General features: G+C 44.6%; 1 protein-coding gene across 1 annotated transcript; it reads right to left on the reverse strand.

Moving 5' to 3' along the window:
- Positions 1–30,027: 30,027 nt before the first annotated feature.
- On the reverse strand, positions 30,028–89,395 carry LOC147684412 (myosin-4-like). The gene is made up of 40 exons (XM_086940340.1): positions 89,350–89,395; positions 83,484–83,702; positions 83,229–83,372; positions 81,085–81,241; positions 80,970–80,997; positions 80,747–80,864; positions 80,558–80,650; positions 80,385–80,448; positions 80,199–80,297; positions 74,232–74,335; positions 73,958–74,096; positions 73,126–73,244; positions 60,815–60,964; positions 53,908–54,078; positions 53,515–53,821; positions 53,327–53,403; positions 53,079–53,166; positions 52,856–52,973; positions 46,576–46,699; positions 46,355–46,491; positions 46,007–46,262; positions 45,675–45,917; positions 45,408–45,584; positions 45,056–45,201; positions 42,930–43,020; positions 42,433–42,822; positions 42,224–42,350; positions 41,760–41,878; positions 39,884–40,080; positions 39,610–39,793; positions 39,360–39,525; positions 38,208–38,332; positions 37,803–38,111; positions 37,510–37,713; positions 37,238–37,363; positions 36,887–37,057; positions 36,695–36,799; positions 36,055–36,150; positions 31,311–31,445; positions 30,028–30,165 (listed from the first exon to the last, which is right to left on the reverse strand). Exons 2-40 carry the CDS (start codon positions 83,685–83,687, stop codon positions 30,148–30,150), a joined length of 5,826 nt encoding a protein of 1,941 aa, XP_086796466.1. The 5' UTR covers positions 83,688–83,702; positions 89,350–89,395; the 3' UTR covers positions 30,028–30,147.
- Between the last annotated feature and the right edge of the window lie 54,784 nt (positions 89,396–144,179).

Below are 144,179 nucleotides of genomic sequence, written 5' to 3' on the forward strand. Positions count from 1 at the left end.
TATCTTCAACTTTTATTCAGGAGAAGTTCACTCTGATGACAGCAAAAATGTCATCCCTGAATGGCTCCTCTTTGGGATCAGGAGTTACTCCAGAAGAGGCCAGCAGCAGGGTCATGAAGGGCTAGACAGTTTCAGTGGTGCTGTTCAGCGTGGCTTTTGCATGGAGGCCTCTGGAAGCTTGTGGTGTCTCTGTGTCTGAAACAGGAGGTCAGGTAACTGACCATTGGAGTTACTTCTGGAGAGCCTGGGTTGAAGGCAAGCAGGTCCAATCTGCCTTCTTCAGGCAGCAGTGCAGTTCTTCTTCTGAAGCTTCCACAGGTGCAGGAGTGTTCTGAATAAAGGTACTGAAGATGCCACATTTTTTCCTGGAACCAGCCTTTGTTTGCGGAATTGTTATTGTTATTGTTATTGTTATTGTAATGTTATATCGTGCCTAATCACCTACAGGTCTCTAAGCGCTTGGAAAGATGGTAACAGATAATAACTTGACAAGGTGAAAGCTGAGGACGTAGCTGGATTATACTGTGCTCATTATTTTTCTGAACAGTAGTGTTTTTAGGCTCTTTCTGAATCGCAATAGGTTCCCTTCCCCACGCAGCACCACAGGCAGCCTGTTCCATAACTGGGGAACTAACACTGAAAAGGGTCTCCCTCCCTTAGTCACTAACCTATGACGAGGGCAGACCAGTAGCTGGGAGTCTGAGGATCGGAGTGTTCTCATAGGGCAATACAGCTGCAAACGATCTTTAATGTAGGCTGGGGCCTTACCATAGATTGCCCTATGGGCCGTACATAAGTTCTTGAATTCCACTCTTTCTTTAATGGGGAGCCAATGCAAACTTTGTAGTAGGGGAGTGGCTTTAGATCTCCTCGGGAGTCTGAAGATCAACCGAGCAGCGTCATTCATTATGACCTGAAGCCTACTGGTCAGAGTTTTAGGTAAGCCAAGGGTAAAGGGCATTACCATAATCAATTCTGGAGATGATGGTGGCTGCTACTATTGATCGCATCATGGATTGTGAGAGGACAGGAGTTAGCTTCCGCAGTTGCCGAATGATGTTTGTAAAGCTTCCCACAACCGAAGAGATCTGAGGGGCCATTGACAGGTCACCATCCAGCTTAATCCCCAAGCTCTTTACAAACGGGCTTGGTTTTGGGGCAGGGCCTAACTCAGTGGGCCAATAAAGATCACACCATGGTGAGGTAGTGGATGAAATCACTAATACCTCAGTCTTATCTGGATTAATTTTTAGCAGGTTATCCGTCATCCATTGCACTGTGAACCGTAGGATGTTCTGAGCTTGGAGTTGTGCGGCCATAGTGTCATCGACACTTAACAATAATTGCATGTCGTCTGCGTAGTTAAAGACTTTACAGCCCATGGTAACCAAAGAGGCAATCAACGGTTGCAAGTAGAGTTTAAATAGAAGCGGGGACAGGGCAGACCCCTGTGGTACCCCGCACTCTAAAATCCCCATCTCAGATGTTTCGTCCCCTAGGTGTATCTTTTGGGTCCTTCCTATAAGGAAAGATTGCAACCATTGAAAGGCCAGGCCCTTAATCCCAAAATCCTTCAGTCTTTCCAAGAGCAAGGCATGGCTGACAGTATCGAACGCCGCTGATAGGTCCAACAAAATCAGGGCGCTCGGTTTCTTGCAGTCAGCCATGCCTCTTAGTTCATCCAGCACCGAGAGCATCACCAACTCGGTGCTGTGATGAGCTCGGAAACCTGCCTGTCGCTCATGGAGCAGATGATGAGATTCCAGATAGAGGGACAGGGATTTTAACACGTGCTGCTCAAGAATTTTTGAGAGAAAAGGCAGCTGGGAGATAGGTCTGTAATTCTTTAACACCGCAGGGTCCGACCCAGGTTTTTTCAATAAAGGTCTTACACGTGCCTCCTTAAGTTCAACCGGTAGATACCCCGTATCTAATGATCTATTAAGGAGGGAGATTATACATTTCTCCAATAAGGGGCGCGCAACACGGAAGATCTCAGGTGGGCATGGATCAGCTGGGGAACCAGATTTAATTTTACCCATCAGCTGTTCCAGAATCAATGCATCCATCTCTGGAAACGCTTCAAGGGAGCAGTCAATCACGTTCTCAGATGCTGATGTTATCGCAGTCCCCATTGCCACCCCATTCTTTATCTCCTGGATAATGATCTTCACCTTCTCCAAAAAGTAAGCCTGAAAGGTGTTGCAGTCAATGGGAACCTTGGAGTTATCTGGTTTTTTACTCGACTCTGCCAGTATTTTAAAGGTCTCTTTCTGAATATTCGCTGCCTTACTCAGGCAGGACTCAAAGTGTTCCGCTTTAGCTTGGGTCATGAGATTTTTATATTGGCGAAGGGATGCTTTATAAAGATTCCTGTCAGTATCCTGTTTGGTTTTTCTCCACACTCTTTCCAAAGCTCTAAGCTTTCTTTTTGCTTCCCTTAAGGGTGGCGTAAACCAGAGGGCCCCTTTTCCAGATCCCTTTATTCGCTGTATTCTCACCAGCGCAATTTGGTCAATGGCCCGGATCATGCTCCTCGTTAAGTCAGAGTATTCACGGTCCAGGCTACACCCCAGATGTACGGCCTGGGGTGTTACCGGGAGCTCCTTGGTCAGGGACGCTAGGTCAACCTCAGCCCATTTCCGGGTTTTCCTGATGCCAAGCGGACAGCTAGTAATACAGCCTTTAAGGCGGGCCTCACAGAATACCAAATGGTGGTCAGACCAAATGCAAGGCGCTACATCTTTAAGAGTTAGACTAGCATCTGTGGTCCACACGAGGTCAAGAGTGTGGCCTTTTTCATGTGTGGGGACATCCACAATTTGTTTAAAGCCCACTGCAGACATTAAGATGTCAAGCTGGCGCATTGCATTGTCTACCCGCAAAGTGTTCTGGTCAGTACTTCCCATTGACCTGTGCTTGTCTCCAAACTCTCTAGGGTGACAAAGGTAAGAGTAGGCCTAGTATCAGGTTCCTTTGCGAAAGCTACAGGTAGGGCCCTTTGAAGTGTAATCAGAGTAGGGCACAACTTGTCTTCAGCCATCCTGTCAGGAAGACCCTCTCCCTCCACACCTAGTTCTCCTTTGCTTCAACGACTAGAAGCAAAACATAAAACACCACAGCAGGGCCATTCACTTTAATTTAAGGCATGAAGATGCCAACTTCTACAAGTCAATCACAAGGAGATGTGAAACTTTCAGACACTCACCCCCAGTAACAGATCTGGGTTGAATCCATCATCGTTCTTTAGCTCACTTCGGCAACCCAGGTCAGATCCAACCATATGCAAATGAGTCTCGACCCTGTTCCTCATGGGAACAGTCCAGCCCGAACTGCCAAGTCAGGTCTTCGCTGAACCAGAAACAAGCATCCTGGGACCGGTTTCGGGGTAACATTGCTAGCTTGACTCCATGATGGACAGAATGCTGAATGAAGCAAACTTCACCTCCAGTCAAGAGATCTGTGTTAAATCCATTGTTATTGTGCTCACTACAATACGAGAGTTTGGACATGTGACAGGGTCAAGACTGAATTGCATATGTCTGGGTTTAAACTGGAATGGCATGGGGAGAAAATAAACAATGGAATTAGGCCCAGATCTCTGTACTGGGGTGAATGTTTGACATTGTTCGACATTCTGTTCATCAATTGTTCTTTTTGCATTTGTCACCCCGAGTGGGACGAGTATGCCCAGTTGTGGTTCTCATGCTCTCCATGTCAATGGAGTCAAGCTAGCCTGGCTGACAAGGGGTGAAACCACTAAACCAGTCACAGGATGCTTGTTTCAAGTCCAGGGAGGACCTGGCCTGGCAGTTCGGGCAGGACTGTTCCCATGGGGAGCAGGGTCAAGACTGATTTGCATATGTCTGGGTTTAAACTGGAATGTCATGGGGAGCAGAAAATGTAGGATTTAGCCCCAGATCTCTGTACTGGGGTGAATGTTTTGATATTGTTCAACATTCTGTCTATCCATTGTTCTTTTTCCCAATTGAAAGTTAGCACTTATTAAGATCCTTAAAGTAGCCCAATGTTATTCTGTGGGAGAGGCAGTAGTGAAAACAAATGTAAGAGTTTTCCACTATAGAACTTTTAAAACGTAAGAGTACATATCCAACTTTTTAAATACATTACATCTTGCCCTCTGGGCTGGTTAGGGCCTACCGCAGGGGTAACATTTAAGTATTAAATAGGAAGCTTTAGGCCTGGCAACAGGTGTACCTTGCCAGGCTGAAAGGGCAGTTTAAAACAGCCTGCACAAGCTGAAATGGCAGGCCTGGGAAATTTCTTAAAGGGCTCCTTTAGTGGTTGGCACAATAAGTATTGCAGACCCACTAATAGCACTTAATTTACAGACCCTTGGTACATTTAGTACCATTTTACTAGGGACTTAAAAGTAAATTTAAATGTGCCAATTGGGTGTAAGCCGATTTGACCATGTTTAGGGAAGAGAATACAAGCACTTGAGCTCTGGTTAATGGAAAGTGTCCTAAGGCCAAGAAAAATGAATTCAGCAGAAATATGAGGGGTGAAAGCAAAATATCTGGGGATGGCCCTGCAGAAAGAGAAAAGTCCATCACTTAGCACTAGGGTGAGCATTTCTCCACAGATCCTCTAAGCCACATTTGTGCAGTCATGCTAGGCCTCTTGTTGAGAAATTTCCAGCCTGGCAAAACCGCTGGCCCGACAGGTTAAGTTCATTGTTTTTCACAAGGTTCAGATCGCCTTCCACCAAGATGGTGGCATCAGGAAATTGCAAGGTCTCCAACAGAGTCTTCTCAATAAAGTATTCCTGCTGTTTGTTTGGAGCGTATATTGATGATATCTTGGTATGTAGGGTTCTATCAGTATGCAGTATACCAGTAGACAACCTCTAATCTTGCCAATTGTGCAGGTCTCCTCCCCTTTGAAGTACCAGGACAGTAATATATTAACCCCTCCTTTCTTCACTTCCCTGCAGGATCAGGTTATCCTAACTACTGAATTTGTGAGTTGGTGTGGTAATGGTTACACCAGCTCCAGGAAGTGGCGCTGTGGAGGGCAGGCCTGTGTATGTGACTCATGAGCCATAGTGTTAGTGTTTTGAACAGTATGGTTGACTGAAATGGCAAAAAGTGAAACAAATCCTGAAGATAAACGAAAATGACATTACCCCAAACAGGCCCATTATCACTGGGAATATTCAACTTACGTCCATAAAGCACTGCTCGGACTGGAGCATAGACATCTTCCATCTGGAGGTGAAGGAGCCCACTCCATGCCTTTCCTGCTTCTAAGATGGTTCTGATGGAAGGTGAGCCAGACTCATCATAGCAATCGAGGTGTTGACTCAAGGATGGAGCAGTCTCTGCCCTGTGTGTGACTTACGTTTGTCCAAGACCACTCTATGGTCCTGTTCAATCACGCTGGAGTTAGTGCGTGAACGCCTGGCTGCTTTGGCAAGACGCTGCCAGTATGATGCACATGTGGGTGAAGCCCATTGAAATTCCCATGGGGGCACTGTGTGGCCTCTGTTTGCAGACCCAATATGCGCCCTACCTCAGGGATCGACCTGGGCTGATAAAGTTTCCCTTCCCAGCAAAAGATGATCTTGAATTGGTGCCCCATGCCATAAAAGATGTCTTTGAAGTGCAGGAATCCGGTGTTTGGTTTGATGTCCCTGCAGCACTAGAGAGTGAATGTGGAGAGATCCTGGAATAACACTATCTTGTGGCCTCAGAATTAGAGAAGGTGCGAGTCTCTGTTTTTCTGGAGGAATTACTCTGTTAGCTGAAAGCCATAGACACATGCTAGGATATCAGGGGTCTGAGCATTGTTGCAACTGGGGTGGCCCACTCATTGGGCTGTGTCTAGCTGTAGGTGTCCCCCTTCTTCACATCCCAAAATATGTTGGAACATGGCTTTAACGTATCTCCCAATGTTTGTACCTTCCATTCCTTTGTACAAGTGCAATGACACTTTGATGGGTACCATTTTTTGCAGCTAACTTGGTGAACCACTTTTTAGACCATTTTAAATGACAATTTGTCCTGAATACCAACAATCCTTTCAGTTCGAATTGTTGTTGGAATCGGTATGTTGATGATATTTGTGTGATCTGGGAGGGTACTAGGATGCAAAAAGAACTATCTCAGAACAATGTCATACATTCACCCCAGTACAGAGATCTGGGCCTAAATCCATCGTTTATTTGCTCACCATGCCATTCCAGTTTGGACCCAGCCATATGCAAATAAGTCTTGACCCTGCGCCCAATGGGAACAGTCCAGACCGAACTGCCAGGCCAGGTCCTCCCTGGACTGGAAACAAGCATCCTAGGACCGGCTTCGGGGTTACACCCTCTTCAGCCAGGATAGCCTGATTCCAATGGCATGGAGAGCACGTGATTCCCGTCTGAGCCTACCCGTCCCACTCGGGGTGACAAATGCAAAAAGAGCTATTGATGGACAGAATGCAGAATAATGTCATACATTCACCCCAGTACAGAGATCTGGGCCTAAATCCATTGTTGGATGCTTGTTTCCGTTCCAGGGAAGACATGGCTTGGTAGTTCAGGCTGGACTGTTCCCATGTGGCACAGGGCCAGACTGATTTGCATATGATTATGTTTGAACTGGGATGGCGGAGTGAGCTAAAGAATGTTGATGGATTAAACCCGGATCACTTGACTTGGGGTGAGTGCTTGCATTTTTCAACACTTCGTCAATCATCCCCTTTGGTTTTGCTTTGTTTGCCCTAAGTTGGCAGGATATGCCCAGACGTGGGTCCCTTGTTCACTTTGCCACTGGAATTAAGCTAGCCTGGCTGATGACGGCTGATTAGCCAGAAACTGGTCCCAGGATGCTTGTTTCCGGTCCAGGGAAGACATGGCTTGGCAGTTCGGACTGGACTGTTCCCATGAGGCACTGGGTCAGACTGATTTGCATATGGCCATGTCTGAACTGGGGTGAACTTAAGAATGATGATGGATTAAACCTAGGTCAGTTGACTGGGGTCCATCATCCCCTTTGGTTTTGCTGAGTACTAGGATGTCCCTGGTTGAAATTCAAGGAATATTTCAATACTACCTAACCTAACTTGAGATTTACCATGAATTCTGTAACAGGAAAGATCTCCTTCTTTGATTTCAGTACTAATCATCAGGAAGGCATACTCAGGTCTATATAGAAAACCCACAGAGAGGAACACTTTCTTAAAATACCAAAGCATTCATCCCAGGGCCATTAAAGATGACCTAGGCTATGGCAACTTTTTAAGACTGAGAGGCAACTCTAGCAGGAAAACATGAACACAATATTCTAATAACAAAGCTACCCAAAAGGACCTGAATAAGATTGTTTCCCTTACCACCGTCTCGCCTCACAAAAATCAAGTGGTGAAACCATCAAAAATCATTGGTCATTCCTGCAGACTAACAACAACTCCCTAGATTTTCCTTTATTCTGCCATAGTAGAGGCAGAAATCTAAAGGACAATATGGTCCATGTGGCTACAAAGCAAACAGAGAAAAAAGATACCTTAGAGGTCACTTGGGATTTAACAGTAGTAGGAGACCATATTTGATATACAAATCGCATTGCTTGCAAGTTCACTATGAATGCAAAGGTATTTCTACATGGCACCTTACCGTGGGGCCTGAAATTCTTCTCAAACTGCAATTCGTCAAATGTGGTCTGTATATGGTGTCAGTGTAATTCGATTTACATAGGGCAAAGTAGACAGCAAATCAAGAAACGCATTGGACAGCACAGGAGCAGATTCAAATGTAAAGTTGCCAACGTGCCCCTTAAAGCTCATTTCTAAAGCTACAAGCATAGTGTAGACGATTTAAGATAGCAGATCATCAAAAGAGTAGGATCACTTAAAAAATATTGAGGCCTATATTATCAAAACATGAAAATATCAGAAATTAAAGTATAGGTAACAAAAATACTGACTTCCTACACTTTACTAATAAAACCACAAATATTGAGAACACGACTATTGTTAAAAAATATTGATTTTTATCTATATCAAAAGCAGAAATATCGAAAAAAAATATTATTACCTTTAAATAAACATATAATATGTCAAGAATATCAATTCACAGAATATTGACTGCAATAATATTGCAAAATAATTACATATTCTTTAATACATATTACAGTAGTCACTTTTTACATAAAACAATTATTGGAAATATACCTAAAACATTTTATTCACATGTATAAATTAAATATAAATATATTATATCAACAAAACGTTTAACATTCACCCCAAAAATTGATATACCAAAATTCATTATAATACAACCTCCAAAAAATAACCATTAACTGCAAACATTTAAACAACAACCTAAATATTAATAATGTATATAAAAATAAATGTATATTCAAAACTAGCAAACTATATATCATACTTTAAAAATGTAACCTGAATTAGTGTGTACCATAGAAGGACATAAAATCCAAACTATAAGCAAACCAACCAATAAAATGAAAGTATAAACAACGTTTACCAATAAAATTAGACCATTAAATCAACAATATAAAAGGCACACTAATTTAAACAACTAATTACTTCAAAAATGACAAATGCTCTAAGACATGGTACTCATAGTACGGCCCGCGGGCCGCCAGCGGCCCGGCAAGCCTTCCTTGGCAGCCCGCGGACCTTGCAGAGGACATATCTGTGTTTAAAAAAATAAATTATATTGTTCCAGGAAACACGCAGTTTGCAGCAGCCCGGACTCTCAGAGACTCTGCTCTGTGGGGGCCGGGTGATTCCAGTGAAGAGTGGAGCTGCAGGGGCCTAGGAGGTGAACAAAGCCTCATTAACATGTTAATGGTCTTTTAAAGACCTGTGAAGTACTGAGGTGCAGCTGTGTGTGTGTGTGCCAGGGACTCTGTCTCAGCCCTGGCTGAGGGCTGACGCACACACACGGGGTGAGATGACAGAGGGAGGGAGAGGGAGACAGAGGGAAGGAGAGGGCTCAAAATGGATCAAAAGTTAGCCCAAAAAAGTTGGCAACACGTTTTCCCGTGCAGTGGAAAGGCATTCGCAAAGGCTGAATAAATCATCAGATGGGATTAATTCCTCGAAAATGTATTCATCAGAAATACTTTGGTCCCAATTACTGGTGTCTCTGGAATTCCTCATCAGTATTCTTGCATCACACATTAAATTACCAATATTATGGATACTAGTGAATTACCTTGCTGGAACCGGGAATACAATCTTTTCGCAGAAATCCTCCATTCTTCAGCCTATTCACACCCAGCAACTTCACAGGCTTTCAAAGGGAATTATCGCAAATGCAGTATTCCCCTATTAATAACAATTGCCAATTCGTCCAGAAACAGAATCCGGAATTCCACAGGACACACGATGGGGCCTTAGTGATGTTGATGCTCATTTCTTCAGCAGGGGGCTGCCACAAAAAGATCATTAACAACATTTTCTGATCACAGTGACTGATTCACATCTAGCACGAAGATTAAATATGGCGACACGCAAATGAGACGGGAATAATAAACAATACATACAGAATAAAAGAGAACACAGAGTTTGGCGGCCTGGAGAGATTATTTTGGTAGGAAAATATGGATGTCCATGATGCATTTTGTTTAGCAGACACTATTTAAAGAGTAGTCCAAGTAGGCAACAGAGACCGTTCGTTCGACAGAGGAAGGGAGAGAGAGAGGCAGTCAGGGGGAGACAGAGGAAGGGAGACAGAGGGAGGGAGAGGGAGACCGAGGTAGAGGGAGAAAGAGGGAGAGGGAGGGAAGGAGAGGGAGAAAGGGAGCGGGAGAAAGAGGGGGAGGGAAGGAGAGGAAGGGAGGGAGGGAGAGGGAGACAGAGGTTGACAGAGGGAGGGAGACAGAGAGGGAGAGAGAGGCAGTCAGGGGAGACAGAGGGAGGGAGACAGGGAAAGGGAGGGAGACAGAGGGTGAGGGAGGGAGAGGGAGACTGAGGAAGAAGGAGGGAGGAAGGGAGAAAGAGGGAGGGAGGAAGGGAGAGAGAGAGGGGTGGGGAGACAGAGGTTGACAGAGGGTGACAAAGAGAGTGAGACCGAGAGAGGCAGTCAGGGAGAGACAGAGGGAGGGAGACAGAGGGAGAAAGAGGGAGGGAGACAGAGGGAGGGAGGGAGTGAGACAGAGGGAGGGAGACAGAGAGGGACGGAGGCAGAGCGGGAGGGAGACAGAGCGGGAGGGAGACAGAGCGGGAGGGAGACAGAGAGGGAGGGAGACAGAAGGAGGGAGACAGAGGGAGGGAGACAGAGGGAGACAGAGAGGGCGACTGAGGGAGGAGGGCGACAGAGGAGGGAGATAGACAGAGGAACGGAGACAGAGGGACGGAGAGAGGGAGACAGAGAGAGAGAGGGAGACAGAGGGAGACAGAGGGAAGAGGGTGACAGAGGGAGGGCGACAAAGGGAGGGCAACAGAGGGAGGGCGACAGAGGGAGACAGACGGAGGGAGACAGAGAGGGAGGTAGACAGAAGGAGGGAGACAGAGGAAGGGAGACAGAGGGGGACGGAGACAGAGGGAGACAGAGAGGGTGACAGAGGGAGGAGGACGACAGAGGAGGGAGAAGGGCAGAGGGACAGAGACAGAGGGAGACAGGGACGGAGAGAGGGAGGCAGAGAGAGAGAGGGAGACAGAGAAAGAGGGTGACAGGGAGGGCGACAGAGGGAGGGCGACAGAGGGAGACAGACGGAGGGAGACAGACAGAGGGAGACAGACGGAGGGAGACAGACGGAGACAGACTGAGGGAGACAGATGGAGGGAGACAGACAGAGGGAGACAGACAGAGGGAGACAGACGGAGGGAGAGAGAGCGAGGGAGAGGGAGGGAGGGAGGGAGAGAGAGGAAGACAGAGAGAGAGAGGGGGAGGGAGAGAGAGAGAGATGTCTGTATGCCGGGTGGTGGCTTCGTGGACGAAGGCGTCTGCTGTAGGGACCTGTGTTCAACCTCATGGTCACAATTTTTTTTTGCTTTAGCCCCGCCCCCTCCCCTTCTGACCCTGCCCCCACCGGTGCGGCTCTCAGCCACAAACCACGCTGTAAATTTGGCCCACAAGAGAAAGTTTGTGAGTACCCATGCTCTAAGATGAGGAAACTCTGCCGGATTCTCTCACTACACAATTAAAGAAGAAATATATACATCTCAACAACTACTTAACCAAGTAAGTAAAACTTATATTCACCCCTTGTGTGCTCATGACGGAACGGTTCCGTCATGAGCACAAGTGCAACTGAGCTCATGAATGAACCATTCCGTCATGAGCACATTTGCACAAAATCCCTCTGCTGGAAACAGCAGAGGGATTTCATATTTTTTGCCTTGGGAGGTGCGGAAGAGCTTCCCTAACCTTCCAAGGCATTTTTTTTGTTTTCCTTGTAATGATGATCGTGCGCATGGTGTGCTGATGTCTGTCATTGCAACAAAATGAAACTGAAACCTAGTTTCCGTTTCACTGTTATGGTGCTTGTGGGGCTATCTCAGCCCACGAGCACCGAACCAAATGAGAATCTCCCCTTTCCAATGATACCCTTCCCTAGCCCTCCTGGGAAGATCCCCAAGCAGGGATCCACCCACTAGCCACCAGGGAGGGGGGATCGTCCCCTTGGGCAAGGGCCTTTGCTCCCCCATTTTATTCTGTAACGATCAGTCTTTCTGCCCCCCATTGGGGGGGCCGAAAGCACCCTAGACACTAAGGATTACTTTTTAGGTCTTGCCTACGCAGCGCGCATGCGCTGATTAAGAGGAGACCTTTAGTAATCGATTTGCTTTTTCTGCCAAAAACGTGCACTCTTTGCATTGCTTTGAATGGCTACGCGTGCACGTTTGGCGATTCCCTTCTGGGAGCGAGCTTTGGCGACATCTGTTTGAAATTATCTTTCAAACAGATGGTGCCACTGCTCGCTCCCACAAGGGAAACGCTGTGTGTGTCTCGGCCGCACTCCCTCACCCCACCCACTTGTTAACCCCGCGGGCTACGCTGAGAGACTTTTTTTTCTATTTGTTCTGTTTGCTGCTCCGCGCGGCTCACGTTCAAGGTCCAAATTTTGTATAGCGCACTACTCACCCAGAGGGTCTCAAGGCGCTTGGGGGAGGGAGGTGTATTAATTTATCAAATATCCAAGTTTTTAGTTGCTTTCTGAAGGAGAGGTGGTTCTGTGTAAGGCGGAGGTGGGTGGGGAGAGAATCCCAAGTTTTGCCCGCTAAGTAGGAGAAGGATCTTCCCCCCATGGTGGATCTGTGGATGCACGGAATTGCGGCGAGGGCTTGATTGGACGATCGTAGTTGTCGGGAGGGGGTGTAGAAGGATAGACGCGTGTTGAGGCATTCGGGTCCTAGGTCGTAGAGGGCTTTGTGTGCGTGGGTGAGGTGACGGAACGTTATTCTCTTGTTGACAGGGAGCCAATGGAGGTCTTTCAGGTGGCCGGAGATGTGAGCTTGCCGAGGGATGTCCAAAATTAGTCTGGCTGAGGCGTTTTGGATGCGTTGGAGTTTTTTCTGTAGTTTGGCTGTGGTTCCGGCGTAGAGGGTGTTTCCGTAATCCAGTCGGCTTGTGACCAGTGCATGGGTGACCGTCTTTCTTGTTTCGGTGGGGATCCAAAGGAAGATTTTTTTGAGCATTCGTAGGATGTTGAAGCAAGATGATGAGACGGCGTTTACTTGTCTAGTCATCGAGAGGGAGGAGTCTAGGATGAAGCCCAGGTTACGTGCATGGTCCGTAAGTATAGGTGCGGTTCCGAGGGCCGGAGGCCACCATGAGTCGTCCCAGGCAGAGGGGGATGGCCCTAGGATGAGGACTTCTGTTTTGTCCGAGTTTAGTTTTAAACGGCTGTTGTTCATCCACTTGGCTACTTCTTTCATTCCTTCGTGTAAGTTGGTTTTGGCGGTGTTTGGGTCTTTGGTGAGGGAGAGGATCAGCTGGGTGTCGTCTGCGTAGGAGATGATGTTGAGGTTGTGTTGGCGTGCGATGGAGGCGAGGGGACTCATGTATACGTTGAAGAGGGTGGGACTGAGTGATGATCCTTGTGGTACGCCGCAGATGACTTCGGTGGCCTCTGATTTGAAAGGGGGGACGGCGGACTCTCTGTGTTCTTCCTGTGAGGAATGAGATGATCCAGTCCAATGCTTTTCCTTGTATTCCGACGTTGCTGAGGCGTTGTATGAGGGTGCTATGACAGACTGTGTCGAAGGCTGCGGAGAGGTCAAGTAAGATGAGAGCGACTGTTTCTCCGTTGTCCAGAAGTGTTCGGATGTCGTCTGTTGCAGCGATGAGGGCGGTTTCGGTGCTGTGTTTGGCTCGGAAGCCGGACTGTGAGGGGTCGAGGGATTTGTTGGATTCGAGGAAGGCGGCGAGCTGACTGTTGACGGCTTTCTCGATGACTTTGGCCGGGAATGGGAGGAGCGAGATGGGGCGGTAGTTCTTAAGTTCGGTTGGGTCTGCCGTGGGTTTCTTCAGAAGGGCGCTGAGTTCGGCATGTTTCCAGGTTTCCGGGAAGGTAGCGGAGTTGAGGGAACAGTTAATGACATCGCGGAGATGGGGTGCGATGATGGAGTCTGCTTTGTTGAAAATGTGGTGGGGACATGGGTCGGTTGGTGATCCTGAGTGGATGGAGTTTATCAGGCGGATGGTGTCTTCGGTGGTGATTGGGTTCCAGGCGCAAAGGTTGTTAGTGTGCGGTTTTGGTTCGGAGGTGGGTGGAGTGGACTGGTCTTCGGACTGGTTTTCAAAGCTGTTATGTATTTCGGCGATTTTGTTGTGGAAGAACGAGGCTAGAGAGTCGCAGAGGTATTGGGAGGGAGTGATGTCGTTAGTGCTAGCGGAGGGGTTAGTGAATTCTTTGACGATGTTGAATAGTTCCTTGCTGTTTTGGGCATTGTTGTCAAGTTGATCCTTGAATGCTGATTTCTTGGTGGATCGGATTAGTTGATGGTGTTTGCGGGTGGCGTTCTTGAAGGTGGCTAGGTTGTCAGTGGTTGGGTTTTTTCTTCAGGTTTTCTCGAGAGTACGACAGAACTTCTTGTATTTTTTAGGTCATCGTTGAACCAGGGGGCTTTTTTGCTGCCTTGCTTGATTAGATGGTTTTTCAAGGGTGCTAGTTCGTCGGCGCTGTGGGTGATCCACTGTTTGAGGTTGGTGGCTGCTTGGTTAGGGTCCGATGAATTGGCGGGGGGGTTTTGGTGAAGCGATGTGAAGAGCTGGTCGGTGGTGATTTTGTTCCAATTGCTTCGGGGAATGGGCTGTGGGGGGTTGTGGGTCGTGGACTTTTTGTAGTTGAAGTGAACGCAGCTGTGGTCCGTCCAATGGAGAGCTGTGGTGTGATCGAAGGAGATGTGCTTGCTGGAGGTGAAGATAGGGTCAAGCGTGTGTCCGGCGAAGTGGGTGGGGGTGTCAACGAGTTGTTTGAGTCCGAGATTGGCCAGGTTGTCCAGGAGGGTGGTGGTGGTGTTGTCGTTTTTCTTTTCCAGGTGAAAGTTGAGGTCTCCCAGTAGAATGTAGTTCTCGGATGGGAGGGCATGTGGACTGATGAAGTCAGCGATGTCTTCGCTGAATTGTGTGCGGGGTCCTGGGGGTCTGTAGATGAGGGTGCCTCTGAGTGTGGTTTTGGGGTCGGGGTGGATCTGGAAGTGAAGGTGTTCGGCGGTAGCGAGGTTATCGTTGGAACTGGTCGTGATGCGGATGGTGTTCTTGTGGACAATGGCGATGCCTCCTTCTGTTTGGTTGGTGCGATCTTTTCGGATGATCTTGTAGGTGTCCGGGATGGCTATGGCGTTGTCGGGTGCTGATGAGGCGTTCATCCATGTTTCTGTAAGGAAGGCGACATCCGGCGATGTAGTGTCGAGTAGGTTCCAGAGTTCGATGGAGTGTCTGTGGACTGAGCGGGTGTTGAGCAGGAAGCATTTTAGATGGTTAGTGTCGGAGCTCTGTTTGGAGTTTGTGGATTTGGTGTGGGTCCTGATGCAGTCGAACTTGCAGGAGTGGCAGGTGAAGGGTCCATGTGTATGTCCTGGTGCGGCTTGGTAGCAGTTTGGTGATAGGCCGGGGTTAAGGGCTGAGAGGGTTGCAGCGTCGTAGGTAATGCGGGTGGGATGGGATTTGCGGGGAGCAGGGGGTATGGCGCTGGGCGCGGTCCAGGGGCGGACGGGCGTAGACGGGCTTACCTTTGGCGCACCTTCGGCGCGCATGGGGCGCGACCGCTGCGCGTGGACGCTGCACGCGGAGGCATCTGTCATATGTGGATAGTGGAAGGGGAGGGGCGAGGGAGGAGCAGCTGGGAGGCGAGAGCGGGGTGGAGATCCTGGCAGGGAGGCACAAGAACAACAACAAAATGGCAGCAAGCCAAAAGCGAAACAGGATTGGGGCACAATCAGCGTAAACGCGATGCAAATGGCAGTGGCACCGGCACAATCAGGCACAAATCAATTCCACAGGCAGCGCAGCACAATTGAAAATACAGTCAAAGCGCACTTTGGCAATCCAGCGATACGACACAAAAATGATGATCAAATCAATAAACAATCAGGCAATCTAGCGCTACGATACAATTGCGATAATCAATCAGGCAATAGCAGATGTGGGAGCGAGGCGAGGCAGCAGACAGCAGTGTGGCGGTATAGCGCTACGATACCAGGTGGCAGGCAGAGCGGGTAGCAGCGTGAGGAGCAACCGCTTCAGTTGGGAATTTGTGCATTCTGCCTGGTAGATAAACTGACGTCATTGCGGTGACACATTTGCTCCTTTGCAACAGTGAAACCAAGCATAGACTCTTCGCCACCACTGCCTTCGGTTGTGAAATTGCCCCTCACTCTCATTATTTCATATCAACACTTTGTGTGGCAGCCACTAATGCGAGCAGGCAGTTTGGACTGTGCTGACACATTTTTAGAAAGTTTGTTTCACCCCATCTCTACTGCTGCAGAATGTATTCAGCGTATTATAAACCGTGGAAGAGCATGTGTGCTGGTACAGTGCTGTGGATGCTGAAGCCGAGTAGAACAGTGTTTCCAACCCCCTTTGCTGTACATGGGTCGATGACAGCTGCTCCCCACGGTTAACCTTTCATTGTCTCACTTTTTTGTGTCCGTCCTGTTAACCTTCGGTCTCCCTGCTTTATGTCAGCGCTTCCTTCGATTAGCTTCCTGATACCACTCCTCCACCTCTGGTGCACTTCCGCTTTTTGCCAGAGGAAGCCATGGCTCAGGCTGAGAATGAAGTTCACAGGGCAATTGTGCAATGTTTCTTTACCCAAACTTTGTAGGGAAAAGGAGCCTAAGGATCTAATCCTTCTCAGAGTATTTTTCCACCCAAGAATTTTCGTTGCGTTCTAATATTTGTTTTATTGCCGTTCCCATTGTTAATGGAGGAGCCTACAATACCAGAATGCACAGGAAGTGAGTTGCTTTATGTGGCACTCACTCAGCCAAAGGAAAGCTTGCGAACGTTCGTCTTGATGTGCTGGAAAAAAACAGGTTTCTGGTTCTAAGTTTAAGCTAATTTGATGTCTGCTAGCTTCCTGACAAAATGGATACTTTTACTTTTTTATGTAGGCATGGGGAGAGCAGATGCCAAAACTCAAATCTGGTTCCCCAGTTTTAAAGTTGGCAGCTCTGGGTGTTAATTCACATCCTCTTCCCAAATATTGCTGTGCGTAGGCATTAGTACCTTTGTCTGGGAGTGGGTGAGGCACTTACAACTGACCGGGCTGGAGCAGGGGAGAGGCGAGCAGGACCCCAACATTGCTGCCACCGCCAGGAGTCCAATTGAGCAGTCCACAGCACCGCCGCTCCGGGACTACATCTCCCGGCGGCCCTAGCGGCGGCGCTGCTTCCTGGTTCACGTGGGAAGCGCCAGAAGGTGCCTTAAAGGGCAGCTCCGCCCAGCTTCGCGGGACGCGAGCGGGACGCCGGGCTAAGCCCGGGCAAAGGGCAGGCCCTCTGTGGCCCTCAGAGGCACGAGGAGGACGGGACGGGCCACCATACTTGGCATCATCACAGGAGAAAGTACTGTCAGGTTCTATCCTTTCCATTTCTATCCCTACCGCTTTGAGCTGTCTACTCTTGAGGATTCTGTCTCCCAACTACAATGTCCATCTGGGAAGAGCTGAATGCCCTCTGTGGCACAAACTATATCCCGGATGCACCAACCACCCCCATAGTGACCGGAGTCACTGATCAAGCAATTTGCACTCCCCAGGCATCCCCCGATACAACCCTCTTTCCATCTAATTACTGCAGCCCCTCTGTACCTGGCCCCAACCCAGCCTCATTACCATTGGATAAGGCTGAGACTCGATCCCCCCTACAATCGACCCTTCTGGCCCAAATCGAGCGACTGCTACACACTGCTCTATCTCCACTGGTAGTTAAAATTAATGATTTGGGGGACAGACTGTGCAGGATCGAGAAAACTGTAGTACGGTCATACCCACAAACCGGAAACACTGCTATTCCCACACGCTCTACCCCCACCAACACCCAGGAAAGGTCTACGAACAATGCCCCCAGGATACTGCAAACTTGTGACTCCCCTGTTATACCACCCATCCAAAGTGGTCGCAGTGATACCCTTAATCCCGATCATGCCCCACATAGAGCTCCTGTGATCGCACTAAAAAGAAGGCATCGCATTGATTTACCCCCCGAAGCAGCCCCATACGTCACCGTTCTGTCAGGGGTCCCTGCACTCAGACCCGGAAAACGTGAACTGCATCAGGACCTACTGAACAAAGCCATCTTTTGGCTCAAAAACAATAGACCACTACCTTCTGCGCTAGACGGTGGGATACTAAGCGTCAGAAGGGTGGGGTGGCTTGGTCATCTGCCCAAAAATGTTCCGGGGGACTTGATTTTGGTTAAGTTTAAACACAGGAACATTGCCCCCTGCTTGCGATCTACCCAGCCCAAACTTGGTGATGGCTCCATCTGTATTTGGGACCTGCACCGAATCACCATAACAGCGGGTGAAAAAGGGGGATTCTGTTTATCTTGGGTTATTATTTTGAATGCTAAACTATTTTAGTTGGGTGTAAACCTATTTTCTTTTTAATTAGGCAATGTTATGTTGAGTTATTTTTGCATGTATGCATTTTTTTTTGTGTTGCTTTTATGGTCAAAAGCCGAATAAAGCTTATTTGATGATGGGTGAGTTTTTCTGTAGTCACCCTGAAAGGGGGTGGGGGGAGTGCCTGAGACTGTAGCAGTTCACAAGCAGAGTAGTTTACGCTAACCCCATGTGTGACCTTGGTCTAAGTTACATCCCAGTTTAATCACCGCACATTTTAGGAAACTCATTCTCTCACTCACCTGTACGTTTGGAGGGTTACTGATCTATAGACCCCGGTTTTAGGGTGCCTTTTCTGCAAGAAATTAAGCAGCTTCTAGAGACACTCATAGCTGACCACGCATGAACTATCCTAGGGGACTTTAATTTTTACTTGGAAGAAAGAGAAAACACAGACTCAAATACCCTCCTAGAGACACTCGAGAGTATTGGATTTGCATAATTAGTAACAGCGCCGACTCATAAGGCAGGACATATGTTGAATTATATTTTTTCCAATGACTCACGTATTGCCTTCCAACACACAATTCCTTTCTGTTGGTCAGACCACAGTGCAGTTCAGTTTGCCTCCAGTATTAAGCAAAGAACAGAGATCCTCCCAAGGTCCTAGCACATTTAGCAACTGGAAAGGTATTTCAGCCACCACTCTGATTAATGCCTTAGAAAACATTTCCTGTACTATCCATGAGGACTCTAATCTAGGGGCTGAGACCTTTGATACATGGCTGAAATCAGCAGCGGATATAGTGGCACCTCCTAAAATATATACTTAGAACAAATGCCGCTCCTCAGCTCCTTGGTACAATGACAAACTAAGGCATTCAAAACAATGTTGTCGTCCTGCTGAGCGGGCATGGAGACGAACCCGAGAGGATCATGATAGAATTATTTATAAAGCCAGGGTCAAGGATTATAAAGCTGCGCTTGCGAAAGAAAAATCTTTGTACTGCACACAGGCAATTGATAACTCTAAATCCACCAAATAACTGTTTCAGCTGGTACAACAGCTTTCATCCTCTCAATCCTTGGCAGAACCGGACACATCACAAACATTTTGGGATCAATTTACTTCCTTTTTTCAGAATAAGGTCACAGACATATACACTGGACTAGACGCAAACTCCAATATGCCCACAGAAAATCCAACAGTAAACAGCCCTACCAAAGATGGTCCACTGTTGTCTAATGCTGAACACAGAGGCCTTCCAAGATTTTGAGACCTGACACCCTCTACTCTCGTACAGTATCTGAAGAGAATGCATTCTGGCTCTCCTATGGAGGCATGCCCACAGGCAATCTTACATATGGTTGCTGATACTATAGCAGAACCCCTCTGTAAATTAATGAATATCATCATCCGCTCTCTAATTTATCCCCATTCTTGGAAACAAGCCATAATCAGACCTCTTCTGAAGAAACCAAATCTGGACTCTAGGGACTGTAAGAATTACTGTCCCATCTCTCTGCTTCCTGTTCCATCAAAATTCTTGGAGACACATCTCAATAAGCAGCTTATGGAAACAGCAGATAGGCAATTCTGGCTCAATGAGTCACAGTTTGGTTTCAGAAGGCATCACGGTACAGAAACGGCCCTGGTTTGTGCCTCTGATTACATCAGGCGTAAGGTAGACGTAGAGCAGGGAGTGGTGCTAATTCTCTTGGATCTGACAGCAGCATTTGACACCATCTCTCCTATATTGCTGCTGGACAGACTCCGGACTCTTGGTATATCCCATCAAGCCCTTGCCCTTCTGTCCTCATTCCTGACAGGGAGATCCCAAAGAGTGAATCTAAAATCTTTTCACTCTGACTCCTACTCATTACCTTGTGTAGTCCCGCGGGGGTCTTCCTTGAGTCCCACCCTTTTTAATCTGTATGGGGCACCCCTCGCTACAGTAATCCACTCTTTTGGATTGGAGGTGGTGTCCTATGCAGATGATACTCAAATTATGGTTACCACCCCTAAGGGGCTGGGTAATGGTCAGAGAATGTCTGCGGCTGCATGTCCGGAGTAGCAAAGTGGATGTCGGCTAACTTCCTTAAACTTAATGGGGAAAAACTGAGGTGATGATATTCGGATCAGGGACAGCCAAATGGAACAGTAACTGCTGACCTCAATCTTTAGGATGCTGTCCTGTCCTGAGTGAAAAGGCCAATAATTTGGGAGTCTTGATGGATATGGAACTTAGCTTCATGGCCCAAGTGAACCGTACCATTTCCACATGCTCCTGGCTGGCTTATAAGGATGTTAAAAAAAATCTTCCCTTTCATCCAGCGTTCAACCAGGATCCAGGTAGCTCCGGCTCTGGTAATGGCCAGATTAGACAACTGCAATGCCCTGTACCTGGCTGCTAGTAAGGGCTTACAACATAAACTCCAGGTACTGCAGTATGCACTGGTAAGACTCATTCTGGACCTTCCCAAAAGACAATCAGCCAAAAAGGGACTAGAATACCTACACTGGCTCCCCATTGAACAACACATCAGTTTTAAAGCACTGTGTATGGTCCATAAGTCACTGCATGACTCCTATCCTTTGAGACTGAAGACCAAGTTCAAATGATATTCCCCAGGCCAACTACTTTGCTTCTCTCATTAAATGCAACTTCTGGTACCAAGAACCAAGAAGAAGAAGTGGGGGGATAGGGCTTTCTCAGTGGCAGCGTGTAAGCTCTAAAATTCCCTACCCTTGGCTCTCAGATCTATTCCTCTGCTGCTCCCGTTTAGAAAAGCCCTTAGGATCTGGCTGTTCTCAGACAGACGGTGAGCTGAAGCCTCTCCATTCTTCTTCTGGACGATGTGTTATTTGCAGTCTTTCTCTAGCGCCTTGATAGCCTTGGGTGATTGTTGCGCTATATAAATATCAAAATCAAATCAAAATCAAAATCAAGGGTGTCTCAAGTTGGGAGACTTCCACACCCCAGAGGTGGTTTTATGACATTTAAAGATTGCTGCAAAATAAAGCTACATCTGGAGAATACAACTATACATCAGTTTGTAATTCCAAACCTAATGCATGCACATTCCAAAGTATTAAATTCCTTAAAACAAACTGAAAAGTTGTATGACCAACAAAGCTATCCACAGTGTTTTTGTTGATAATTGTATTATATTGGGATTATATAGTGCTTACTACCCCGACAAGGCACCTACACGCTTTATTACGTTTTTCTTGCTCCTTAGGAATAGAGGAACCCAAGCATTGCCTCATCGCCACTGATGATTGAGAGCCGAATGGGCGAACTCAGTTTATGAATTTAAAAAACAATGGAAATGGTAGGTGTTTCACCTTAAGAATGACTCTGGTCCATTAGTGAGCTTCCCTCGTTTAAAAATTCTAAACTGTTGCTGCAAAATGTATGGGTGGGCCCCCACTCCAAGGCAGTGGCCATCACTGGACAGAGATGCACTCACGACAGAAGACCACCATATGTAGTCAGGGTCTGATTTCGAATGGTCAGGTGCCCTTTATTTCATCTCTCAGGCTGAGTCCAGCCCTCGGTATGTGTGCAGCACAAATCTTGACATTGTGGCCGAGTGGCCCACTACATCCCTTGTAAACTTTATTAATGCAAAGAATAAAATAAAAGATAGCAACTACCAAACGAACTGGTCACATTCTGCACTGAGGTTCAGTAAATAAAATACCGCAGTCTCTGGCTTGATCGAGGATTTGTCGTTAGGTGTTACGAACACCCTCAAGTGTACAGGTCCTCTCGGGATCATAGTTGAGTGTTTTGAATGTTTACATTTCCTTCCTCTGGGCTCTCACTTCTTGGAGCACCATCGTCAAAGTGTCAGAGACCTTCCTGTGCTCGACTTGGGACATCTTCTTGACCAGGGCTGTTCCTGCACATATCCAACTACCAGGCTGGTTCACCACTGATACTGTCATCCTGGCCAGTGCTTGGAAGCCTACTGAACCAAAACACATTCCTCAACACTTCGGTGTCACCTCTTTTTGCTGTCAACATGGACCCCTTTATTCTCACCACTTCCCATGCCTCTCTTTCGAAGGGGGTACAAAACATCTACCCTGGGTGGTGATCTTTGATGATTGCACTATTACCGACACTCAGGGATGGCCTCACGGCTCTCCCGTTGTGTCTCGCCCTCTCGTTCTTCACCCTTCTCCTCTCCTGAGTGGCCTGTGCATCGAGGACAGTTGGTTGCCAGCTAGAACCTGCAGGCAGGATATCTCGTTGAGATCTTCTCATCAGGAGATCACTTGGAGCACCCCACCATGGTGCTGTGGGGCATTTGCCGATAGTCTCGTAGAAACTGATGCAAGCTACACTCATGATCTTCACTGCACTGAATCCTAATTTGTAGAGCCTTATTGAGTGTTCTCATGAAACGCTTGAGTTCCCCGTTGGCTTAGGGCCATTGAGCAGTGATGTGACAATGTTTAATGTTCAGCTGGTGAAGGTATTCATGGAATTCTTGACCTTGAAAAAGAGGGCCGTTGTCTATCTTAATTTTCTTGGGCAACCCTAGGAGTGTAAACACTTTTTCCAGAGCGGGCCAGACTCACTTGAATGCAGTTGATTGAACCAGCTCCATGGTGGGGAACTTGGTATGGCTGCCCGTTTTGACAGGTGTCAAAAGCTGCTGAAGTCCATGCTTAGAGATGACCAGGGATGTGGGGAGCAACCTCAGGGATGACAGGTGCTATCGCCCGTGATGATGCATTGCTGGCATGTCTTCACTCTCTCCTTGACAAGACAATCTACCTCTCAATCCTTTTAGGCCCATTGTGGGTGGCTCCAGCAAACAATGGTACAAGGGGTTTGTGATCGGTCACAAGTTGAAATTGTTGTCCGCAGACATAAAGATGAAAATGCTTGCAGGCCCAACGGATGGCCAAAGCCTCTCTCTAAATTTGTGCAACTTGAGTCTCTTCTGCTGGCAGTGCCCTGCTTGCAAATGCAATGGGGACCTGTTCACCTTATCTTACATATTACATCACCCATGACAACTTCTGTTACACAATTGATAATATCACAGCAACATTTGCAGTGAAATTATTGCTGAGAAAACTGTGCATGGCGGGGGCACAAGTTACAGTTACCTTAAGGCATGAGTTATAGTTACTTGAGATAACTATAATTATAACTGGTGAATTTCTGTGGCTTTTAGAGTTTAAAATACTACATTGATACTGGACATTTCACCTAACTATAACGTCACTTGAGTGTGTATATATATATATATATATATATCTCCTCAGGGAGTAAAACTTCTAGAGTTTGCAAAGCTCTAACTGTCACTGCAACAATATTGCTGGCATACATGTGTGTGGTGATATTTTGTCTTAGTTTTAGTTACCTTAGGGACCGATTTATAGTTACTTGAGAAATTTGGTGAATTTCTTTGGTTATTAGAGTTTAAAGCTTGACCTTGGTTTTGCACATTTCACCTAACTGTTATATTACGTCAACCTTTTGTTTTTTCGGTGAATTTCGAGTTAAAAAAAAAATGAAAATCAATATTTATTTACAATATGTGAATCCAACCCCCGCTGTGCATGTGGTCCGGCAGAGAGTTAGCTGCAGGGCCTGGCCTGTGGACAGGCCTTGCCGCCAGCTCCCTGCATTCAGCCAGCCCCATGCTGTGCCCGGCCTTTGGTCGTGCGCAGTAGGGTGTTGCCCACAAGGTCTGACTGTGGCTAACCCCCAGAAAGGGAGCCAATCCCACCCTCCACAGAGCCTTCGGTCGTGCAAGGTGGGGGGTTGCCTACCGGGCATAGCCTGAGGATTGTCTTTTGACCAACCACTTGTATGCAGCCAACTATCCGTGGCCAATCCCCATAAAGGCAGCTAACCACACACTGCGTCGGGCATTCGATCATGCATGTTGTGGGTAGGCCTAAGGGCCTGGCTGTGGCCAGATCCTGCGGCACCACCTGCATGCAACTAAACCCACGATGCGCATGGCCTTTGGACGTGAAAAGTATGGGGTTCGGCTCAAGGCCTGGCCTGCGACCAAGCCCTGTGGCCAAACCCCTCAAAGGCCCTCAACCTCACACTGCCTTTGACTGTGTGCTGTGGGTGGTTGGCCACAGGGCCTGGCCCTGGGGACCCTATTCATGGCGCCCGGTGTGATATTTTGGGGGAAGGGGCACACGTCCCCCTCCCTGGGCCTTTAATTGCTCAGGGAGAAGGGCTGCTTGGCCCCCTCCTTTTTTGGTCGAGCTGGTGTACCAGCGAAGCATCTTTTGTCAGCCACTTCCTGGGAATGTGAGACAGGGGATGGGCACGCGCAGGGGATTCTCCCATGTGAGCGCGCACGTTCACCCACACGCCGTGCACATCTCCTGTTCCCATTGCCAGGAAGCGGAAAACACATACATGCAGACACACACGCGCGCACACACACACACACACACAACAGACAAACTTGCACACATACACACAAACAGACACACGGGCACACACACAGACAGACGCACGCACGCACACACAGACACACTCGCACACACACGCGCGCACACACACACATGCGCACACCCCCCCCCCACACACACACACTCACCGGGCTCTTTCCGCGTGACCCTCTCTCCCTCGGCAGCCAGCGGGTCAGTCTCGGTAACATACGGGGCTCTCCACGAGCACGGGAGCCCCGCTACCTCACACGCAAATCTTCCAGCTGGCTTCAGGGGCACAGGAGCGCGGGGTAGGCTCCCGTCTGCTTCCTGTTTGTGGCCTGCCCCCGTCCCAACACAGGTTGCCTGGCTTCCTGTCCAAACCGGGCTGCCGCGGTGAGTTTTTCAATACCTGACTTGTTGTTCTTTGCTCTTGTTACCAGCTTTTTTTATGGACATACAGGGAAACTGGCATCTGTGCGGCGATATCTGAACGTGCTGCTCTACAGTGTTGATACTTTGTTATCCGGGATTTCCGAATATAGACACACAGGGACACTGGCATCTGTGCGTCTATATCTTAGAGCTTGATATCTTGGAGCTTTGTTCTCCTGTTAGTGCGTTTTGCCATGATAATACTTCACTTATTTGATCGGGCCCCTGTACAGTGTTGATCTTTTCACTGCGCTTTCTTTCCTGTTAGATCTCTTGGAGCTTTGTTCCCTGGTTAGTGCGTAGCTTTTCACACACAAGCATATGTTTTTGAGCATATGTTTTTTTTTGTTTTTTTTACATTGCTTTGGTGCCACTGGATGGTGCGCACAAGGACACTGGCATCTGTGCGGCGATATCTTAGAGATTTCTTCTCCGCACTTCTCATACTCTCACAGACTCTCCCTCTTTCACACTCTCACTAACACTCTCACAGACTCTCACTCTCTCACTGACACTCTCACTCACACTAACTCTCACTCTCACTGACTCACTCACACTGAATCTCTCACTCACACTGACTCTCACTCACACTGATTCTCTCACTCTCACTGACAGACTCTCCCACTCACTCACTGTCACAAACAGACTCTCACTGACTGACTCTCCCACTCACTGACTCACTCACTCACTGTCCAGACTCTCACGGACGGACTCACCCACTCTCTCTCACTCACTAACTGACTCTCTCACTCACTGACTGACTCCCCCACTCATTCTCACTCACTGACTCACTCACTCACTCTCAACACATATTGCATTACAAATGCAATAGGTGTCACATTTGCGAAAGTTTAAGCTATTGACATTGTAAATGACAATGCTATTAATGTATCTATTTTCAAAACCAACCCATAAATAAAAAATGTGTAATGTACAATGCCAATAGCTCAAACTTTCCTAATGCGAAACCTATTGCATTGCAAATGCTTGTTTCTTAAGTTCACGGTCCTGAGGGATTGGTTTCCCAGGGCCAAAAGCAGCCTTGTGATTGAGTGTGTGCCCCCTCCCCCTTTAACCATGGTGGGCTCCGGAAGATGGGGTTGCCGGGGCAGAAATCGGCTTGGAGAGGGGGGCTGTTCACCCCCTCCCACTTTACAAATGCAGCCAGCCCTCAGGGGATGGGTCCCACGGGCCAAAAAAGGTCCATAGAGTGGGGTTGAGTGGCCCTCTCCCCAGAAAATTGCAGGTGACCCCAGGAGTAGGTCCCTGAGGCCGAAATCAGCTTGGTGAAGGAGGCCACTTGCACCCTCCTCTCCCAAAAGCCAGGAACCTGGCCCACCCATGGGGCTTAAATAAAGCAGGCACTTGAGACTCTGCTTGTTCTTTTTGCTAATTTTGCTGCAGATTCACAGATCCTCTGCAAGTTTGTTGCAAGATTATTAAAAAACGTTTTTGGGACCAGCTTCCTTGAGTCTTTTTTCATTTACTGCCACAACTTCCTGGTTTAGGTTGTGGCAGTGAATCAGATCTCAGTTTGAGATCTGTCAGGATCTGCGGAGCCTCCGCTTCCCTCGATATCACAGTCTTTGAGCATTAACTGCTTAAAACTACTGAACCCAAAGCACTCTTTAAGGACCTAGTTCTAGCTTTCTGCCAAATCTGGTGTAAATCCTTTCTACGGTTTAGGTTGTAGGTGTGTCTAAAGTTCCAATAGGAAAATTAAAAGGAAAAATGCTTTTTAGAACCCCTTTTTTCCTTTGCTCCTGCCTGACGGATCACCCTGAAACTATCCAGGGGCAAACTAGGCAAAAAAGAGCACACTTCTGGAAAGTTTAGTTGCGATTTGTCAAACATCGCCAAAGTTATTAGCAACACAAAAAATGTAAAAATCCATTATATATATATATATATATATATATATATATATATATATATATAAATATTTGTTTGTGCGTGTGTGCATGTGTGTGTATGTGTGCGTGTGTGTGGGTTTGTGTGTGTGAGTGAGTGATCAAAAAATGCACCGCTATTTCCGCCGGGGCTGGTGTCAGTGACTGCAACAGTCACGTATCACAAAGAGTCCAGAAGAAATGTGGCACATCAGCTAACACACAACTCATTTACATAGGAATGACGCGTTTTGGCTATCTCATAGCCTTTGCCAAGTTGAAAAAGGCTATGGGATAGCCGAAACATGCCGTTCTGTGTGATGAATAAACTTGTGTACGTTAGCTGGTTTGCCGAGTTCTTTCTTCCCCACGGGGATTTGTACTCTTTGTATATATATTTTGTTGGTGATAGTGAATTGATGAGTAGTTTCAAGCATAACTTTACTGAGACATTTAAAAGACATGAGGGATTGAAGGCTAAACTGGCTTATAACATGTTTTGTTTGTTAGTTTTGATGTGGCTGATTAAGCGGGATTAGTCCAGTACTTTTGGGTATGGTTTTCATTCACATGTGGAGAATTGTTATTAGAAAGTATTATAGACTGGACTGGTTGAGGGGTAATTAAGGTCAGATTTGACTGTGAGATTTGGCCAGCATTAGATCTTTGCTGGGAGTTTGTATGGTGTCCAAAGTTAGTTAACTAGTTAATTGAGATAAGTATCTGTTTCATAGAAAACATGTTTTTATGTTATGTTATTTTATGTTAATAAAGCTATTAAAGCACACTTTTACCCAAGGTTGTCCTGGCGCTGAGCACTGCCTAGCTGGTTTCCAGAAGAAGAATATGGCTATTGGGAAAACAACCATGTTTTCAGCCCCTTATTCAGTAAGGGACTGAAAACATGGCAGATTGTTCCGACCTTTTGCAGCACAAACAATGAAACTACTGCCGCCCCAGTTAGCTTTTTTTTACACGGGGAATGGTCCCTTGCTTTGCTTCCGAGGAACGCAACGTTCTTCCGGGGACATACCATTGAAGGCGTTTTCCCAGATAATCAGCGCCACTGCCCATCAAGGACTTAAAGACCGTGCAAAGCGCTTTGAATTGTGCACATTCTTTTACTGGGAACCAGTGAAGGTGTCGAAATCCCGTTCTAACTGAGACGAACCTTGGTGTGACCGTTAGCAGCCTGGCTGCCACATTTTGCACCAGCTGGAGTCTGTTCAGATGTTTCTTTTGAATACTCAAGTACAGACTATTACAATAATCCAGCCGCGATAAAATGAGCGATGTGACTGCTGTCCTAAAGCTGTCCTCTGTTAAAAAGAATGTTATTTTCTTCAAAATTCTAGGGAGGAAGAAGCTCGTCGAGACAACCCCACTGACCTGATCGCCAAAGGTAAGTTTGTTATCCATAATCACCCCCAGGTTCTCGGCTTTCATAGTGGGGGCTGGGGGCATTCCCATTTTTTCAGGCCACCAGAGGTTAGGGTTATTGCCAAATATGATGACCTCCATTTTTATAACGAGCAGGGCAACTACATGGGGGTGTGAGCTTACATTTGTATGTTCATTTTAGGTGTGCGAAGTGCAGGGGGTGGTGGCACACTTGCTCGAGCATTGGTTTGCCAAAAATGAACAATTTTGTTGCCTTGTGTTTTTATGGGAAAGTATTTAATAAAAATAGGCTTTTCCATTAGGTCCTCTTTGAAGGGAAAGTGGGAGATACATTTAGACAAATTTGCCTAAACTACCTGTGTCATGGCTCTCACAATGTTGCATATTCTAATAGTAATTGATAACGTTGGGACAATGGATTCAGTGATGAAGATCTTAAAATGATACAGGATTTTCCGTACTTGGGAATGAGCGAGTGGACTTCCATATTTTAGCCTGAGGGACAAATATACGTTGAACTGTTTTTGGGTGTCCAGACGTGAAATAATCCACTAATGGTCGATCTTTGGGTTTTTAGAGGCGCATCTCGTTTGATCTGACTGGTGAGATTACTTGAGGCAGCAATAACTAGTGGATGAGTAGGGGAGTGGCTAGCACAATGAAAAGTTATAACCTTAATTTCTATGTATTGTACTAAAATGTTTTCCTAGATTTTATGAAGTTTGTCTAAAGAATGGGGTTATCCAGTGCTTAATTTGAGCTAGTGGTTGCAGGTGGGGCCCACCAGCACTCATTTTTTTGGGGACGGCACTTATTTTTCCTCATTGGACTTTAATCCAGAGCAAGAGATGGAATTTCACAAAACGGGGAAAAAGAGGAATAAAACGATGTAAATGTGACATAGAGAGAAAGCAGGGATGAAAAAGAACTTGCACGAGTGAGATCAAGGGATGGACGAAAGCGGCATGAGGAGGAATCAAGACTACACAGCCTTAGCATTTGGCAACTCCAATATCAGTCCCGCTGGCCATGAGCTTCTGAGCAAAACGTTGGGTCCGCGGCACTTATTATTTTACAAAGTAAGCACTGGCCCCTTTATCATGAACAGAAATGACTGAAAAGTGGTAAACGTTTTATTTAAGCTTAATGCTGACCAAAGCAGGTAGCGTGAGTAGATATGGTGTAGGAGACCTTCAGCAAAATCATATACTGGGCCAGACACAATTGGTAGGCACAAGAGTGCTGGGGAAAGGGGTGCGGGGTGACAGAACATAAGACCAGTTACATGAGCTCAGTTCTGAAATTAATTCATGTGAATTGATGTGGTGCAGATCAAGAGAGACCAATGACACTCTCGACCACTACAGATAAATAACATATGTGTCTGTCACTCAACCTCATATGATATTAATGGCAGGGTAAATTCTTTCAGTGTCTTTTTAAATCTCTCCACACTTATTCTCCAGGTTTCTGAGCGCTTGTGTTGGTAGCTCCATGATTGTATATCTTTGACACCAGATCTAGGGAGACTAAGAGTAAAGCTGCATTTGAATGGAAACTTTCTCATTATCTCAGCCTTGATGGCATTAACTGTTGAGTCTCTCATCATCTGCTGAATGTCCACACAGGCTTCCACTTTAGATTTGTGTTGTATGCCATGTATGGACACCCTGCAACTTGTTTCTGTGTTACTTTTCATTTTCCTTTTTATTTACTTGTTTATAGAATGTTACTTTTGGTCTGAAGCTGACACATCCTAGCACACAATGAAAGAGAAGATAATGAAAGGATCATTTAAAAACTATAAAATGTTCACAAACACCTACTGAAGACACTCCAGCCTGAATATCAAAGTCCATATTTAATACAGAGATGAGACAAACTGGTAATACAGTAACACATTTATTGTTGTGCAGATTGAAATACATAAAAAGGTTCAAAGAAGTAAAAAATTCACATTTTGCAAATTTATAATTCTTCACTTGTTGATAGAAGTATAGGAACTATTCACCTTCGGTTTTCTAGGAGAAAGACACATTTATTAAAGCATAAATTTGAATATGTATTTCTATAATGACACAATGTGAGTTATTAATGACAGCATCAAGCAAGCATTTTACTAAAAATAAGTTGAATCTTTCAAGGGAGCAAAATATCTATGGAAAGAAAGTATTAACCCACAAACAGCTTTGTATTTTTCTAAAATGAACACTGGTCAAACGCGACCAATTACTTTTACCAGACTTATAGTCAAAACATTTTAGAATTGGCAGCCTTGAATATCTAGTCGTTATGACGGCAATATCAATCAATGAGTATCGCTAAAGGCGTTCACTGTCAAGAACAAGTTTGTAGTTTTCATAAAGAAGCAGTTTTTGTGTGGGGATTAAGAACGAAGGTCTTATCGTTCAAAAGTATTGTTTTGTAGCAAAGAGGTGATTTTCTTTACCTCATCTGACACTAATGAATTTTCTTATTTTATATCAGTAGAACATTTTGTGTTATGATTTACACATACATATGAATTCCATTCATTGCGAAAGTGAAGGAGCAGCAGAAGAACTCCTAAGAGAGATATACCATCTAAAAAAGTCATTTTGAAACAAGTCCAAGTAGAGCTGCAATTCTCTGATCTTTCCTGCCTGGACTACTGGAGTGCCATCTAGGTGGCCATTCCTTCGCGCCTCTCGATGTCCAGATCAATGTATTCAAACTTTGAACCTCTTCTGAACTCAAGCATACATTGACTTTGTACATAACAATTGCTTTAAATTATTTCCAAGTATTTCCGCCATACACACATTTTCAACTCAGTAGACAAACTCTTCTCAAGGTCCTAAAAGTTGACAACTAGATCCAAAACTCTTTTTCCTCTTAGAGTCTCTTGCTGCAAGCTTAAAAAGACACAGAGCTAACCATCTTCAGTAGTGCTTCAATCTGTCGAAATTCCACCCTGTTCATGGTTTTGCCTGATCCCCGAATTACAAAAGCGAAATACAATTAAACTTTGCCTTGAGCTCCCTTCTGTAAGTCTACCTCACTCTTTTTAATCCGTCCACTGCAACTTCAAATTCGTTAAAGTGCTCCAAAGCTGGTACAGAGTATGATGTTAAGTTAAAAACTAAACACAAAATCGTGATTATGATGTTTGTTTGATTTAGCTTACCTTGCTCCCAACGTCACGACTCTTGGTCCTGAGTTTATTCACTTGGGATTCAGCAATGTCGGCCCTCTCCCCTGCTTCCTCAAGTTCATGTTGCACTTTCCTGAATCGAATCAGATGTGAATTGGCTTGTTCCTCCTAATGGGACGAAAACAACAAAATAAAAGTCACCTGCATGTAAATAATTTTCAGACCTACCCTAGCTGCACAATGCCAATGGAGAAGCGTGGCTCAATGGTTAGAGCGACAGACCCTGATGCAGATGTCTGGCCTGGGACCAGGGTAAAATTCCCGCCTCGGCGGCTCTTAGACTCAATCTCCCCGGACCTGATAATTCTCGCCTCGGTGCCTAGTCTTATCGTGGGTCCCACTCTGTGACTCTGGGCAATAGCTTGCTTAATCTCCACAACGGCCCCAGCAGCGCTTGGATGCCTGGCTTCACCTTGGGGGTGCCCAGGGGTGGACATCTCACAGGAAAGCCAGGAAGGGTTCCACAGCGGTATGAATACAGCGCTACGAGACCTCTGGGTAGAGGCGCTATATAAATACAAACACATTTACATTTAATTGTAAACAGGATCGTTTTCTATTGCTGTTGTAAAAACGCATCCTAACATACTTCATATCCTATCACCTTTAACATTTGTGTTTGTGCACATAAAAGGTGTGTATAGGTGGTGTGAATTCTGGTCTACTCATCTAAATGGTATAAAACCAGAACGCTTTTCTTTGACACCACATGTGATAGGAATGCAAACATCGTCAAGTACCAAGATTTGGCCCTGATGCGAGCTGTTTTACGAATTTAAGTCAATAGAAAATCATTCACCTAATCTGAACTTGAAACTGCTGGACCTCGTCTTTCTTAGGCGCATATCTGAATGAACTATTCTAAACCAGAAGTAAATGGCCCACATTTGTTCCGCGCATGTTGTGTCAGCCAAGACTACTGTTGTTCCTTATCTGCCATTACATTATGTGTAACTCCACTGAGCCTGTTCCTTCACACATGTGCAATCCAATTGTAAAGTTTTCAATTGTTTAGATCAATACTTGCAGCTCCCATCTGGGCTAGTGGAAATCCAGGCTCTCGCTGCACCACTGAGAGGCTCCTCTTTTATTTTAAATCTTTTTATTATATTTCTTACAACAAATAATTTGTAAAACGCTGCATAGGTTAACCGAAACCCCCAGGTTTCTGTGGCACACAGATGCATAGGAAACATCAAGTGCCAGTGTCCGCCTTAAGTTAGAATAGAGTTGCTAAATACTCAGATCGGAAAATGGCACAATTCCATCCCTAGGCCCACACAGATCACATCCATTCCATGCAATCTCCTACCCTATGGCTCCCCTCCATCACTCCCCATCTTCCTCAGACCAATGATCCCATAGCTTTAAGAACTTCCGGAGGTAACCCTGTGGGCAGTAGATCAGCCACTCTTCCTGCCTACACCACTCCATATTGGATTCCCAGTCTCTCAATGTCAGAATCTGTGCAGTATCCAAACAACTTATCACATCCTTCCTTGCAATGAATGTGTACCTAACTTGGGTCACCTCTCCTCAGATGCCCAGGCAGACCAACGAGGAGTGAGCTCCAGCAATTACCCCAGCACCCCAGAGTGCCTAAGTTGAACCCCCTCCTAGAAGGCCCTTACTCTTGTGCATCCCCAAAGTGTACGGAGACGCATTTCCCACTGTCCAAATCCCCTCTGGCAGCGTGGAGTGCAAAAAAACGATGGATTTAGGCCCAGATCTCTGTACTGGGGTGAATGTATGACATTGTTCTGCATTCTGTCCATCAACTGTTGTTTTTGCATTCTTATCTCCCATAACACAGAGCCTTGTGCGCGTAAATTATACCCAGTGCAACAGCTTTGACTAAATGAGCCGGAACCCCACCTGGATGGCAACTTCCCTGGGGTATTTACAGGCCTCCTCCCACTCAATGTCCTCCTTTATACCCAGGTCTTCCTCTCCTCTTTCTTACAGCTTCTGTAACGGGGCATGGCCATTCATGAGGAGTTTGTAATACAGTTGTGAAATAGCATGTCTACAAAAAGTGGGGCGACCAATGAGCAATACTCCAATGGGCCAACGCACCTAAGTCTGACTGCGATGGCTCCAGTGCCAATCGACCAGCTGATCGCATTCCAGGAGAGGATTCTAAGATAGGTGCCCCCGGCTAGTTGTTGAGAACCCATCTGTACCATTGTCTGTGAGTAATCCGAGTGTTCCAAATGCCCCCATTTGCTACTTTATTCCCACTCCCTCTATAGCAGCTGCGCCTCCCTTCAACTGTCCCCTTCCAACCCCTCTCCCTGCCACCTTGTGCTGCAAGTATTGAATGAGCCATCCCTCAATGCTCAAGGCACCTATCACCCCCCGCCCCCAACTTTGGGTTTTGTTGTAGCACCATAACTAGTCCAATAGGAGTATTGCGTGGCCGGCCCTGAAGGTTCAGACTCCATCCAGAGCACAGCCAACCTGCTCATATCACAACCCCACAGCACCAAACCCCAGAGGGGTCCCATAGGCATCCTCCATCAGGTGTCCATCAGGCGATCTTATCGGTTGTCATTGCGTGACCCTCGGGAGGTACACTTTCTCAATGTCTGCGCAGGAGCTAGTCGATCCATCTTCCAACAGCCCCAGATTCAAAGCAAGGGCCACTGAGGGCTGCAGGAGGCCTCGTTGTAGCTCCATGACCATCTTGTCCTTATCTCTCTCCTTTCGTGCCTCAGCCTTGGTGGGATCACCTTTAAGCCCCGACATGGACGCTATCACAGCTGTTGAGTCTGCCACCAGGGGAGCGCTCTTCAGCATGGCCCGCGGCATTAGGTGGCCCTGCCTCGCCAGCCAGTCCCACACCTCCTTTGCCTCCCTGAAGAAATGAACTGATGTGCCCACCACCACCAGACATGGTCAGAAACAGAAAGGCATATTTGAAGTTGGGAGGCCACAGATGTTTCTTGACAAACAAAAAGGACTCACATTTATGTTGGACTGAAGTCGTATAGTCCGAGTAGATACTCGTCGGGCTGTACTTAACCAGCCAGGTCACATGAACTGGTGCCAAGTGTAGGATGTTGCCCTTAAAATTTAGCAAGCCAGCCACTATTAGTCTGGTTATCACTCCAGGTACCGGGGACCGACCCAACACCCTATGCACCCTCTCCACAGAGAACAATGTTGTCACCCTTCTCCCCCAGGACCTCAGAAGACAGCCATTGCTCCACAAAGAGTTACCTCAAGGGTCCCTCAGTCTAATCCGTGACCCCCACCAAATGCATATTGTTACGGCAGGTGCGCCCCTCAGTATCTTCCACCTTGGCTGATAGGACTTTTATCTCCCTTTGCTGCCTGGTCAACCTGTTCTCATGGTCCATCACAGCTGGTTGGAGCTGGGCCATAGTCGACTCTGCATCAGTGACCCTATCGGCCAGGGTCAATAGATCCACATCAATCACCACTGCCTCTATTTTATGCTCCAGTTCCTCCTTTGTATCTAGGATGGTTGCCAGGATCATCGCTGTGTGGGCTTCAAGTCCATTATGCACCCCGGGCCAGACGGGGAGAGATTCATTGCCAAGTCACTTCTAGCCCCACTGAGGGCCCACTTCTCCGCCTGGCACACCAACAGCTCTAACTGGGATCTGAGCTGCTAATGTCTCTGCATGGCCCACTCGTTGGCCTCGCTGCACCAGAAGAGGTGTGGTGGATTCCGATGGCATGGGCCGCAGCCGTCCACAGAGGCATTGCGTCTTGTAGTTCTGCCCACCCCCCAGGCTAACTCAGCTCCCAAGGACTATTCTTGTTGTATCTTGGCTCAATCCGAGATCCCTGGAACCCCCAAGAAGGCCGAGCCACACAGGCCCATCTGACGGCGGGTCTACAGCACCCTTGCCGGATTCCACGCAATTCTCTGTGGCTTCCTGTGCCTCTTTATGGTGCCGGCCCAGCGCAGCCTCTGATACCACTGATCGCTGCACCGCCAGCCTGGCACACCTAGCGGGACGCGGCCCCCACTATGCTCCATATCGGGCCCCTCCAGCGCCCACTGGCTCCTCTGTGTCATCTGGCACTTCTCCTGCCTGTCAGCCATCAGCAGCTGAGGAGAGAGCTCCACCACTGCCAAGCTCACCACACTAGCAGCCTGCCGCAGGTGGCTCCTGGAATTTGTCCTCTAAGCCCGTCTTGGACTCCACAGCTCCTTAGGGTCATCCCCAACACATCCAGGTCCCCAATTAGTTACACAGGGGCATGGGAATGAGATAAATGGTTCAGAATACTCACATCAGCAGGCCAGTGCGGTCGAAACATTGGGCTATGTGTCAGACTCCATTGACGCATTGGTCACACACCCCTACGAGGCACCTCTAATACAAAGTTCTGACATGCCCAGCTGTCCGGCTAGGGGTACAAACTAGAGTGCTCTTCCTATTATCAGAATCTGTTTGAGAATTTATAAAAGTAAGTGACGGCGCATTGCTTTAATCATGACTGTTATGATAGTTTGTTCTCTTAGAGGACAATTTCTTTTTAATATATATTAAAAATTCTCAGCTGTGCTTTTCAACATTGCTAGTGCATAGTGTGGCAGTTAGATTTTTATCACATATTGTTTGTATAATCACATTGTTATGGAAAGAAAGTCATTTTGTGAACCAGTAGCTCTATTTTGATGTGTGCATAGGTGCCTGTTTCACATAAATAGTATGTTTAAATATATTTTTTAACTTACTGTTTCCTCAACTTGTCTCTTGTAAGCTTTGACCTTTAATTGCAATTTGTCTGCTAGGTCCTGGAGTCTTAGGACATTTTTCTTATCCTCTTCAGACTTTAAGCAAAAGGAAAATACACATCATCAGTGCAGTCTTTGGTTGTACTTTAAATGACCACAGTCTGGTAAACTTAGAAACAAATGTAGACTACGATATAGAAGATGTTTACTTTGATGAGAACATCAGTATGTGTGAGGATGTACAGTAATTAGGTGCAAAGAAATCTAGAGAAATTGTAGTGTTTAGATTTCTGTTAGTATTATGCTGCTATGCATGTTCTTGGGTGTTGCAAAACGTTCAGTTAGGTTATCAAAGTCACATAAAGATGGTAGACTACAATAGCTTCTGAGACACACTGGACATGTCTTCTGGTGTGAGCAGATGTAGTTGTCCAAGGCGCCTTAAGTGAATTGAGGACTTAGAGAGGCTGTACTTAAAAGGCAGTACTTTTTACATTATAAAAGCAGTACTCTCAGAGGAGCTAAAAGAAAAGCTCTTCTGTAAACAAAGGGAACGAGGGGTACAGTCAAGTTAAACTTCATGGAGAATAGCCAATTATGTATGACTATAACAAAATTCAAACAGTAAATGTACAAATACCTGATATGTCAGTTCCTTAACTCTTCTCTCATATTTGCGAACACCCTTAATGGCTTCCACTCCACGTTTCTGTTCAGCTTCCAGCTCGTTCTCCAGTTCATGGACCTGGAGTGGAATTGATATGGTTATACTATTCCCTCACAGTACCCTACCTCCAGACCCTAACAATTCGAACTCTGCTGTGTAACTCACTCTGCTCTCCAGTTTTTGGAGCTGCTTCTTCCCTCCCTTCATCGCGAGTTGCTCAGCCTCATCCAGGCGATGCTGCAGGTCCTTCACGGTCTGCTCCAGGTTCTTCTTCATCCTCTCAAGATGGGCGCTTGTGTCTTGTTCCTTCTTCAGCTCTTCAGCCATCAAAGCAGCCTTCATGAAAGCATATAAATGTGACTTACTATAGAACAAAACAGATTCTTTTGAATCACATTCTTCTAATGAATCACACTAACCACAAAAAGTCATACAATCCATTTAGGTACTGTGAGAGTAAGGAAATGTTTTATTTGACTGAGCTTTTAAAATTACAATTTTCAATAAGGAACCTACATCGGTAATGGCCTTCTTGGCTTTTTCTTCAGCATTCCTGGCTTCCTGGATGGCTTCCTCTACTTCGCTCTGGAGCTGGCTGCTGTCACTCTCAAGCTTCTTTTTGGTGTTGATCAAACTTGTATTCTTAAAAAGAAAGAAACATACATTCAACATTAACCTGTGAGCAACTGGAAAACCACCAAGTTCATGATTGGTTTCAAACCACACTATTTTTCGTGATAAGATATTTATATATATCATGAAATGCATGCCAGAAAAAAAGGTTCTACCTGAGAATGGAGGAGCTGCAAACGTTCACTGGCATCAAGAAGTTCTTGTTCAGCAGATTTACGAGATCGTTCTGTCTGTTCAAGAGCAGCTCTTAGCTCTTCAATTTCCGCCTGTTGCAGATTGTTTCTACGTTCAATGACAGCCACCTGTTCCTTCAGGTCTTCTTGTCCCCTAGTAGCATCATCAAGATGTAATTGGGCATCCTATAAAAAAACAACCTTGTTATGACTGAGCTATCTTTACCCAAAAGGAAAGTTAGAACCCCACTTGTATCCTGTTATTATCAAAGTACCTTGAGTTGACCTTGTATGTTTCTGAGCTGCTTCTGTGCTTCTGCAGCCTGGCGGTTGGCATGGCTGAGCTGAATCTCTATTTCATTAAGATCTCCTTCCATTTTCTTCTTTACCCTCAGGGCATCATTCCTGCTTCTGATCTCAGAATCCAGTGTGCTCTGCAGAGAATCTACAGCCCTCTGGTTGTTCCTCTTTAACTGTTCAATCTCCTCATCTTTTTCTGCAATCTTCCTGTCAACCTCGGATTTCACCTGGTTCAGCTCAAGTTGGATTCGCAGGATCTTAGCTTCTTCATGTTCCAATGATCCCTTTTATAACATAAAAATACAGTTTGAAGACCATTGCTCAGACTCACCAATTTAATTGAATTGTTTTATTGTTATTAACATGTCTCTTGTACATACTTCTGCTTCTTCCAGGGCTGTTTGGAAGTCACTTTTTTCTTGCTCAGCCTGTTTTTTTGCTTTTTCCAGTTCATGAATAGACTTTCCAGTTTCTCCAATCTGTTCAGTAAGATCTGAGATCTCCTCTGGAAAGGATATAGATATACAATGAATGTAGCATAATTTCTAAAGAAATATGTATTAACCTTTGAATAAGCAATATAAAAGAGGTCTTTAATGAGATTAATTTTTATGAGAGATTGCTGTGCTGATTTTCCCCTACAAACAATTTGTTAATTAATCATTTCTCTTTTTGTATACCCGAAAAGAAATTGTTTGTACTGTGAGATATTCGACTGATTTCTAGGCCATTATAAATAGTTTGACATTTCTCATCTGTAGTTTTTATAAGTAGTCTTCTGTAAATATTTTGGGTTTGACCTTTAAGTCTTGTCAAGTGGTCTCCAGCAAACTAGTGGCTTTTTCCATGCTTATTTTACACTGTCTCTAGTTAACTTTCAATCCACTGTCTTTTTCCCGGCTTATTTTACACTCTCTCTAGTTAACCTTCCATTATTTAGCTGATCACAAACATATTCTTTTGATTAATTTCTGCTTCAAAAAAATGCAGTAAACTGTGCACAAGCCTCAGAGTCACTAGCCTCTTATTCTGTCTTAAATGTTAACTCTTTGTTCAAATCACTGCCCTATTGAATGTACTTCATTCAACCATGGAGATATCATTTAAATGGGCCACAACAATTTTCAGAAAAGACTCTGAAATTTCATAGAGAGAGTTTGTTACAATGGCAGCCAGTCTGACTTAGAAGCATCTTTCGTTGCTGACTTAGATGAATAAAAAATGTTGGACAGTTTTCTTTCCCAATTCGAGAACAGAGTCAATCCAAAGATAGCATCATTGATGATTAAAAGAAACTTAAGTGCGATACATCTATAGTTCAGGGGTTGCTATTTCTCAAATGAACAATAATGTTACAATCGAAAAAAGATTTTGTATTTTAAAACAGGCATCTTAATCCCTTATAAATCACTAATATTTTTGGCCATTATGTTAACTAAATTTTACTGAGAGATTAAGATTGGCGAAATTGTTAACAGCTATCATGTATCTTGAGTAACCTGAGCTTCATTAGCATATACTGAGAAACTTACGTTGCAGGTTCTTGTTTTCACGTTTCAAGGTTTCAAGGTGATCCAGAGACTCCTCATACGCATTCTTCATCTTGAACAGTTCAGTACTCAAGGAGCGGGTATCCTTCAGCGTGGCTTCTAATTCAGCCTGGCCTTCCTCATACTTTTGTTTCCAGTCTGCAAGGACCTGTTAAAAAATGATGCAGTACACTTAGTAAATCTGCACAATGTACATCAAATGCTTTCTATGAATCTTTGTGTCAAGTGTTACCTTATCGAAGTTCCTCTGTTTCTTGTCAAGAGCTGCGGCAGCACTGTTAGCTCTCTCAACATCGACCATGAAGTCCTCTACTTCAGACTGTAGTCTCTGCTTGGTCTTTTCCAGAGATGCACACTTGGAGTTCACAGCTTCAACCTGTTCCTCAGCATCCTGAAGTCTCTGAGCCAGCTTTTTCCTAGATATTTGCAAGAACCAGATTATTATACAGTGGGAATAACTCAGCTATTTCACATCAACATATATTGGCTTATTGAACTCCGCATACTTGGCCTCTTCCAGTTCCTCTGTCCGCTGAATGGCATCAGTTTCATACTTGGTCCTCCACTGGGCAACTTCCCCATTGGCTTTCGACAGAGCACGCTGGAGCTCTGCCTTGGCTTCTTGTTCTTCTTCATATTGCTCACGAAGCAAATCGCAATCATGCCGAGCAGATTGCAACGCGTGTGCCAAGGCATTCTTTGCCTGTAAGTAGACCAAAATGTAAATACACCTTCACAGTATTAATGTTGTATGACACAGCATTTCAGTATGAAAGAGTAGAAGTGTGGTGCTGTTTTTGAATGACATTGGTTCAACAATAAGTGCATTATGTTGTTAGGTTATGTAGAATTGTAGAGCACAATATCACCCGGGAGGGTATCCTACTACTAAGCAGGTGTGAGCCTAGTCAAACCTAAGGCCTAGAGGGGACATTTCGAAAAGCCAGGTCTTCAGCTTCCTGTAGAGATCAAAAAGTATGGGGGGGTCTCTTAAGTGTGGTAGTGTGTTGTCCCACGCTTTAGGATCAATGTAAGAGAGGGCTTGACTGCCAGGTCAGCTTTCCCTATGAGAGGGATATATACAAGTAGGGGAGCGGATGTGTTTGGCAGGTTTGAGAAAGCAAATGCGATTGTTGTCGTTGGTGTAGGAGAGGACGTTGATGTTGTGAGAGTGGATGATGCTGGCTAGAGGGATCGTGTATGCGTTGATGAGGGTCGGGCTCAGGTAGGATCCTTGCACAACTTACCAGATGAGGTTGCATGCATTTGAGGTGGTATGATTGCAGGCAGACTCGCTGGGCCCTTCTAGTGAGGAAAGAGCAAAACCCTTGGAGTGTGTGTCCCTGGATCCTGATGTCATATGGGCGTTGGATGAAAATAGTGTGGGAGACTGTGTCAAATGCTGCAGAAATGTCCAGACTCATGCGGTCCAGACTAATGCGGATCATGTATCAAGGAGCAGTCATATAGAGCAATGTATTTCTGTATGTGATGATCTGGTGTGACAGAAGTATATGTAAACAAACTTAAATACTTCAAATTTCAGTGACTTGATATGATTTTTTTCATGGGCCACTATCTGTTTTTAAAAAAACTCTTTATGTTGGGCTCAGGCTTAGGAGAGGTTAAAACGAAATTTGGACTCAGCCAGCAGTGACTATGCCTATATTGATTTGCCAATGTGCCTTTACTGTAATTGTGAGCTTCTGCTGATCCTGGGTGTACAGATTACTATCATGCTTCCATTAGCTTCAGTAGATCATACTGTTCGAATACCCTCAGCTGCTTCTGCCTTAATGCGTTTTGGTATACCCTGTTACAGAACAGTATAATTTCCTAACAATGTCAATAACCTATGGTTCTTGTCCTGGCACCAGTTTTTATCTCTAACAGGTTCTCCTATCACCACCTCTCTGGACCTGATCTGTCATCAAGCACTAGCCGGCTTGTGTTTCAAGGTAGAACGTTTGAAAAACTTCGGCTAGTGGTGTCAGAGATCTTTCTATCAGGGTATCTCAGTTGTTGACTAATTTTGTATGTTTTCTATCTGAACTGAGAGCCCTGTGAACCCAATTCACTGTCATACAAGAGTCTCACAAACTCATCCTCTGTATTTGGGTTGACTTCCGTAACTGCGCGAAAACGTAGTTTGCATTCCATTACCTGAACTGATGCGGATGAAAAGGTAGTGGTGCTTTGAAAGGGACGTATGCATGTTCTTGAGCTCTATTGATATTGTGTCTAAGTTTCCCCTTAAGCTACTATTACCATAAAATGCATCTCGTTCATTTCAAATGCTGTTTCTGTCAGCAAAATCCGGTCTTTAATATTCTGTGAAGACATTTGCTTGGGGCAGAGTTTTAAGAGTCGAAAATAAGGTACCTTTGTTTCCTCTTCCAGCTGTCTCTTCAGCTCTTCTGTCTGCTGAGTGAAGGCTTGTTTGCCTCTAGTGAGCTGGGAGATCAACGATTCTTTTTCATCCAGCTGGCGAGAGAGTTCACCTTTAACAAACAAGCAAGTCATGTAAGTACCTTTCGTGTATTTTTTTAATGCTTTTCTGACATATGTTTGTTTCTTCTTGGGAATCCTTTCCCGAGGTTGTGCATATGCAGTGATTATCACCTCACACCAAGGGTGTGAAACTTTGTTTGCAGAATCCACAGCCATAAAAATTGCATTACAATAAAGAAAATTGTGAGGTGCTTTGAGAAGAATGCAATCAGACATGCATAGTGAAACAGGGTATCCATATTGCTAAATACTCCTTTACGAATCTTGTAAGGATTACTCTATAACTTTAAGGATATGTGCTACAGATCAACAAACATTTGTGTTAGAATTCGTACCATTTTCTGTCTGGAAGCGTGCCTTTTGAGTGGTGAGGTCATTAATGAGACGCTGATGCTCGTCGTCTTTAGCTTTAACCTCACTGAGTTGGTCTTCCAACAGGCGACTAACCTTCTCAAGGTTGGCCTTTAAAAAAAGATTGCATTGGCATTATAATCCATAACTGTATGAACCTTCATTATCCGAAGACTGAATTCTAATGTCTCACCTTAGACTTGGAAACATTCTCCATGTTGCTGGCAAGGTCATCGATTTCCATCTTGTATTCACTCTTTTCTTTCTCCAGCTTTTGCTTGACCCGCTGTAGATTGTCGATCTGTTCCCCAAGTTCTGCAACACTGTCTGCATGCTTCTTGCGAAGGGCAGCAGCAGTAGCTTCATGTTGTAGAGTTGACTCTTCCAGATCTCGCCTCATTTTCTGGAACTCTGCTTCACGCTTCTTGTTCATTTCAATCTGGGCTGAAGTGGCTCCACCAGCTTCTTCCAGTCTTTCACTGATTTCTTCAAGTTCCCTGGAGAGATCAGCCCTCAGTTTCTCCACCTTTGCCCGAGCTGCACGCTCAGCTTCAATTTCCTCCTCCAGTTCTTCAATGCGAGCCTCAAATATTAAAATATGAAATCCTATGAATGTCATTCTAATGATAACAATATGCATTTCTGCCATGCTAATTAACTTAATGAAGTACATCTATTAAATGTAAGTACCTGAAGCTCTTTGATTTTTTTCTGCAGCTGGGCTCCAAGAGATTGCTCATCTTCGATCTTGCTCTGAAATTGATTTATTTCAAAGTCTTTCCTGTTTTTGTGGGAAATGTGGTGTTATTTTCATGTAATTTATAAAACCGTAGGAATTTCACAGTATGAGCTTTAGGTCTATTGGTTTAAACATAACAAAATGTACTTTGTTAACACAAAATAAAACACAAAATAAGAAAGGAATAATACACTAAAACACTATATAACTTCAGTGCATATAAATGAAATTGATGCTTACTTCAACAATCACCCACAAACCCTGCTTCTGCTTTGCCCCCACTTCCTGTGGTCTGTGGCAGCCTGGCAGCTATTGTCTTGCCTCCTTTACTTGTTTGGTGCCTTCACTGAATTCTTTCTCCCCATGCAGTCTTCGGGCCCCATCCTTTCACCCTGTGTAGTCTATAGCTCTCTCCTCCTTCTGATCTGTCACTCCCCTTTCTTTCTTTGTGCCATGTGTGCCAGGTTAGCCCACATTACATACAGACTGGTAATGGCGCTGGAAATTCCATGTCCAGTCGCTACAGTTACAAACCTTAATATTACCCCATTTCAAGCTGGACCCTGATTATCCACGTAGAAATGGGTAAAACCAGGTGAATTTGATTTAACACTCCTATTCCTCTGTTTATTCTTCACTCCTTACCGCATTTTTGACCAGCTGAAGTCCTTAGGGGGAGATGGCAGTGCCCTTGGGATTACCATGTTACTCGTAATCCCAATGGTCCTGGTAACTCATGTTACCGGGCCCATCAGAGGTTACGAACAATATGAATAAGTGCCATTGTGTCAGTGTCAGTGTCAGTGGTAGCATGTTGTATTTTTGCCAGCACCTCTGCTTATCTGCCTATCCTCATCTCTTTTCCCCCACCCAAAATTCTCTTCTTAAACTATCCCTGAACCTTCCTGCATACTATGGCCTGCATGATGTTTCGGTGGCCACAGATTGATTTTATTGTGTTCCCCCTACCCCTCGCCTGCTGTCGTCTTTTTTTCTGCAGCCACCACATATATTGTCCTTTGCTATTTTTTACATTCTAAATGCAGCCATAATTTGTTGAAGATATTTAAATCAGACCCAATGAATTAGATGGCATTCCAAGGTACATGTATTGGATTGCAATCTACTTCACTACAGTGAAACTCATTTCTTGGAGTGTAATCCCTTGTACATTTCCAATGGTCACTATCTGTTCTTTTGGCATCTTGAAAATTTCCAAAACAAATATATATATATATATATATATATATATATATATATATATATATATATATATATATATATATATATATATATATATATATATATATATATATATATATATATATATATATATATATATATATATATATATATATATATATATATATATATATATATTTATAAAACATGAATTTAAACCACGTTCTTAGCCACAAGAGAATTAATCAGGTAAATGATACTATTCTCAAAGTTATGGGACTCACACCCCAACAAATGACATTTTCTTTATCTTCGAGATGTGATAATCACACCAATCAAGTGAGACTGTTCTTCCAAGTGTGAGAGACACAAGGTTAGCAGGATTCTGTTGCATCTTTAGGCCCTAATGCTACCCTTCTTTGTATATGGAGCATGCTGTTTTTGACTATGATTATTTATCAGCCTGCTGAGCTCCATGGACTCCTCTTCTGGTGCCTTTCTTTCTCTTGTACTATCCTCTCTCTTCCCTTAAGGGTGCTTCCCCTTCTGGTGTTTGCTGTTTTGCCCTGTGTTCTGTGCCCTGTGTAACCTATCATCCATCTCAGTAAGGGCCCTCTTTTTGCCCGTGGCAGACCTCTGCCTCCCGAGTCCGGATTTTGTTGTGTTGGAAACAGACACATTCAAAAACACACAAGAAATAATATGTATACTTTTCATTAATGAGGTATTCTCGAAATTGATGTCTTCTAAATATGTGTACATTTGGTTTGAAAGTTACCTGTAATAACAAATAGTTTTTTAATAAAACAATTTATAAAAAAGTTCGAAATATTCATCATTGAAACTGAAACAAAAACATGTTTTTAGAAATCAGGTTTTCTCTATTGACACTAACTTCTTCAGTTTTTCATCGCTTTGCTGCTTATCATTCTCAAGATCCATCGTTGTTTCCTGGGACAGCTTTAGGTCACCCTCAAGTTTCCTCTTGGCCCTCTCTAGGTCCATGCGAAGTTTCTTCTCTTGTTCCAAGGAGCCTTCAAGCTGGTAAGGTTAAACATATCGGTTAGTTGATGCTGTTCAAAAAGATTTCTTATCTTTAATACTAATTACTGATGAAAATGGCCCCTTAACTGGAGAGTTTTGAAAGAGCTACACCTATTATTGGTAGATTCCATGTACTGGTCCAGCATTATAACAAGATATGTGTTGAGGTTTTCTCTATCATTTCTCTTTTCATGGACACTTACATCATCTACTTGCTGTTCCAGCTTGGTTTTGGCTTTGGTCAGAGTGCTGACTTTGTCTTCCTCTGCCTGTAGGTCATCCAGGGTCTGCTGATGGGCCTCCTGGAGAGCTTTCTTCTCCTTGGAAACCTTTGCAATGTTTTCATCAAGTACTGCCATTTCCTCTGTGAGGTTTTTCACCTAAATCACACAAATGAGTAGCTGTCATTCTAATTATTCTTCAACTTACTGTGTTGATGTTTAGATTTAAATCGAACTTTCTCACATTACCTTATTCTCCGTGGCGTGCTTTTCCTTCTCTACTTTGGCGAGAGTAAGCTCAAGGTCATCAATGTCTTTCTTCAGCTCAGAGCATTCGTCCTCCAGTTTCCTCTTCTTGGCTGTCAGCTCAGCATTACTTTCCTCTTCATCTTCAAGTCTTTCGGTCAGCTCTTTCACTTTACCTTCCAGTTGGATTTTATTTTTAATGAGACCTTCACATCTTTCTTCTGCATCTGCCATGTTGTCACTTTCCTAATTGAATATTACAATAAAGTATGTTTAATTTTTTTTTTTATAAAAACTTACTTAGTCATCCTTGAATTTTATGAAATTTCACCTACCGACTGAACCTGTAATGCAAGATCATTTTTCTCCTGCATAAGCGAAACCATTTTCTCCTCCAGTTCCTTCTTCCTTGCTTCAGATTTGACCAGAGCTTCTTTTGTCTTTTCAAACTCTTCTTTCATGTTTGCCATCTCCTTTTCTGTTTCCGCACTCTGCAGAAGTGGCTTTATCTTAAAGTAAAGCTTCATCCATGGCCAGGTTTTGACATTCATGAATGACCTGATATTGTACTGGATGGTCATTATAGCTTCCCTGTTCGGGGTTGAAGTAAAAGAAGAAGTTGAAAAAGGACCCATATAGATTATTAATATAAGTTTCACTAATTAATCAGTTCTGATAAAAACCTTCTTTCCATCATCTTCTTGAATTCTACTCTCATGAGGAACCCTCTGCAAGCCGCCTGTGTGCGTGTGATGAGCTCTGCCAGCTTTTCATCTCTCATTTCTTCTAGACCACCCAGGAGACCAGCTTTGAAGAACACCTTTAATGAATGAAGTGAATGAGAAAAGTACTTCTTGCAATATGATCAGCTGCCATTTTATGAAATGATTCCGTAATTCCCTACCTTTGTGTGTCCAAGTTTGTACTGAGTGTGGTCAATATCTATGGAACCCAACAGTTTTTCACAAGCCTTCTTGCTGTCAATAAATGCGCCCTCTGGAATCGCACTTGCGTTGAGCACTTTGTACCTTAAATAAATGATATACAAACTTTGTTTTGTGGTAATAACACTAGGTTTATTTTTTTTTAAAATATGAATTTGATAAATGGAAAGCTCATACAAATATTATCTTACATATTTATGAGAAAGAAGTCCTGTGTATGAGTTTGCTTTCTCTCACTTCGTTAGTGCATATCCTAGTTTTTCCATGAGTCATAAAAACAATTATGCTAACTCTTAGCTAAACAGGTATCATATACATTACTCCAGTATTGGAACTTTCATAGATTCACATGCCTGAATTATTCCCCGTCGTCGAGATGGGAGTCTCCGGTATATCAAAAAGCAATGTATAGCAGTATAGCAAACTGAAAAAAGGCCTAGGCCCATTTTCCTTTTGCAACCCATAGCCTTTGTTATGTAAAAAGGCCCAAACTTTTCCCTGAACCAATCAGCTATCCTCACCCTCTAGAACACTCCTGAGAGAACCTCTTGCCCCTCAGATTTTCTACCGCACGTTGTGCTAGGGAGTCTCCTTTGAGCTCTGCTCAAAATCTTCATTTGATAACTCTTTGACTGGATTTTGGGAGTTTTTCCCTTTTTCTAGATTGAGTTTTTGGAAACCTCTCTATTTCCTTTTCCATGGCTGACAAGGAGATTGTGCCACCTGCTCTAAGAAAAGGCTTTATACAGATGATCCTCATGAAGACTGTATATATTGCCTTTACCCAGATCATCAGGCGAAGGAGTGTAAGATTTGTCGCACTTTCTCCAATAAGACCTTGAGAGATCATGAAGGAAGACTTCTACTCTGGCTCCAGAAGGGGAAGGCCAGGAAGGAGATCCTCTCAAGTGACAGCGAGGAGGAGTCAACGTCATCCAGGAGATCTCAAAAGAGGAGCAGATCTCCACAGGCTCATACCTCAGGTGAGAGGCCTGAAAACACCCCTAAAAAGACTACACCAGGGTCTTCGGGTCGCAGTCCCTCAAAATCTCCTTCAGGAAAGTCTAAGAAGAAGAAGGGTCATGCTTCTGAGGAGAAACAGTCTAAAAAGACTTCATCAGAGTCGTTGAAATATCCTCCAAAGGTAAAAATTACCATCCAAAAATTTTTTTCTACACCTTCTGAGGTGAAAAAATCTGCGTCGTCGACGAGAAGAACATCATCGTCGCTGAAAACACCATCGTCGTCGACGAAAACTGAGGTAAAGGCTGTATCGCCGTCGACGTTTCCACCATCGATGACGGAGTCGACGACGAGTCCTTCGTCGACGAAGGCAGTGACGACCATGTCGTCGACGGGATCGTCTACGACGACATCGACCATGGGGCCGTCGTCGACGACAACGACAACAGTGACAACGACGTCGACGGTAGCGTCGATGGTTATGTTATCGTCGACGTCGCCGACGACGATCTCGTCGACGGGCTCGTTGACGAGAGAAAAAACACTGGAAAAACGCTTTTTGGCCTGGAAGAGAACAATAACGCTAGAAGTTACGTCGCTTAGTAAGGTGTCACCTTTGGTTCCTTCTCACCTTCTGGAGGAGGAAGATTTGGAGGAAGAGGATGATGGTGGTCCTTTCGGATATGCTAGCAGTCCATCTCAACTAAAGGTTAAGTACCAGGAGGAGGACTCGCAAGATGAGTATGAGGAGTATCAGACTCATCCCCAACACCACCAGGAACAGCGAGAAGAGATGACAAGTGTACCCTCTTCTTTATTGAGAGACCTTCAATCCATGCTGGAGGATTCTAGAAGAAGATATCCTACGCCTCAGACGGCTAAGGACATCTCTGACGTTACGCCCCGACCACGATCTGTGGCGGGTACACCGGTATGCAGAAGAGAGATCTTGCCAGAGCCTTTACCTAAGTCTCCGCCATCGAGACCTCCGCGGGATCCCGACACTATGGATGAGGAACATGAGGATGGGGAAATTATGGATCCTAGCAAGGAGTGGGACGATTACCTCATTCCTTCACCTTTGTCCCCTTCACCAAAACCCGTGGATTAACCACCAGACGACATTGGGGGGGTTTCATAACCTGATGGAAAGGGCCACTAAAAGATTCTCGCTTTCCATGTCGGAGGATAAAGCTGAATGCTTCTTATATAACTTTAAAGAACCCTATCGCAAATCGGTTCGATCTCTGCCGATTGTGAGTCATATTTGGGGGGAAGGCCTAAAAGTGATGGAATTACCAGCTACAGTGACCCCAGTACTCACGAGATTAGACAAGAAGTACAAGACTCCGGCAGATGCCCCAGCCTGCCTTTTGGGTCACCCCAAACCGGATTCGGTAATTACACAAGCGGCGTAGCAGAAATCAATAAATCCGTCAGCTCCGATTACGGCACCCCCGGATAGAGAAGGAAGAAGGCTGGACAACGCAGGGAAGAGATTTTCCTCGATGTCATCTCTATTAGTATAGGCCGCAAATGCTCAAGCCATCCTGGGAAGGTACGACAGGTAAATGTGGTGCGACCTGTCACCATATATTAACCACATGCCGGATGCAGAAAAGCAAGATGCCAGAAAGATTCTTCTGGAGGGGAAAGACCTTCGTCGGAAATCATAGACTGCGCTATGGATATAGCGACTATAGCTTTCAGGTCTCTAGGAGGAGAGGCAGTGCTGCGCAGGCAAGGGTGGTTAAGGACTACGGCATTCAGACCGGAGGTCCAGAATAAAATCTTGGTTCTTCCATTCAACGGCGAAGACTTATTCGGCAAGCACGTGGATAAATCGCTGCAGAGTATCAAGAAAGACACTGATACTGCCAAAGCTTTGGGAACTCTGCAATACAGAAAGGTTCCTTTTCGTGGCTCTAAGGGAAGAAGTCAAACATCATATAGAGGAGGATATCAGCAGGGGAGATATTCTTTGTATACCACCACTTCTCAGCCCTACCGTCAGCAGTACACACAGCGACAATCAGGAGGTTGTTCCAAATCTTCTCCAAGAGGTAGAGGAGGTCATCAGGGTAAGGACAACGCCCGACGACAATGACGGCCTACGAATGCTGATCGCACCGATACACTAAGATCGTATGTTCCCCTGGGTGGAAAGATTTCCCGTTTTCTTCAAAATTGGCAACTAATAACCACAGACCGTTGGGTCCTCAACATTATTCGATTTGGCCACACTCTAGAATTTCTTCAGACACCCCCTCAGACGCCACCGATGCATCACAAGATCAATCATTTGCACCAAACTCGAAAGGAGATTCGGAAAATGCTCCGAAAGGGAGCAATAGAACCGGTACCGAATTCTCAGAAAGGAGAAGGATTTTACTCCCGATTTTTTCTAGTCAGGAAAAACATCCTACAATGGCGTCCTATTCTGGATCTTAGATCCCTAAATACCTATCTCAAAAAACAATCATTCCGGCAAAAAACAATCATTCTGCAAGACATCCTTCTGCTTTTAAACCCGGGGAATCATATGACCACCTTGGACTTACAAGACGCGTATTTTCACGTCCCAATCCATCCTGCACACAGACAATATCTTCGTTTCGCGGTGGCCGGGGAACATTACCATTTCAAGGTACTGCCGTTTGGCCTCAAGTCAGCCCCAAGAGTGTTCACAAAATGCCTGGCTCCAGTGGCAGCTGTTTTAAGGAAACAAAAAAATCAAGTTTTCCCTTACCTGGACGACTGGTTGGTCAGGGCACCAACAGAAACACTAACCAGGGCGTTAATGGAGGCGTGCATAGACTTGTTCACCAGGCTGGGATTGACTCTGCACTAGAAAAAATCATCCCTTCAACCAAAGAAGCAAATTACTTTTCTGGGAGCAATCTTAGACACGGAGAAAAACAAAGCGTTCCCCTCCGCAGAGAGACAACAAAAAATAGTGTTACACTTCCAAAGATTTCTAAAAAGAAAGTATCTTTCAGTACGCAGGTACAAATCATTGCTGGGGATAATGTCGTCTTGCATTCCCCTTGTGCCTCACTGCAGATTACGAATGCGGCCGTTACAAGAACAGCTCGACCTCCAATGGCGTCAAGCACAGGGGTCCTTCGAAGATGTGGTTCGAGTGACACCAGTCATGCTGCAGGCAGCTGCGTGGTGGACACGACAACAAAATGTCTCTCAAGGACTCTCATTTCTCACGGCTCCAGCCCCATTGGTAGTAACTACGGATGCATCCCTGGAAGGATGGGGGGCATTTCTGCAGGACCTTCAGGTCAGCGGTCGATGGAAGTTAAAAGAACAACAACTACACATAAATTTGCTGGAACTAAGGGCAGTGCGCCTTGCGTTGCTGGCATTTCTGCCACGAATCAGAGGTTCGTCCGCGTTGATAAGAACAGACAACACGACTGTGATGCACTACTTAAACAAGCAGGGAGGCACAAGATCTCTCTCCCTATCTCGGGAGGCGCAGAAAATATGGAAATGGGCTCTACAAGGAATATCCATGTCTGCAGAACACCTACCAGGGGATCAGAACACCAAAGCAGATACTTTCAGCAGGCTCAAAACTTCCTGCCACTAGTGGGAGTTGGACCAGGAAGTCCTGGACAGCATTTTTCGGATGTGGGACACACCAACGGTGGACCTCTTCGCCACAAGGGAGAACAAGAAATGCAGGTTCTTCGCAAGCTGGCTTCCCCAGGGGCGATCCTGGGGGAATGCGTTTTCAATGGCATTGTTCGACTTCTTTGCCTACGCTTTTCTCCCGATTCCCCTCCTGCCAAGTGTCCTCAGGAAAATGAAGAAAAAACCATGCAGGCTGATCCTGATGGCCCCTTGGTGGCCCAGACAGCACTGGTTCGCGTAGCTTCTGCTGCTGTCAGAAGCGCAACCAATTCGCCTCCATCCAATACCGTCACTCCTGACAATGTTCCAGGGACAAGTGCTCCACCCGAACCTGAAATCCTTGCACTTAGCAGCCTTTCTCCTGAACACTGTGAGTTCCAACATCTAAATATTTCGCAGGAATGTAGAGACATCCTATCCAAAGCTAGGGCAGAGAGCACAAACAAAACCTTCCGGATGAAGTGGAAGCGGTTTTGTCTCTGGTGTCCACAGAATGGTACCCATCCTTTGACGGCGGCACCTCATGATTTCCTTCCATACATCTTGCTATTAGCAAAGTCTGGCTTAGCTCACGCTTCTTTAAAAGTGCATCTAGCTGCCATATCCCGATAGAAATATTCACAGCTCTTTGTCGCCTTCAGTGCGCCTAGAAAGGGTTTTCCTTCATCAAAACGTGGAATTGCCAGATGGATTTCCAGTGCAATTGTTTACTGTCATCAAGATGCTGGGAAGCCTCTGAACTCATGAGTTTGCGCCCATTCGACGAGAGCAGTGTCCGCGTCCACGGCGTTATTTGCAGGAGTGCCTATACAGGATAGCTGCAGAGCAGCGACCTGGGCATCTACGCACTCATTTACCAAGCACTACTGCTTGGAAACAGCCGCAGAGACGGAGGCGGCAGTGGGAGAGGTGGTGCTGAGACAGATCATCCAATAACGGTGAGCCTTTTTTGCATCCCTCCATCCTATTGTCTTGTTTACAAAGTCACATTTATGATACTGTACTAAGCTTTATAATGCACAGGTTGTGTTGCACAAGGTTGAAATGTAAGTACCAAATGTGCTTTGTAATGTTACTGCTCACTTTTCTAATTCAGGCATGTGAATCTATGAAAGTTCCAATACTGGAGTAAGAAAACAAGTTATTTACCTGTAACTGTAGTTCTCCAGCATTGGAAGCTTTCATAGATTCACATGCACCCACCCTCCTCCCCTGAGAGGTTCATCTCAGGTTTGGCACGACAAGTGTTGGTATGCAAAGTGCGCAAAAATCTGAAGGGCAAGAGGTTCTCTCAGGAGTGTTCTAGAGGGTGAGGACAGCTGATTGTTTCAGGGAAAAGTTTGGGCCTTTTTACATAACAAAGGCCATGGGTTGCAAAAGGAAAATGGGCCTAGGCCTTTTTTCAGTTTGCTATACTGCTATACATTGCTTTTTTATATACCGGACACGTCCATCTCGACGACGGGGAATAATTCAGGCATGTGAATCTATGAAAGCTTCCAATACTGGAGAACTACAGTTACAGGTAAGTAACTTGTTTTCTTTCTGTTCTTGTAATGTAACTATGCGCTGTGCAATTGTTTAGTTATGGTTTAAGATGTATTTAACTGTGTTGGGAAGTCTCTTTACCTTTGCTTAAAATCACCATAGAGGATCCTGCTTGGGAATCCCTTTCTGCAAATTCTAATGCCTTCTAAGACACCATTACATCTCAACTGATGGATCAGCAGATGATTGTCCATTACACCTAAAAGCAGAGAGTAGAGCTCATATCAGTTCACTTAATGCTCACAGGCAATACAGTGATACTCAAATACTGTAAGAATGGGTGGTCATTAAAGAGACACTCTACCTGGAGTCTTTGTCTCATTAGGAATCAGGCAACGCACAAAGTGGGGATGAGTGCTCCTCAGGTTAGTCATCAGCTTGCCCAGATTTTCCTGTAGTAGTAGTGATACACGTGTATTTAAAATATTGCAAATATTTTAGTCAATGTCTCACAAATTTGATGCATCAATTAACTCTGAAGACGTATTGTCCTGTATGTGTACCAAAAGGCTATTTGTACAGCAGAAATATAGGTTTATGTGTACTACTCACTCTGAACAAAGCAGACACCGTCTGGAAAGACCCACCCTTCTTCTTCTTTCCACTCTTTCCACCAGCAGCAGCTGCTTCTATAATTTGAACATAGCAAAACAAATCCATCATCAGGCACTTGCTCAAGAGTGCACACTTTGCATATTTTTCTGTATGTCTTTTTACATGTGTTACTACAAGATATTTACCAGCCTCTGCAGCAGTTGCTGTGTAAAGCATGGACAATACTTTAAGGGAGGACTTCTGATACAGTTGGATGACAGAGTCATTCAATGGATCCTTGTTCTTCTCCAGCCAGCCAGTGATGTTGTAATCCACAGTACCAGCATAATGCACCAGGGAGAAGTGAGCTTCAGCCTTTCCTTTTCCTGGCTTGGGTTTCTCAAAGTTCTTGCACTTGCCCATATGTTGGTCATAGAGCTTGTTCTTGAAGGAGGTGTCTGTAGACTTGGGGAACATGCACTCCTCTTCAAGGATGGAGAAAATACCCATGGGCTGAGAAGTATAAAGATTTATATGAGTCTTCAGTGTATTTGTTCATTATATATAGAAATCCACAAGTTGTTCACATAGACACCCACCTTTTCAATAAGCTCAATGCAGGCAGCCAGATCCATGCCGAAGTCAATGAATTCCCAGTCAATGCCTTCCTTCTTGTATTCCTCTTGTTCCAAGACGAACATGTGGTGGTTGAAGAACTGTTGCAGTTTCTCATTGGTGAAGTTGATACATAGCTGTTCTAAGGTGTTGAACTAAAACATAACACAGATGTTATCCAGTATTATGGGTATCTTTCATAGATTCACATGCCTGAATCATTCCCCGTCGTCGGGGTAGGAGTCCCCGGTAAATAACAATAGTAATGTCACATAGACATATACTTAGTACTAGGCCAGTGGCCTCACATTAGTAGCCTATCTAGGTCCTTATGTAAAAAGGACCAAACTTTGGCCAGGAGCCAATCAGCTACCATCACCCTTCTCACCTTCCTGGAAGGAGCCCTAGTCCCTCAGATTTTCTACCGCACGTCGTGCAGAGGAGTCTCCACTGAGCTCTGCTCAGGTTTTTTTCTATATCTTTGGTTTTTTGACTACTTTTTCTTCAAGTTCAGTTGGAAAAGGAGTATTAGTATTTAATATGTCTACTACTCCTAAAAAAGGTCTTTTTAGGCCATGTGCCTCATGTAGTAAAATGAGGTTACACATAGAGGACAAGCATGAGGACTGTTTGTATTGCCTCTATCCTCAGCATTCTGCCAAGGAATGTAAGATTTGTCGCACTCTCCCGGTCAAGACATTGAAAGACAGGGAAGGGCGACTGCTTCTGTGGCTCCAGAAACTGAGGAACAAGGACCAAGTCTCCTCAGGTGAGAGTGAGTGTTCCTTCAGAAGTTTCCACTCCTCTCCTAAAAGGCCTCGACAGACATCTCCAGGTCAGTCTGCTGTGCCTCCTCACAAGAAGCCGAAATCTGTGGAGGGTCATCCTAAGGTCAAGCCTTCTCTTCAGATGACAGCCTTCAAAAAGCCTGCGGTGGTATCTTCTGGCCTGCCTGTGACGATGTCAACAGTTTCCATTTCGACATCCACGGCGACTACTTTCTCCATGGCTTCCACTGCCACAACGTCGTCGACGATGGGTAGGTCAATACCTTCTGTTATTCCTCTCACAAAACCGCCGAGGACGCTCCCGTCGACGTCTGCTTCATCGTCGACGAAGACAAGGCTTCCAGCGTCTATGAAGAAACCATCGTCGAGTTCATCGTCGACGAGGACTTCGTCGTCGTCGAAGCCACCGTCGACGAAGACACCGTCGACATCGGGACCGTCGACGAAGACTTCCTCGTCAACGACGAATACACCGTCGACGACGGCTCCGTCGACGAGGACACCGTCGACGACGACACCGTCGACGAGGACTCCGTCGACGAGGGCACCGTCGACGACAACAGCACCGTCGACGACGACACCGTCGACGACGACACCGTCGACGAGGACACCGTCGACGAGCACACCGTCGACGAGGACACCGTCGACGACAACACCGTCGACGACGACACCGTCGACGACGACTCCATCGTCGTCGAGCCCGTCGACGAGGACACCGTCGACGAAGCCGTCGTCGTCGTTGATTTCTGCAGTGTCGACGCCGCCGTCGACGAGGGCATTGTCGTCGACGAGAACATCATCGACGTCGATGCAGTCGACGATGAGAATGTATAATAACATGTCAACTATTGTAGACGCTCCATCAGACGCTACAATGAATCTACAATCAAAGGGCTCTCCGTCACTGAAGTATTCCTATACCCATTTTAAGATGTCATCATGCATGGTGACACCAGAGATGACTTCACCTAGCAAAGTCCAGCAACTGCTGCCAACGCAATTTCTGGAGGCAGAAGACCCTGACGTGGAGAACATGTTTCCCATAGCATCCAGTCCCTCTCATCTTAACATTAAGGTTCATGAGAGTTCAGACTGTGAAGATCTCGAAGAGGTGACAATTCAAGAAGAAGTTCGGCAGCATACCACTGTTCAGCCTATGGTATGCCTCCCGGCTTCAATTGTCTCTGACCTACAGTTTCTGATTTCAGACTATAAACAAAGATTTCCGTCTTCTGCTCCTGCTTCAGGAGTGCCAGCACAGCAGGAAGCTCCAACACCTCAACGTCGCCAGCGACCACCTCCGCTGGTTGTGCATCCTGAGCATGAGAAATTGCCTCCTCAAATTTCTTCTGATGAGGATGAATATGAGGAAGAAGTGAGACATGATGAAGTCCAAGATGAGGAAGGTGAAATACATGATGAGGATTCTGATGATAACAACAACCAGGATCCGGCATCCCCAGAGCAAGTACAGGATGATTCTCCCCCTGAAGATTTAGGGGGATTCCATAATATAGTAGGGAGAGCGGCTGCGAGATTCAACATCCAAATAGCTTCGGAAACGCAGGACTGTTTCCTCCATGACTTTAAGGAATCCTTCAAAAGATCTGTTCGATCCATCCCAGTAATCGATTATATATGGGAGCAAGGACTTAAAATTATGAAAAATCCTTCCTCACTCATTCCAGTGCCGGCTAGACTTGAAAGGAAGTACAAAGCCCCAGACACTGCTCCCGCATGCTTAACTGGCCAGACTAAACCGGACTCAGTTATATCACAGGCCGCTCAGCAGAAGTCTAGCAACCCGTCAGCGGCAATAACAGCGCCTCCTGATAAAGAGGGGAGAAAACTTGATGCCATCGGCAAAAGATTTTCTTCTATGTCCGCCCTATCAGTCAGGGCTGCAAATTCTCTAGCATTACTAGGTCGCTACAATCGACAGATATGGGCAGATATAGCTCCATATCTAGAGGCAATCCCAGAAGACCAGAAAGAAGAGGTTAAGAAAATTTTGCTGGAGGGCGAACGCTCTGCCTCAGAGATGATCGATGTGGCCTTAGATATCGCGTCCACAGGATTTCGTCAACTGGCAGGAGCAGCGGTTTTGAGACGCCAGGGCTGGCTAAAAGCCACAGCATTCCGGCCTGATGTGCAAGCCAAAGTTCTAGACATGCCATTTGATGGCGAACTGCTCTTCGGTGAACATATCGATGATATGCTGCAAGGTATTAAGAAGGATACCGACACGGCGAAAGCCTTAGGCACCCTACAATACAAAACTAATTCCTTTCGAGGATCCAGAGGTAGAGGGCAGCAGAATAGGGGCAGCTATCAAGGTTACAAGTCCGCTTATAACTCTTCTCAGCAGTACAAGCCTCAATATCAGCAGAGACAGCAACAAGGACGAGCTTCCTACAACAAGTCGTCCTTTCGAGGGAAAGGAGGAAAGAAGGATAATTACAGACGCCAATGACTGCTTTCTCCAGCATACCTCCACCTCTTCTCCACAATTCGCAGTTGGAGGAAAAATTACCAACTTCCTTCACAATTGGAAACAAATTACAACAGATCGTTGGGTGCTGCAGTTAGTTCGCTTCGGACACACTTTGGAGTTTGTGGAACATCCTCCTCCGAACCCACCATGTCCTATGCAGCACAAGAATCTACGCCTACTTCAACAGGAGCTCTCTCTAATGCTCCAGAAAAGAGCAGTGGAGAGAGTTCCTCGAGGTCAGAAGGGGAGAGGATTCTATTCCCGATTCTTCCTGGTCAGAAAAAAGGAGAAGAAGCAATGGAGACCAATACTGGATCTGAGAAACCTAAATATATACCTCAAGAAGCAGTCCTTCCGTATGGTTACCCTCCAGGAGGTATTACACCTACTCAATCCAAAAGACTATATGGTATCCTTAGACCTCCAGGATGCCTATTTTCATGTCCTCATTCACAAGAGTCATCGACAATTTCTGAGGTTTGCAGTGGCAGGCAGGCACTACCAGTTCAGGGTTTTACCATTCGGCCTGAAGTCAGCTCCACGCATCTTCACGAAGTGTCTGTCACCAGTAGCGGCATACCTTCGCCAGCATCATCACCAAGTCTTTCCCTACCTAGACGACTGGCTCATCAAAGCTCCGACTCGGATAGGCGCAGCCAAGTCCTCTTCGGCCTGCCTTCATCTATTCAAAAATCTGGGCTTAACACTCAACCAGGAAAAGTCAACTCTCCAACCGTCACAACGTCTCAATTTCCTGGGAGCAACGTTGGATACACAACAAGAGAAAGCCTTTCCTTCCAGAGAACGTCAGGTCAAGCTGAAGACTCTGGCTGTCCACATTCAGGCCAAGCAGAGAGTCAAAGTTCGACTATTCAAATCATTGCTAGGAATGATGTCTTCCAACATTTTTCTCATTCCTCACTGTCGCCTACACATGCGGCCTCTACAGGAAGCCTTAACAAATCAGTGGATCCAATCTACAGGGTCTTTCGACGACTGGATCAGGATCACTCAGGTCATGAAGAAAGCTCTGAGATGGTGGCTTCTGGGCGACAACTTAAACAAGGGTCTCCCTTTTCTTCTCCCAGTCTCTCCTCTTGTGATAACCACAGACGCTTCACTGGAAGGATGGGGGGCGTTCCTACAGGAACTGCAAGTACACGGTCAATGGTCAGTGGCAGAAAAACAACTCCACATCAATCTGCTGGAATTGAGAGCAGTGCGCCTGGCACTTCGAGCATTTCTGCCCCGTATCAGGAACTCCCCAGTGCTTGTGAGGACGGACAACACCACCACAATGCACTACCTGAACAAGCAGGGGGGTACTCGATCCAGGACGTTGTCTCGAGAATCTCAGCAAATCTGGATCTGGCTGGTACAACACGACATTTCTCTGCGGGCAGAGTATGTCCCAGGAGTAGACAACACCCTGGCAGACTCGCTAAGCAGACAGCGTTCACTTTGCCACGAGTGGGAGCTCGACCAGCAGACGCTCGACTCGGTGTTCTCCCGTTGGGGCAAACCTCACCTGGATCTCTTTGCGACGAAAGTGAACGCGAAATGCCAACATTACGCAAGCTGGCTTCCCCAGAAAAGGTCCCTAGGGAATGCCTTTTCGATGACATGGTGCAACGTCTTTGCTTACGCTTTTCCACCGTTTCCCCTGATCCCCAGGGTTCTGCGGAAACTGAAAGCAGAGAGTTGTACCATGATCCTGATAGCCCCAGCGTGGCCGCGCCAACACTGGTATACGGAGCTACACCTTCTATCGCTGGAACCTCCAATTCTATTCAGGACATGCCCACATCTCCTCACAATGAACCAGGGACAAGTCCAGCATCCGGATCCAACATCTCTAAAATTATCAGCTTGGCTCCTGAGTTCAGAGAGTTCCAGGATTTAGATATTCCACAGGAATGCAGGGTCGTCTTAGCCCGGGCTCGGGCTGAAAGTACTAATAAGACGTATTCCCTCAAGTGGAAAAGGTTCTGTTTGTGGTGTAGAGCTCAGAATTTGCATCCGTTCACTTCTACTCCAGCACAAATTCTGCCCTACTTGCTCCACTTAGCCAATTCTGGACTGGCACACGCTTCAATAAAGGTCCACCTGGCGGCCATCTCCAGGTTCAGACGATCTTCGTGTGGAGCTTCGTTATGGACCAACAGACTAATCAAACAGTTTCTGAAGGGATTATTCAGATCTTTCCCTCCAGTTAGAGCACCTCCACCTACATGGCAACTAAATGTGGTACTAACTCAACTAATGAAACACCCGTTTGAGCCAATCCACAGAGCAGATCTAAAATATTTGTCATGGAAGACAGCTCTATTGCTGGCGCTCACGTCGGCAAGGAGAGTGAGTGAACTGCAGGCTTTTTCTGTGCAAGACCCCTTCATCCAGTTCAAGAACGACAGGGTCATTCTACGGACTAACCCTAAGTTTATACCGAAGGTTCCGTCCTCTTTCCATCTCAACGAACCTATTGTCCTACGATCTTTCTTCCCGAATCCATCATCTGCGGCTGAAAGATCTCTTCACTCATTGGACCTCAAACGATGTCTCAAATTTTACCTTCACAGGACGGAGCAATTTCGAAAGTCCAACCAATTATTTGTTGCATTTAGCAGACCCAGGAAAGGCTTAGCTTTAACAAAACAGAGCATTTCCAGATGGATTTCAGCGGCCATCGCCTTCTGTCACCAACAGGCGGGCCACCCTCTGCCTTCAAAAGTACGAGCACACTCCACTAGAGCGGTTTCCACCTCCTTGGCGCTCTTTGCTGGGGTATCCATTGTCGACATTTGCAGAGCGGCGACATGGAAGACACCACATACGTTCACCAAGCACTACTGCTTGGACTCTGAACTTATGAAGGATGCAGCAGTGGGGCAGGCTGTCCTACGTCATCTATTTCATTAGTGGTGAGCCTTCTTCCTATCATCCCACCTTCCAGGTAATTTATCGCACATTTCTTATCAGGTTGTGAGTATCATGTAAACTGTGTAACAACTTGTGATAAGATTACTATGTCTTTACGAATGTATTATGCGAAATGTGCTCATTATTGCTTGCTATTCTGATTCAGGCATGTGAATCTATGAAAGATACCCATAATACTGGATAAGAAATGCGTTACTTACCTGTAACAGCAGTTATCCAGTATTGGTATCTTTCATAGATTCACATGCAACCCACCCGCCTCCCCTGGAAGGGCTCACCTTCTCCCTCTCAGTAGGTACTACTTAGCACTGTGCTTACGAAAATCTGAGGGACTAGGGCTCCTTCCAGGAAGGTGAGAAGGGTGATGGTAGCTGATTGGCTCCTGGCCAAAGTTTGGTCCTTTTTACATAAGGACCTAGATAGGCTACTAATGTGAGGCCACTGGCCTAGTACTAAGTATATGTCTATGTGACATTACTATTGTTATTTACCGGGGACTCCTACCCCGACGACGGGGAATGATTCAGGCATGTGAATCTATGAAAGATACCAATACTGGATAACTGCTGTTACAGGTAAGTAACGCATTTCTTCTGTGATTAGATATTTATTGTGATCAGAGTGTCAGCATGGTTTCAAACATCACCCACCAAAAGATCTGAAACTTACATCAAAAATCTCAAACCCTGCAATATCCAAGACACCAATGTAGTATTGCCTGGCTTGCTTGGTATCCAGCTGTTGGTTGATGCGGATCACCATCCATAAGAAGAGCTTTTCATAAATAGACTTGGAGAGCGCACCAATGGAATTATAGACCTTTTGGGGAAAAGATTACATTGGTCAGCATCAAGCAGTGTAGTTAGCCGTACATGTTTAAAAGATCCAAATATTTTTGTTAGTCATATGCAAAGAAGGAAAAGTTAAGGATATTGCTTACGGAGAGGCTGTGGTGTGAGCTCCTAAAGCTATTCCGCTGTTTTCTTGAGAAAGTCCTCCACACCTATTGCTAGAAAATACCATGTGCAGAATGGGCTAAGTAGTTTCAGTTTTAACTTTTTGTTTTATTATATGGCACATTGTAAGATAATACCTTTCAGGTTTATACATAATACAGACTCTTTTTCTCTCTGGGAGTTCAGCTGCAATCTATGTAAGGAGATCTGCATGTAGGGGGTGGTTTTAGGGATGAATGCTTTTCATCTTCATTCTCAGGCTGGAGTATTGAAACATTATTAATTTTATGGTCCTAATTCCAGTTTCAATATCAGTAAGGCAAGAAAAAAGACAGGATGTCTTCTAAAACAAAGTCACTATACTCCTTCCCAAGACAATAACTATACAACAAGTACTCTTAATGTGCAGTAAATAGTTGAAATATCCTGTCCATTCAGGTAATTTGTATTGGACTTTATTCCTGTTTCCAGTGTGTAGATTAGAAAATGCATAGAAGTGGTGGATTGATCAGCAAAATGGCCAATTAGCAGCTACTCTTACCAGCTCTGCCGGCCCGTTTCATAATCCCACTATAATCCTGTGATCTTCATACTGTCCAAATTCAGAAAACATGATCAGATTGCCAAGGTCCACAACAGAGCAGGCTGAAAGAAATGCCCATAATGACCCACCAAATTAGAGGCCTTATAGGCCCCTTCAACATGGTGGCGAGGATGGAGAGTGGTGAGATCGGGACACCAGACAATGATACTCGCAGTGAGTGAAGCCAGAGAAGCCTCTTACCCGCAATAGAATAAGGTGCAGATGGCCCGCATCTTTCTCCCCACCAGAACGTGTGGCGCTGAGCACTGGACCCTGAGCAGAGTCCGTGGCGGGGGGGAGGTGAAGTGGAAGAGACGAAAAACACTCTGAAGTTACGATGCAATGGAGGGACACCACAACTGACTTATCCGATCACCGGGGGATAGATGCAGACTGGGCCGGTGAGGACAGGTGTGGCACTGGGGCCAAGCGAGGACGTGGACAATAGGAGTCGCATGAGGCTGCGCTTGCCCTGTGGACACCAGTAGAGTCTGCGAGGACCTTTAAGAAAGTGCACTGTTGGACATTAGGGCTGGTGGGGATGACATTGCGCTAATGCTTGATGCCCTTTGGTTCGCGGATGGGAAGAGGCACAGAAGGAGAGAATTACCACACTAGAACAGTGCGGACAGAGGCGACGGAAAAAGGTGCTGAGTGTCCCGTGAGGCAGAAGGGGCAGTATGGAGGCCTGTCACGAAGGTGTGGGTGAGGAAAACTCCCTCTCCACGGACACTGAAGCATTAGTAGGGCAGACTTGCAGACTGAGAGGAGAAGGTGGATGGCTGTTGGCCCCACTACTTTGATATTTGGTGGTCCTTGTCCCTCCATTTGTGAGAAAAGATGACAGGGCAGAGAACGCTGAGCTCTTGCCACTTAAGAGATTTTGCCCTGTGGAAGCTCCTGGTGAACAAATTGCTGTGACATTGTTATTATCCCCACAAGGTAAGAGAAGTTGGGGGCGAATACAGGAGGGCGCCACTGCAAACCAGGTCGAGACCTGGCAATAAATAAAGGCGACACCCCTGTCCCACTTCCAGCAATGAATGAGACTGGGACATCAATGACCCTAGAAGCCAAAATAAGACTGAGAGCATGCTAGACCTCACAACAAGAGGTAGTGGAGTTAAAGATTTAGCCTAGACGTACCGAAACATGGGAGCCACAAACTACATCTTCCTCCAGCGGTATGCAGGAGTCAGATCTTCATGATCATTTTCAAAAGGGGGGAATGGACACCTGAATTGTGGCGGAGAAAATACTGCACCACGAGAACTTCAGCCAAGGTGATGCAAACACACCCAACATCCCTTTGAGAGTCCTGAACTGGTATAACGTCCTCTTACTGGTGTCCCTCGGGCTCCAGCTCCCAGACACTACCACAAAACTAGCCAACATGGTCAAAGACAAATAACCGAAGCAACGGAAACAGGGCAAAATGGTGGTAGGAAGAGGAGACAGCTACTATGCCCACAAAATCAGCCAACTTGGCCAAAGACAAATGACCCAAGCAACGGAAACAAGGCAAAATGGTGGTAGGAAGAGGAGACAGCTACTATGCCAGACAAATCTGTGCTCCTGCAGGCCATACAGGCTTAAAGGAAAATCCTGGAAGGGAGAATAGGGGAGGACTGCTCTGAAGTTACTCTCCCCGCCTAGATCTTCGTAATGTCTCTGAAATAGTAACCCAAGCAGAAAGCAGAATATCAGAAGTAAAAGATGTGACGCATACCCCCTGAAATGTAGTCACAGACGTTCAAACTACCCTGAAAGATTTGGCCCGGAGGGTCGACAATGCTGAAAACCATGCACGGACAAACAACCTGCGTTTCATTGCTCGCCGGAGGGGTTGAAGGCTCCAACATGGGGACATTCCTGAAAAAATGTTTGAGAGATTCTCTTCCTACAGCACAGTTCTCCTCATGCTTTGAAATAAAGCGGGCCCACAGGGCTCTGACTGCCAAACCACCAGTGGGAGCACCCCCAAGCACAGTCATTGCCCGTTTCCTAAATTACCAAAATAGGGACTTGATACTACGAGAGGTGAGGCACATGGGAAAGATCAGGCATGCACAATTTAAAATCATGGTGTTTCCCGACTACTCCAGAGAAATACAAAAACAAAGGTGGACCTTTGATTCAGTCAAAGTGAAACTGCGGGCAATGAATGTGCAATGCACGTTGCTGTTCCCAGCAAAGCTTAAAGTCCTAATTGGGGGTAAGGCCATCTTTTCCAAGTGCCAGAGAAGGCTTGGACCTGGGTAGAGGAACGACTACCCCTGAGATGGGTGTGGTGGCTTTGTAGATGAATGCATCCACTGTAGGGAGCCTGTGTTCATCCTCATGGTCAGAAGGAATAGGACACATTACAACGCACAAGTTTACAACGTGTGCCATTACAACACATTTTTTACAACGCAAAATCTATTATAGCGAATGTCATTACAACGCAAGACATTACAATGCATATTCCATTACAGTGCAGATTTCTATTCTAACTCCGCTGGGGCGTTACTTTGGGGAATGCCTTGTAATGGCACACATTGTAATAACATGCATTCTTATGGATTTCGCGTTGTAAATTTGCGTTATAATGGCAAGTGTTGTAACGTGTGCATTGTAACTGATGTTTCCCGGTCACAGGGTCAAATCCCTGTGGGTCCACTCAGCCTTTCATCCTTCTGTGGTTGATAAAATGAGTACCATTGAGCTGGGTAACAATAAACAATTATTCACGGCCAAGATACCCTTCTGGCTGAACGTGTGCTTTACACATACAAATGTTATGTTATGAGTCTGAAGAGAGCAGAACAGGAACGGCAGCATAGAGTCACTTGGGAGGGGCCAGACCCAAAAGTCGGAGAACAAGCATGGGACATCGTAGTGGCATTGCGAATAAACAGCTGTGGGGACCCCAGTCCCATATGACAACAGATCCCGGGGTCTAGTCCCTCATCAGACACAGAAGGAGAAACGGCCTAGCGGGTAAAAAAGAAAACAAGCAATGGTGTGACACCACAACTGACTTACCGATCACCAATACTCCACAGACTCTGAAAATAACAAGAGCCAATCTGGAAGCGGACTCGTTAACCCATACGTCCCCACCCTGTCATAAACACAACATGAGACAAGAGATATGACTGAACAAGTGAACAAGCCAGACGGAGCCGTGGAGGATGAAGGGTCGGCAAAATACAAAGAGCCTTTGGCTGCACTCTAGCTAGCTCTTCAACCTAACTCTTTTTTTTGTACCCTACAAGTTTAAGATTGACTAGTCTGTAACTAAATTGCAGAGTTTCTAGGGTTACAGGGTGAGAATTTGAATCGAGGAAGGAGGGGGGCGACAAGCTTCTCTGACCTACCGCGACACAGTTGTCAGGTTGACAGAAGGGGTAGGTCCATTGGGGATATTGGGGAGGGATGGTAGAAATGGTTGGGTTAAGCTGTTGGGAGTTTTCATACATTTGGAGTGGAGTAAGAATACAAATAGGTGCAGCTGTAATGGCCACCATGCAGAATAGTGAGACACCATCACACCCCCCAGATGAGCGAGGCTGACACTCAAGATGATGGGAGAAGCTCCATACTGTTGTGGAATGCAAACAGGCTAAGGAATAAGATTAAAAGAGGGCTGGTGGGCGCGTACATCAAGAGATTAAAACCTGAAGTGGTCCTGCAACAAGAAACACACTTAAAGGGCTCACAGTGTGGGTTCCTAGGTAGAGAGGCCTACAAGACACTGGCACATGTGGGATTCACAACGGGCTCCCAAGGGGTTGCCATATTGATCAGGAACATCCCCTCCCTTCAGGATGGAAAAACATGGGTTGACCTTAACAGGACATATGTGGCAGTCAGGGGAATGGGGGACAGAGGGACACAACCCTGGTCAGCATGTACGCCCCTCCACAGTTACAAAGACAGACACTGTACAAAGTCACAGAAATACTACTGATGGTGGGCTCCCTCAGACAAATAATTGGGTGCAACCTCAATGATGTTATAAGCCCACACCTAGATTGTACTAGCTCGACTCCAGGGTCACGGAGGGAGACTGCACTGGCAGGGTTGGCGACAACCCTGGGGCTGTTGGACCTGTGAGGCTGCTGCTATCCTGATGACCATACATACTCCTGCTTCTCAAGTATCCACAAGGTATTCTCCAGACTAAACTACATTTTTGCCCCGGCGGGGGAGGTAGAGAAGACAGAGAAGGCAGAATAACTAGCCTGGGGTCTGTCAGACCACTCGCCGCTGTGGCTTACAATTGGGGCATGATCTCATAGATCGAGAACAGGGTGAAGGCTCAACGCTTGTGAGTTAAGGGACAAGATTGTCGCCCAAGAATTTAGATCAGACATAGAAGTATATTTTAATAAAAACAAAGACTCAGTGTCACTGGCCATCACACTTTGGGAGGCCTACAAAACGGTACTGAGGCATAGGGTGTAAAACATCATAGCATACAAAAAGAAAAGAGAGGTACACGAAACAGAAGTGCTGGAGAAGATACTGGTGGAGTTAGATGGACAACCTAGGGCACCAACAGACCCCTCATTGTTGCGCATCATTGCGATAATCCACATGGAATATCAGGCATTAGGCCACCAGGAGGCCAAAACATTGATCCAGGCCACAGAGCTTCGTCTCTGCGATGCAGGCGACAAAGCAGGGCGACTGCTGGCATTGTTGCGCAAGAGGGAGGGAGAGGCGGGATGGGTACATACCATATTGGGAGAGAGTGTAAAATCCTATACCACAGCCAGAGAGATTGCAAAGGAGTTTGTCCTAAACCATGTTTACTTCTACAGAGCACGCCCACTGGCGGACACTCTCCAGATAAGGTACTTCCTTGAAGGGGTGCAACCCTGACAGCAGAAGACTGCAATCCTTAGAGGAAGATGTGGGCCTTGTGGAGGTGTTGGCGGCTGGAGTCAATTTAAAAACAGGGAAAATCCCTAACCCTAATGGAATACTGGCAAAGCCCTTTAGGAGAACTGCCGGAATAGTGAGCCAATACCTACTTAAACTGTTCACGGAGGAAAAGGAGAGCTGCACTGTACCCCTGGGCCTCCATAGCTTCACAATAGTGGGGATTCCTAAGCCCTGGATGCCCATGACGAAATGTAGCTCCTATCACCCGATCCGCCTCTTGAACATACAGGCCAATTGGGCTTTATGCCAAAGAGGTCACCCAGATTCAATATTTTCAGGCTTTACAATGAGTTGGAGACAGCACAGCACAGAGACGGCCCTCATATGTTGCTGTCCCTGTATGCAGTGAAGTCATTTGATGCAGTTCATTGACCCTTCCTGAGGCAGGCTCTGATGAGATACGGATTTGGTCCCAAATTCCTGGTCTGGATAGAATTTTTCTCTATAAAGAACCGGTAGCCCCAGTGAGGAGCTGTCTGCAACTTCCCAAATGAGAGGGGCACGAGACGTGGATGCCCTTTGTCCACCCTATTGTTCGCCCTGCTGGAGCCATTGGCTTGTATAGTCCGATTACACCCAGGCATCATAGGGTTTAGAAAGAGTGTGGGGCCGATAGGGGACGAACGGATCTCACTTTCCGCCAACTACATCCTGCTGTATGTCACAAGCCCCAATTCTACAGTCCCATTATTGAACAATATGGGGCACATGCGGGTTAAAAGATTAATTGGGACTAATCCTGCTTATATCTGGCAGGACGGCACTTTGACGCACATGTCCTCCCAAGAAAATTGCGCATAGATAGAGAGGGGTTCCGATATTAGGGTTCTGTACGTAAACGCAAACAAGGAAGATAGCCTAGAACGCAACATTCGGAGAGTACTGATAGACTTCCCTGGGGATGGAGAAAGATGGAAAACACTACCCCTAACATTATTGGGAAGGGCCGCCATGTACCAGTTGATAAAACTTCGTCAGGATAGAGGGGGGAGTCTGGACTTTGCTTTGTAGTGGGGGCATCCAGGAGTGGCACTGCAAACATTACAACTTATTCAATATAATGAGGGCATTGCCCTTCCAGACATAAGCGCATGCTATTGTGCGGCTCACTTAATAATACTCAATGACCGGGGACACTCACCTGGGGACCGCGTGACCTAAGCACTATAGGGAACTCAATTTCAAACTCACTCACACCTACACTACTGTTTGACCTAAGCACTGGAGAGAACTCAATTTCAAACTCACTCATACCTACACTACTGTTTGACCTAAGCACTGGAGAGAACTCAATTTCAAACTCACTCATACCTACACTACTGTTTGACCTAAGCACTGGAGAGAACTCAATTTCAAACTTACTCATACCTACACTACTGTTTGACCTAAGCACTGGAGAGAACTCAATTTCAAACTCACTGATACCTACACTACTGTTTGACCTAAGCACTGGAGAGAACTCAATTTCAAACTCACTCATACCTACACTACTGTTACGGTGGGAAATGGTCAAAGAAACTACTGTTAGCAACTCAGGTGACCATAGAAGCCTGGAAGGGGTGGATAAAATGGGATGCACGGGTCACACGAGTGACTCCCCTAAGGGTAGGAACATGTCTGAACGAAACTGGGAAGTTGAAGGGTTTCAGGGCATGGGATTCCCCTGTGATTTCCAAACTTGGGGACCTCATAGAAGACGAACACTGATTCTCTTTAGTTCCCTCTGAAGAGACAATCAACGCAACACATTTCAAATACTTACAATGCAAACATGCCTGGAAAGCTGTGAAAATCAACATAGAGAATATCCCTGAATATGCATCTTTAGAGGGGAGACAGCTCCAGGGAGAGATATCATGGGCCTATAGGACAATTATTAACAACAGGCCTGACTCATTGAGGAAACTAAGGGCATGATGGGAAATGGAGGTGGGAGACCTGGAGGATACGGACTGAGAGGCAGCTATGATACACCCAAAAGAATTTGCAATCAAATTCAGACTCAGACTGATCTAATTTAAGATCCTACACATGGCATATGATGACAGGGCCCGCTTGCACAGATTTGGAACGGGGGACTCCCCCAGTTGTCTGCGTTGTATGGCAGAGAGGGGGTCATTCATGCACACACTGTGGAAATGCCCTGACATTCACCTGTACTGGACCAGTATAGTGTAGGAACTCAATAGAGTACTGGGAGAAGCACGACCAATTAACCCTAAGTATTTCCTATTTGGTATACTCACAGAGGTGAACGTCCATCGAGCCAAACTTCTATTTAGCAATTTGGGCCTTGTAGTGGCAAAACGGGAAGTGGCTAAACATTGGGGTGCCCCAAACATCCAACCCTTCGCAAATGGAGAACAGGGTTGGATCCCTACATGGCAGCTGAAAAAATCACCTACAAGGCCAGAGGAAGCCCAAAGAAGTTTTAAAAGGTATGGTGTCCCTGGATAGAACACTATGGTATAGATTTGGGGGAAAGCGAGGAACCACCCCAAGCCACACAGGCTCCGTGATGCGTGAGGAACATTGGGGTTATGTGATACCTGATTATGGAGTGGCCACTGCGATACCATCGATACCATCGATGCTGCGCTGTGCTGTTGCAAACCTTGAACACTGTGCTTTCGCGCTCGTGTACTTATGGTTTTTAGTGTATTATTGTGCATCTTATGTTGTTCTCTGAAAACACTAATAAAAATATAATTTTTTTTAAATGCAGAGAAGCAAGTCTGTAAAGTGGTTGACATTTTTACATCCCAGAAGACTGCCCTCAAAGGGGTTAATTGGCTTTCCTCAAGACCGTTACCCACTTGGTGTGTGTGGCCTCACGGCTTGTGAATATGTTATGAAGTGCGATTTTTAGTAATACAATACAAGACAAGAAAAGGCCATGGGTGGGTTAAGAGTTTACCATCTCCAGGAAACCGTAACTATGGGTGATTCTGCATCCCTACAGAGGGGTCGGGAAATTGCTGAATCATATTTAGTCTTTCGCAACACCAGTCCAGTATGGCCACTCCATGAAGACCCCCTTACAGGTCTGAGTAATTTGCATGCATTTTCTTACTGCACACTGGAGTCAGGACTAATGTTGTAGTTTAAAAGTCAGTGGTTTTAGCTTTTCCAGTTTTTTCCCTTTCAAGCTTAGGACATTACCACCATGAAAACACACACATAAGGACACCAGGAGCACCCTTCTAGCAAGGATTGTAGCCCTCATTGGTACATCACCTTTGGAAGGAGCCCTATGATGAAGTATGCCATCGTTGGTGTGGGTGAGGGTTTGGATCTGTAAGTAGAACATCACATCCATATCTGAATAAAGAGGATAATCTGTCTTCCAAAAACACCAGCACAAAACTATGGAGCTTTATCTTAGCTACTTCAATACAAGCAATGATAAAGCAACTGTACTCAAGCCATTATTTCCCAATGCGTCTGTTTTACCAGTAAAGCGCCCTTTAGAAATAGGTATTTTACTGCTGCAGCTCGGATAGCAAAATAATACTATTACTAAACAGTCACAGAATGAGGCAAAAGAGACACCACTGTGTCCAGAGTGCTGCCTGCTGAAATGGAGAAGAAGAAGAATGCTGATGCTTTGACCTTGAAGTCGAAGCAGTACTTTATGACTGAAATTTGCAAGCATAATTTAAAGTTGATAAGGGAACATCACAGAGATGCACAAGCAACTCTGCAATCGATCTATCAAATAAAAGAGTAGACCCGCCTAAAGTGGGAAAATATGTGGCACCGACAGTTGACAGACAAAGCAGAGCCGTTGGTTCTTGTGCTGTTGGATCTGTATGCCACATTGATTCAGTATCTCACACTATTCTATTTGCCGTCTACAGGAGAGTAGAATTAGGGGAAGGCGCTCAATTGGTGTATATATTACCTAGAAGTTAGGTCTTAGGCAATCTACCTACCCTATTTGTGTCAGAGTTCAAGACACAATACCAAGGCATTCCTTAGGGGTCAGCATTAACCCCAGTGCATTTCAACATCTAAGTACATCTGTTGGTTAAGTTGGGGACATCTTTTGGCCTTTGCTGCATACATTATGCAGACAATACCCAACTTATCATTACCATGGAAAGATCGAGCTCTGCCCCCTTTGAGTTCCCCCAACTGTGTAAAGCTGCGGTGTCGGATTGGCTACTATGTAAGATTGTGATGTTCAACTCAGAAAAAAACAGAGGTGCTTTCTTATCCCTTGTCCACTGGACTTCTGCCTTCTGCCCTCCCTCTGTCTTATCTGTCTCTGCCTTAACTGTAAAAAACATGGGGGTATACCTCGAGTTGGAATTCTTGTTAGAAGGGCAGTTCAAACATGTTGCCTCTACTTGCTTCTTCCCTCTGAAGGTCCTCATGGAAATATTGCCCTTTCTCTGAAAAAACATAAATTTTGTCTATGGGAACCCTCAAAGTGCCGCTAGACATTCCCGGTATGTCTGCCTTCCCCCAAGAGTTACCAGGACTTCTGGTATTAATACATTCACTGAGGTGAAGTTCCGGGCCTCACAAAGGAGACCTTGTAGTGAGTGCAACGGAGGAGTCCTGTAGTTTCACAACAGAATGCAGACCAGAATGGTGAGTTGAGGATTTTTGGCTAAGTTCGGTTGAAAGCTCCAAGTAGAGATATTAATAGGTACATTGTGTCCATGGGTCAACTCAGATTCTTTTCTTGCAATTCACTGAATTGTCCAACAGTAGGAAAAGTAGCGGGGGTAAAACATTCTATGTAAGTTGGATTTTTAGGCGGACCAATGACCATTATTTTTAATATGACAATGGCACATCTGCTTTTCGTCACATTACATTTTAGTTAAGTAATAAATGAAAGCTTAATTTACACCAGCCCTTAAGCAGCCATATTTTAGAAGTGGGTGAAGTTTTTGTAGCACCAGCGTACACATGGGAAGATGGGACATTTTGATATTTGCGTAAATACGTTGTGTTTGGTGACTTCACTTGTGACAGAAAGCACAGTGACTAAGTCATTAATTTAAAATATGTATTACACACAGTATAAGATAAATTGCACACAGTCATAAAACGTGCAAAAATATTTCGTTTATATGTTTTAGTGTTTTCAAAAGTTACATTTTTTGTAATGTGGTGATTGTAACTAGTGCAAAAAAAAATTAAGGTTTGTTTTAGAGGACACATTCTAGATTTATATTTCTTTCGCGTAGCAGACACCCTAGAGAGAATGCTTGTTCCTTCTACCTTTCCCTTCTCCTACTTCACGCTAAAGAAGTCCCTTCTTCTCCCATTTCAACCTGAAGCAACTCAGCCGTTCAGGAATACTTGTTTTTTTAAAATAAAAAGTATGGGAACTGTTTTGATCAAATTGTTAAATCTTGGGAATATCTTTCTCCCACTCCATGCAGCCTTCGACCTCTGGGATGCAGCCTCTGCACTTTCACCCCAATCTTCCTCTTTGCCCATAATTGGCATCCATGAATCAGGGGCCTGAAGCTTCTGACACTGTGGTGAGGATCATGCTGGTACTTGCAAATTTGCATCTGCGGTTTCATGAATTTGACCCTAAGTGTGATATATATCAGCCTTCTGTAGTTGTTTTATTTATTTAATGCTAAACTTATTATGCTCTTTACAAGGAAAATTACAGATTTCCTTGCAACATTTAAGGACCAGGGCATAGCTGGGGTCATAGACTAAGCATTCAGTAAATGAGGGGGTTTGGGGGTAGGTGAAGCACCTAAAAGAAACAGAATGACAGGAATATGCTATCCATAGCTAGTTTATGTGGAGACAGGCAAGATTCATTTCAGTGTTTTCCTCACAGACAAAAGGTTTGATTGAGTCCTTTGGCAGGGTGCTAACGTTGCCCCTACTTAATGTTCTGGGTTAATGTTGGAATGCTTACTGCTAACTGAAGGTACACAGGTAGCTAAATGGATCTTAGACCTGAGTATAAATAATGACAAGCTAAAGTGGGATTCCATTTACAAAGGAGTACCCAGAGTGTTTATTGCCTGCCAAGTGCATGTACGAGGCCAGTGATGATATCAACATTTCTTACAAATAAATCGAGTGTCTGCTTTAGATTCCAGCAAGGAAACATTGCTCATAAGTTACTGGTGTGTCTTTGGTGAATAGATTTTGACTAAAATGTTTCATATACAGTTCAGAAATATTAGAACAATTGCTATTTTGAGATAAAGTTCCCACATAACCATTTTTAAGGATCACTGAGAGAACTGTTCTGCACATGGGATCTAAAGAGATTATCTGTTGGTACTAGTCTAGATGGTTAAAGATACTTTTTCTATTTTGAAGTGCATTTGTAAACTATCTTATCACACTTCAGTGAAAGAATTGATAATTGATAAAAGTGGTTCTGAGTTGCCTTCACTTCCATTTTTTGTAAGTTTGCCACAGTGCAACTGTTGTTCAGAAAGAAGTTCGTTTTATTGATTCCAATATGTCAAGGCTATGTTGAAAATGCAAAATAAATGTTGAAAAGGTACCTGATTAACAGTCTGCCCCTTAGTGACATATTCATTGCCAACCTTCACTCTTGGGTAGCACAGTGATTTCAGTAAGTCAGCTGAGTTCAGACCCATCAAATAAGAAATCTTGTCAGCAACTGCAGGTAGAAATGAGAGGTGTGAGTGTGTTACGGTCTTATGCTTTATCATCTAATTTTACAATTCACGTAACCGGTCTGTTGTTTCATCATCTAATTTTACAATTCGCGTAAACACTTTAGCTTGTAAAAATTAGCATGTTGTCCATCACAATGCAACATGTTCTCTATTACAGTGTAACTGAATTTAAGCCACACATTGCCTCCCATTCTAGGGGTCTTACAATCTCATTACTTGCCTATGCCCATTTACAGTTAACAGGTTTCTGTAATATGAATTTGTCAGTAATCATTATCTTGTAAAAGTCAAGCGAGTGACTGATTAGTCTTGTTAGGTGTTCTTCTTTATTGTCTCCACAGACATGAAAGTGTTGCAATTAAGAAGTAGTATAAACACTGAATCATCTTTACACTAAATAGTATACAGTGCTCTCTCTTAGTTTTAAAGTTAAGGGAATATAATATATGGGGTTTTATTGTGCCTGTTCGTCAAACTGTCTTTATATTCTGTCTCTTCTTAAATAACTTTTTTCTCCTACAGTGTAAATGACACTGCTGTCTGCCTCTCTGTAGCGTTCCATCTTCAAACCCATCTCACCTTGCTGTTTTTTCATCTATTCTATAGGCAGGCTCTAGTTTTAATCACTGGACGATAATGTTGCACTTTAATTACTGATGATTTTCTCTTTGATGAAGTGCACTGCATGCCCTACCTTCTGTGCCATCGGGCTCGGCCTGCTCCTCACGCTGTTTCTGCTTGAACTTCATGTTTCCGTGGTGAATGACTGCTCCTGTCAGTTTGTAGATGGCGAGCTTCTCATCTTGGTTGAACCCGAGGATATCAATGGCACTCTGTGATGAAACAAGGGGGAGATTTTTATGAATGATACTATTTAGTTTGGGACATAGCCATATATTGGTTTGCAGTCCTTATTTATATTAATTTTAATTGACAACGCAAGGTGAGCTGTGGTTATTGTAACTCACATCAGTAGCCAGCAGCTCCTCTTCGTCATCAATGCTCTTCACCGTAATTTCACCCTGGCTGATGGTTGGGAAGTCATATGGGTTAGTGGTAATGAGGAGCATTTCTGTTTTGGAGAAAGAATACGAGGAGTCAAATGTTACAGTAGGCCCTTGCACATGACACACCAATGGCTATCTAGGTGCAAAGTGCTTGAATTCCCTTCTGACTAAATGTTATGGGTATCTAAAAATCTAACATTTTACAGTTTAATTTATAAATATTTTAACACCTTCATTTAGCGACACCATCAAGTGTTTTCCTTTCAAAACAATTTTGAGGATGCTATATGTTAACCCCTTGAATGCTCATGACGAGCTGAGCTCGTCATGAGCCACGGCGCTCCGGTGCTCATGACGAGCTCAGCTCGTCATGAGCCGTGGAACGCTCGCATGCTGGGATAATTCCCCTGCTGTGCTGTGCTGAGCGTTCCACGGGAACGGGTGTGGCCGTGACGAGCTGAGCTCGTCATGAGCACAGGAGTGCCGTGAGCTTGTCATGAGCATGTGAGCGCTGTGCGCGCCCCCCTCCCCCCCAGCACAGCGGGGGAATATCCCCCGCAGCGAAGGGGTTAAAATAATCTAAGTCAGTCATTAAGATTCAAGCATCCTTGCAATCTAAACAGCTTATGATTTCAATATTAAATATTTGGCTGGGGTATTTCTTCAGGATAATTAATGGCATAACATGGGAGGAAGATTTTCTACTCATGGGATTAGATGTCTGCAGCCTCTACACATCTATCCCTCATGATTTATGGATAGAGGCATGTCTTCACTTCCTGCGAGCAAGTTCCCTGTCCCAATAATTCCACACTGCAGCCATCCTAGACATGATCAGGTTCTGTCTTGACAACGAATTAATTTATGACAACAAACACTATCAGCAAACCATGGGCACTCTGATGGGGAGTTGTTTCGCCCCCAGCTAGGCTTGTCTTTACATGGGCTGGGGGGAGAAGCAAACCATGAGTGACATCCGTCTCTATGATGAACATGTAGTTCTCTGGGCTTGCTACATTGATGAGATCTTTGCCATCTGGAAAGGGTCCAATAAACTTGCTTTACAGTTTGTGGAAAACTCAACTCCAATATTCTTAACCTGAAATTCACGAGTAACATCAACAAAAACAGCTATGAATCTTTAGATTTAAAGCTCACCATAATCAATTCTCAGGTTGACACTGTCCTGTTTAGGAAAAAACCCAGTGACAACAGCATTTTGCACGTAACTAGTTGCCATCCTAACAGTTTAATCAGTAGCATGCATGTTGAGCTAATACGCACAAGGTGTAATTGTAGTAATGAAGCAATTCTTGTGAGAATGTGAGAAAATAATTATGTTGGGCAGGTTCCGTGCTAGGGGCTATAGCGCAGACATAGTGAAGCTATTGACATCAAAGTGAACAAACTCAAGAGGGAAGCTCTCCTTGTCTCAGAGAAAGAAATCATTTACTAAACAAGCCAATGAATTAAGGAGTGTGCACACAAACATTGGTATGTGCTTCACACTAATGACATTATCTCCAAACCTGTGACCACTCATCCTCATACGCAAGAAGTAAATTCCTGAAAGACTTACTCTGCAATAATATGATCACCAAGCAATGTGATAATGGTAACATTACCACTGCAGGATTTGTGACATCAGGAATGCAAAGCCTGCAAGTCCAACGCTGATATATGCTCATTTGTGATACCCAAAACCTCCCACAAGTTCACGATCTCCCGTGGCTTGTCATGTAACTCTGAATTCTGTGTCTATGCCTGTGCAATCTTTACTATATTGGGAGCATGATACATAGAGTAAGAAAACGCATATTGGAGCACATGTGCACAATGACAAACAATATCCTGTGGCAATGCAATTTAAGAAATTGCATATGGGCAAGGCAGACATGTTATATTTTTTTGCATTTGACCAGGTCGTGACCCACATCTGGGGGGGGGGGGTCGGTCGAGGGCGAAAGTTTTCTAGGGTTCAACATTCAATATCCACAGGTATTGAATACGGATGAGGAGCTAGCTGTACATGTTGGATAAAGTTGTTACTATGAGGGTGTGTAGACTGGAGTAACTGTTCATTGTTTCTGCTCATTCATATTTCGCAAATAATCCCTCTTTCTCTGAAAACTTTACACTTCATGTTTCTATCCTCCAATTATAAGGTTTTGTCACATTTGTTTACAGGTGCACCGTTTTGGTATGGGAGACCACAAATTTAAATAGGCATCTGATTGAGTTAAACAAGAACTATCTTGTTTAAATTTTTCTACTTTTTTTATTGCTATCTGTGAACATTTTTGTATTGATGTGCAGATGATTTAGGGCCCAGTATGGGTACATTGTGACTGTAGCTATTATTTTTCTTTCGTTGGCATTTCGATAGTTTTTTATTTCTATGATAAGGTTTTTTCTGGCACTAATTTGAGTATATATATTGAGTGTTTTTATGACTTATTACCATTTTTGAATGTTATTCATATGTGGATGGCCTCATTTAAGATTTATATTACTGCCATTTAGTTGTTATATTAGTATTCAACTATTGTGCCTGCCCGCTTGGGCCAAATGTTGCAAATTTTGGAAATTGGTTAATGCAGCACAAATATTTACTTTATGTGTTTCAAACATTAAGATTATACAGTGCGAGTTGTTTGCCTACTGTTTTTGCAGGGAAAGTATGCGCCTACTCACTTGGGCATGACTGTTAAAGTGAACACCTGGAACGCCAAAACACTTTAGTTGTCTGCATCATGTCCTTTTCATTTTTAGTGAATCCACAACAGGCTTGCTCAATTTTGAATGCATCCTTTTGTGCCCTTATACGTTGACGTATTTCTGGAGCAAATCATGTTACAGTATGTATTGGCCCGCTCAATATAAGCTGTTCTAGCTTTTGACTCAATTACTAATGTTTTTACACTCTCTATGGATGTAATTAGCCGTTCTAAGCAGGTACCTATTTATTTATTTTACCTGAGGGTCTATTCTTGTACCTTGTCACTGGTGATCGATTGCCCACTTTTTAAGTAAGTAATGTAATCTTTATTTGGCATAGTTACTTAAAACCATTGCAATATAAAATGGATTAAGAACAGTGAAAATAAAACTGCAGTTTTAAAAGAATCAGAAATTAAAATGTTCACATTTCCTTATGACAAATGTGCATATATTTGGACTTCGTATTTGTAAAGTATTGCTCAATGTCCTCATGAAGTCGGTAAAACAGTCAGCAGAGTGATATCAAATCAGTTGAACTGGGACAGTTGTGGGTTAGGTTTTTTGGCATCTTCTTTTCAACTGCCTTCAGAAATTTTACAAAGCGGCAATTCAAGCCAGGGTCATTAGGATGAAAACAGGCAGGGCCGCCGTCCTTCTTGTGCGGATCCCTTGCCGATTGAAGTGGTGCTTTAGCCAGCGTTTCCGTTCGTCCCGTAGTTTTTCACAAGAGCATATCAAGTGCAGCATGTCCTCTTGTGCCAAGCCGCATAGCCGACAAAGGGGGTCAGCTTTGATTTTGAGCCAGCGTGGGAGATTTTGAGTACAAGGTAGCAGGCCCAACCTGTGCCTTAGAAAACACATCTTGACACTTTTGGAGTATCCCTCGGCCAGGTAGCGCTGTTGTGCTTTAATTGTGTACGAATTCAGGGTCAGCCAGCTATGTGTTCTTTTCGAGAGGGCTTCCTTGTCTTGCAACCATGATTGTAATTTGATTGATTTTTTAACCAATTTTTTGAATATTGTGTGATTTGTTGGAGTGTTCCAGAGCTGTTCTAGACCTGTATTCGTCAGGCTGCCCGTGAGGTACTTAGCTGCTGCTGAGGAAGTATGCTGTTCTAACTCCTTCCACAGGTGTTAATTCAGAGTTCCTTGTTTTGATTTCCTCACTTTATCCCAGGCTATCATATAGGCTCCCTGCCTTGCCAGGAACTGTTGGTCAATGCCGAATTCGAGCCTGATTTGAGCGGGTGAGGTTTGCTTGGGTAGACTGAAAATGATTCTGTATGCAGCTGTTATAGTATTGTCAAGGGTCTTGGCATCCCTTCCTCTGAGTGCCTCACTCCCGTAGGTAATTGTTGGGAGAAGTTTAGCACAAATTACTTGCGTCAAGGGTAGGAGAGAGGGGCCGTAATTGTTGGGAGAAGTTTAGCACGAATTACTTGCGTCAAGGGTAGGAGAGAGGGGCCGTAATTGTTGGGAGAAGTTTAGCACGAATTACTTGCGTCAAGGGTAGGAGAGAGGGGCCGCCCCTTGGGCATGATTGATGATTTATTTATACATTGGGAACACCAACATGACAATACTTGGCTGCATTGTTTCTTGTATTTTGATGAATTCATGACATGTTTATTTAATCATGAATGTAATGTTTTGTCAAACATCACGTTCCCCTATACTTTGATTTTTATTCTTAAGATGCAATGAGAATAATTGTAATATTATTGGGCATTTTTAATATTAGCTGCCTGTGACTTAAATCATATTCTTTCTACAATGCCCTCATGTATGTAAAAATCCTTTCTAAGATGGCACCAATTTATTTTGAACCCTTACAGCACGCGCAGTCCCTCATTTGTTTCTGTGGCACTGGTGAAAGTAAATGTATGTAAATTTGACTGATGAAGATCACTGGTGATCAAGAGTACTTGGGTTCTCGCAATGCGTGAGTGTGTCACTGCCATTGCAATAGGCACTTGGGAATTCTGACATCTGGAGAGTGTGCGTTTCTTTGTGACTCACTAAGTTTTGGATTAGAATATTACAGGATCCCCGCCCCTGAGAACACGTCGTAATCATTGGGGACAGATGCACAGCTGGGATGCTGTCTTGTGTGAGTGAATATATGTATATATTTATATATATATATATATATATATATATATATATATATATATATATATATATATATAATATATATAATATATATATTATATATATATATATTAACAGAAGCAACGAGTAGAAAAACCACACGCTGGCGAGACTGTGTACCAGACAAATTAGTTTATTTGTCAACCCTCGGACGCGTTTCGCCTGTCCCGCAGGCTTGTTCACATATATATATGTGTGTACAACTATATATATGTACAAGTATATGTATATATATATATATATATATATATATATATATATTTCAAGCGCACTCTTTTACTTATCAATTTCCAATTATGCTTGCAATTTGCAAATTTCAGTCATAAGGTTTTCCTTCAACTTCAAGTTCTGGGCCTCACCATGCTTCTTTATCTCTATGTCAACAGGATGCACTTTGGACTCAGTGGTGTCTCTTTGTCTTATTTAGTAATAGTATTATTTTACTGTCCCAGCTGCAGCAGTTGAATATCTACTTCTAAGGGACATTGAACTAATAAAACAGAAGCATTAAGAAATATTGACTCCATCACTGCTGTTCTTGAAGTAGCTACTAATTCAGCTCCTAATGTTTGTGCTTGTGTTTTTGGAAGAAGGAATATCCTCTCTATTCAGATATGGATGTGATGTTATGTGTTATGTTACCTGGGGGTTTTGAACTTTTGGAAGTAAAGTATGCACTAAATGGCTCTCAACATTTCTTTACATAGCCATCAACTGTGATTACCTGAGATTTAACACTCCGTTTCAAGTGTAAAACGTTCAGTAATTAATATCATTGTTCATATTCAGTTTGGAAACGTTGTTGGTGAGAATGATTGCCAGTAAAGCTATTTTCTGAATGTGTCATTTAATGCGATTCAATGCTAAGGAAACCTGCATGTTCCGCAACTACTTCATGTTAGTCAAATAGAGATGATTTTCTTTTTTTAAAGTCAAATCAGACTTCAAGTGATGTTTATCCCTGTTATTTCTGCAATGCTGTCTTGGCCTTCTTTAACACAGTAATGCAATTGAATTCAGAAAATTCTGGAGCTATGACCCATTTCCAAAACTTACCGACAAGCTCTGGCTTCTTATTGGTCATTATCTGGTAGAAGATATGGTAACTCCTCTCGGCTGAGAGCTGAAATGTTACTCTAGACTTTTCCAGCAGATCTGTAAAATAAAGCATCGATAATAAAGAGTACTACTTATTTTGGGTCATGTTTGATGATATATGTGGATTTTAGAGTCAACGCTTACATGTTTCTATATCTGCAGAAGCCAGTTTTCCTGTAGTTCCAAAATGGATTCTGATAAATTTACCCTAAAGGGGGAATAAAGGCTAAAATAAATTCAAGTTTTTATTGCGAGACAGCAAATGACTCTTTTAAAGTGAGAATTAGGAAGGAAGTAAATGAAGTTGGAAGTCTTACGAAACGAGATGAGTTGTCATTCCTCACGGTCTTGGCATTACCAAAGGCTTCCAGCAGCGGGTTAGCCTGGATGATTTGATCTTCCAGAGTTCCCTATTAGAGGCAAAGTTTCACCATGTATGAAATTGTCTGGCATATTGTGAATCATGAGCAGGCTGTGTAAAAATGAATTAAACATAATTTACAAACCTGCATCTTGTTGGCCATGGCTGGGGCCTCCTTTTTCTTATCAGTAGCTACTGCAATTGTTGCAAAGTACTGGATGACACGCTTGGTGTTCACAGTCTTCCCTGCACCAGATTCTCCACTTTAAATAAAGCAGAACAATTAATTGGTCATGTACATTGACTTGTTACACCATAAAACATGTGCTTCTTGCAAAGGACTTTTTAGCAATATGTGATTTACTCACGTGATCAAGACGGACTGGTTTTCACGATCTTTTTAAAAGAAAATAATTACATGTCATTTTTGGGTAGGCCATGATGAATTTGAAACAGTGCACACAATTTAAATCAAAACCTTACCTGTCAACATGAACTGATAGGCATTATCAGATATGGAGAAGATGTGAGGTGGGGCTTCCTGGCGCTTCTTGCCTCTGTAGGCATCTACAACCTCAGGGTTGTACACCGGCAGCCACTTGTAGGGGTTCACAGTGGCACAGAAAAGGCCAGAGTAAGTCTGTTAAGAGAAACAACTCTTTTAGGTGATAGGAACCATAAGTTTGTAGTGACGACAAGAGAGTTTCTACTTTGACATGTTTTAAGCATTCACAATTATCTTTATTGGTTACCTTCATTTATGTTCCTTTGTTTACTATCACTGTTACCCTGAAGAGCATGTGATTACTCCTGCATTGTGGCCTGATAGCAATCAGGTCCATTATAGAATCTGCCACTGTGGATTGGCATTTGAATGTATGTCATTACATCGCATACTAATACCACGCATGCCATTACAACGCGGGTAATAGTACGCAATGTCAATGACATTGCATGCCATAACATCGCATACTTTTACCACAAGTATGCTTTTACCACGCATGCCATTACAACGCAAAGGCATGCGTGGTAAAGCTATACTTGTGGTAAAAGTATGCAAGGTAAGTAACATCCCTATCCCTACAACTACACAACAGACTACTCCCACCCCTACACTGCCCCAACCCAAAAACACTGCCACACTACTACACTACCCAAACTACTCCCACCCTTACACTGCCCTAAACCACTACTACACTACCCACATTACTCCCACCCTTACACTATCCTAAACCCTAAAACACTACCACACTACCCACACTACTCCCACCCCTACACTACCCTAAACCAAAAAACACTACTACGCTATCCACACTACTCCCACCCCTACACTACCCTAAACCCTAAAACACTACTACGCTACCACACTACTCCCACACCTACACTACCCTAAACCCTAAAACACTACTACACTACCCACACTACTCCCACCCTTACATTACCCTAAACCCTAATACGCTACAATAAACAAACACTACAAAACTACACTACCCTAAAACCTAAATCACTACACTACATAAACCCTACACTACCCTCCCCAATACGCCACACTAAACAAACACGACAACACAACACAAACTAAAACGTTTTTAAAAAACACACACACACAACACACACATTACCACACTACTTTAAACTACCCCGGCCTAAACCCTACAAAAGTAACCCCCACCCCATGCACAAACCCCCTTACCTCTCTCCTATCGAGTGTCGCCGTCGGATCCTGCTTCCTCATTCCTGCTTGCTTCACGTCGTTGTGAAGAAACAGCCTAAGTTTCCTCACAACGACGTTAATAGCTGCCGCTTCCGCCGCCGCCATTACATATTACATCGCATGCGTTGTAAAAGCGCATGCGATTTAATGGTATGCGTGGTTTTACCACGCGTTGTAACATTGCATGCGATGTAAAACCAAGCGTGGTAAAACCCGCGTTGTAATGGCTGTTCCCCTTGGCATTTCAGTGATGCCAGGATCTCTTCCATGCCCACTGTGATATGAAAGTTCTTCCCCACACCACTTTTAGCCAGCTCCCTTCTCCTTCTCCACCTTTGGTATGCATGAATAACTTTGCGCTTCACAAAGGTAATCTATGCATGTGGAGTTTCTTTGAATTTTAGTAACCAAGACTATAATATCTTTCTGGCACCTTTGACCTAGCTGAGGAAACACTAGTGTTTATGTTGCCCGTTTAGTACTGGCGGCAAAAAAGAAATGCAGAGGCTAGCTTGGGTTTAAACAGGTGAACAACATGAGTGATTAACGAGGTTCAAAAGGAAGTCAGCAGGGCAAAATCAGAAGAGTATAGGTGAAAGAGTGAGACCAGTGGAGAAACTAGTATTATAACAGTGCACTTGGGTCCTTGGCGTAAGACAAAACAACACTTATAAAGAATGGCACACAGATCAATTGTGTCCGTTTCTGGACATGCACTGAGTTGTTTCACCCCTTAAGAGGTGATAAATGTCATACACTGGTAATTGAACGTACATGGCCCAAATCAGAAAGCTTCTTTTCCGTAAGGGTGATTTGTTCATAAAATTTAGGAGTAAGTTACAACTACGTCTTGAGTATGTCACACCTACTGACAGAAAAATCTTGTTCTGAAGCGTCACTGATTTGTACTTACGTAGATCATCCAGGCTGCATATCGGTCAGCGAGGTTAAACAACACGGAGGCTTCGTTCAGATGGGTCATTATGACCATATCTTCAATCTTGTCGTACTTGGGAGGATTCTGGGGGTAGACTTGGGTGTCTTTGACTGTTACAGACTAGGAAGAAAGAAAGACAGGCAAAGATAAAGTTGGAGTTGAGCAGAGATATCTGGCTGCATTATGGTGCTAGGCTTGTTTACGTCATTGTTGGTACAAGACTCGTTTTACCCTTCCATCATCGGTCTTCACGGTGACTTTGCCACCTTCTCGGGACGTGATCATTCCCTTAACGAAAAGCTCTTTTTCATCATCTACGAAGCAGGAGTTCTTGGCATCAAAGGGCCTATTCTGAGCCTCCAAGCGTTCTTTGTCAGACTTGCGCAGGTATTGTGCGGCCGCCCCAAACACGGCCATTTCTGCATCCGAAGCCATGGCTGCTGGCTGGTACTAAAGTGGTTAGAAACAAGATTACTGTCATACAAAGACGAAGGGCATATTTATTGGCACAAACATCACTGAAATAGGTGAATGCAGTTTATCCATTTAGAAACCCCACATATTGCACTTTGACCATAAAGACTTCAGTAGATCGCGAATGACGACACTCTCTGAGCCTGCATTTTAGATGCTCTGGTTCAAGCCAGTGAAGCTTTTGAACCTGTTGATCACAAGTGAAATATTTGTAATGTGTCGACTTCACTAAAACACAAGCACGTTTCTAGGTACCCTGATCATGGAGTGCAGCTTGCTGGATTTCGTGCCATTCTACTGGATTCTAACCACATGGTACTTACTTAGTGGTTGTTTGCCCTGCTTTCCTTGGGTGCAACTCAGCGCTATGTATTTAAGGCAAAGACAACCAGCTTTTCACAATTCTCCTTAATAAATAAATGTATATTTCATTGAATCAGGGACTTTGCCATCTACGTTTGACCAATCCACCTGCAAGTACATTTTCTAACCTCTAACCAGAGCACCTTTCTCCAATCTATATACTTACAGCAACACACAAAATCATTATATAAATATACACGAGAAATAGGGGAAGTTTACAGTCTTGTCAGATGGTGTGCCTGTTCTGTGTGTTTTAAGTAGGTACATTGATGTTGCTACTTCTAAGTGAACACGAATGAAGCTTTTACGTGTTTTCCACATGCTGTTCCACGCGTTTTCCGTGTGGGTAAGTGTGTGCGTGTTTTTTTTGGGTGTATATGCGTTTGTGTGTGTAAGTGTGTCCTGCTGATACTTGTGTGGTAACTGTTGAGTATATGAAGGAAACTTGCTCTACTGTTCCTTTGCATTGTGGCTTATGCTGCTTCTGCGGCATAGCTCACTGTAGTGTGTTAGTGAAGTATAGTAAACATCTTTTCACTATTTAAAAGCTGCTGTCAATGCGTGTCCTCTACAGAGACTCATATATTAATCAATATACAAAGTGCCATCCTGTTGGTAAACATAGTGCTTTACTAATGCCCCCGATGCATAGTGGGGTCATGGAAGCTCACATTGATTTTAAAGCAGCACCGAGTTGGCCGGCTTACGGGTATATGTCAGAGTGGAGGAATGGCCTGTCCATGTCTGCCAGTTGCCACAATCTGAGCCATCTGATAATGTTACCATCCCTCCTGCTACCCAATGCATACCTGTTTGTGATTTGGTATGTGTTTGCTCTGGCTGTATCCTTCCTCATAGTGGCAAAGGGGAACCCTACAATTAATTATTGAGTATGGCCAGGTTTCAGTTTGCTAAAATCACAACGTTACGGCTCCATTTGTATTTTTTTAAGACTTTTCCAGTTTTCAGAATACTTTTTGTTAGTTTATACTGATATCCCCCCTCGCCAGTAGGCTTGGAACAGTCTGTAAGTGCGTCTACAGGTGTCGGGTGTCCTTCAGTATTAAAGATCTGTGTGTCCAACAATGTAGAAGGCGGTTTCAAAATTTGTGTGGATATGTGTACCTGCCCCTAATAGAAGCATGTTTTTTTTTTTTAATAGAAGCATGTTTAATTAGAATTATCTAAATAATGAGGGTCCACTGAGTTATTGAGTACAATGTTTCCAGTACTGTAGAGGGGTGACACCCCTTAAAGATGTATGGATATGTGTACTAGCCACTACTAGAAGCATGTTTGTCAAGAATTATCCTCAGTAAAGAGGGTCCACTCAGTTATTGAGTTTAATGTTTCCAGTATTGTGAGGGGTGACACTTCCCAGATGACCCCTTATTCATGAGTCCAATAACACTATTTCTGGGTGTCTATGAGTTCAAAACATAGAGGGAGATATTCTAATTTTGCCATTCCAAGCTAAGCGACCTCCCCTCCCAGGACTCACCTTCCTGTGTGAACTAGAGGAATGAGGATTTGGAAAGGGGTGGTCGTAGGGGATCCATAAATCAAGCGTTCACAGGGGAGAAAAAGGCGACAGGGTTTGCTGTGGCTCCGCTCAGGGAGGTACAACTTCCGCCGGCAAGGAGCCGGTATCTTTTACGCTCTGTGCCTGAGAACAAAGCGCTGTCGGAAGAGCAAAAGCTCCTGCCATCAAAGAGCTTTAAGCCGTAACTCCCGCGAAAAAAGCAACTAGGGGCTCTGGAAAAACCAAAAGATGTGGGTCAAGGTAGACGCGTTCTCTCTCTAAGCCTCCCCCCTCCCTTAGGTCTTACTTTAAAATCATGGAGCAGGTTGCATGTTCTCTGGGGGGACTGGGAATACAGTTGTGGAACAATCACACCAGGCAGAGCCATTGAGTCTGGAAAACCCTTTCTCTGCTTTGGTTGAAAACCAAGAAGAAAGTATATCCCTACACAAGTAACCTAGAATGGTGCAGCAGATAAGAGTAAAAGAGGTAACAGTCCGAGCCCGAATAATGGCGAGAGCTCAGGATCAGATCATAGCCCGCACTTAAAGTCTTCCTCAGAAAATCAGCTGGCAGATCTGCTCTATAGTCCGAGACAAGACATCTTGGTTAAATTTGAGACTTCTGAGTGTAATCAGAAGGATATCCAAGAACAATGTGGGATCCTTGAGCAAGAAATAGATGGAATAGCCCTACGGACTGCAGTATTGGAAGGTGAGGTGAGGTGAAATCATTGGCAGCAGCGACTGCTGCAAACACTAGTGAAATAGTGGGGCTCAAAAAGCAAAATAAGACGCTACAAGAAGACTTGGAGAGACTTGAATTGCAAACCAGGTGTAATAATGTCCGTATCCTGAATATCCCTGAAAACTCTGAATATTGTGACATTAAAGGTTTTTTGTGTAAGTTGTTGGGAGGGCTGTTCCAATATAAGACAGATATTGACTGGGACAGGAGAATACAAAGGGTGCATAGAGACCCATTTAGGTTACATCCTGGGAGAAAAGCCCCAAGGAAGATACTAATAAACATCCTCACCTTCTCAGTCAAGGACTTAGTGCTGGGGCGAGCTCTGAAGGAGCATTTTTTTAAGTTTGGAGATCTCAGTTACCAAATTCGAACTGATATGGGCAAGAGAACAGCGCAGAGGCAGTGGGAGTTAGGCACAAAAATAAATGATCTGCGTTCTAAGGGTGCCCAGGTACAGATGAAGTTCCCTGCTATGCTGAAGATAACGTGGCGGAACAAAATGTACACTATTAGAGACCCGGAAGAGGTAGACTCCTTGTTGATGCAGATGGAAGGCTCAGAATAGAGGTTTATACAGGGAGATAGAGGATCAATTGAATGTATGTATAAGTGTCAGTTACCCTTACACTTAGTATTTTGTCTTTGATTTGGATTCTCCCCTCCCTAGCTCGGGGGTTTCTCGAAAGGTGATTTTGTCACCTAGGGATAGGAAGGAGGGTTCCCCAAGGTGTGTGGTTGGGGGCTGCACTAGATGGTGGGAGCATGAGAAAAAAAAATTGTCCTTACTCTGTCATAAAGTAGTCTGACTCTAATAAAAAGTAGTGGTCTTTTGGTTTTACTAAGTGTAGTAGCGGGCTATGAGAATAGGTCTAAACCAAGGAGGCCCGTTCGGAAGTGGGCATTAACTTATAAAAATGAGTAAAAATGTGGTTCATTTCATATCTTGGAATGTAAACAGTTTGAGATCCAGGAGGAAGTTGGCTTGGGTTGTGGAATCTCTTAAGAAATGTGAGGCTAGTGTCATTCTGCTTCAGGAAACCCATGTAGAAAAGGGCGAGTGTAGTGCTGCATTTAATAAATTGACTTGGGTCCAAGAAGTAGTGTGATTGTACCAAAGAGGTAACACGAGAGGGGTGGCAGTCATCATAAGATGTAATTTTGGCATCAAATTAGAAAGCTATCAGACAGATTCCTCTGGGAGATGGGTGGAAGCCAAACTGAGGATACAAGGAATGCCGAAAGTCTGCGCCAACTACCATGGTCCGAAGGAGGATAATCCAGATGGCTTAATTAAGCTTGAAACATGTCTAATATTAGCTAATGCCCCGGTGATAGTTGGAGGTCGATTTTAATGTAGTGCACAATAAGGATTTAGACAGAACCTTCAAAGCTAAATATGCTAGCCCCCCTAAAACAACTGCGGTACTTAAGACCATGATTCAAGAGCTAAATTTGGTAGACATTTGGAGAAGCAAGATGGGGGATAAAAAAGACTTCACTTTTTACAGTAAAAAGTATGGCCACCATTCCCGCATTGATTATTTTTTAATAAACCGGGAGGTGTTGACAGCGGTCGAAGAGATTAAACATCTGCCTGCTATCCTCTCAGATCACTCGCTTGTGTATTTTTCCTTGAGGCATTATAATAAGAGGAGAATAATAAAGTAGACTTCATATAGGACTAGCCTGTTAAATGAGAGAGTGATATTAAATATGAGGGTTGAGGTCTCGACTTTCTTTCAAGTCAATATGGGAATCAGCAAAAATCCAAATCATTTGGGACTCCTTTAAAGCATTTCTAAGAGCTATTGGCACCTCTATAATGGTGGGTAGGAGGCGAAGTATAAAACAAGAGGAAGAACTCTCCCCAAAAATTAAATGTACCCCTGAAAGTTGTATGGATATGTATACCAGCCCCTAAGAAAAGCATGTTTATCAAGAATTATCCTCAATACTGAGGGTCCGCTCAGTTATTGAGTTCAATGTTTCCAGTACCATTGAGGGGTGACACAGTACATGCCTCAAGCAGCCAGAAAAGGTGGGTCTACCACCTCTTGCAGAGTTGCTGCTTTTTGAATGACTACTGGAGAAAGCATGTCTGCTGATCGCTAGCATCACTCACATGCTTGGTTTCCCCCCCTACACGACAGAGGAGCAGAGGAGAGTCTGTGCTACTGTTGGGCCATCATGTATGCTTGGTATACGTGTATGTGGGACTGAAACAGTACATGTCTCAAGCAGTCAGTAAAGAGGGGTCTACCACATTTGCAGAGTCGCTGCTGACTACTGGACATGTCTGCTGATCACTAGCTTCACTCACATGCTTGGTTTGTCCACCCCCCCCCCCCCCCCCCCCCACACGACAGAAGAGAGTATGTGCTACTGTTGGACAGTCATGTATGCTTGGTATACATGTATGTAGGGCTGACACAGTACATGTCTCAAGCAGTCAGTAAAGAGGGGTCTACCACATTTGCAGAGGCGCTGCTGACTACTGGACATGTCTGCTGATCACTAGCTTCACTCACATGCTTGGTTTCTCCCCCCACACACAACAGAGGAGAGTATATGCTACTGTTGGACCATCATGTATGCTTGGTATACATGTATGTAGGGCTGACCTGCCGCTCTAGCGTCCGAGATCTTTGGAGATGATCGTCGTTCCCAGACTCATGGGACTGCTCCTTCCACAAGAGCACAGGGAGCCTTGTACCTGTGCTGGGTGAAGTGTGAACAAGAAGCTCTTACGGGATATTATGATTGGAGTACTCTGACCATATGTAGCAAGTGCTGTTCTGAGTGTTACAGGATCCTAGCCCCACTGAGCTGCCTCTGCTGAGGGCTGGGTTGTGGACCCTCCAATGCTTGAAGATTGTTGTTGTGTAACAATGCATGAAGCGTTAGTATTCAACCATAAACACCTAAAGCAAATAATGTCTGACATCCTGTGACTTCATGATTTACCCCTCAATGGAACGAAAGCCTTACCTGACAGTGTCGCTGTGTTAGGAAAAAGAAACCCTCACCAGGGTCCCTGGAAGGAAAAGCAAAATACCTGTGTTATTAATATTATTCACAATTACAATTAGAAAAGTCATCTTCTAGTTATAGTTGGTGCCTCGCATGAATAAATGACGAGTGAGTGAGTTACTGAGGGAGTGGTTTATACATTGAATGGAAGCTAATGAGTGGGTAACTAGAAAAGGAGTGAAAGCAGCAGCAGATAAGTGAGTGAGTTACTAAGTGACTAATTTAGGTAGTGACTGAACACGGTACAAAATATGATAGTAAGGGGGAAGGCAAATGAATTATCAAGTGGGCAGGTAAGTGAAGGGTGAGTGAGTGATGATGGGAAAGAGAAATCAAGCTAAAGTCCCGGGGCCGAACTTGAGACATTCAGCTTCTTCATGTCTTGCTGCATGCAAAATGACCGAAGTCCCAGACAAAGTTTCTGCACTTACCTGAAAAGTCTGAAGCTTCAGTACTGGGACGGCATCTCTTCTTATATAGGAAACTCACCTGCTGATTCAGCACCTGTGCCCTCCCTCTCATGGGAGCAAGGCGCAGCCAATGTTCTGCTGAAATCCAAGCCACTGTGTACCATAGATACTAAAAATATCTGGTATAATTAAACCTGCCTATTGGTGCCAAGTAGCTCCGAGCTTCAATATGGGCAGGAGATTTATGATTTAGAAATGAGAGAGCATGCAGTGTAGGAAGGCTCTGATTATGAACGTAGAATGCTCTAAATTTCTTTTAGAGAAGGCTCAATAGAGTTTGGTACTGTGAGCATAATATTAAGGTGTCTCATTGGAAGGGTTACCATGTTTGTGATGTTTCTAGCTTCTTTGAATGCACCTCAGCTCTAATAACAACATGGGATGCAGAGGTTCCATTCTTTGCATCTTCGTGTCGCATGGCTGAGGACCCTCTACAACTGACACTATTCACTAGCATCCAAAGATGACGTGTCCCAATTAGACTTAAGTACTTCCATTCTACTGGAGGCTCTGAATGGGCTTCGGGCTCTGTAGTGCTAGGCGTTTCCACTCTGGATGTCAGACGTCTTTCCCTAACATTCCTTCAATATCAAAGATTGCAGGTGTCTTCTGCATGACAAAACATTGGGCACTCTGCCAGGCAAGGAAAGTTGGTCCCAAAACCGCTCTGATCTTCCGAGATGGCTTGTTCAAGCAGCCAAGACCGAGCTCTAAGGAGGAGCTGTGACTCTGGGAACTCATGTACTATAACTCAGTTTTAGTAGCAACAATCAAGTATTGTCCAGCCAGCATTCCTAGTTGCAAAAAAACTTCTAATAACAGCCTTTAATAAACCCTTTAATAACAGCCTACATACATAACCCTTTAATAACAACCTACATTTATAGGCAAATTGATGTAAGTGACACAGTTTAATAAAGCAACAAAATATGATGGAAGATCTTACACTTTTCACACTTTTTTCCAAAATACAAGTTTTTGGAGATCTAACTGATAGTGAATGCTTAGCTTTAGGAAATACTAATGGTGACTCATCTCTCACCAAAGCTATAACTGCTAATACATTGTTCGCGATCAATAGTTGATAACAATCACAAGGGAAACTACACTGTATACATTTCAACCTGTTGGGAGAGAAATAAAATCCTAGCAAGGTAAAATACAGCTTTTGTGTGTTCTTTGGAAGCCGGCTTATCTCGTTGGGTAGGTTTCGCATTTACTGCTAACTGGAATCTTTAACATCTCTCAAACCAGCTGCGGTACTGACACTGGGTCAGAAACTTGGTGTCTGGGGAGGAAGATTGCATTACTGAAAGGAGCTCTTGGGGTGTCTGAACACAGGGGTGATTGAGCTCACAATCAAAAACCTTACACTCAAGACCACACCGACCTCTCCAAGCTTCTGGATCTGGCTACCATGCAGACCCATCGTGGAAGGGGGGGGAGGGGTTGGATATATGGTCTGCAATGCAGGGCTAGGGGATCCTCAAGTATGACTTAGGAATACTTCCATTAACCAGGCCACTGAGGTTTGATGAAACTGACTTCCCTCCATTAATCATGTTATTTGGACCTGGGAAAAAGGGGATGAGGGAGGGTGCTTAAAAGACCATAAACAAAACAAATCTAATGCTGTTGGAGGAGTCACACTCAGATCACATGCACTTGAAGGTAGATAGTTCTTAGACAGCCACCCTCTCTTCTCTGGTGAGGAGTAGAGACAGTTCTTATCAGTCTGTACTAAGGCTATGATCAGAAATAGTGTGCTGTTTCTAACCAAACCTAGGGTAAAAATATTTGTGTGCCTTAGTGTTTGAGAGGTCAGAGAAAGTGTTTTACTTGTTGGAGCAAAAGCCCTTACCCACCCAAAAGGATGGCATGCTTCATCAATCGGCTAGCTCCTCGTTGATCTGGCGATGCAATGCAAGTGGACCGTAGGGACGGGGAAGGGCGATGGATATGTCCACGAGTGGTAGATAGAATACCAACAATTGGCCGAAGATCCTATCTATTCCATGGGGCTTGATTCCAGTATGGATTGGTTCAGGTTTAGTGTTTGGAATTATCCATCACAAAGAATGAGGAATACAATTTGTACCTTGGTGAGTACACATTTGGTTCAAGATTTTCATTAGAGATTTAGCTCTCACAGTGAAATCTCCAATATATAAAATATAGCAATGAATACTTCAAAAAATAGCAAAAAAAGTCAAAATATTACAGCACATTAATTTATTCAAAGGACAGTTTATCACCTCCATAGCAGCTTTAGCGGTTGCAATTCCATGTTTTTTTTAAAAAAGGGTTTTAAAAATCTCGGTTGGTAAACCCTTAAAACAGGACAGACAAATATAACATGTTCAATAGTCTGTATACCATTATGACATAAAGTGCAAATTCTTTCCTCCCAGACTACCTTCTGCAATGTATCCGTCACAGCTTTTAACAATAAACATGTCAACCTACAAAGCATTATACATCTTTGCACCCTGTGATCCAGGTTCCAGTTCAAATACGCTTAGGGTACAGTTGGCTGACATGATTGAGTGACACACTGGAACCGAGGTTTCGCTCTGTATATAACCATATCATTCTCCATCGAAGAGGTTGCCATAGCAAGCTTTAAAAATCTTTCAAGGTTAACTTAGTTCATATTCTCAATTTCTGATTTAGTCAGGAGAAGGTGTTAAAGTGCAGCTAAAATATTAGTTCTAAACAGACTGGCCTTAGTTGTGGAAAGAAGACATGCCATGGCCATAATTCTCCTTAAAGACTTTTCCTTGGCATGAAGGATACAATACCATCTTAGATTGGCAGAATTTTTATAGTACCACTTATATTTGGTATTAGTCCGGCACTCTTTCGTACTGAACCTCATAATCTTAGTTTTATATATATTAACCTTCAGGAACTTTGGGAACTTTGAATAAGCTGACAAAATATCAAGTCGTATCTGGAGACCTTTTTGTGTCAAGTCTAGCAGAACAATATCGTCCACATAAACAAAAAGGATAATAACCTAATTTTAGGGCATCGCCAGCAGCATTTCTCAGCACATTGGGCAGGTCCACCATATATAAGGAAAAAAGCAGGGGGGCCCACAGGCATCCCTGCTTAAACCCATTAGTACAGGTCGGAATTTTCAGCATCATACCATGCCTACCTCCTAACATAACATGGCAATTTTTTCTAAAGGGTTGGCCTGTGTACGCTGTCAAAAGCAGTTGAAAAGTCTATGGAAGCCACGTAGACAGGCATTCCTCTTTGTTTCACAAATTTCTCCAGTACGAGATGAACGGCTGCTATATTGTCCAAGGTCGAGTGACCAGCTCTAAAAACCCTGCTTGATTCAAAGGAATATTATTATTTTCCTCCACCTATTCAAGTAGATTAGATAAAACGCATTTGGAAAAAATCTTTCCTTTGGAGTCCAACAGGGTGATCTGTCTATCATTGCCAGGAAGGTTGGAGGGGACTTTTTTATGTAACAGCGTAATAATACTGCCTCTCCAAGAGCCACCCATTCAATTAACAATAGCGTAAAAGTGCCCCTAATTAAGTGGTCCATACATCAAGGTCTAGGTTTATGATCAAAATAGGTGGTTGGTCTGGATCTCTTGCCCCTGTATTCTTCGCTGCTTTAAGATAATTCAACACTTCCTGTCTCGTAGGGGAAAGACAGCGAGCACACTTCCCAGCTGACCCCTTATCTATGAGTCCAATAACACTATTACTGGGTGTCAATGAGTTCAAAGCATAGGGGGAGATATTGTACTTTTGCCATTCCAAAGTAAGCAACCTCCCCTCCCAGGACTCACCTTCCTGTGTGAACTTGAGGAATGAGGATTTGGAAAGTGGTGGTCGTATTGGGTCCATAAATCAAGCGTTCATAGTGGAGAAAAAGGCGACAGGGTTTGCTGTGGCTCTGCTCAGGGAGGTGCAACTTCCGCCGGCAAGGAGCCGGTATCTTTTACGCTCTGTGCCTGAGAAGAAGGCACTGTCGGAAGAGCAAAAGGTCCTGCAGTCATAAAGCTTCAAGCCGTAACTCCCGCGAAAAAAGCAACTAGAGGCTCTGGAAAAACCAAAAGGTGTGGGTCAAGGTAGATGCGTTCTCTTTCTAAGCCTCCCCCTTCCCTTAGGTCTTACTTTAAAATCATGGAGCAGGCTGCATGTTCTCCGGGGGGGCTGGGAACACAGTTGTGGAACAATCACACCAGGCTGAGCCATTGAGTCTGGAAAACCCTTTCTCCGCTGTGGCTGAAAACCAAGAAGAAAGTATATCCCTACACAAGAAACCTAGAATGGCGCAGCAGATAAGAGTAAAGAAGGTAACAGTCCAAGCCCGAGTAACGGCGAGAGCTCGGGATCAGATCATAGCCCGCAGCGGAGGTCTTCCTCAGAAAATCAGCTGGCAGATCTGCTTTATAGTCCGAGAAAAGACATCCTGGTTAAATTTGAGACTTCTGAGTATAATCCTTGAGCAAGAAATAAATGGAATAGCCCTACAGACGGCAGTATTGGAAGGTGAGTTGAGGTGAAGTCATCGGCAGCAGCTACTGCTATAAACACTAGTGAAATAGTTGGGCTCAAAAAGCAAAATAAGACGTTTCAAGAAGACTTGGAGAGACTTGAATTGCAAGCCAGGTGTAATAATGTCCATCTCCTGAATATGCCTGAAAACTCTGACTATTGTGACATTAAAGGTTTTGTGTGTAAGTTATTGGGAGGGCTATTCCAGGATAAGACAGATATTGACTGGGACAGAGAGATGCAAAGGGTGCATAGAGACCCATTAAGGTTACATCCTGGTAGAAAAGCCCCAAGGAAGATACTAATAAACTTCCTCTCCTTCTCAGTCAAGGAGTTAGTGCTGGGGCGAGCTCTGAAGGAGCGTTTTTTGAAGTTTGGAGATCTCAGTTACCAAATTCGAACTGATATGGGCAAGAGAACAGAGGCAGTGGGAGTTAGCCACAAAAATGAATGATCTGCGTTCTAAGGGTGCCCAGGTACAGATGAAGTTCCCTGCTATGCTGAAGATAATGTGGGGGAACAAAATGTACACTATTAGAGATACGGAAGGGGTAGACTCCTTGTTGATGCAGATGGAAGGCTCAGAATAGAGGTTTATACAGGGAGATAGAGGATCAATTGCATGTATGTATAAGTTTCAGTTACCCTTAAACTTATCTTATCTTATCTTAGGTGCCATTTGTAAAGCGCACTGTCGCCGAAGCTTCCTGGCGCTAGAGACAAAGTGAGTGAGGAGGGAGTACGGGATGCGGGAAGCCTAACTGAGGGAGATTCCTGAATTTAAGAAGAGATGTAGAGGATTTGATTGAAAGGGGGAGGAGGTTCCAGAGTGCAGGAGCCAGATAGGAAAAACGGCGTCCGCCGAACTTTTTAGTTTTGCTTTTGGGGGTGACTAGCAGATCGTGATGGGCTGATCAGAGGTTGCGTGTAGGACGGTGAGAATGGATAAGGGATTTGAGGAACCCGGGACTGGGGCAGTGAAGAGCTTTGAAGGTGAGACAGGCCACCTTGAAAGTGGACCTCTGGTCTATCGGGAGCCAATGGAGGTTGCGGAGCAGAGGCTTGGCTGATAACCATCTGGGGGATCCATGAATCAGGCGAGCCGCCTGATTCTGGATGACTTGGAGGCGGTGTATCAGGAATAGAGGGAGACCGTGATAAATTGCGTTGGAAAAATCCAGTCTGGAAAGGACGAGTGAAATAACAGTTTGAGTGAGTGCTTCGGGGGGGAGAAGATGACGGACTTTGCGTATCCTCCGGAGTTGGTACATGCAGGAGGATACTACAGCTCCAACTTGGGTTTTGAGGGAAAGTTCGGCGTCAATGATTATGCCCAGGCTTTTTACAGCTTTAGCTGGGGTAGGGGGAGAGCCGAGCTCTGGAGGCCAGTACTGTGGGCCCCAAAGGGTATGGCTGAGCCCTGGGAGGAGGAGGTCAGTCTTGCCGGGGTTTAGTTTTAATTGATTCTGGTTCATCCAGAGCTGGATGTGAATCATGACCTCGTGAAATGTTTTGATGGCATGAGGGGAGCTAAGGGGGAAGGTGAGTTGCAAGTCATCTGCGTAGTTAAAAACTATGATATCCTATTTCAGAAGGGATTGGATCAGTGGCCGAAGGTACAAGTTGAAGAGGAGCGGGGAGAGGGAAGAACCCTGGGGGACACCACAGGAAGTGGGGTTCTTGTTGGCGGTGTAAGGGCCCATGCGGACTGCCTGTGTTCTTCCAGTAAGGAAGGACTTGATCCACTCATAGGCTGTACCTTGGATGTCCGCCTGCCCGACACGGTGGAGAAGGATGTTGTGATCCACCGTGTCGAACGCGGCCGACAGATCCAACAGGACCAAGGCCTGATGACGTCCGCCGTCCGCGTTGCTTCTGAGTGTATCAAGGACTGCCAGGATGACAGCCTCTGTAGAATGGGCAGGTCGGAAGCCCACCTGATTAGGCTCCAGATGGCAAGAGGATTCGATGAAATTTGACAGGCACCGAGTAACATGGGCCTCCAAGATTTTGGAAAAGTAGGGAAGGAGGCAAATAGGACGATAGTTCGACGGCTCTGCAGGGTCGGCGCCAGGTTTTTTTAGGAGGGGTAGTAAGATGGCCTCCTTGAAAGAGGTAGGAAAGATGTCGCGGCAAAGGGATCTGTTAAGTAAATTTAGAATGTCGTCAGGTAGGTTAAGACTTACATTCCGCAAAACGGATGGTGGACAGCAGTCATTTGGGGAACCGGATTTGACACGGATGGCAAGTTCCGCTAAGGAAGTGGAGTCCAAAGCGGGAAGGGTAGAGAGAGTCATGGAGTTTGTAGAGGAGGTATCCGGTGGGGATGACAGGGGAGGGGGTGGAATGGTCATTTTAATTTTTATGATTTTTTCCAGAAAGAACAAGTTTAAAGTATCGCAGGCCTCCTGAGTGGGAGTCTGAGTCGGGAGGGTTCTATCATCAGAGGTTAGCTCATTCAGAACTCTGAACACCTCCTTGGATTTGTCTTTTGCCGATGAGATCCTTTTTGAGAAGTGATCTATCTTTGCCGATCTGATGGCTGCCTTATATTCTTTGCTTGCAGTCAGATAGGATTGTCTGGCTAGGTCTGAGTAGTTGCGTCTCCAGATGCGTTCCGACTGGCGGGCTTGCAGTTTGTGGGCTTTGAGCTCTTCAGAAAACCACCTATGAGAATTGCGGTGCCTGGTGCGGGGGAATTTGACTAAGGGAGCAACTAAATCGCTGGCCGATTCTAGCCAGGAGCCTAGATTTTGTTCTAGTTTGTCGATATCGTCGGAGGGGTCAATGCGAGAGTCGGCAAGAGCAGTAAGAAAGCCCTGAGCGTCATAGGTGCTCCATTTCCGTGACAAGCCACCGGCCATCAATGGGGCAGGGATCTGACCGACCATTGTTATGGTGGTGTCCACCAGATGGTGGTCTGACCAGACGCAGGGGAATATGTCTGGCGGGGACAGGGCCAGGTTGCAGGACCAAATCTGGTCCAAGATATGTCCCTTGATGTGAGTGGGTTGGGTGACATGTTGAACAAGATTCACGTTAGTGAGGGTGTCGAAAAGTTCGGTGGCATGAGTGCCAGCGTTAGAGTCATTAAACCAATAGTTCAAATCGCCAAACATAGCGAAACAGGAGTGCATTGTTAACAAAGAGGACAGTTGTTCGTTTATAGTGGAAGAAAAAGAGGGCATTGAGTGGGGGGGGGGTCGGTATAGAAGGAGGAGAGTGAGAGGGCCGGAGTCCGTTTGTACACTGAAGAGTAGATTCTCCACCTCGGGGAGGGGGAGAGAGTGAGAGGAGGTAGATATCAGACGTTTGGATATAATGGCTGCCACCCCACCGCCGGGCCGGTCGTCAGGACGATCGGTGTGAAGGATGTAATAGTCAGGGGGGAGGGCAGCCAGTATATCTGGAAGGGACTCTGAGGTTAACCAGGTTTCTGTGAGCAGGAGCAGATCAGGGTTAGAGTTAGACAACAATACGAAGATGTCCTCAGCGTGTTTCGCTAGTGAGCGAGTGTTCAGGTATAAGATCCTAATGGGCGTGGAGTTCCTGGTAGGTAAAGCTGAAAGGGCGCAGTCGCCGGAAAGGATTTTGTCGGGGCGCATGAGGCCAACAGCGGATATGCGACGAAGGGTCATTGGCGAAGGGGTGGTGACGGTATTTTGTAAGACTCTGAGAGTATTAGCCGAGTACGTGATGGTTTGGCCAGCCTGGCGTGCCCTAAGGCCCGTTCTGGCGCGGACGGGCGCAGACGGGCTTGCCTTTGGCGCGCCTTTGGCGCGCTGACGGCGCGCCCGCTGCGCTTCCAGGGAATGCACATGCTTATAGATGGATGAGGGCGTGGCCTCCAGCAGTGGGCGTGGCCAGGGGGTTTGGCGCGCGAAAGGCAGCACTGTTTCTTCCAACCCGTCAGCGCTAAAATCCGCTGTACGGTGTTGTCTCCTGCAGTGTGTCACAAGGGAAAGTGCTCAGGGGTGAGTGGCAAGTGGTAAAAAACAAATGCAAAACAATTTTGAAAACAAGTTAAACCACGTGCAAAATGCACCCGGCTTCCGCCTCAGGTGCTTAGGTCTCTATAATGCGACTAGCACTCAGCGCGCTTAAGAAGCCTGTGTTGCAGTGGGCGTGGCCTCCAGCAGTGGGCGTGGCCAGGGGGTTTGGCGCGCTAAAGGCAGCACTGTTTCTTCCAACCCGTCAGCGCTAAAATCTGCTGTACGGTGTTGTCTCCTGCAGCGTGTCACAAGGGAAAGTGCTCAGGGGTGAGTGGCAACTGGTTTAAAAACAAATGCAAAACAATTTTGAAAACAAGTTAAAACACGAGCAAAATGCACCCGGCTTCCGCCTCAGGTGCTTAGGTCTCTATAACGCGACTAGCACTCAGCGCGCTTAAGAAGCCTGTGTTGCAGTGGGCGTGGCCTCCAGCAGTGGGCGTGGCCAGGGGTTTTGGCGCGCGAAAGGCAGCATTGTTTCTTCCAACCCGTCAGCGCTAAAATCCGCTGTACAGTGTTGTCTCCTGCAGCGTGTCACAAGGGAAAGTGCTCAGGGGTGCGTGGCAAGTGGTTTAAAAACAAATGCAAAACAATTTTGAAAACAAGTTAAAACACGAGCAAAATGGACCCGGCTTCCGCCTCAGGCGCTTAGGTCTCTATACCGCGAATAGCACTTAGCGCGCTTAAGAAGCCTGTGTTGCAGGTATTTTGCAGTATTTTGTCTTTGATTTAGATTCTCCCCTTCCTAGCTCGGGGGTTTCTCTAACTGTGATTTTGTCACCTAGGTATAGGAAGGAGGGGTTCCCCAAGGGGGGTGTGTGGGGGGTGCACTGGATGGTGGGAGCATGAGGGAAAAGAATTGTCCTTACTCTGTCATAAAGTAGTCCGACTCTAATAAAAAAGTAGTGGTTTTTTGGTTTTACTAAGCGTAGTAGCGGGCTATGAGAATAGGTCTAAATCAAGGAGGCCCGTTCGGAAGTGGGCTTTAACTTATAAAAATGAGTACAAATTTGGTTCATTTCATATCTTGGAATGTAAACGGTTTGAGATCCAGGAGGAAGTTGGCTCGGGTTGTGGAATCTCTTAAGAAATGTCAGGCTAGTGTAATTCTGCTCCGGGAAATCCACTTAGAAAAGGGCGAGTGTAGTGCTGCATTTAATAAATTGACTTGGGTCCAAGAAGTAGTGTGTTCGTACCAAAGAGGTAACACGAGAGGGGTGGCAGTCATCATAAGATGTAATTTTGGCATCAAATTAGAAAGCTATCAGACAGATTCCTCTGGGAGATGGGTGGAAGCCAAACTGAGGATACAAGGAATGCCAAAAGTCTGCGCCAACTACTATGGTCCGAACGAGGATAATCCAGATGGCTTAATTAAGCTTGAAACATGTCTAATATTAGCTAATGCCCCGGTGATAGTTGGAGGTCGATGTTAATGTAGTGCAAAATAAGGATTTAGACAGAACCTTCAAAGCTAAATATGCTAGCCCCCCTAAAACAACTGCGGTACTTAAGACCATGATTCAAAAGCTAAATTTGGTAGACATTTGGAGAAGTAAGATGGGGGATAAAAAAGACTTCACCTTTTACAGTAAAAAGTATGGCCACCATTCCCGCATTGATTATTTTTTGATAAACCGGGAGGCTTTGACAGCGGTCGAAGAGATTAAACATGTGCCTACTATCCTCTCAGATCGCTCGGCTGTGTATTTTTCCTTGAGGCATTATAATAAGAGGGGTACAATAAAGTAGACTTTATATAGGACTATCCTGTTAAATGAGGGGTGATATCAAATATGAGGGATGAGGTCTCGGCTTTCTTTCAAGCCAATATGGGAATCAGCAAAAATCCAAATCATTTTGGACTCCTTTAAAGCATTTCTAAGAGCTATTGGCACCTCTATAATGTTGGGTAGGAGGCGAAGTATGAAACAACAAGAGGAAGAACTCTCCCAAAAAATGTAATGTAAGGAACAGGAGCTCCAAAAGGCATCATTGGAAGGCTCTACTAGAGGAAGGCTCTAGTAGAGTCTCTTTGTTGGGCAAAGAATTAGAACATCTTCAAGCATATTATGAAGGAGCTTTGGACAAGATGTTACTGGATAGATGGAGGGTTTGTAAATTACAACACTTTGCATATGGGGAGAAGAGTGGTTCTCCAATATTAGGGGTGTCTTTCATAGATTCACATGGTTGAATATTCCCCGTCGTCGAAGTGGGAGTCCCACGGTACATAAATAGCAGTAATATATATGCATGTATACATGAGAAATATCATAAATAAAAAATACATACATATTGTGTAATAGAAATGTAAGCTTGAAAAAAGTACCATAGAACAGAATAGGCCCATTGAAAAGCCCAAGGGAGAATTCACTTTAGTAACTTATAGGAGTCATTATGTGTTGGTCCACATTCCAGCCAATCAGGCTGTAGCCTCCTCTAGAACCTTCTCCTCAGAAGCCCAAGTCCTCAGATTTTCTACCGCACGTCGTGTGAAGGGAGTCTCCCTGAGCTCTGCTCAGTTTTTTTCCAGTTTCTTCGTATTTCTCTTCAAAAATGTCTTCTTCAAGGAAAACTTTGTTCAAGGCTTGTCCATCTTGTGGAAAACTGCGCCTTTTTCATGAGGATCCACACAGTAAGTGTATTTACTGTCTTTATCGGGACCACGTTGCCTCTACCTGCAAGCTCTGTCGCAAATTTCCTCCTAAGACATTGAGGGACAGAGAGGCTCGTCTCCTTCTGTGGCTACAGAAGTTGAAGTCATCTGATAATGTGGTTTCCGATGTTGAGAGTATGTCATCTGGTTTTTCGAAATCCTCTCAGAAGCGTGGGTCTGAGACTGAAGTTCCCTCTCCTTTTCTTAAAAAGAGTAAAAAGTTGGGATCTTTCAAGGATGTCTCCTCACAAAACTTGCTTCAGGGCGCGCCTACGGGACCTGGCTCTCTGGCGTCTCGACCCAAGACCATGCCCTCCGTATCTAAAACGGGCATTGGTTCGTCGACGGGCTCGTCGACGCGTCCGTCGACGTCTTCAGCGTCTACGAAGTCCGTTTTGGCAATTTCGACGAGCGGCCAAGAGGTGAGACCCATCTCGTCCATTATTATGATCTCGTCGATCAAACCGTCGACGAAGAAATCATCGTCGACGCTCCCACCGTCGACGGTTCCTCCGTCAACGAAGAGCAAGCCATCGTCGTCGACGCCTGTCCCGACGACCGGACCTTCCTCGTCGACGACAATCCCGTCGACGATGACATCGACGACGACACTGAACCCCCCGTCGACGGCTGCTCCGTCGACGGCAAAGACTGCAACTTCGTCAACGGCCTCGTCGACGCCCTCGTCGACGACCAAAAAATCATCGTCTACCAAGTCTAAAGTTACTACGCCGGATTCAGCGGCGCCGACGAAAAAACAACTAGAGGGTGCTAAAGCTATGCAACTATCGTCGACGGGCTCGTTGACGCAAAACAATCTCCACAATCTACTGCCACCTTCAAAGTGGTTTCTACTTCGTCTCTCAAGACTGTACCACTTATACAGTTAAGTCCTATTAGGAGTGGATCTCAGCCTCCAGAAAAATTGTTTCAATCTGGAGCAGAGGAATCTGGAAATGATTCTGAAGTGGATCAACTTTATCAACCAGCCTCCAGTCCTTCGGAATTACACATAAAGTGTCAGGACTACAGTGATGAGGATGAGGATGCGGATAATACCGCCGAAGATGGGAATGTCCTTTTTCCAGTAGATAGATCACAACAACCAAATTACGAACACTTTACACAGATTCCTCTGTCTATGGTGAAAAACCTGCAACATATGCTGGATGACTACAATCGTAGGTTTCCACCATCGCTGCCTTCTTCCCCAGCACCTCAGGTGCAGCGGTCTCAGCCTCCAGCTCCACACCCTACGTCTCCAGTGCCTCGACTACAGTCTCCAGCACCTAGGCTTCAAGCTCAGGCGACTGTTACACCTACGTCTCCTTTGGGTGCTACTCATGATACAGATAATGAGACTCAAACTCCTCATAACACTGGAGTTAATGACACTGATGATGATGATGAAATGCAGGAATGGGACAATTATAGGGCACAGACACCCTCTACTCCACCAACATCGCCAAGAACTTCGCCACCAGTGGATATCGCGAGTTTCCATAACCTTATGGTTCGTGCAGCGAAGAGGTTCCACTTAACGTTGGAAGCACAACAAACGGAATGTTTTTTATATGATTTTAAAGACTTACCACAACGTCAAACTCATACCATTCCTATCATTGACCACATATGGGAGGAAGGTCTAAAGTTAATGGAACGTCCTAACTCCATTCCAGCCGTTCTACCCAGACTGGACAAAAAATATAAAGCGCCGCCTACCTCTCCGGCCTGCTTAGTTTCACAACCTAAGGCAGATTCAGTCATCACTCAGGCGGCACAAAAGAGGTCTCGAAATCCAGCCATACCCTTGACGTCCCCGCCGGATCAGGATGGCCGTAAATTGGACTCAATTGGAAAGAAATTTACCACAATGGCAGCGACAACGGTAAGAGCTTCCAACGCCTTAGCCATACTAGGTCGATACGACCGTCAAATGTGGTCCGAGATCGCTGGTCTACTCCCTCAAATTCCCGACTCCATCCGGGATGAAGCGCAGGCCATCATTCTCGAGGGAGAAAAGATTTCAACGGAAATAATCGACTGTGCCGTCGATATAGCCTCTACTGGTTTCCGACAACTGGCGGGAGCTGCAGTCTTGCGCCGTCAAGGCTGGCTGAAGTCAACAACCTTCCGTCCGGAAGTTCAATCCAGAGTGCTAGATTTGCCCTACGATGGCGAGTCTCTGTTCGGTAAGCACGTTGATGATGCTTTGGAACTTATAAAAAAGGACACGGATACAGCAAAGTCCTTAACAACTCTTCAATATAGAAAGAGGCCATTTCGTGGGGCACGAGGTAGAGGAGGAGGAACCTCTACTTTTCGAGGCACAGGACAATATCGAGGATACTCTTACAACGACAACAGACAAAGAGGATCCTATCAGTCCCAAAATCGTTCGTCCACCTCCAGAACTTACCAACGGAAGTCCAACTACAGAGGGGGTGCGAACACCAGCAAAAAACAGTGAGAGAACTGTGCATCTTGGAGGTCGAATCTCAAAATTCTTCTGCAATTGGTCGAACATTACCAACGACCAATGGGTCTTGGACGTTGTTTCAAAAGGACACACCCTGGAATTTGCGAAATTCCCCCCCACTCGCCCGCCTTCGGGCCCACCTTCTCCCCATTTCAAAGAACTGTTGGCCCAGGTGCAGCTTCTGATCAGAAAAGGAGCCATAGAATTGGTACCGCAATGTCAACGCGGCAAGGGGTTTTACTCCCGTTTCTTTCTAGTGAAGAAAAAGTCAGGAGAATGGCGCCCCATCTTAGATCTGAGGGCTCTAAACAAGTTCATCGCATCAAAGACTTTTCAGATGCTTACCCTGCTTCAAATCTTGAATTTCCTCATTCCAGGAGAGTACTTTTCAACAATAGACCTTCAAGATGCATATTTCCATGTGCCTATTCACCCCAGGCACAGGAAATACCTTCGTTTTACAGTCGGCCAATTTCATTATCAATTCAAGGTCCTACCGTTCGGCCTTCGATCGGCACCGAGGGTATTTACCAAAATCCTAGCCCCGGTGGCCGCCTACCTGCGCTTACAGAGCATCCAGTTTTATCCGTATCTGGACGACTGCCTGATAAAAGCCAGGACTTTCCAACTGACGCAAGAACACACACAGGTCTGCATATCCCTGTTCGAAACGTTAGGCTTCTCCATCAATTGCCTAAAGTCACACTTTCACCCTTCTCTACAACGAGATTTTCAAGGAGCCTCGCTCGATTCTCGGCTAGGGCAAGTGTTCGTTTCACAGGAACGTCAGAGTCGAATGTTACAGAAAGTTCAGTTCCTGCAGTCAAGACAGTACGTTTCTGTCCGGATGTACAAATCATTCCTCGGCATGGCTTCCTCGTGCATTCAGCTGATTCCCAACTGCAGACTGCACATGAGAGTCCTTCAAGAAGAACTAGACAGCCAGTGGAAGCAGGTATCGGGGTCGTTCGAAGACAAAATCCATCTAACGCCCCGCATACAAAGAGCTTTGGAGTGGTGGGCTCATCCTCCAAACATAGCAACAGGTCGCTCATTCAAGGACGAACAACCAACTCTGACATTGACGACAGACGCCTCCCTAGAAGGTTGGGGGGCTCATCTCGACGGGATGTCCGTGAGAGGCAAGTGGACGGCGTCTCAGCGCACTTGGCACATAAATCGCTTAGAACTACTGGCGATTTTCTTGGCCTTGAAGTCCTTTCAAAGAGTAGTGCAGGGACAGACATTGTTGGTGAGGACAGACAATACCACCAGCATGCACTACATCAACAAACAGGGCGGCACAAGGTCTCTCGTGCTATCACAACTGGCACAGGAAATATGGGATTGGGCTCTCCTACATCGAATACATCTTCAAGCTGTCCATGTCCCAGGTGTGGCCAATGTGCTGGCGGACTCGCTCAGCAGAGCCCTTTCGGACAACCACGAATGGGAACTCAACCAACCAACGTTGGATTACATCTTCCGACAGTGGGGCCGACCACAGTTGGATCTCTTTGCAACTGTTCTCAACAGGAAATGTCAAAGGTTTGCGAGCCGGCATCCACACAAGGAGTCGAGCGGGAATGCCTTTTCCATAGACTGGTCGAACGCCTTCAGCTATGCATTCCCTCCACTGCCGCTCATTCCTCGTCTGTTACACAGAATGAGATTCCAACCATGTCGGATAATCCTGATCGCACCCAAATGGCCGAGACGTCCTTGGTTCTCAGATCTCCTTCTATTCTCTCTGACGCAACCGATACAGTTGCATCCTCTGCCACATCTTCTCACAATGCATCAAGGTCAAATATGCCATCCGGATCCAGCATACCTCCAACTTCATGCCTGGAACCTGAGTACAATGAATTTGCACACATGAATATCGACAAAGACTGTAGGGCAGTGCTAGCAAATGCTCGAGCACAATCTACTATCAAAACTTACCAGTTGAAGTGGAAGCGTTTCTGCGCTTGGTGCTCCACTAGATCACTAAATCCCATGTGTGTTCAACCAGAACAAATCTTGCCATTCTTTTTGTCGCTAGCAAAATCAGGACTATCACACTCCACTCTTAAGGTTTTTCTAGCTGCTATCTCTTGTTTCCGCCATGATGGCGTAACATCTTTGTACTCTTCCAGGATAATAAGACAGTTCTTTAAGGGCCTTTTTCGGATGTTCCCTCCAATCCGTCGGCCTCCACCTTCATGGCGACTCAACTTAGTTTTGTCTCAGCTGCTTTTGCCTCCATTCGAGCCCATCCATTCTTCCAATCTGAAATTCCTCACTTGGAAAGTGGCTCTGTTGCTTGCTCTGACCTCTTCTAGACGCGTCAGTGACATTCAAGCCTTTACTATACAACCACCGTTTCTGCAATTCTCCAACGAGGCTGTTACCTTGAGAACAAATCCCAGTTTTATTCCTAAGGTTCCCAGTGACTTCCATCTCAATGAACCTATTGTCCTTAAGACTTTCTTCCCTGCACCTCAATCTGCAGCGGAGCGCTCTTTGCACACTCTGGATGTGAAACGCTGCCTTAAATTTTACATTCAACGCACAGCTGCCTTTAGAAAGACTGATCAATTGTTTGTGGCATATGGCCCAGTGTGCAAAGGACAACCTGTAACTAAACAGACTATCACCAGATGGATATCGTCTGCCATATCCTATTGTCATCAACGGGCTGGCAAGCCCCTTCCTGCTCCGGCTCGAGCTCATTCCACGAGAGCTGTATCGACTTCTACTGCCCTCTGCGGGGGTACCTCTAAGACAAATCTGCAGAGCTGCTACTTGGTCAAGCAGCCATACTTTTACGAAGCACTACTGCCTGCAATCAACAGATGCCGCGGATGCGGCAGTAGGTCAAGCGGTGCTGCGGAATCTTTTCCAATAAAGGTGAGCCTCTGTTGCTACCCGCCTCCAGTCATAAAGGTATTGTCATGTTTTGGTTTTTTATTACTTATTAAGTGATATGTTATGCCTAAACTTAATTTGTATCTTCCTTTATGACTAATGTACGGTTTACTGCTTTCTATTCTTATTCAAGCATGTGAATCTATGAAAGACACCCCTAATACTGGAGAAGAACAAAAGTTACTTACCTGTAAACTGTGGTTCTCCAGTATTGGTGTCTTTCATAGATTCACATGCGACCCTCCCAACCTCCCCTCAGAGGCTCTCTTCTCCTCAAGCATTTATACTTACTTGTGCTACGAAAATCTGAGGACTTGGGCTTCTGAGGAGAAGGTTCTAGAGGAGGCTACAGCCTGATTGGCTGGAATGTGGACCAACACATAATGACTCCTATAAGTTACTAAAGTGAATTCTCCCTTGGGCTTTTCAATGGGCCTATTCTGTTCTATGGTACTTTTTTCAAGCTTACATTTCTATTACACAATATGTATGTATTTTTTATTTATGATATTTCTCATGTATACATGCATATATATTACTGCTATTTATGTACCGTGGGACTCCCACTTCGACGACGGGGAATATTCAAGCATGTGAATCTATGAAAGACACCAATACTGGAGAACCACAGTTTACAGGTAAGTAACTTTTGTTCATCACTTCTAGCCTGGAAAGCTAAAGTAGATAAATCATCGAAACTTAATAGACAGCTTAAGAGATGACGAAACAGGTGCCATATTAGATACCAACTTAAAAATAGGCATGGAAGCCAGCAGGTACATGAGTCAGTTATATAAAGATGACATCTCGCCAGGGAAGGAGCACATAGAGGCTTGGCTGGAGAAAATTGAACCCCCTAATTTAAATGAGGACCAAAAGAGAGCCTTAATGGCTGATATAAAAGAGGATGAAGTTTGGGTACAGCTGAGAAAGATGGCTAGTGGGAAGTCGGCCGGCCCAGATATATTCTAGCCTTCTTGACAGTATTGTACCAGTGCTGAAAGGCCTATTCAACACTATATTGCTGGAAGGGGAAAATGCTCTGTTTTCTTGGGCGGAAACCACAATAACATTGATTCTCCAGTATTAGGGGTGTCTTTCATAGATTCACATGCCTGAATCATTCCCCGTCGTCGGAGTGGGAGTCCACGGTACATAAAAAAGCAGTAAAATATACCATTTGTACATAACAAATAACAGTATACCCAACCAGGAAGTAAAGTAGCCCCAGCTACAGCATATAAAACTTCCACATTAGTGACTATCCAAGTCATTATGTATAGACCAAACTGCAGCCAATCAGGCCACAGCTCCCACCAGAACGCTCTCCCCAGAGACCCAGGCTCTCAGATTTTTTACCGCACGTCGTATGATAGGGAGTCCCTCTGAGCTCTGCTCAGTTTTTTCTCTACTTGTGAAGGATTTACTTTAAACATGTCTAAATCAAAGTCCCTGTTCAGGGCCTGTGACTCTTGCGGAAAAGCAAGGCTGTTTAAGGAGGATCCGCATACTCGCTGCATCTACTGCTTGTACCCTGATCATCAGGCTAAGGAGTGCAAGATCTGTCGCACTTTTCCTCCTAAGACCCTCAGGGATAGAGAGGGTCGCCTGCTGCTGTGGCTTCAGCGAATTAAGGATAAAGATGCGCCACTTTCTGAAGTAGGAAGTTTTGCCTCAGGGTCTTCTATGGGATCAAGAAAAAGGATGGCTGAGAGTAAGGTGCCTACTCCTAAGGCTAAAGTGGCGAAGCAGGCCCAGCTCGCTTCAGATGCTGGTGAGCCTTTGTTATATCCTGCTCTTCCTCTCTCTTTGTCCCTCCTTAGTGTTAGTGTCTGCTTGTCTATGTCATGTATCTGTGATGTCATCCAGGATTCTACCTGTTGCTGTTCAAGGGATTTATCAGTTACCTGGAGACTGAGCAGGAAGTTATCTGCTCCCGATGGGGTTTCTTACCATATTACATTCCTACCTGAATGCTGTACCTTCTATCTAATCTCAAGAATAAATATACTACATGTACATTACAACAAGGACCCATCATCTTATTTTACTGAATTTAACACTGGCGACGAGGTGAAAAAGGACCCATTTTGAAAGAAAAGGATCTCACTGAATTTAAAGAGGTCATCATTGCAACTAACGACAAGAAGATTAACATTTAAAAATTAATTTCCTGCGTCTGGGTGCCCCACCGGTGTCTGGTACCAGCGGACAGTCTAAACCCAGAGCATTGCCTTACTTCTAAATTATCTGCAACATACTTAAAGGACTACCTAGTCTACTGCTGGTGAGTCAGCTTTCTCATGAGTGACTGTTCTGCTGCTGACTATCCTCTGTGTGCTATTTGTACAAACCAGCTGGTCAAAAGCTTTCTACTTACACAAGTGCTTCTTGGACTGCGTGGGAGACCGTGCCTTCAGTAAAGTGTTTTATGTAGTTATTCTGCCTCCATTTATTAGTTGGAGGAAGTCTGCCTCATTTTTTTTATATTAGCGAGCACAGCACTCTTCATTATTGTCACCGTATTTTACTTCGGGAGCACTTGTGCTGCTTGTGCCTGTACTTTCAATCATCTATTAAATGTGTCACCGACGATCTGCTATGTGCCAAAAGTTTGACTTTCTTAAACAGTGAGCCCCAGAGCCTGTATTTATTTTACAACTATCCACAGGGCAGTTGCAGCCATGGCAATAATCAGCGGTGAGCACTTTCTTTAATGTTAGAGGCCTGCCTGGTACTTTAGGAAAGCAGCGGTGAGTGCATTTTGTTCTGTTAATCCAGTAACCACGCTTGTTTGAGTTTAAATTTAACACGCACGCGCTCAAGCTGTTTACCTTGAGCTTCAAGAATTATGAGGGAGGCTCCATCTACATTCTTCTGCCTTGCATTCCATGGAGCTGCGAGTCGCCCGAGTTGTGACGTTTCTTCCGGTCTTCACTGGGCATGCGTCATAAGATTGTGCCTCGGGTCCCTGGTGAAACGTATCTTCATACGACAATGGCAGTTGTTTAGGACGAGCCTCTACCAAGTTGTGCAGAACGCCTTGCAACATACGAAGTGCACTTTCCGGTACCGTACATTCTGTCTTTGTTCCTTTGTACAGTCAGTTTCCTGGGCATCGCCATACATCTACTCCAGTCTACTGAAATTCCGACTGCAACTATGACTTTCATGACCCTTGAGACATTCTCAGTGCACAAAAACAAAAACCTTGAAGTTCATGCGACGTTTCAACATGTGAAACACATGAAGAGGACTTTATTTCCTTCTCAGCAAGTGGATACTCGGGTACCAGGTTCGAGTACCGGTGTCATTTTTCTTATTTTTTCTGTATAGTTTATTGATTGATTGCATTTAATAATTTTCCCTTTTGCCAGACTGAATTTAAATGTAAACGTTTTTGCAATGCTATAGTACTATTGAGTATGACATTACTTCTTGCCTTTGTTAGTATGCATTTGAAGATAGATACATGCATTATCTTGGCTGTGTTTTATTTTACTTATTTAGCCATGTTTTGTCGATTCTAATTTGTGTTTTTATAGTGCTGGGATCTTTGATGTTACATCCCATATTATTCATACTCTTGGTGATGGAGTTGTGTATTGTTTACCCAATTCTTCTTTTATCTATTGTGATTGCGCTCACACTAGTTTGAAGCTTTACTTGAAATTTGGTGGTGAGTTATTTATGGTTATTTAGTGCTAGGATTGCATTGTTTCTTGCATCTTAAATTATTGTGATGTTATTCTTTATTTGAACCAGCGTTATGCTTATTGGGGTCATTTATGTGCTCAACTATCTTGAGGTGCTCCAATTTGTTCTCATTCTTAGTGATGATGAGCTAGAGTGATGCTCAAGTTTTGATGTTTATTATTGTCATGAACCACTTTATAGTGCTCTATTGTTAGAGGTGTTCATGTGCTTGCTATTAGAAGCCATAGGGGCTCAATTCTTTTGTCATTTCAGATGAACCACTTATAGTGCTCTATGGTTAGAGGAGTTCGTCTATTTACTGTCAGGAGCCTCAGGGCTCAGTTTTATTGCTGATTTTCTGTTACTTACTGTGAGGAGCTGCATGTTCTCAGTTTTATTCTATTGATAGAGAAGTCGTGCATTTTCTGTGAAGAGCCGTTTTGTCATGAACCACTTTTACTGTGCTCTATGTTTAGAGGAGTTCATGTATTTACTTTGAGAAGTTGAGCTCATTTTTATTGTGCTTTATTTTAGAGCAGTTTTATTCTATTGATAGAGAAGTTGCACATTTTCTGTGAAGAGCCGTTTTGTCATGGACCACTTTTACTGTGCTCTATGTTTAGAGGAGTTCATGTATTTACTTTGAGGAGTTGGGCTCATTTTATTGTACTTTATTTTGGAGGAATCGAAAATATTCGAGTTTGAGGAATTGATATTTCATTTTCTATCTACGGTACTGAGCCATACTGTACCTTTGCTCATTTGTATTGAGATGTTCAGTTTTCATTTCATTTAAGCTTACATCCTTTTGTTAGCTTACGGTGCGTGTACAACCTTTGTACCTGCGCCCCTTTGATGTTACCTCTTCTTTCCATCTTGTTGAAGAGGGTGTTTATTTCCTGTGCATATATGTTCTTTTTTCTGCCTTTCTGCTTCTGCCATCTTCTGTTTCATCTTATTCATTTTTTCAATTAAAGGAGGGAGGTGTGTTATATCCTGCTCTTCCTCTCTCTTTGTCCCTCCTTAGTGTTAGTGTCTGCTTGTCTATGTCATGTCTCTGTGATGTCATCCAGGATTCTACCTGTTGCTGTTCAAGGGATTTATCAGTTACCTGGAGACTGAGCAGGAAGTTATCTGCTCCCGGTGGGGTTTCTTACCATATTACATTCCTACCTGAATGCTGTACCTTCTATCTAATCTCAAGAATAAATATACTACATGTACATTACAACAAGGACCCATCATCTTTATTTTACTGAATGTAACAGCCTTCTACTTCTAAAAGTAAGAAATCCTCTGAGAAATCTGTGAAGCCTACAGACTCTAAAAAGACTGCGTCTTTAGTGTCTCCTCAGAGACCTGTGACTAAGGCACCAACTGCTCTGCCGATTTCCAGTCAGGCAGTCTCTGCGATGACTTCTACTATGACTTTCTCCTCACCAAAACCGTCTATGGTGATGTCCTCAGCCTCCTCTCCAACTTATGTTCATGTCCAAATTCGTCCCATCTCGTCGACGAAGATTGTCACACCTCTCGTCGACGATCTGACGTCGACGAAAATGAAACCAGCGTCGACAAAACCCCTGGCTTCGACGGCAGCCTTACCGTCGACGAAGAAGACCTTGCCGACGTCGACATCGTCGTCGACGAAGCTGCCGTTGACGATCTCTTCGACGCCGAAGAAGACCCCGTCGACGGATACGTCGACGAAGTCATCGTCGACGGCCTCGTCGACGAAGAAGATTGTCTTGTCGTCGGCCCCGTCGACGAGGAAGGTAACCCCGTCGACGGTTCCCTCGTCGACGACGAAATCCGCCACGTCGACGAAAATCAAACAGCCTCTGACGTCGACGGAGCTATTGTCCTCGACGACGAAGAAAACACCACAAGACTCGGATTTAACCTTAGAACAAGAGAATCCAACCTCACCAAAGCTGTCGTCTTGCACAGACCTTCAGGTATGGCCAGCAAGGAGCACTGCCATACCACTACCATCTCCAGCCACAACTGCGGCTCTTTTGCAAAAACATTCATCTCAGTCCACATCTATGTCGCCACTAAAAATGCCTGACAGGCTCTTAGATTCTGAGGAAGAGGGATCTGGTGATGAGCTATTTCAAGCAGCTGAGAGCCCATCTGACTTACTTATACGAGTAAAGGATCAGGAGGATGAGGAACTGCAGATACAAGCGTCTACATTGGTGAATACACCAGCGCCAGGGATACAAATGCCAATGGAACTTTTTCAGAATTTGCAGTATATGTTGAGCGATTATTATCGCCATTTCCCGCCTTCGGAGTCAGGCGACTCTCGAATCGCTTCTCCACAGCCTCGGGTAACTCAAACTTCAGGGGCTACAATGAAGGAAGGGGCAGAACATGCCCGGCCTTCAACACCGGTCTCCTACCACTAACAGGAGGATGACAATACTGATGAGGAAACTCATGAAGAAGGGGAATTGGATAAATCGGACTCGTCGGAGTATGAAGATTATCAAGCGGATACACCTTCCCCTGATGAACAACCAAAGGCTGAGTCACCACCGGTGGATATTGCGAATTTCCATAGGATTATGGACAAGGCTACTAAGAGGTTTCTCATTTCCATGGAGGCTAAACAGGATGATTGTTTTCTGTACGATTTTAAGAGTCTGTCTCAGAGACAAAGTTGGTCTATTCCTATTATAGACTTTATTTGGAAAGAAGGTCTCAAGATCATGGCCACGCCAAATTCTTCGCCTGCGGTATTACCGCGAGTAGATAAGAAATATAGGGCGCCCGCCTCTTCACCTGCTTGCCTGATCGGTCAGGCAAAGACGGACTCAGTTATTGCGCAAGCAGCTCAGAAGAGAGCAAGGAACCCGTCATCTCAGATCTCGACTCCTAAGGACAGGGACGGGAGGCGACTCGATACCATTGGCAAAAAGGTATCTACTATTGCAGCGACCACAGTTAGAGCTGCTAATTCGTTGGCGATTCTCGGCAGGTATGATAGGCAAATGTGGTCCGACATATCGCCGTACATTCAGAAACTGCCTGAACCGGACCGCTCCGAGGCCACGAAAATTCTGCAAGAAGGGGAGTGTGCTTCGTCGGAAATCATCGATGCGGCAGTGGACGTGGCTGCCACAGGATTCAGGCGATTGGCGGAAGCTGCAGTACTTAGAAGAGAGGGATGGTTGAAATCTACATCCTTTAGACAAGAGGTACAAGCCAAGGTACTAAATATGGCTTATGATGGCGAGTTTCTCTTTGGCTCACATGTGGACGAAGCTTTGCAAGCCATTAAGAAAGATACGGAAACTGCTCGGTCGTTAGGTACTCTGCAGTACCGTAAATCTTCCTTTCGTGGTGCTAAAGGAAGGGGTAACTTATCAAATAGAGGAGGATATTACCAGCAACGCCCATATACAAACAACCAAAGCACCCAAAGGTACCAGCCTTATAAACAACAACCTTACGGCCAAAGACGAAATAATTATTCACAGCCCCGGGGAAAAACAGCATATCGGGGCAGAGACAACGCTAACAAGAAGTGAGAAACGCATCCTGCCACCACTTTGCCCCAGCCAGAAACAAATTGGAGGAAGAATATCCCTACATTGCTCACAATGGTCAAAAATTACCACAGACAGATGGGTCTTGGATGTGGTTTCCAAGGGCCACATATTGGAATTTATAAAAACCCCTACACATTCACCCCCAAAAGGACCGCCCCCAGCACATCTCAGGGAGCTGTTCATCCAAATCAATGCAATGATTCGAAAAGGGGCAATCGAGAAAGTCCCTCAACATCAGAGAGGAAAAGGATTTTACTCTCGTTTTTTCTTGATACGCAAGAAATCGGGGGAATGGCGCCCCATCCTCGATTTGCGTGCCCTCAACAAATATATCAAAAAGTTAACGTTCAGAATGTTGTCACTCCAAGAGATCCTCCAGTTTCTGACGGAAGGGGACCACATGGCAACACTCGACCTTCAGGATGCTTACTTCCACGTACCCATCTTCCCCAGGCACAGGAAGTTCCTAAGGTTCAGAGTGGCTGGCAGGGATTTCCAGTTCAAGGTCTTCCCTTTGGGCTACGCTCAGCCCCGAGGGTATTCACAAAAATGTTGGCACCTGTAGCGGCCCACTTACGGTTACAGGGTATTCAGATATACCCATATCTGGACGACTGCCTTATCAAGGCCAGTTCCTACGCCACAGCAAGCAAACATGTCCAGAAATGCCTTTGCCTGCTTCAAAGTCTAGGTTTCTCAATAAACTTCAAGAAATCGGATCTGGTACCATCTCAAAGGAAGTCTTTCCTAGGAGCAACGCTGGATTCCAAGCTCGCTCAAGTCTTCATTTCAAACGAAAGGCAAGAGAAGATTCAGGAGATGGCGATTGCACTCCTCAGAAGAGAGTGCATTTCAGTTCGGAGATTCAAATCTTTCCTAGGGATGATCTCATCGTGCATCCTCCTCACTCCGAACTGTCGGCTGAGGATGAGGCCCTTACAAGAGGAACTCAGTCACCAATGGGTGCAGGTGTCAGGTTCTTTCGAGGATGTCATCGTCTTAACGCCTCGAATGCAGAATGCAATCCTGTGGTGGAGTCAAGTACGCAACCTTCAGGTGGGCTGTGCTTTTCTCGCAGAAGTCCCCAGATTCATCGTAACCACGGATGCCTCGCTAGAAGGTTGGGGCGCTCACCTTCAAGGGATGACGATCAGTGGCAAATGGGACAGACAGCAAAAGAATTGGCACATCAATTTGTTGGAATTAAGGGCCATTTTCCTCGCCCTCAAATCTTTTCAGGCGACACTGGAAAACTCGTCCGTGTTGATCCGAACAGACAACACGACGAGCATGCATTACCTGAACAAGCAGGGGGGCACAAGATCAGCCCGGTTGTCCCAGCAGTTATAATCCAAAGTTAGTGACAGTAAACAACCAATTATAATGCAAATGCCAAAATATAAGGCAAAACTCAAAACATAGTCAATAAAACACATTCGACGGTCACATCTGATTACTCGATGGGTCGGGGGTGTGCCGGAATATCAACAAAGAAAAGAAAAGTCGACGTTTCGACCCCTATCAGCAGGCTAGTTAAAGTCCTTTCACGGGGTCTTCATCAGGACGTCACAGGGAAGGGGAGGGGCAAATCTGTGTAAAGAATAATTAAGCTTTAGCACATGGTAAGGACGACGAATAAATTATTCATCCTATCTAATATAGACTGGGGAGTGAGTTAAAACAATTACCATGGAGTACTGCCCAGCCGGGCTCTGTACATGGAGGGGATGCCACACAAGAAAGTCGTGGTCAGTCAAACAAGGTGAGAACCTTAGCTACAGAGGAGACAAACATATCAGAATTACCTTCAATTATCATCCGGAACCTCATTCTCTGAAATTATCAGCTTGGCTCCTCAACACCATGAGTTTGCACACTTGAACATTCCACAAGACTGTCAAGAAGTCCTGGCCAATGCTAGAGCGCCTTCAACGAACAGAACTTACAAGCTTAAATGGAAGCATTTTTGTGCTTGGTGCAAAACGATGAATTTACATCCCATGTATGCTGAACCGGAAGAGATTTTACCCTTCTTTTTACACTTGGCTAAATCAGGATTGGCACACTCAACACTTAAAGTGTTTCTAGCTGCTATATCCCGATACCGTCAAGATGGTAGGAATTCGCTATACTCCTCAAGAATAATCCAGCAATTCTTTAAGGGTTTATTTCGTATGTTTCCACCAGTATGTCGGCCACCTCCATCCTGGCATTTGAATATAGTACTAGCTCAACTCATGCGCCATCCTTTTGAGCCGATTCATAAAGTTGATCTGAAGTTCATCACTTGGAAAGTCGCATTACTGCTGGCGTTAACATCAGCCAGAAGGGTTAGTGACATGCAGGCGTTCACATCTAAACCACCTTTCTTACAATTCACAAATGACTCTGTGATACTGCGCACCAACCCGAAGTACATGCCAAAAGTACCATCGGATTTCCATTTGAATGAGCCAGTAATACTTAAGACGTTCTTTCCAAATCCGCAGACACCAGCTGAACGGACTTTACACTCGTTAGATATCAGAAGATGTCTTAAGTTTTATCTTTCAAGGACAGCTGCCATCAGGAAAACGGATCAGCTATTTGTTGCGCATGGCAGACCGAGACAAGGCTGTGCAGTGACAAAACAGACTATCGCTAGGTGGGTCTCTTCAGCGATAGGGCTCTGCCATCAACAAGCAGGTAAACCCTTAGAGACCTTACCCAGAGCTCATTCTACGAGAGCAGTCTCTTCTTCAACTGCTTTGTTTGCTGGGGTGCCTCTCCTGCAAATCTGCAGAGCTGCAACATGGTCCAGCAGGCACACATTCACGAGGCATTACTGTCTGGATTCTTCAAGTGATACAGATGCCTCGGTGGGAAGAGCAGTCCTGCGTAATCTTTTTCAATAAGGTGAGCCTCTGCTATTTCTCTCCCACCTCCTCTTGCTCTTTTGACGCCTAATTATGTTATTGCTTTTCATTATGTTCATGCATGGATATTGTGTACCTTGGCGTCCAAGAGCTATGTATTGTATTACTGCTAACTACTCTGATTCAGGCATGTGAATCTATGAAAGACACCCCTAATACTGGAGAACAATAGTTACGTACCTGTAATCTGTGGTTCTCCAATATTGGTGTCTTTCATAGATTCACATGCACCCACCCACCTCCCCTCAGAGTCTCACTCAGGCTATTTATGTCTATACTTTTACTCTGGTACACTCCGGTGCTACAAAATCTGAGAGCCTGGGTCTCTGGGGAGAGCGTTCTGGTGGGAGCTGTGGCCTGATTGGCTGCAGTTTGGTCTATACATAATGACTTGGATAGTCACTAATGTGGAAGTTTTATATGCTGTAGCTGGGGCTACTTTACTTCTTGGTTGGGTATACTGTTATTTGTTATGTACAAATGGTATATTTTACTGCTTTTTTATGTACCGTGGACTCCCACTCCGACGACGGGGAATGATTCAGGCATGTGAATCTATGAAAGACACCAATACTGGAGAATCACAGATTACAGGTAAGTAACTATTGTTCTTCTGAAACCTAACAAGGATCCCCTGGCAGTAGATTCCTATAGGCCAATATCGCTGTTGAACACCGATTATAAGGTTTTTTCAGGGATATTGGCCACTAGGATTACTAGGATTATTAAAAGGGTTATACATCAAGATCAGAGAGGATTTGTTCCCGGGAGGCAGCTCAATGAACTTACTTTCGGGATGCCTGGTGCCATTGACTTGGCGGAAGCCCATAATTTGCCCGTAACAGTTGTAGCTGATGACACCGCTAAGTCATTTGATCAAGTCCACTGGCCCTATATCTGGGAGGTTTTAAAGCGCTTTGGGTTCCCTGAGAACATATTATGGCAGTTCAACATTTATACTTTTTGCCTTGAGCCAGGGTTTTGATAAACGGGGAGCTATTAGACTGGTTCAATATAACGCGGGGAACTAGGCAGGGGTGCCCACTGTCACCACTTTTATTCAATCTTATATTGAACCATTAGCGTCCTGGATTAGAATGGATTATTCCACTGCTCTGTTTAGGTTTGCAGGTTTAGTGGCAAAACTAGCCAAATATGCGGACGATCTTATACTTTATACGGTCAACCCTGAGGTGGCTATCCCTAACTTAATGGCTAAGGCGGAAGCCTTTGGGAAAATATCTGGGTACAAGGTAAATGGAGGAAAGACAGAAGTTATAGAATGCAATCAGCATAGCCAAACCCCGTGGGTAAAGTCACAAATATGCTATTTGGGCATTATATATTACACAGAAACTAGTGGAAGTGTCTAGTGTCAACTGGAGGAAGATAAGTCAGGAGGTTGAGAAATTGTTGGTTAGGTGGGCGAATTTACCCCTAAACTTATGTGGCAGGGTAAATCTCATTAAAATGATTGTCCTCCCTAACATTACTTTTCTTTTTAATTCTATACCCTTACCTTTTGATAAAGGAGAGATCGCCAAATTGCAGGGAAGATAGGCAGTTTTATTTGGTCTTCAAAGGGTTCACGGATATCCTGGATAAAGCTAAGGAGGAGGTTGGAGAAGGGGGTGCTGGCTCTTCCTGATCAGATGATATATAGGTATGCATTTCATTTGAAGAACTTTCCCATATTGTTAAATAAAGTGGATGGGTCACCTCTAGGAATACTCTTTGGGGCAATGCTGAGCGGATTGAGGGACGGACAAGACCAGTTTCTATTTAAATATGGATATCCGAAGTTTTAAAAAAAAGTGAGATTGAAGACTTTGCTGGGGGCACTGAGAATGTGGGTTTTCATTCGGAAAAAACTTGGAGTTCCGTGCTATTCTTCCAAGGCACCAATTTACTATCAAGTTTCCTCCTGGTGGATACGACAAGCTTAGGAAGAGGAAGAAGAGGATTCCTGGTTGGATCAGGTGATAAAAACCGGCTCTATTAAAAAGGAAATCTCTCTGTGGTATCATACTTTGTCAGAGGTGGACGATAAATTAGATACAGATATCCAAAAGCTTTGGGGAGAAGATGTAATAAATGTAAACCTTAGGGAGGCTTGGCTCATTCGCAATGCTCTGCACAATAGTAAAACCCGCCTTCTCAAACGTAACCATCTTATATTGGTCCCCAGCAAAATTATCAAGATTCACAGGAACTCAGTATGCATACCCAAGATTTATGTACCCTCTGGCGGATGACATGCACATGTTTTTGACATGCCCCAGGATCCGAATTCAGAGTTATCCTCACTCATTTTCCTATGTCTTCCTCAAATACGTTTATACAGGTAACCATCCTGATGGGGGAAGATTTTCAATCATTTTCTTTAATTATACTGCTAGCGACTGTTTATCTTTCTTGGTTCATAACACTTTCCCAATTGCTACACTAACTACCACATCATCACTCTCAGTTATCTGCCATGAATCCATATCCTCTGGTATCCCATTAATGGTGAATTGATTTTTCCTTTAAAATACCCATATGTGGGGCACTATTCCTTAATGGATTTGATTTGGTCCTGTGACAACACATTGAGGAGATTAATCTCCGCAATTGTAACCTTTATTCTGTTGTGATAAGTGCAAGTAGAAGCACAATTATCTGCACAATAATCTGTAGGAATGTATAGGAGGAAGATATCTAGATTAAGTCCATTTTTTCAAGGACTTCCCCAGGGCTTTCACGGGAGATGAATGCAGAGCAAGGATTCTGACCAATACAAGTTTGCACTGTGCACAGGCTCCTTTTCCACTGGTTACAGGCCCCGAATGCACAATACTTCACTACACTACCACTGGTACTGGCGAGAGAATTGCCAAGAATCCAACTCACTGCAAAAGAGTATTAGAGAACTAGAACCTCACAAGAAAGGGCTGGCGACCTGAAAGCCGCACCAGCTCCCAGGCTGACCACCTCTACAGGGAGTCCTCCAGCTTCCTGCTCCTAATGCGGAGCTGCAAAGGTTTTGCAAAAGTTCTTTCCAATTAGAGAGGCAGTGACAATGGTAATGGCAGTGGCAAATGTATAACAATGGTTTTCCCAGCCGTCAAGAGCAAAACATCCAACCAGGCATCTGTGAATTGTGTTTGTAGCAGTGGCTGTGGCTAAGACTATGATTACAGTCGAAGCTGCAAGGATGAAATGGAAGGATATAGCACAATGCTTCAAAAATGTTTTAAACCAGGGAACAACCGTTTTAGAGATGCTTCAACAGTCTCCCCTTGGTCTCCCCTGGTATCTTGTTCCTGCTGCTGTGGTGAAATCAAGGAAGAGAAAGAGAAAGTGGAATGGGTCAAAGGTCAAGGGGGGGGCGCAGTTGCTGAAACCACAGAGTCCTGGCTGTGCCACCTCTGCAGTACTTGAGCTCACTCCCATTAGAGAGCAGCAGGCCCCAAGCCCAACTGATGCCACCTTCTCCTTAACCACATCCCGAGGGATAACTCTGAGGCTGCCCTCCGGTGGATCAACGGAGCCACACCTGACACCAGGCTGCGGGCTTGCTTGCCAAGAGGGCATGAGCATGACCTGCCACTTCTGTGGTCCGACCTCTTGTCACCTCCTCTGATTGCTGGGCTTCTCCGATATCGTGTACCACACGCTCCACTCGCAGAAGGAGGCTGAGGCAGTCAGGGCTTTTATGCGTCTAGGCTCCCGTGTGCCTCTATTTGACTGTCAGCCCTGACTCCTGTGCCCAGAAGTCTGACCTAGCAGCTCTGCAGTACGTTGCTGCAATGTGTGGCATGTTCGCCGTACGTGCTGTGGCTGTCGGGCTCGTTCTCTCGATTACTCTGGTCTTGCTCAGGTTTGCCAATTGCTCTACTCTGCAACAGACAGCCACCATCTATAACATTTGGGTGATCATTTATCTGAGTGCATTTTACAAATATGATAATATGTAGATTAGGTTCAGTGGGTCCAGATTAATTGCCCTAGATCTGTAGGAACTAAGCAGAGCATGAAACCTGTCGACCAATTAGGAGAATATTAAGGAACATCATTCTTGTTTGTTTTTGACCTGTAACAGGGACCCCATGAATAATGTACTCACAGAGGGCTATGTTAGTTGATTAACTTCAGTCCCACTAGTCTTAAAATTCATCTGGTAAACAGCTCCTTAATTCTATCAAATTTTGCTCCGAAATGGCAATGCAGACCCATAGCAAATTTCTGGATGAATATACGGTGCCACATAAAAGATATCTCTTGGCTACTTCTCCCTTGTACGCCAATGACGACTCTGCTGTGGATTCTCAAGACTATTCCACCAAAATCACGTAAGCTGCCGGAAATATTACTTTTAATGGCTATAAGACAGGTAGCTATACAATGGGGGGCGGCTAGACCTCCCAACGGTGAAGGACTGGACAAGGAGTGTAACGTACTGTAGGGCGCAGTTGACTAACTATTGGGAGCTTATGCCGGCCAGATCATGCCCGACAGATATATGGGAACCCTATGTACAGTGGCTTAACTCTCCCATGGTAGATGAATAGGTAACACATTAGTTGTTCCAAGCATGGCCCAGGGCAACAAATTGTAATGCACAGTGCTGTCTCTGAAATGTATAACTGTTTTCTGCCTCCCTCTGTAACTGTGAATTACCTGCTTGTGTCCCCAGACAGGTGTTAATGTTCCTGAACCGTGGCACATAGAATGGTATTCTGATTACTACAGAATATATACTTAAGAGTACTGCATTGCTTTTTCATTTATTATTGTATTTGTTACAAAAATGTCAAAAATGTCAATAAACAAAATGAAAAAAAAATGTTTTGCTACGAATAGTAAAACACTCTCTCTAACCCCTCCACCACTAAGGTACACAAATGATGTTACTCTAGGTTTCATTAGGAACAGAATACCGTGTTTGATCATAGTTATAGTTTAGGAGTGTGTGTGCTGGATCTTGATTACAAACAAACAATTTCAAATAGCTTTATTCCTCAGCATGTTATAATTTAACATAAACATTATAAATACTAACCATAAAAATACAATGTTAAAAGGTTATTAAATCTTAGGCTGTCATTTATGGGTTAAAAAACAAGTATTCTAAAAGAAGGTTATTTTAAAAAACTGATGTATACAAAAATATGATCAATCATCTTGTTGAGAGTCTTTAAAAAGTCATTGGCTAGGATCTAAGGATTTGAAAGTGCGGGTGCGAATGATCCAAGCCCACCTTAAGAATTTGACAACTGCAATCGCTAGGCAAGGTGAACTATCAGTCTCCAATATCCGTAAGGCCTCAATATATTTCCTGGTTCCCATGTTAATACATATTGGTTTTAGCCACTTGCTACGAGGGCATGTATAAAGGGGACATACAAACAGCATATGGGATACATTCTCAATCAAATTTTTACAATTATGACATTTGTTATTCCCATTTGCCGTCCACTTACAACTGAAGGCTTTTACAGGTAGAGTTCCAGCTCTGAACTGGAAAAACAGCTTTCGGTCAAGCGGACTCTCTATAATATCCCAATAGGCTTCACAGAGTGAGCGAGATTTAAAATCAAGGAACCGTCCTGTTAAATTAGTGTTTATACAGGTGCTATGGGTGGACATCCAAATCATTTCCCAATACATTTTTTTCAGAGATGTTTTTGACGGGAAACTTGGGACGTCTACATCTGCCCATAGATGATCAAGCTCCAACTTTATTAACAAGCCCCTTATCTCTTTAAGCCATTGGATATGATGAAAACGGTCAGCCCTGATAATATCCTTTAGTGCAAGGGTATAATGCTCTAGTTCTGGAGTTGTCCAGATACGCCTCCAGTACAATAAGGGCCGTAACCGTGCTATGTCCTCAACTTTTTTCCTGCCGAGATCGTAAAGAAGCAGAATGGTAGGGGTACTTTGGGGTACACCAGCTAAACAACGTAGGAATTTATTCTCTGCCGTTGTTAGTTGGGTTAAGTTGTTGAATCCCCAAAGTTCAGAACCATACAAAGAGGCACTTATAACCTTCATATTATAGATCTCTAAGGCAGGAGTTATTGGCTTTGTAAAGGAAGCCTTATGCTTCCTAGCTGGTGGCACCCGCTAGCTGGTGGAATTTTAAAACAGACATGTCAATATGGCTTTTCCAGCCCAAATTACTCTGGAGAGATATTCCCAAGTACGTAAATGCCTCTACCTGTTCTAGTGGTGTTCCATTGAATCTAATTGTACCTTTGAAGGTTTTCCGCTGACTCAGGGACATGAACTTGGTTTTTGAGGTGTTTATCTCAAGTCCACGGAGTTGGCAAAATTCTCCGAACGCGTTCACAGCCTTCTGGAGCCTGCTCGGGGTCCGTGAAATTATCAAAGTATCGTCCGCGAACATGAGGACAGGCACGCGGGCCCCAGCCAAAATCCGGGCATCAGTGGGGCAACGGTTAAGATATTCCACAATACCGTTGATGTATAATGAAAACAGCGTGGGCGCCAATACACACCCCTGCCGAACACCAGGATTTTGATTACTCTAGTTCCCTCTATCATGTATGGATTCTGTACCTAGTTCCAGGCAACATCTGAGTCAATGAACATCTTCCCTTTAATAGAGGGTGACTGCAGCTTATATTCTCATCCTTTTTTCAGCTCAGCAGTGGCTTGACAGAGGTGTAACACAAAGTGGTGCCCCCCCCTGCAAAATGTGATGAGGGACCGTCTCCCATGTTTCACAGATAACAATTAGCATGGGACAAAGTAGGGGCCTCCAGAAGGTGTAGTATGGTTTAAAGGTCCATTGTCGACTTTTGCTAAGTTAGCATGAGCTTCGCTGCCATGAAGCTGCTTTTGCACTCAACACACTGCCTGCATATATTTCGCAAGACCCTGTTTGTGCCCATTTCGCTTGAGAACTGTCTACCTTGCACGTTCTCTGCTGTGCTCTGAGATTTAGTCTGCACATGATGTTCAAGGTCGAACAAAAATGCCCCTTGTTAATCAGTTCTGGTCAGTCCCTCCCACCTAGACATAACATGCTACAACACAGCTGCGCTACTGAAAAACGTTTGCTTTAATATTACAAGCGCAGCATGTTTTTGACACACTTGGAGAGACACCTTTCCGCCGATAAGAGCTGTGCTTGTCCTGAGATGTGAACATTGCATTTAGTGAAGTTAGTGCAAAATTTGTTAGCACACCGAAACGCGTCGACGCTCCAGTGGTGTTAAATTCGAGGAACTATTGAGTCAGAAATCTTTTATAGTGTTATAACTTTTAGAATATAGATTCAATGGAGAAGTGTGGCTCACTGGTTAGAGGAGGCAGACCTGGAAGCAGAGGTCAGCCCGGGACCAGGGTTCAATTCCCAGCTCGGCGGGGTCTTGAGTCCTAAAATGTCCATGGACTCGACAATTCTCGCTCCGGTGCCTACTTGATTCACGGGTTCACACTCTGCGACTCTGGGCAATAGCTTGCTTAATCTCCACAACGGCCCCTTGCGGCGGGATGCCTGGCTTTCACCTTGCGGATACCCTGCCGGGGTATCTCACAGGGGAATACCAGGACGGGTTCCCTAAGCAAGTGCCTTGATGCCTTTGGGTGATACGTGCGCTATATAAATTGCAATACATTTACATTTACAATCAAATTAATGTATTGTTGATGATTTTTAATGTCGCTTGTTGCTGTCTCTTTTTGTTGATTGATTTATTATATGAATTGTTTTTATAAAATTTTATATTGTGTGGCTTTTTGTTTTTTTAAAGAACTGTATCAGTCATTAGTGTTCATATATATTGAATACATTTTTGTGATTTTTATATTAGATCATTTATTTGTGTTGTTAATTATATGCTAAAATATACACAGTTGAGACTGATTCATATTACGTATGGTTGAATGTGGTTTATTGGATGGTAGTTGATTCCAAGGGAAACATTTTTTGCAATATTGTAACATTGCATTTAGGCCTTGAGGTATCGGGGTCAGCTGACAAAGCCCAGAGGTCTTCTTTATTTTTATAATAAACTATCACTCACCACGGGGAGGGTAGTTAGGTTGTTAAGTACTTTTCCACTGTTTTTCATGCAATGATATCCCAGTTTGTATTCTAGGGAATTGCAACAATGCTGACTATATTGTGTTTATGCATTTTGCTTCTAGTACTGGCACGTGTACTGCACCATAGAGCACGTTAGTTGAAATAAACATTTTAAACTATGCTGCGTCTCTGATTACTCGCATTGTGTACAAGTAGGAGTGAGTGAGCGAGCGAACGAGTGTCTGGCTCCCGCGATTCCCAAGATAGAGTGACGTGTTCTGTGCTGTCTAATCATGGGTAGCTTTGCTGTAGACGGATTACGAATGAGACACTATAACTAGTCGGTTTGGGGTTTTGGGTACAAATGTGGTAGGTTGGTACACCCCTATTCATTGAGGTCCTGTTTTCCTGTGCATAGTTCTGTATATGTACAAAATCCCTGCAACTTGCCTTTCAATGCTGTCTGGTGGAGCAAAAAAGTGCCCGCACCCCAGCTCAATACACTAAGTCCTGTCTGGTAGGTGGTCACACCTTACTGTAGCAGGAAACCTATTACTATACCTTCCCTCTCAAGCTCAGCTCAGCAGCAGGAGGACAGTGTCTATGGTGAGCAGCAACACTAGCTTGCTGGCAGTCCCTTAAAGGCTGTAACTGGGAGTACCGGGGGCTCCCCTAAGGGGCCCCAAGTACATGGGATCAACACTCCATCACCAGAATTGGTGTTGGGGTATGATTCCAACATATGTGATACCAGACATGAGCAGCTTTGGCACAACCATTATATAGTTGGACTTCTCATAATGACTGATGTCCACTATATTCAACAACTACATGAAGTAATTACCGGTACTGATCAATCAATTTCACCTCACGTGCAACAACTATGCAGATGCCATGCAAATGCTCCTTCAGCTGGAATGCCCCAAAGACATTGGAACATCCCCAATTTTCAGTTGTGTCAGAGCTGTGATAAGTGGGTGACTTGGAGCCATCTCAAATTGAATGCTTCCAAAACGGAAATACTCAGGTATGGCATTGGAAATATTACGACCCTCTTGCTGCCTGGCCTGATGAACTGGGGTCACCGCCTAAGGTATCGAAGGAAGTAAGAAACCTCAGAATGACCATGGACTCCAAGCTATCGATGAATGCCCAAGTGGACAAACTAGCAATATCAAGTTTTGTCACTATAAAAACACTGCAACAAATTCCCCCTTATTAGGGATTTCCACACAAGGTCCAAGCTACCACCTCACTTGTTCTGTCCAAACTCGATTACTCCAATTGCCTCTACTACGGATCACCTTCAACAACCATGAAAAGACTACAACGGATTCAGAACTCGGCTACCAGACTACTCTTGCATATCAAGCCGCAAGACCACATCTCACCTGCCTTGAAAGCCCTGCATTGGTTACCGGTTACCAGAAGATCCACATTCAAGCTAATTTGTATCACCCACAAAGCAATACATGGAATGGGACCGCTCTTCATCAGGAATAAAATCACCAAATACATTCAACAAAGGAACTTCCGCTTTGAAGTGGCATCTCGCCTCAAAATCCCAAAATACAAGAAAGAAACCATGGGTGGCACATCCTTCTCTGTTCAAGCAACCAAACTATGGAACTCTTACCCCCAACATAAGATCCATGGACAGCCACGTTATCTTCAGAAAACTACTCAAGAATTGGCTCTTCCCCACATAAGCACCATACACAAACAGAAATTTACAGGATATCCCTCTGTGTATAAGCATTTATTTTTAATATAGATATGTACCTCTCTTGTGTATTGCTTTGTATAAACATATAGAGTACTTATGTTGTTAAAAAAAATCATCTTTGGTCTACTTGTACTTGCTTCCATTGTGCATCTATGTAACTTCCATGTATTTGGATCTGTGTGTATGTTACTTTTCTCCTGAAAAAGCATATCCATTGCACTACCCTATTTCTCATCCTGTACCTCTATCAATATCTTTAATCTACATCTACATCCTCCTTAATGCATCTATATACTTTCAATGTACCTATGGATCTCTATATTTATCAATTTCTTCTAATTCAGCATATCCAATGCACTACCCTATTTCTCACCCTATACTTCTCCCAATATATCTTCTAACCCAACTTTCTGACTCATCTCAAACTTCTTTCTACTACTTTTCCAATGCACTACCCTATTTCTCACCCTATACATATCCTCTACACCCTGTTTCTCATTTATCCCAAACCCAATACCACTACAGTGACCCCCAAAATAACCCTTTCTAGACTCTCCCATACTCTACCCTCCTTGCATCATCTGACACCTCTTTTCCTCTAACCGAGCCCCCCAAAAACCTTTCTAAACTCTTCCCTCTGATTCTTTCCCTCCAAAACCCCTTTTACTCATCCAAAAGCCTCCTCCTACTGCTATGACCTAAAAAAATGAAAAATCTAAAATCCTTCACTCTTCTATCCCTCCACTATCCTTTTCAATCAAAATAACAGACTAACATGTTCACTTCCCAAATTCCATATTCCACTATACTAATTCACCACTAATCCTTTATGGGTTACAGAGTAGCGTGCTACTCACCAATAAAGCGTTTCAACACCCCATCAGGGTTACAAGCGCTATTTAATTGCAAACCTTTTTCCCTTTTCTACCCCTCCCCAACCCTTCTCAATCCAAATACCTGACTAACATATCCACCACTCAAATTAATTTCATGTTTCACCATACTAATTCAACACTAATCCTTATGGTTCCAGAGTAGTGTGCTCATCATCAAAAAAGCGCTTCAAAAGCCCATCAGGGGTAGCAAGCGCTATGTAAATACAAACTTCTTTCCCTCTTCTATCCCGCCACCTACCCTTCTCTATCCAAATAACTGAATAACATATCTACCACTCCAATTACTTCATATTTCACTATACTAATTTTCAACACTAATCCTTTAAGGGTTCCGGAGTAGCGTGCTACTTGCCAGAAAAGCGCTTCAACACCCATCAGGGGTAACAGGTGCTACATGAAGGCAAACCTTTCTTCCACTTCTATGCCTCCACTATACTTCTCACTCCAAATAACTGACTAATATCCACCACTCAAATTACTTTCATATTTCACCATACTAATTCATCACTAATCCTTTATGGGTTTCCGGGGTAGTATGCCTCAACATTCCATCAGGGGTAGCAAGCGCTATATAAATACAAACCTTTTTTACTCTTCTATCCTTCTGCTACTTTCCAAATCAAATAACTTGCTAACTTATCCACCACTTAAAATGTACTTGCATGTTCACTATACTAGTTCAACACTAATCCTCTATGGGTCTCGGAGTAGTGTGCTACTTGTTGAAAAAGTGCTTCAACGCCTCGTCAGGGGTAGTAAGCACTATACAAATGCAAATACAATACAATTACAATACAATATGACTTACATTGGCTGACCACACTTACAAAGCCTGGAGAATCGACTCTGGGGTTTGTAGGGGTGCCCTGCTCATGCAAGGGTACCCTCACACTTATAACAAAGCACCCTGCCCTCAGGACTGAATGGCCTACCATGGGGGTGACTTCTAGGTTTTAAGTGTAATGACCACACATATAAGAAAACGTATGTCTGCTGTGAGAGGTGCAAGCACCACCTCAGACAGGCTAGAAGGACTGCAGTCTGAGTTTAAGTGGACTGTCTGGGGTGGCACAGTACATTCTGCAACCCATGGGAGAATCCTGGTGTACCTATGCCCTAGGTACCTTATTACCATATACTAGGAACTTATAAGTATACACCAGTAGCCAATTGTAGAGGTACAAAAATACTTACCAAGCCATTTTGGGAGAGAGAGTGCTGATGCTGGGGTCCTGGTTTACAGGATCCCAGCAAAGTACAGTCAAAACACACGTACACCAGGCAAATAGTGGGGGTTACTTTCCTGCACAGTGGTCCTCTAAATTTGATTGAAGTATTAAGAAAATCAAACATGCAATTGAAAATGCAACTGTAATGGCTCGTTTTGTTCAGAAGCCATATATTGAAATCATAGCTGATGCAAGCCTGGTGGGTTTGGGCGCGATCTTTGTTCAACCAAATGGACATCCAAGTGCAGAGAAACATTGTGGCCTTTGCCAGCAGAAATCTGTCTCAGACTGAACATGCCTATTCTCAGCCTGAAAATGAAAGTTTGGCTGTAGTGTGGGCTTGTGAACATCTTCATGTGTTTCAGTATGGAAAGCTCTTCACTCCTGTCACTCACCACCAGGCATTGCTCACCATTTTCAGAAACCCCCTCACAACAAGAGATGAGGGTTGCGATTGCAAGAGTATGATTACACTATTGTGCATAAACCAGGGAAGGATCAAAACCCTGCCTATTACTTTTCACGAGTGCTGTTATAGCGTCACAGTGCAATGTCTAAAACAGCTGATAAATACATTAACTTCACAGTAAAGCCCAGTACTCCTGCAACTCTCTCCATTGTGCAGATCATTTCTACTACCAATGCAGACAGAGACATGCTCACACTCAAGGACATCATTGCAATCCATACTCGACCTCTCACAGATGATTTTGAATATCAAAACTTAAAAAATGTCCAGGAAGTGCTTTCTGTGATTTAAGAAGGTGTTACACTACGAGGTTCAAGAATTGTTGTGCCAGCAAGTTATTGAGCTGGCACACAAAGTACATTTTGGCATTTTAGCCATGAAGGCAGCTCCCAGATGAGCTGGTTGAGAAAGAACTGAAAGCATGTCACCTGTGTAGATGCTTATCTCCCAAGACAACACAGAATCCACTGAATATGTCTGAGCTACCTAACCATGTGTGGGAGAGGGTTGCAGTCGATTTCTTTGGACCTCTTAACAATGGACATCATCTCATAGTGGTCATTGATGAGTACTCACATTTTTTCCTAGTGGAAGATCTATCGTCAATCACCATGCACAAAGTTATCGAGAGGCTGGATGATGTTTTTCGAAGTTTGGGATGTTTCTTTCATCTATGAATCTGATAACAGTCCACTCTTTAACAGATGAGAGTTTAAGGACTTTCTCAGTCGCTTCAACGTCAAGTACCAGAAAAACACACCTCTCTGGCCGCAGGCAAGTGGTGTAGTGAAACGATTTACGGGCATCCTGAAGAAAGTGGTTTAGCGCACTGCACTGGAAGTAACAGATCTTAAAACAGCCTTTTGTCCAGAACTTCATGCATATAGGTCAACTACCCATTCAACAACAGGTGAAAGTCCTGCCACCTTGCTGTTTGGGAGAGCCATTGGAAATAAGTTACTGCATTTGACTACAAGTGGAATGATAGATACTGATGAAGTTCATGTCATGGACACAGTTGACAAAAGCAAAATGAAAACCTATTCAGACAAGTGCAGATGCGCTTGAGACGTGTTTTTTGAGAACAAGGCCAATCCTAGTCAAACAGAAGCGAATGCGCAAGACTAATGCTCAGCTTGATGCTGATCCACTGAGAGTCGTGACACGTAAAGGACATACTGTGACCACCAAAAGTCCCGGAAAGTCAATTACGAGAGACTCCTTGCACTTGAAGCATCTGCCTTGATGTTCATCAGGCCAGATTTCAAGAGTCAAGTCCATCTGGGTGCCATAGTCAAGCATCAGAGTCCACAGCTGTGATGCTAGATGACAGCATGACTCCCTCACCCTTTGTGACTTGATCTGGAAGAGGGGAGGGGAAATGTAATGACTCATTGAGGAACTTTAATGTATATATGTTGTTGGGATGAAGCAACATATGATCATGTGCAAGGGGACACATGTGGTCCTTGAGTGACTTTTTACAATGCCACATCATTAGTTGCGTAGTATCTGGGTGTGGTCAAGAACGTTTGTGATGCAGTGTGTAGGAAAGTAGGATCTGCTTTCATGTTTTCCCCCACTTTTTGGTGTCAATATTTTTTGACCTACTCTGCTAGGAGCCTGATAATCAGGACCCCTGCAACTGTGCTTTCTCCCCTAAATTGACCTGGTAAGTACTTTGGTAGCTCTACAACTGGCTATTGGTCCCTAGTATATGGGACTAAGGGACCTAGGGCATAGGTACACCAGGGGTCTCCCATGGGGTGCAGCATGTATTGTGCAACCCATAGGAGTCCACTTAAACTGTGACTACACACCTGCCATTGCAGCCTGTGTGAGTTGGTGCTTGCAACTCTCGTGACAGATATAAGTTTCCTTATATCTGAGGTCACTGGATTTAAAACCTATTAGTCACCACTAAGACAGGATCTTCAGTCCTGAGGGCAGGGTGCCTGGTTATAGGTGTGAGGATGCCCCTGCATGAACAGGACAGTCTACAACCTTCGGAGACTATACTCCAGAGTTGTAAGTGTATCAGCCATTACGATATATAGAATCGCCATGCGTTATTACACGAGAACCATCTCTAAACTGGCTGTAACGAACCTTGTCAGGTTTGGTATCAAGACCCCCACCGTAAAAGGTGTGGGAGGTATGATTCCATGCACTGTAAGCTCCTCTGGGAGGCCCTCAGTGCTCCCGGTACGAGTCTTCCAGAACCGGACAGCAAGCTAGGGCTGCTGCTGACCAGAGACATGTTTCCGCCTTCCTGCTCCTGAACCAAGCTCGAACAGGGGAAGGCAGAACAATAGATATCCTGTCACAGGGAAGTGTGACCACCTCCCAGACAGGATTTAGTGTATAGGGGCAGGGTGGGGCTTGCCAGTGCCACTGAGACTGCTTCTTACATACTCCACTTCAACCCAGTTCAGGGAGCTGTTGGCTCCTGCTCAGGCGCGAAACAGGACATAGGAATATCCTCCCCACTGTCCGGCCACATCTATGGGAGGGACCCCTGAATAGTCCCAACCTGGGCGGGTCCCTAGATTCACAGTGGGACAAGATTCAGATCAAGACACCACTTGATCTTTGACCGTCTGGGCGCTCTGGACTTCACTGGAATTTGCTCTGGGCCCGAGACTGCAACTAGGAAGAGTCTTGCTGCTCCTGGTCTCATCTTCCTGCTCGTCTGCTGAAATGTCTGTTCTTGCGCTCCATACAGGATCCTTAAAAGGCCTGTGGACATCCAAGACACCTGAAGGAGTCTCCCTTGAAATGAAGGCGTCACTACCCTGCATCTGCAGGCACAGTAACAAAGCTGACCGGTCTGCTGCTCCGGAGCTCCCACAGACTCCGAAAGGCTCAGCAACACAGGTGGTAGTTCTACAACTCTCTCGAGGCATGCACTATCTACCCACCGAGATTGAAGCCAGTATCCCTCGACAGAACCGCAGGAAACATATCCCTGTGCACGTCAACTTGCCGTTACCAAGGCTTATTGGCTCTCTTCCTCAAAGATCTTCCAGCTCCAAAAAGCTCCATCCTCAAGCATCTCCTATGACCAACCTTCTTTCTTCCATGGGGTGCCTTCAGGGTCCACTGCGAGGGGCCTTTCTTCTTTAAAATTGCAACAACGACTGATCCATTGACTTGAATTGAGCATGCGGTTGTGTTCCCACACTGCACATGGTCTCCACGGGGTTCCTGTGTACTTACCTCAGGTAGTTCTTGGGTTCCCAGCACTTCTACATCTTCTGGGTACAGTCTTGAGTCTTGAGTCTTGACTTGAGTTGTGATTAGCATCCCTCTATTTTAGTATATGGTTTGGTCTCCCCCTGACGGCCACTGTGTATTCGTGCTACTTACCTGTTTTTATTGCAAAGTATTGTGTGCATTGTGTCATATCCCTGGGTAGGAGATATAGTTGTGTGTTAGTGAGTGTCTTTTAATAAATACATATTTTTATAAATACACTGTGTGGTTCTTTTTCACTTAACCTATACTGATGAGATTAGGATCTGGTAAAACAAGCTGCTTTATGCTCCTTCTGGACTAAGCCTGCAGGCTGCTCTCCAGAGCTACCACTTAGATAGCTTTCTAAGGTTGTCCAAGACCACTAAAATCACTATACAGGTTGCCTGGATTAGCACAGGGTGCTACACTTACATAAGTGAGCACAATTTTCAAAGCCAGCCACCTAAAGTTAGGAATGGATAAGGAGGAATGAGAGGGGAGCAGGATCCCTTAGAAATCCCTCAACCACAAGACATGGACTGGTATGAGGAACTGGGTGATGCCAGTGGCCTGGACACCTCCCAAGATTCTGGCATGCTGTCTCCACCTAACCTGGCTATGGAGGAGGGGCCATCATTTGCTATGCTGGTGCATAGGGCTGCGGATGACTTGGACCTACAGCTCCCTACAGTGGGAGTCAAAACTAAAATCTTGACAGAGGTCCTGCAGCCTGGTATCGCCAGCACAGAACCCTTGCTGCCCTTAAATGAGGCCTTAAGAGATGTCTTTCTGCGCACCTGGTCCAAGCCCAGCACACAGGCTCCTGTGAATAGGGTGAATGTTTGCTGCTATTGCCCTGTACCGGACAACCCAGTTTTCCTCACAGCCCACTGCATCCCAAAAAGCTTTGTGGCCAAAACTTCCAATTACCATGGCGCATTCCCTTCCTCACTTCTTGACAGGAAATCCAAGAGAATGGAAAACTTTGGAAAGAAAACATTTTCGTTTGCCAGTCTGGCATTGGGGTCAGTGAACACCGCATGCTTTTCGGGTTGTTATTCCCATTCATTATGGGACACGGTTGTGCAGGTGCTGCCCAGGGTCTCGGAGGAGGACCGTATTGTACTCTCCAAAGCCATTTCAGACGGGAGAGATGTAGCAAAGTTCGCCCTCCGGTGTGGCTTGGACACGGCAGCCTTGCTGTGCAGGGCGATTTCCACGACAGTGGCTATATGTCGCCACGCCTGGCTGAGGACATCTGGTTTTCCAGGGGATCTCCAAGCAAACCGTATAATGGCTCCCGTCTTTTCGGAGACAAAGTAGATGCTGCCCTTGAGTTTTCCAAGGACTCTCGGGCTACGGCCAAGTCCTTGGGCCTTATCACAACATCCTGGCCTGTATCTGGTTTTCGCTCCTTTCATGACTACGGAAGGGGCTACCAACCACGCTAGCCCGATTCCAGCCAGAGGGTTCGCAAGTTCAGCAGCCGCTGTGGGGCCATGGACGCGGTGCACCCTGACCCCGTAGATCGGGAGGCCAGAATGAGTGCCAAGCCACAATTCCCTCCTCCATCGCAAAACCTTTCTAGTCTGATCCTCCAGGATCATTCCCAACCAGTCGTTGGCACAATATGCCATCATCTCCACCACTGGCGAAACACCACCTCGGACATGTGGGTGTTGCAAATCTTTCGAAGGGGCTACTCTCTCCCCTTCAAGACTACTCCTCATCTATGCCTCCAGTGTATGATCGGCTGACGGAGGATCACATTGCTCTACTCAGCGAGGAAGTCAAGACTCCCTTGGCCAAGAGATCTATAGAGAGTGTTCCCGGGCCAGATATAGACTGTGGTTGTTACTCCTGCTATTTTCTGGTCCCAAAGAAGGTGGAGGCCTTCTTCCTATCCTCGACCTCAGAGCCCTCAACTACTTCCTCAAAAAGGAGAAGTTCAAGATGCTCACCCCAGCTCAGGTCCTGTCTGTCTTGGACCCGGGAGACGATGGTAGCGCTAGACTTGTAGGATGCCTATTTTCACATACCAGTCTTGCCTGCCCATCATAGCTACCTGTGGTTTATGGTGGACCACAAGCACTTTCAATGTGTGGCACTCTCCTTTGGCCTCACCAGTGCTCACAGGTGTTCACAAAGGTGATGGGGGTAGTCCCTGCCCATCTGGGGAGATCAGAAGTTCCAGTCTTCCTCTATCTCGATGACTGGTTGTTAAAGGCGGGCTTGTCCCAAGCAGTCGTCTCCCACCTCCAGAGTATGGAAAACATCCTGCATTTACTACGGTTCACTATCAACGTGCCGAAGTCACACCTCACTCCTTTTCAGATGCTCCCTTTCATTGGGGCAGTTCTGGACACGGTGCAGTTTCTGGCTTATCCTCCAGAATGGCAAGTCGAAGATATTCAGGCTATGATACTGATGTTTCAACCTCTATTCTGGATTTCGGTGAGAATGACTCTGAGGCTGTTTGGCCTCATAGCCTCCTGCAGCCTGCTGTTGGACCATGCACGGTGGTGCATACAGGCTTTCCAGTGGGACCCGAAGTTCCAATGGGCAAAGTATTGAGAGAATCTCACCAACCTGGTTCAGATATTAGGGCCCTGCGAAAGACCAGCAGTGGTAGCTGACAAACCACGATTGGGTCAGAGGCAGACCCCTCTCCCTTCCCCACCCAGAGCTCACAGTGGTGACGGATGCATCTCTTCTGGGATGGGGCAGCTATCTGGGGAGGGGGAAATCAGGGGACTCTGGTCTCCTGCGGAAGCCAAGCTCCACATAAACCTCTTGGAGTTTCGGCGGTCTGACTGGCACTGAAGGCCTTTTTGCTGTCCATCAAGGGAAGTCTGGTTCAGGTGTTCACGGTCAACACTACTGCCATGTGGTACTGCAACCAACAGGGCGGAGTGGGGGAGTGGACTTGGCTGGAACAACAGGGCATTTCCCTAGTGGTTCAACATCTAGCCGGTTCTCTGAACACCAGAGCAGATGAACTCAGCCGAAGTTGCCTTGCGGATCACAAGTGGCGTCCCCATCTGGAGATGGCACAATGTGTCTTTCTGCAGTGGGGAGAGCCTTTGTTAGATTTGTTCGACTCAGACGAAAAGACATAGTTTCAGCAGTTTTACGTGCTGGTGTTTCCAAGGTGGATCTTGCTTGGCAACGCTTTCGTTGCGAGTGGAGCTCAGGCCTCCTGTATGCCTTTCCACCTATACCACTGCTGCCCAGAGTGCTCAAGAAGATCATGAGCGACCAGGGGCTCCAGATTGGGGACGGAGAATTTGGTATCCCGAGCTCCTGGATATAAGCACCGGTCCTCCGATCAGGCTGCCCCTTTGGGAGGATCTTCTGTTGCAGTAGCAGGGGAGGGTCCTCTACCCAAACCTGTCCACTCTCCACCTCTTTGCGTGGAGATTGAGTGGCGACAGTTAACAACTTTTGACCTTCCTCCCGAAGTCTGCAAGGTTATTCTGGCAGCCAGGCGTTCCTCCACAAAATCGGTATACGCCTGCTGATGGAACAAATTTTGTAAATATTGTACAGAAAGGTCCCTTGACCCCTATCTGCCTCCCTGGCATATATCATCCTGTTTATCCTTTCCTTGGCCCAGCAGGGCTCTGGTTTGGGCACTTTGAAGGACTACCTTTCAGCTCTCTCAGAGTTTCTTTGGCTGCCAGACCAGCCTTCACTTTTTAAGTCCCCTCCAGTGCAGAGATTTATGAAGGGGTTAACCCACTTGTTTCCCACTTATCTTTTTCTTATGCCACAATGGGATCTTAATTTAGTCCTTACTTTCTTGATGTGTGCTCCATTTGAGCCGATGCACAACTGTTCTCCTGATCAAAACAGCTTTTTTGGTGGCAATTACCTTTGCCAGGAGCATGAGTGAACTATAGACACTGTCATCACAGCCTCCTTACCTGACAGTTTTCCCGGACAAAGTGGTACTGAGAACTAGGGCATCCTTCTTGCCCAAGGTTGTAACGCCCTTTCATCTGGCACAGTCCGTCACTCTTTCTATGCACCTCTGCATCCTTCCAAGAAAGAGGAATATCTTCACCGCCTGGACCCAAAAAGAGCGTTATCGTTCTATTTTGACTGCACAAAAGAGTTCCGGGGTGACCAACTATTTATAGGATATGTGGGAGCAAATAAGGGGCGTGCTGTCCAAAAGAGCACCATTTCACACAGGGTTATCCTCTGCATCAAAATATGTTATGCCTTTGGCAAAGAAGCAGCCTCCTGAAGGCCTTAGGTACCATTCCACCAGGGCGAGGGCAACCACCACAGCCCTCCAGCATGGTGTTCCTATTTCTCATTTCTGCCAAGCAGCCACTTGGGCATCTCTTCACACATTCGCCAGACACTATTGTCTATATTCTCAGGTTCGCAGGGAGGACCTGTTTGGCTGCTCTGTTTTACAGGATTTCCTGGTTTAAAGCTTTTCTGCAGTCCCACCTCCGGGGAAGCTATTGCTTGGGTATCTGTTCCAATGTAAGGAATCTGTGACTAAATGGCTCTATCAGGTTGACAAGGTATTTACCTTCTGTAATGCCTTATATGGTAAAGACATGATCTAGCTTCTGGAAGTAAGCCTTTTTAAATTGACACGTAAAATGAGACTCCGACATTTTTTTGAGAATGTAGTCACAGAAAAGCCATCTAACAAGGAAGATGAATTAAAGGGGTTGAAAACGACAAGTTCATACATGCCACCAGTTTCTCATAAGACAATTGACCTATTTGAAAATTTGTGCAAACAAGAAATTAACAAAAATCAACACCAACAAAAGAAGCAAATACCAAAACATAACCAAGAAGGAGTTTGGAGCTATAGAAAGCATAGCTAGAAATGAGAAGATCATTTGTCAGAAAGCAGACAAGGGAGGAGCAATGGTGCTACTAAACACAGACTTTTATGAGAACACAGTAAAAGCACATTTAGGAGACACCAACACGTATATGGAAATTGAAACAGATCCAACAGAAGAAATACGTAAAACCTTGCAAACAATACTTAAGAAAGCAGTGGAAAGAGGCACTATCAGTGAAAAAAACAAAAAATACCTAACACAAGAAAACCCAAAAAGCCCATCCATGTACATGGTACCGAAGGTACATAAGGATCAACATAACCCACTGTGTCGTCCAATAGTGTCCACAAGAATGAGTATTCATGAACCAGTGGGAAAGTATATTGATAAACACCTACAACCTCTAGTTCACAAGAACTTATCCCACATCAAAGATACCACCAATTTCTTGTTGAAATTACAACAGGTGAAAATGGAAGACAACATCATCATGGCTACCGTAGATGTAAAGACATTATACACCGCTATACCACACAAAGAAGGCATAGAAGCCATAGAGAAGGCCTTACTACATAGCACCTACCCGGAAGATTTGCAGATCTTCTTGATGGAACTGATGCAATTTACATTGATGAACAGTTATTTCACCTACAATAACTGTTGGTTCATCCAACTAAATGGTACCTCGATGGGAAATTGCGCCGCACCGGCGTATGCCAACTTGTTCATGGGATCATTTGAAGAGGAACACATTTACAACAACCAGGAATGGGCAACTCATCTCCTCACATATGTAAGATTCATTGATGATATCTTTCTAATCTGGAAGGGCACACAGGAATCTCTAGAACAACAACTAGAAATTTTGGACAGAAGGAACGACAGAATAAAATTCACCTGGAATATCAATGACACTACCATACAATTTTTGGATGTAGAAGTTACCAAAAGTAACAATACCTTCATAACAAATCTACATCGAAAACCAACGGATAGAAACAATTTGTTACAGTACAAAAGTCATCATCCGCAATCACTTAAGACACACCTCCCGTACTTGCAATTTCTCAGGGTAAGGACACTGGTCTCTGAAGATAACGACTGTCAACAGCAACTAAACATAATGGCCAACAGATTCATATCTCGAGGATACCCTGAGGAAATCATTAAAAAATCAATGGAAAGAGCACAGAAGAAAACAAGAACTGAATTATTGGCCTACAAACACACAGCAAAAGAACAACGTATCACATGTGTGAGTAAATTTTCAAATGTAAGTACCCATTTCAAACGAATAATACACAAGAACTGGCAAATAGTAAAATTGGAAACAGACTTCAAAGGCATATTCGACAAAGAACCACTTTTCGCACACACAAGAGGAAAAAATGTTGGAGAACTTTTAAAGACACAGAAACACAAGACCAACCATCAGACCTTTAAAGGAACTGTGCCATGTTTAAATTGCGGAAACTGCCACAACATCATGAAGGGTGCCAATATTAATCAGCCAATGAAAGGACATAAAATACCCCTAAGGGTGAACGCAACATGCGTCACAACCAATATTGTTTATTTATTGAAATGCCCATGTGGCAGTGTCTACGTAGGTCACAAGGAAAGAAAGTTAAAAATCCGGCTCAACAAGCACAAAAGCAACATAAGAACACATTAATCTAAATCAACAGTGGCCACACACTTTGTTGAAAAGCACCATAACATCAACCAGTTAAGGGCCTGTGTACTGGAAAGAGTACCGAAGAAAAAAGGACTAATGAATAAAAAAAACCTCTCAAAAAGAGAAAACTACTGGATTTACTATCTCTGTAGCTTGAAGCCCAACGGAATGAACGACAGGACAGAATTTACTTGCTATTTGTGAATGTTTAACATATTAGTACTGTTGTCATGCATATGTATTTGAAAGAACATCTTATAAGTTATGCACAGAGTTAACGAAAAGTGAGCATTTTTATGCTCACTTTATCACATGGGTCCTAGATTGATCTACCATTAACGACGAGCACGAACGACTGTTTGTGCCAGCGAGCAATAAAGTTATCTTACACAACCTTTCAAAAAAAAGTTAAACCAACACATAGCGCATGCGCGAACCAGCGCGTAGTGAGCACCGACTTTTAAATGGCAAGCGGAGCAGGACAGCTTCGCGGAGCAGAACGAGTAGGATTCACTTTAAGAACAAGGTGAGAAATGGCGGGCGCAGTCACCCGACAGGTAAAAAAAAGCTGTTTACCACAGTTTCAGGAACGGTTAATGCCGAACAGTAGTAGGGATATGACCACCAGATACATAGTATCATAGTGTAACGAGCGCGTAATTAATAACAAACCAACACCGGCAGTTAACAAACAAACAGATCCTCGACACATATGCCTGTAACGGATAGAATAAACATAGTGAAATCAGCCAAGCTCCACACCATAGTTCAGTCTCCAATTACACACGCAGCGCGTAAGAACATTTAAACATAAGGTTACATGAACTTAGAATATGTTTTGTTTGTTTAATTCTAGACGTTCCCTGACGAAGGTGTAGTAATGCACCGAAATGCATTGGAACAATGGATTGTTTTGAATTTCGAATGAAATGAAAAGTGAATAAAGCACCTTTGGTTTTGAACAAAAAAACATTGAATGGAGTAAACATTATTGAGAAGTATTGTTGAACTTTAAACTGAAGCTATACGCTGGTGATTCCAGCACAAGATTACTGGTGCCTAGGGTGACACACTTATGAGTTAATAAGTGTGCAACTTAAAGACAAGATCTAGCCACAGATTCCTTACTGACCCACCCATTTTCCCCGCACTGCGGAATTGTCTTTTAGTGTCAGGGCTGTTCTTCCTCAGGACCCTAGTTTCTTTTTTAACACACCATGGCCAGTTACTTCATGGCTCTGCTCTTCTGTTGTGGAAAGCTGTGAAATGTTCTAACGTCAGCGTGCCAGAGTGGCTGTTATTTTGACGATGTGGACGTCGCGATGACGATGATCACAACGCTGACAACGTCACACGGAGTCGACCGGCGTCGCCCCCCCGGCGTGCAGGGGTAGTTCTAAGAAAACTCTTCTGGATCCAGCCTGACAATCGGAAGTTCAAAACTAAAGAATCTGCGGCTAGATCATGTCTCTATTAGATAAGGCGTTACCGAAGGTAAGTAACTTGTCTGTTTGTAGGTATGCATGCTGAATGACTGTTACAATGTAGAGGTTACCATATACTGCTATATTAAGTTGTGTGTGAGTATTACTCGCCCTGATGATGGTTGAGGCTGGTACTGCGTTTTGCAATGTGTCAAGAATGCCTTAGAGGGCAGTCTTTTACAAGCCTTCAGACCCCTGCTTTTGAGCAGGGCAACCAGGAATCATATTGTTTTTCTTAACTAATGATGTTATATACAGTTAATGATGTTAACACTTACACACATAAACATTATACAGGAGAGAGCTCAATCCCAGAATGAATGCTATCAAAGAATTGATGATTGATAACGTTTACGATGTGCCTAATGTTTGCGGATAAATATTATTGGTGAATTCTACACAGTAATAATGGCTATGGGTTCATATAGTATCATATGCTATTTCTTCCAATCAATGAGTCAATGCTGGATGATCAACCCTAGGAAGTATGTAATATTCCATCCATCTCTTCAACTGCCATCAGGAGAGATCCTACGCCAATAGAAAGATATACTCGACTGCATAGTATGGGTTATCGGTCATTAGATGGAATGATAGAGTATGATCAACCAGCACTTCAAACCTTCTGCATTAGTCACAGGTATACAACTGATTATTCCTTTTTACATTATTCACAATTTCATCTTTACAGGAGTTATGAAATTATGCACAGAAATTAAAGCGATCATGATCCTCAGGTAATTACATTAACCCAGAGTTTTAACCATTTTCTTCCAAAAACTAACACAATTTACAGCAAACTAATAATAATAGATAACAGAATCATTCGATGAAATGGAAATCTTGCTTTAAAATTATCTCATTTGAATCATGAAAAGTTTACAACCCAGTATTTAGAAATTCAGAAGAAAACTCACTATGCAACCGAGACTTGGCTAGAAGATTGGGATATCTCTTTAGGGAATGTTCTGGGCTTTTCATCAGAAAACCAGTTCAAAACATGTTTATTCAGCAAGAATGGTGTTATTAATTTTCCTATCCACAGAATCAGAGATGCAAAGCGGGTACATAGGAATTATTAAAGCATCTCTGTACTTCGGTGGGTGATGGCCAGATTAAACAGGCCAAATTGCTTTACTGTCACTTCTTGAAAGAAATAAAACAGGTTCACTGTGATATGGCTTGGAAGAATCTCTGTGAGGCAGTTAAATCAAACCAATCTCAACAATTTTGGTCTCTGGTCAGTAGTAGAAGGAATTTTGACAGAACTGCAAAAGATTTTTTATTCCCTTCGAAAAGTGAGAAAAACATATTACATCTCTCTATGCAGGCAACTGTATACTCGCACCGGGCAACCTCTCACACTTTAATTTTACATGTAATTTGCGTTTAACTTGTTTATTTGATAGCAAAGAGTCAATCTTCTTGGACTTCTGGGCAAATTGGCTTGTCTGTCAAAATTATAGATATTTGATCCAACTCTCTAGAGTTCTTTTCTATATACCGTGTTTTCAGAAATTCTGCAGTTCGCTTCTGTACTGCCTTCTTGGAAAGCATCTATTATCAATCCGATCCATTAAAAAGGTGATAAAGGCAATGCAAGAAACTACAGCCTCTTTGCCGTTCTAGATTGTGACGGAAAGAACTTGCACGATTAGGCTGCTATGAAGAATCAAATAACTTTCCACTAGTCAGGATTTCGACCCGGATTCTGTAACATCAATAACATCGCTACCTTGACAATTTTAGATCAGTAGTCACTTGACAGGCAGAGTTCATTGAATGTCTGTTACATTGTCTACAATACTGCATTTGAAAATGGCACCCGCCCTCTCTTGTGGGTCCAAGCTGCTAAATTGGGGAATTGATCAAGCTCTTCTTCACTTTAATAAAGCTTTTCATGAAGATACATGGTTACAGATCAAATTATCAGATGGAAACTCTCCTTCATCAAAACAACATCCCCAGAATGGTCTAGAAAACAGGGTAAAATTGGCTCCCCTACTGCTTTCTCTTTATATTTCTAATTTCCATGCTCATCTGGAAAATAAAGAGAGTATCCCACCAAAATTAGGGAAACAATCAATAAAACATCTAGCCTATGCAGATAACTTGGTACTCTTCTCACTGACAGCAAGAGCCTTCAGACTCAGTTATCAAAACTCCACGAATTCAACATGATGAATTTTCTCTTGGTCATTCAAATAATAACAAAAGTAATGTGTTTGGGGAAATACAGTAAGCAAAACATTTGGAAAATTGTCTCTCCACAAATTGACAAGGTAGGAAACTCGTGTGAACTTATTTTGCGGTATTGTTTTCACTATTTTACTGTTTGAAGTGTTGCACATATACTTTACGCATCGCCTCTGTGTTACTCCTGAGTGCTCTGTGCCAAGCTACCAAAGGGATGAGCACCGACAAATTTGGGGTTTGCCTGTACCTTATGGTCATAAGGGTTGTGGTTTTTGCTTGACCAGGGCTTATAGCCCAGTCAACAAACAACCTAATTTCTACAGCTTTAAAAATGTTCAAAAAAATCTATAGAGGAAGGGCAATTGATCAGTCAATGGAAGTTTTGAATGCCAAAGAAATACCACCATTGTTGTATGGATTGCAGATTTTTTATTAAAAACAATCTTGACCATGAATATTATGCATGCAATGTGATATGATTTTCTGTTTATTCTTTGTCAGGGAACCCCTCAAAGCTTGCTACGACTTGAACTGGACATTGCATTCTCACGAGCACTTCATACAACAGCAATAATAAACTCTATGATTGCAGCACAGCCAAAGTAACCTCCCATAAGTAGCTTATCTTGTAGTTAAAGAACATAAAGAGCATAATGGAGGCACAAAAACTACCCGAACTAACCATTATCATGGGATGCCCAAAGGTCTTCGGAAGCAACAAATAAATACCTCTCTACTGGACAGTAGCTGTGAGAAAGACTTGTTAGTATCACTGAAATATAAACACATAGATCTGGGGCTCTGCACTCTTATGCCACTGTAATACAACCACATATCACTTCAAATTTGGAAATCCATGTAAAAATGTTTTTTTTTTAAATTTAGATTAATGTATATTCCAAACTCCCAGTTTGAAGGACCTTTGAATGTTTCCTGCTCCGAATGTAGGTTATGTGGCTATAAGGAAGAGCAAAAAGTCATATCCTCTGTCTGTACCCAAAACCTATGGAAACATTTTAATTTTAGAGAACTTAACAAGAGGACAATAAAAAAGACTGTAAAATATAGTTTTAATGCTCACAGCTATTTCTTCATTGGTAATCTTATGAAATTTCTGGATCAAACTTACGTTTATCTTAAACAAGTTAGACAGTGACCATAGTTTTAACCCATTTATTGATGTAAACTTTTGCTGCAACGACCTGGTCTTTTTATAATTGTAATGTATTTGAACTTTTAAAAGGGGGGGCATTTTTTTAAGGGAAATATCAGATTTTGTAAGTGCAGTGTATAATAATTTAATTTTACTATCACTATCATAAAGTGTCTGTAATATGGGGAGTTCATTATTTGTGTATTTTATGCCTCTCAAGTGTGGGCCTCACACCTTTTATACCCCATGTACAATCTTGGCTATTTTTCTCATTACATCAAATTCATTTATTTCTCATGAGCATCTTTGTGAATGTGTGAAAGTCTGGTCGCAAGGTTCCTCTCCCATGTAATGTGGGAGCATGAGATGATATGGTTTTACCACTGTGACAGTGTGTGAAACCCCCAGATTCTAGCAAACAAGAGAGAAACCTGGGATAGTGGATGACGTCACTATGAACTGATGAAGGCCTTGCCCATGAGATCCAACCATTGCCTACAGATGGGCAGCACTCTCCCAGGCTGGCCTAGGATACAGTTCCATAGATAGGCAGTGAATAGAACATAGGATTCTACTAGCCCATGCATACAATGTTAGGCTTATATTTCTTGTTCACATTTCTTATAGTTATCTGCGCTACTGGTGTAC

The sequence above is a fragment of the Lissotriton vulgaris genome, chromosome 10, assembly GCF_964263255.1.
Source record: "Lissotriton vulgaris chromosome 10, aLisVul1.2, whole genome shotgun sequence".
Taxonomy (NCBI): Eukaryota; Metazoa; Chordata; class Amphibia; order Caudata; family Salamandridae; genus Lissotriton; species Lissotriton vulgaris.

Bases quoted from the DNA above. Each gene is read 5' to 3' on its own strand.
- LOC147684412 (XM_086940340.1), bottom strand. From the start codon at position 83,687: ATGGCTTCGGATGCAGAAATGGCCGTGTTTGGGGCGGCCGCACAATAC. The intron at 74,097-74,231 runs GTGAGTTACAAT...GTTTCATCACAG, and splicing joins AGGAGCTGCTGGCTACTGAT to AGTGCCATTGATATCCTCGG. The intron at 42,351-42,432 runs GTGAGACATTAG...CTTTTTTTAAAG, and splicing joins AGAATGTTTCCAAGTCTAAG to GCCAACCTTGAGAAGGTTAG.